This window comes from Phyllobates terribilis, unplaced genomic scaffold (assembly GCF_046119375.1).
Source record: "Phyllobates terribilis strain yellow unplaced genomic scaffold, ASM4611937v1 Scaffold_1__5_contigs__length_1240528914, whole genome shotgun sequence".
Lineage (NCBI taxonomy): Eukaryota > Metazoa > Chordata > Amphibia > Anura > Dendrobatidae > Phyllobates > Phyllobates terribilis.
In genome coordinates, this window is record NW_027362761.1 from 1,093,650,685 (window position 1) to 1,093,794,863 (window position 144,179).

The following is a 144,179-nucleotide window of genomic DNA, read 5'->3' on the forward strand; positions in this document are numbered from 1 at the left end:
TCCTTGTGATCTGCACCCACAAAAGACGCTGATAGCTGACCAATACGATGGCCCAGGTGTCAGTGGAGCAGATTTATGGGGTTTCTATTACCTGCGCTGCCGGCACTTAATCGTTAAATGCACAAAGACATCATTTCGTAAGCTAAAGGAGTCTAGTATATGGGCTTCCCTGGGGTTGTCAGACATTTCATTCCACACCACCTCATTATAGAGACCATCTCTTCTAATATTAGCGGGCAGCTCTCCTGTGTACTATTCCGTACCAGTGCTACGGGCACAGGTCATATACACTCTCAGCATAGCACACCGCTTATACAATCTGACAGCCATATTGTCAATCACAACTTGGGCCCTTACATAGTCTTCATTGCTCTGTCTATACCACTCCATAGTTCTGTATAGGCCATCCAATGTGCTAAACCATTTTAGGACTGTAAATCCTTAAATCTTACGCAAAAGGAACTATAAATGATGGCAAGAAATAAGCAGCCTACAAAAAACGGCTGTGGACTGACATAAAGTTGGGATATCCTAAATAATGTCCATCCTTTAACACCATATTTTTTTCAATATGTCCTTAATTTATCTTTACTGCAGTCAGAGCTCCTTTATTGTAACACAGAACTCCAAATGATCTGCATAGGCATAGCTAAAATAATAAACTGCCACTAGAGGGAGCTCATGAGCATTCCACATACTGGTTTATTATTGTGTTCTATGTAAATACAGTATGCAGCTAGCTTCTGAGCTCCCTCTAGTGGAAGCTGCAGGAAATTAGATTTGGAACGCTGCAAATGAGAAATATTGTACTGGACCAAAATATAGAATTATGTTAAAAGATACCCTGCATATATATTACTGGATTTTGCATTGTCATTGATCTGTGAGCAGTTAATTGCAGTGCACCTGTACCCTATATAGACAATTGGCTGATACTTAGCGATGTCCTTCAACAGTCCTACACATGATTTGGCTTTTTCCAAGGATAGAAAAGCTCATGTAATCATATGTGCAAATTTAATTGTAGCATCTCGTTGCCAGCATAAGTAAACTGCAGTCGTGGTCACTAATTATATTTAGTCATTAATTGTATTTAGGAGAATAATTATTAGACATTAGATTTTTTGTTTCTCCTTATTTGCAATGTAACGACTTGCCAGTTTTTGGCAGGTTTGTAAATGAAAAATTGACTACCCTTCCTGCACTCAACCTGGTGTTTCTTCATCAAATTCTGTGGGTGGTAACACATGGAAGGTGACAAACTCTAAAAATAGGAAACTCCCAAACCATATAAAGCTTCTTTATTTAATACTGTTTCATAGGGGACCATGATCAGCAAATTGTATGGACCCTGATGAAATTGTATCCACAAAATGCGGTGACTTACCGAAAAGCAATCTGTGGCCTTTAACAAAACATCAAATACATCAGAGAACGCTGTGGCATACAGGTGCGTCCACCATTCACCATTCTTGAATTATGTTTGGGTCCAACAATTTGTCATGACACCAATTCCATACAGTCTCACACCTTCCAGTAAAAACTTTATATGTTCTTTAACATGGGAGCCCATGACTCTGAAAGAAGCCTTCCAACAGCCGTAGGCTCCCATATAAAGAATATGTATGGACAAGGGAAGGGAGGACACACAAGTATACTAAATAGTGCACCAAACTACTGTCCAAGGGGTCAAGTCACACATTATACGAAAAAATAAGGTGTTTTTGGAGGGTAAGACTGACCCACCACAGTCCACGGGATCCTATGGGAGATCCAGGCTTTGACACCTCTTTAGTATCCTAATAGAGATGATCAATTTGATTTGCGCCACCCTGGTCCGATGTCCAGCTCGGCATCCTGGGCACCTGTAGGGCTTTCTAAGCCCCCCAATACCATGACATTCATCTCTATGTGCCTACTAATCCCCAGATGCACGCAGAACTGGTGACCGGTTGTCACAAAGGTCTGGACCCCTGACCACATCAGTGCAAATTGAATTGTTCATGTCTATGTCCTAACAGTTCAGAAAAAGACATCCGCATTTATAGTTGACTTTAGCGCCAATTACTTACCAGTAGGGTCTATTTTTTATGTACAATGAGCCTATTAGATCTAAATAATAATACGAGCAATGATAAGTACAAATAGTACAGTGAAATTAAGGAGGACATGCATAGGTTTGTTTAGTTCTAATGTGGTCATCATCATAATCATCTCTGGTGGGCACAAGGAACCCCAGTCTGACCCTGGCCATTCAGAATGAGTGGTCAAGAGACACCTCTTAACTTGCATACACTGTACAATTTAAGTGTGCGTGATTTAAAGAGGGCATCAAAATTTATAAAAGCGGAAAAACATTTTCTTTTACAGCGGTTGTCCACTACTTGGACAACCCTTTCTCAAAATAATATCACTTATACTTGCCTCCAGTTCCGGTGCCATTCCAGCGGTGTCGGTACTAACTCTCCCAAGGATCACATAACATTGTTATGTCACGCAATCCCTGTGGCCAATCAGCGCTGGCTACACTCTCTTATGGACATACATTCAGAGAAAGTGAGAGCTGTTACTAGGGGCAAATAAACGGACTGAGAAGGGGTTGTCCTAGCAGTGGATAACACCTTTAAGTACAGGTGTAGAAAATATTCCTAAAACTGTTTCTATAAAATAAACTACATGCAAAAATGACATATAACCGCAGAGTTGTTGTTTTGTTTTTTTTTTATTACATTTTGCATTATTTTTTTTTCTCTTATTGGGGAAAAGGACATTTCCATGTTTAGAATTTCAGTGGAAAAAAAACACTACACGCCTCGAGTTTTTGCTAAAATTATAAAAGAAAATGCCAAAAACATGACTAAAATTTCTAAAAAGGCTCCATAAAAAATTCCTGGGATGAATCCAGTCTCAAAATCGAAAAGCTACAATTTATAAATAATGGAAGTGAGTTGTTATAGTTTCGTTCTGGAAAGCCAGGGACATTGCGTAGAGTTGTACAGGATAACGAAGTTCATGCCTATATATTCCATGCCACGTCTCCTGCACGTGCACTTCACCTATCTATCCTCATATCTCTGCAGACATATGGTGGAAGATGTAGTGATCTATGGGAAATTGCCAATCCTTTGCAGATATTTTGTTTTAAAAATAGCTTTGCATATTTTAACTTAAAGAATTATTTTGTAAAACGAATTGTAATTAAAAAGTCACTTTTTTTTACAGCCAAAAAGTATGTATGTGGTGTGTATGTATGACAAAATGCCAACGTGTTAGTAAGAGTCCATTTATCTATGCATTCTTTGTATGCAGTGGCTCTATAAACAGCCATGTTCACTATGCCTTGTATGTCGTGATTTTTTTATTCATAAGTCACAGATATTTTCTTTTATTTATAAACGGACAGCTAACATTGTCTTCTCGTCTGCCGCTTTTTATCTACAGCATATTAAGAGTTAACATATACATTCAATTAAATATCTGTAAATCTAGCATGAGGACCTATACACACAGCATTGCCATGTGCACTGACCCTGTACACACATAAGCACCGATTCATCATAAACTTTGTGCCTACAGTGGGTACGGAAAGTATTCAGACCCCTTTAAATTTTTCACTCTTTGTTTCATTGCAGCCATTGGGTAAATTCTAAAAAAGTTCATTTTTTTCTCATTAATGTACACTCTGCACCCCATCTTGACTGAAATAAAACAGAAATGTAGAAATTTTTGCAAATTTATTAAAAAAAAACAACTGAGATATCACATGGTCATAAGTATTCAGACCCGTTGCTCAGTTTTCAATAGAAGCACCCTTTTGAGCTAGTACAGCCATGAGTCTTCTTGGGAATGATACAACAAGTTTTTCACACCTGGATTTGGGGATCCTCTGCCATTGTTCCTTGCAGATCCTCTCCAGTTCTGTTAGGTTGGATGGTGAACATTGGCGGACAGCCATTTTCACGTCTCTCCAGAGATGCTCAGTTGGGTTTAGGTCAGGGCTCTGGCTGGGCCAGTCAAGAATGGTCACAGAGTTGTTCTGAAGCCACTCCTTTGTTATTTTAACTGTGTGCTTAGGGTCATTGTCTTGTTGGAAGGTGAACCTTCGGCCAAGTCTGAGGTCCAGAGCACTCTGGAAGAGGTTTGCATCCAGGATATCTCTGTACTTGGCTGCATTCATGTTTCCTTCAATTGCAACCAGTCGTCCTGTCTCTGCAGCTGAAAAACACCCCCTAGCATGATGCTGCCACCACCATGTTTCACTGTTGGGATTGTATTGGGCAGGTGATGAGCAGTGCCTGGTTTTCTCCACACATACCTCTTAAAATTATCACCAAAAAGTTCTATCTTCGTCTCATCAGACCAGAGAATCTTATTTCTCATAGTCTGGGAGTCCTTCATGTGTTTTTGAGCAAACTCTATGCGGGCTTTCATATGTCTTGCACTGAGGAGAGGTTTCCGTCGGGCCACTCTGCCATAAATGCCCCACTGGTAGAGGGCTGCAGTGATAGTTGACTTTGTGGAACCCTCTCCCATCTCCCTACTGCATCTTTGGAGCTCAGCCACAGTGATCTTGGGGTTCTTCTTTACCTCTCTCACCAAGGCTCTTCTCCCACGATTGCTCAGTTTGGCTGGACGGCCAGGTCTAGGAAGACTTCTGGTGGTCCCAAACTTCTTCCATTTAAGGATTATGGAGGCCACTGTGCTATTAGGAACTTGGAGTAATGCAGAAATTCTTTTGTAACCTTGGCCAGATCTGTGCCTTGCCAAAATTCTGTCTCTGAGCTCCTTGGGCAGTTACTTTGAGCTCATGATTCTCATTTGGTCTGACATGCACTGTGAGCTGTGAGGTCTTATATAGACAGGTGTGTGCCTTTCCAAATCAAGTCCTATCAGTTTAATTAAACACAGCTGAACTCCAATGAAGGAGTAGAACCATTTCAAGGAGGATCACAAGGAAATTGACAGCATGTAAATTAAATATGAGTGTCTGAGCAAAGGGTCTGAAAACCTATGAGCATGTGATATTTCAGTTTTTCTTTTTTAATAAATTTGCAAAAATTTCTACATTTCTGTTTTTTTTCAGTCAAATTGGGGTGCAGAGTGTACTTTATTGAGAAAAAAAATGAACTTTTTAGAATTTACCAAATGGCTGCAATGAAACAAAGAGTGAAAAATTTAAAAGGGTCTGAATACTTTCCATACCCACTGTATTTTTGTCTTTTTTTTGCGCCTTTTTTTTGTTTGTGCAATCTATTTTTCTATTTGCAACTTTTTTTTAAAGTTTATTTTATACAGTGCATTGTGAAAGTATTTGGCCCCCTTGAAGTTTTCTACCTTTTGCCACATTTCTTGCTTCAAACATAAAGATATAAAATTCTAATTTTTTTGGGAAGAATCAACAACAAGTGGGACACAATCTTGAAGTGGAATAAAATTTATTGGATATTTTAAACTTTAACAAATTAAAAACTGAAAAGTGGGGCGTGCAATATTATTCGGCCCCCTTGAGTTAATACTTTGTAGCGCCACCTTTTGCTGCGATTACAGCTGAAAGTCGCTTGGGGTATGACTATCAGTTTTGCACATCGAGAGGCTGAAATTCTTGCCCATTCTTCCTTGCAAAACAGCTCAAGCTCATTGAGGTTGGATGGAGGGCATTTGTGAACAGCAGTTTTCAGCTCTTTCCACAGATTCTCGATTGGATTCAGGTCTGGACTTTGACTTGGCCATTCTAACACCTGGATTCGTTTATTTTTGAACCATTCCATTGTAGATTTTGCTTTATGTTTGGGATCATTGTCTTGTTAGAAGATAAATCTCCGTCCCAGTCTCAGGTCTTTTGCAAAGTCCAACAGGTTTTCTTCCAGAATGGTGCTGTATTTGGCTCCGTCGATCTTCCCATCAATTTTAACCATCTTCCCTGTCCCTGCTGAAGAAAAGTAGGCCCAAACCATGATGCTGCCACCACCATGTTTGACAGTGGGGATGGTGTTTTGAGGGTGATGAGCTGTGTTGTTTTTACGCCAAACATATAGTTTTGCATTGTGGCCAAAAAGTTCGATTTTGGTTTCATCTGACCAGAGCACCTTATTCCACATGTTTGGTGTGTCTCCCAGGTGGCTTGTGGCAAACTTCAAACGAGACTTTTTATGGATATCTTTGAGAAATGGCTTTCTTTTTGCCACTCTTCCATAAAGGCCAGATTTGTGCAGTGTACGACTGATTGTTGTCCTATGGATAGACTCTCCCACCTCAGCTGTAGATCTCTGCAGTTCATCCAGAGTGATCATGGGCCTTTTGTCTGCATCTCTGATCAGTCTTCTCCTTGTTCGGGATGAAAGTTTAGAGGGACGGCCGGGTCTTGGTAGATTTGCAGTGGTCTTATACTCCTTCCATTTCAATATGATCGCTTGCACAGTGCTCCTTGAGATGTTCAAAACTTGGGAAATCTTTTTGTATCCAAATCCTGCTTTCAACTTCGCCACAACAGTGTCTCGGACCTGCCTGGTGTCTTCCTTGGTCTTCATGATGCTCTCTGCACTTGAAACAGAACCCTGAGACTATCACAGAGCAGGTGCATTTATACGGAGACTTGATTATGTGGCACCCCAGGGGTCTGGTTTCCACAGTAACAGCAATGTTATGTCTGAGAGCAGGTGGTAGGTCTCTTGGTCAGGGATCCTGTGCATGCCACACCTCCTGCCCAGTCCTGGGAGGGGAAGAACTTCCCCTATATAAACCTAGGGCTGAGGCAGGGTTAGTGAGTAGAGAAGAAGTAGAGACAGAGAAGAGAAGCAGCATAGGAAGAAACAACAGGAGCTCTGTGGGAGCAGTACTACAAGGAGTCAGGGGCTGGCAGCTGCAGAGCTCGCCCTGACTGAGAAGCTATCACCGGAGTCCGAGGCTGTGGGGACTAATCTTTACCCAGCAGCAGAAACCGCCCGGCAGGGGATTTCAGGTCCTCTGGCCAAGAAACCCGAAGGCACGGTCACACGCGTGGGACCAGCTCCGCCGTCGTGGAGCGGACGCCACTAGAAGGCCCCGAGTCACCGGCCATACGGGTGAGCACCACACGGTACACTCAGGGACGTGGGCTACTTATACCCGCCTCTAGCAAGGTAGCCAGAAGAGTACAGTCAGTTTGGGAGGCCTACAACTCCGCCTGGCCAGGGGAGATCCCATCTGCTCAAGGACTGACCAAGCCCCAATCGCTAGCCAGTACTCCGGGAGGGTCTATCTTTGTCACCAGTAAAGACCCTGAACTACACCGTACCGTCTCCGAGTGGTTCCTGCTACCCCCATCATCCACGTCGGCTGCCCTGAGGCCATACCCCTCCCGTTGGGGGTGATACTATCACGCTGCACAATCCTACCACCGGCCTCAGCGGTCTGCCCTGCAGCGGCAGCTCCTTCGCTGCATTCAACGGGTGGCGTAGTCGTACAACATCTACCGCTAATACAGCGCCACTTAGTCTGACTCCCTGGGCACGGACCGGGTCACCGCCACGAGACTACAACCCTCAACAGATCCGGCTCCGGGTAAGCTCCCGCGTGCGCAACGCTGCGCGACACAGGCCCAGGGGTGCGTCAATTACACACAGGTGGATTCTATTTATCATTACCAGTCATTTAGGACAACATTGGATCCTTCAGAGATCCTCACTCAACTTCTGGAGTGAGTTTGCTGCACTGAAAGTAAAGGGGCCGCATAATATTGCATGCCCCACTTTTCAGTTTTTAATTTGTTAAAAAAGTTTAAAATATCCAATAAATTTCGTTCCACTTCACGATTGTGTCCCACTTGTTGTTGATTCTTCCCCAAAAAAATAGAATTTTATATCTTTATGTTTGAAGCCAGAAATGTGGCAAAAGGTAGAAAAGCTCAAGGGGGCCAAACACTTTCACAATGCACTGTATGTGCTCATCTGTTTTTTGTCGTTGTTTTATACTTTGTTGACGTTGTCTAGCAATTAAAGATATTTTCAACTGATTCATCAGTTCCTCCCCTGGTGTATTTTAGAGTACACCAAACTTTTTACACCATTTTTATGACTTTTGCAAGCCAGAATCACAAAAACAGTTCAAGGCAGGAAGAAAAAACATTTTTTTTTTATTTTGCGCCAAACTCGTGAATCACATGCACCATTTTTATGAATTAGTCGCCAAACAACAAATACCACAAGACGAATAAGGACTTAAAAATATAATGGAAGTGATGAATCGGGGCCATAGTTGCCAACGGTCGTGAATTTGCTGGAACTGTTCCGATTTTTCTTAAAGCCTGGCAAATTCAGGGCTGTTTAATGTTGAAAGTCGTGGGGATAGGGTAAAAGGAGTGATCCCAGGTGGGATTAGGCAGTGGGAATGCAGTCAGTACTCACAGGGTCTTCACTTTTCCAATAAAAATGTTGGTTAGTATGTAAACAGTGTCTTTAGTACAAACCTATAGGCTTCCATCTTTTCTCCATTCTGTCAGTCCGTGGAAATCGGACTGCACTCAGATGTCATTCAAGTCACAGCCTGATTTTTCCATGGACTCATTGACTTGCATGGCCAAGTGCAATCCGAATATCGAAATAAAACTTGGACATGCTGCAATTTCTTCCCCCTACCGGCTCTGTTGGAGAAGAATTCGGATATGGTTACGGCCCCGTAGCACAAGAATCCGAGTGCAGTCTGATGTTTTGTCAGATCGCTCTCGGACCGAAAATATGGTCATGTGTACCTGCCCCTGTAGTAGATATTATTCTGTGTTCACCGCCAGCCAGTCTCAATCTCCCTCCATTCGTGAAGATCTAAAGATCTACTTAAATTAGGTGTAGACTATCAAAAATGTCTATATTTTTTTCTTTTGCCGGCGGGCAAGGTGAGAGGTGGGCAAAAGTGTTCCATCATTTGACAAAACATAAAGGGCCTTATTCACCATTTGTGGTTTTATTTCAGTCACTTTTCTTTTTTTATCTTGTGGTATTCCCTGACATTTTTAGTGCCAAATTCATCAAAATTGTGCACATGTTTCATGAATTTTGAGGACAAAAAATGTCAAATAAATTGCTCAAAAACGTCTTTTATACATACATCACTCCAGGGGGACTGAAGCACATTTGTGGCAAATGTAGCAACTTCTTGAAGTCGCAATTAATGAATCAGGTGAAATTAGCTGGAAATCAAAAACAGGCAGATACATCTAAAATAGGCTTTAAAGAAGGCGCAAATGGAAAGTTTAATTTGGTGCTTAAAATTGCAAAAACTCAATGAAACAATGCAATAACGTATCGGACCCAAAGAATTACAGGGGTTATCTGGCCCCAGAAATGGTTTATTGTTGAGATAATGTCAAATAAATGAACTTACTAATTTATGCTATTGATTAAATCTGTTCAGACCGCCTTATTTTAAACACCCCTTTTTTTTATCACACATTATAAACTTCCATGTTCGTTCTAACAAATGAAGGGGGCTTCCTTTTTAAAACCAAAGAAGAGAATAATTAGATTGTTGGAAGACCAACTTTTGTGGCTGACAGTAATATCACAGTAATTATCCCAGTCTCATTGATGGTGTATAAAGTTTGTATTCTGAAACCTAGTGACAGATCCACTTTAAGAGTAAATGTGATGCTGTCCACAGCCCAGAATACCGATATATGTCAATTATAAAATATTGATCATTACAATCACAAATATCTGTACGAGATTTTTTTTTTTTAAATTAGACACATCCATTTTTTTCCTGGACAGTGGAAAAAAAAAGTCTTAGATAGCAACCCTGAGAGTGTGCAAGCCTGACCACCTCTTCATTCATCTCCTCACCATTGCTGCTGTCTATCGGAGGAAGAAGGGTCGCAGCAATTCCATATTTTAGCGTTTGGTGGGAGTCCAGCCATTTTCCAAGGATCTAACATTTCTCACCTATGTTGTATGTAAAGTATAATGGTGGGAAGACTTTAGAAGGGTTGTCCACTACTAGGCAACTGCTTATTAGGCCCGAGGAGGTGGAAAAAAACTCGATACCCGCCGGTCCTTTGGCATCAACCTCTGGCGGGGGTGTCACGTGAGCGGTGCTGCATTAGTCTGAGTGTAAAAGACACGAAAATGTTCTATATGTGGTTTATGTCCAATCTACTTAGTATTCCATAAATTGTGTATTTTAACCCTGACCCGTCACTTGTCACTAAGCTGTAGATAATGGATTCAGGTTGATACTGCTTTATCACTTTTCATTTGTGCATGTAAAGGGCCATTACTGACCCACAGAAAGCTGTGGGGACTCGTACCAAACTCATCTGTATTACAGCAGGGCCATGGGACCGTCCATACATATATTGGATGTTATACAATAGGCATGTAACCATGATGTTCCCCATCTGCTCCTAGTCCGGTGAAGATCAATATATATGCCTTTATCTCTAGGCAGCTGTATCCGTAACATTGTATTGGATGATTTCTGTGAAAACAATATTCCTCCTCCGATGTCCGCTGTAATTGAAAGCTGCAACATTAAAGCAAGGGAAACTGTGAATTAGGGTTTTAATCAGGGCAGGATATTAATGGAATCCAGTCGGGGTCACATCAGTGTGGGGGCTGCGGCTGTCGGGGTCCATGAAGTGAAGGATTCCCTAATTGAAATAGAGATGTTGTAAATGACTGGAGGTGATGGGGGTTAATGAAAGAAGCAAACTGCGGGCAAAATACACAAGGGAATAGGAAATGTATGCACAGAGAAGACCAAGCCGGAATTACAGTCAGGTCCATGTGTTTAAAGACGTATTCTGGTCTTCTCTATTCCTTGTGATTACAGGCAGAGACATGTTCTATAAGTTAGTAATTGAAAATGGAGACGTTGGAAATGTAAGTTTAAGTCTTCCGGTTATTCTGAAATTCTTCTGTATATGACAACACAATTGATAATGTAATTGAAAACTATATGTCCACACTTGTTATTTCTTATTATGCCCACAAAGCTTCCAAAATCTATTTTGCCTAATTTCCAAAAATATGTGGTTTCCAAAAATATGTGGTTAGCTCTGCAGCACTGGGGTCCTGGGTTCAAATCCCACCAAGGACAACATCTGCAAGGAGTGTGTATGTTCTCCCTGTGTTTGTGTGGGTTTCCTCTGGGTTCTCCGGTTTCCTCCCACACTCCAAAGACATACTGATAGGGAATGCCACAATGGGGATAGTGCTCATATTGTCTGTGGAATTAATGGCGCTATATAAGTGAGTAAAATAAATAATTAAAAAAATAAATAAATTAGATCTCTATCTAAGTGATACATAGCATGAACATCATCCCCACTTCATAAGACACAGTTTGTCCAACCCTATTATTTTACAAGCAGATTACAATCGTGTAAAATACTGAAAAGTTTAAAGACCTTACCATCCTCTGCCAATCCCTTACCAAAGCTTCTCTCGTTGTCTGCGCATCTATGTTCTCTAGGCTCCAGTCATGACAATATGTGACCACTGCAAACAATTACTGGCCGTGGCATCAGTGGTGTCAACAGATCACCGCTGCATCCCGTAATTGACTAAAGCGGTAATGATGTTCTGACATGTCACGTCATAAAGGGCGAACAGAGAAAGAGGATCAAGGAAGTGTCGGCTTAAGGAATGGCATTGGTAGGGCGAGTATTATTTTTTAAATTTTAGACCACTGTAAGCGATTTCTGGAAAAAAATAAAAATAAATGATATATATCTGGGGTCGGATACAATAAGTTAAAGGGTTTTCTTGGACTACAAGAGTGATATATTTTGTTCTCAGATAGGCACTGCAGTCCCGACTCTAAACTTTAGGTAGCGACTGTGCCAGGTTTTGCAACTCACTGCGGCTCAGTTCTAATCCAGTGAAGGGAGCTGAGCTGCAGAACCAGGCCTGTTTAAAAAAGAAAGTTTTGTTTGCCCAAAGTCACCACTGTACATTGATAATACCAGTCCGGGCATTGCGGTCCGTATACGGACAGTGGAATATGGCCTACAGTGACTAAGCCCTCTAAATGAAAAAGCTGCAGCTTTTATAAATGATTTTTCTAGCCAGAGGATTTGGAGCGCTTTAGCTGAAAAAAGGCATCTCTTATAAAAACACCCTAAGGCTGTGTGCCCACGATGCGTTTTTTAAGCGTTTCCGCAGCGGCAAAAACGCTGCAGAAACGCTTAAAAAATGCTTGGTAGAAAGCCTGCCATGTTCCCCAATGATAATCCGCATATGCTGTGCACATGCTGCGGAAATTTCCGCTGCGGATTATCATTGCGGAAAAAAGCGCAGCACTACCAATTATTTTGCGGAAGCACTGCGTTTTCGCCGCCATTGACTTGCATTGGAACGTATGGGACGCTTCACATCCGCATGTCCCTGGCAGGAAAAACGCATTTTTTCTGCCAGGGAGATGCAGAAACGCTCAGGAAAAAATGCTGAGCATTTCTGCATCGTGGGCACAAAGCCTTAAACTGGTTGTCCCCTTTCAGAAAACTTTTGCCTGTCTGCTCAGGTCATTGTAAAAAAAACAAACAAACCAAACTTTACTTCTACTCCTCCAGTCCAGCTCTGAGTCTCCAGCGCTGCTCCAATGATTGTGTACACAGTGATTGTGTTGACAGCACTGAAGCCAATCACTGAGCTCAGCGGCTCAAACGATCCACATCCGCAAAGACTCTGCGCTCAGTTATTGGCTACTGTGCTGTCAACCTGACGTCAATTCTGCGTCATGTACACAACCACTGGAGCAGCACAGGAGACTCAGAGACGGACTGCGGGAGTGAAAGTAAAGAACAATTTATTTTATATATATTATGACTCAAACAAGCAGACAAATGTTTTTTGAAAGGTGACTGACAACGCCTTTAAGCAGCTGTGAAGCAGCTGATTGCTTTTGAGAGACACAATGCATTAATACTTTTTACTAGAAGGACTACTTCACAGCTTTGTATAGAGAGCACAAAGCCCAAACAATGCAAATAGAGTAAAGGACCCAATAGCAAACTCTTACTATTTGTCATCCGCTGTGTGGATTATCAAAGTTCATTGATACTGTTGATCTTTATAGTTTCCTAATTTTCTCACACAGGAAAAGGGACATGATCTGTTATCCCACAATCAACAATAAAATGCCATCTGAGGTAGAAATATCAAGAGGAAAGGGGCATTTACACTGCAGATAATCATGAATGAACGTTGTTAAAAACACTTGTTTCACAATTATCTTGCCACATAAGCAGGCTGTCGATCAACCGATGAACGAGCAAATCGCTCAATCAGGTGAAATGATCTTTTATGCAGCATAAAAGAGCATCGCCCTGTATAAAGAGGACTCGGACAGCCGAGAATAATGGCAGCCTATGTGCAGTCAGTGATCTACTATAGCATTGTTTTTTTGTTCTGTCTGTGTAAACAGGCGTTCAAACGACCACCGATGAGAAAAAAATTACTGATCAGTGGTCATATCGTGTCTGTCTGTATAAACAGGAATTGGATGATTTGCCCACAGCAGTTCGCCCTCGGGCACATTTCGCCCCCGGACGGGGGCGAACTGGGGGCGATATGTGCGGGGGCGAATCTTCCTGGGGGCGAAATGTGCGGGGGCAAAATGTACCTGGGGACGAACAGATGGGGGCAAATTGCTGGGGGCGAACCTTCCTATAACCGTATAAACAGACCATATGGGGCCCCATACACAATAGATAGCTGTTGACTAAACGATGGTTCAATGGCTGCTCGTTCAGCCGGCAGCTATCTCTCCTGACTCCTCTATAAACGCTGAGCACTCCTGTTTTATCGACAAGAGAGTCACGGTCAGACTCTTCTGCTGGCAGCCTGTCTGACAGATAATAAAAGGATCGTCAGTAGTGTTGAGCATTCCGATACTGAAATATCGGGTATCGACCGATATTCGCTGTATCGGAGTTCCGATACTGAGTTCCGATACTTTTACAATATCGAATACCGGAATCGGAAGTTCACATAATGTGCAGTGTCTCTGAAGGATGACAAGCTGGATGGCAGCGCTCAGCTGCGATCCAGCCTGTCATCAGAATGCCATTCCAGCGTGGGAGAATTCTCCTGCTCAAGCACTGACATTACATTATCTCCCTTACATTACAATTAAATGGAATAGCAGGAATTAATATTTTTTTAAGACGTTAATGCCACAGCCATGGTGGTTGTGGCATTACAGTGGTTGCCCAAATCGATGGGAACAGTGCTCACAGTGAAACATGAAAAGCCGGCAATTCATCAGCGGCATATACCGGTACCCGACAATTTAGAACAGAAAGAATAGAGCTTCACACATAGATTAGATAGATAGAAACATGTCAGTCACATATATAATAAGTACAGTGACAGTGTTGCTTACTGTACTTGTCATTTAGTGTTAAAATAAAGGATTTATTTAAAAAAAATAATAGTGTTTTCATGCACCGTCTCTTTAAAAAAGCCAGCCGGCAATTCAGCATCGGTACCGACAATTTAGAACAGAAAGACAGAGCATCACACATAGATTAGATAGCTAGAAACATGTCAGTCACATATATAATAAGTACAGTGACAGTGTTGGTTACTGTACTTGTCATTTAGTGTTAAAATAAAGGATTTATTAAAAAAAAAATTGGCGTGGGGTTCCCTGTAAGTTTAGTCTCTAGCGGAGGTTAAGCAGACGGCTAGGGCAGATGTTTGAAGTCTGGGAAGGGGGTAATACCCACGGAGCTTCCCAGGCTACTAATACCAACCCCCAGCTGACTTTTGTTGGGGACCCCAACAAAACAATGACGTAGGGTCCCCCCTATTTTAATAGCTAGCAAAGGCTAGGCAGACAGCTGGGGGCTGATATTAATAGCCCAGGAAGGGTGCCATGAATATTGGCCCCCTCCCAGGCTAGAAACACCAGCCGTCAGCTGCCCCAGAAATGGCGCATCCATAGGATGCGCCAATTCTGGCACTTAGCCTCGCTCTTCCCACTGCCCTGTAGCGGTGGCAGTGGGGTAATAGGGCTGGGGTTGATGTCAGCTGGCATTATAAGCTGACATCAAGCCCAGGTTAGTAATGGAGAGGCGTCTATAAGACACCCCCATTACTAACCGCATAGTCAAAGTTAAAAAAAAAACACAAACACCCAGAATAAAGTCCTTTAATTGAAATAAACACACAATTCTTTATTGTTCTAAATTAAATTATAAATTATTTTAACACTAAATGACAAGTACAGTAACGAACACTGTCACTGTACTTATTATATATGTGACTGACATGTTTCTATCTATCTAATCTATGTGTGATGCTCTATTCTTTCTGTTCTAAATTGTCGGGTAGCGCTGCTGAATTGCCGGCCGGCTTTTTTAAATAGACAGTGCATGAAAACACTATTATTTTTTTAAATAAATCCTTTACACTAAATGACAAGTACAGTAAGCAACACTGTCATTGTACTTATTATATATGTGACTGACATGTTTCTATCTATCTAATCTATGTGTGAAGCTCTATTCTTTCTGTTCCAAATTGTCGGGTACCGGTGTATGCCGCTGCTGAATTGACGGCTTTTCATGTTTCACTGTGAGCACTGTTCCCATCGATTTGGGCAACCACCTCCCCCAATACATTCTACATTATTGTTAGTTGTTTTACTTCATGTAGAATTAACCTACAAGGAAAGAAAGGGTTTGTTTTCATTCCGATATTTGTGTCCCATTGACTTGCATTGGTTTCCGGTATCGGCGATATCCGATACTTTGTGAGTATCGGCCCGATCCAATCCGATCCGATATTTCCCGATATCGGAAGGTATCGCTCAACACTAATCGTCAGAGCAAAATTGGATGTTCTAGGACCATATCTTCCCCAACATCCCCCAAAAACATTAGACTGCTGTCCGAGTCGGCCAATATCGACAGATCCATCAAAAGTTAGTTTAATGTTCATGGGAGCCTTAATGAGCTATTTTAACTATCTGTTCACAACCACTAAATGACCACTGATCTGTTACGTACAGGCCGATCAGCGGTTAATGACCTGTTTAGACTGGCCGCCCAGAATGCCATGCTCATAGGCCATTCATTATTCTGATCCATATGTGCATGTAGAATAGCATCGCTATTGGCAGCACATCTCCTGTTTACACAGAACGATGTGCTGCCGAGAACAATGATTTTAATGCCACCATGTATGTGACAATCACTGGATGAACGAGCATTTTGCGAATTCATCAGGTGATTGCCGACCTGTTTACATAAGCTAATAATCAGCTCGTTCTTGATTATGTAAATGGACCTTAAGGGCTCAGTCACACTGCATAGATCCATGCTGTACAGATGACTAATACATAAAAAGTAATTGATCTCTACTGTGAGACAATATTGTACTGATCAATCCGCAGTCTCTGAGCACAATGTGCCTGCCTGGTACAAGATAGTATGTGATGCTTGGTGGTAGTCGACCCCCGCTGTGTTTGTGACATTACTGGTGTGCAAGGAATACTCCGACAGAGCGTAGATTTGGGTTATTAGCTGCAGTAATTCGCTGCTGATTGCCTGCATGCCTGGAGGACAGGTTCTAATGAGAACAGTAAATTAAACAGGCTGGAAATTGTTCACACAGAATATCAACTAATTATATTTCATTCTTATTATCATCCTTGAAAAAAAAATAGTAAAATAAAAATAAATGCATTCATTACTTTTAAGTAATTTGACAAAGTACAAAGTAAAATGTACATTGTTTACATGACATGTTGCCTATAATAGAGGAGGTAAAAGCGAGGAGGAGGCAGCTTCTACAAATTCATTTAATAAAAACCACAATTTTTCTTTATGGTTCAAATCAGCAAAGAAAGCACCAGAGATTGATCAAAGGCAGCAGAAGTAATTTTTTTTTATAATTTGCTAAAAGTCCTTAAGAGCCATCAGTATTCCCTGTATTGTGTGTAAAGTGCATGTGGGGCAGGCAGAGCAAGAAGTCTGTGGGGGGCAGCTACAGCCAATAGCTATACAGCAGGAAGTCTGTGGGGGGGCAGCTACAGCCAATAGATACAGAGCAGGAAATCTGTAATGGGCAAGCTACAACCAATAGGTACAGAGCGGGAAGTCTGTGGGGGACAGCTACAGCCAATAGTTGCAGAGCAGGAAGTCTGTTGGGGGCAGCCACAGCCAATAGCTGCAGAGCAGGAAGTCTGTGGGGGGCAGCTACAGCCAGTAGCTGCAGAGCAGGAAGTCTGTGGGGGGCAGTCACAGCCAATAGCTGCACAGCAGGATGTCTGTGGGGGGCAGCCACAGCCAATAGCTGCACAGCAGGACGTCTGTGGGGGGCAGCTACAGCCAATAGCTACACAGCAGGAAGCCTGTGGGGGGCAGCTACAGCCAATAGATACAGAACAGGAAATCTGTAATGGGCAAGCTACAACCAATAGCTACAGAGCGGGAAGTCTGTGGGGGACTACTACAACCAATAGGTGCAGAGTGGGAACTCTGTGGGGGGCAGCTACAGAGCCAATAGCTGCAGACCGGGAAATCTGTGGAAGGCAGCTACAGCCAATAGCTGCAGAGCGGGAAATCTGTGGCGGGCAGCTACAGCCAATAGCTACAGAGCAGGAAATCTCTGAGGGGCAAGCTACAACCAATAGCTACAGAGCGGGAAGTCTGTGGGGGACAGCTACAACCAATAGCTGCAGAGCAGGAAATCTGTGGGGGGCAGCTACAGCCAATAGCTACAGAGCAGGAAATCTGTGAGGGGCAGCTGCAACCAATAGCTACAGAGCGGGAAATCTGTGGGGGGCAGCTACAACCAATAGCTACAGAACGGGAAATCTGTAAAGGGCATTAATCGGGAAATGAGCTTTCCTTGAAATGCTTGTTCCAAATAGTCTGCCAGTGTAAATGCTTCCATAGTCAAAGGCCCCCATCATCAAAGTGTTTACACTGGCGTGAAACACTTTGAAATTTCACAGAATTTTGGCACAACTCAAAATCGCTCATAAATTTTGCGTTTTTTGCCCTTTTTACCCCAGTCCTGGCCAACTTTGCCAAAATGGGAGGGACTTGGACAGGGCATAGCTAAGCCCCATCAAAATCAATGCCACAAAATTTATGCCACAATAATGGCATATATTAAGCCAGAAATGTTACTGTAGTCAAAGACTGGAGTACATTTGTGGCAGTGGTGCACATCAGTAGAAATTCACACCTAATTCATTAAGTGGTGTGCGCCTCTTAATGAATTAGGTGCTCCAAACTCCAATAATCTTGATCATTAAGACAGCCATGCTTGGTTCTTATGCTGTAGTGTCTCAGTGTAGCCTTGATCCAAAGACTGCTCCATATTTTTGGCAAAGGCTGAAGAGCTTAAAGTAGACATTCACCTGATTACAAACTCTGTTGTATGTAGAGTGATAACTAAACTCTATGGAACACATTTATGAAAATGAGTGCAGACAAGAACTTGAGGTTATCCCTGGCAGACAATCAGATTACTTGTTTTATCACAGCACTGAAAAAATAGACTCAATCAGTGATCTGATTGGTTGCTTAGAACAGCACCTACAGTTCTGTTCTGAGCTAGATTAAATAAATTGCTAAATCTCTAATCTTAACTGCTGGGCAAAAATAGGTTAACAACACATATCAGGAGTACAAGCCCCTCATCTGTAGAGGAGGTGACAACACATTGGGTGTGGCATGGTTTTTTAGTAATAGTGAATATAAGACATGAACAGATCGATTGAGATTTAAGGAGAATCAAGTTCGAATCGAATTTCCTAAAATTTTTGTTGCATGTGAACCTCTCTGTAATTTGATTCATGAGGATGAGAAAACATATATATCAGGACCCGTTGAAGCGCACACCGTGCGAAACGGCCATTGTTCGTTCACTGTGCTACATTCCTCCCTGCAAATAATTTTTTATGCCTTAAAGACTTTGAAATTTGAAGAACTGGTGAATTCTACTACTACTCTCTTTTTTACTATGACATATGGACTATTTTGCACTAGTAAGCACCCGTAAGTTCTGTTGGTGATAATCTTGCTCTGAACCAAATTAGTCTACTAAGGGCATGCAGGTTATTTAGTGCGTTTTTTTCTTTCTCTGTTGTCTGAAACATATACATGCCTGTCACCATTTCACACTGATGAAGACTCAGTGTGCTAAAGGCGTCAGGTGCGTGGACTTTTCCATAATGGCCTGCAGCAATCCGATCACAGCACAACCATAGGCGGATTATAACGAGGGCAATCTGGGCCACCACTTGGGGCCCGAGGCTCCGGGGGGCTCATGGTCAGATTGCCCTCATGATAATGCTTTGTGTGCTGCATCTGCGGCACATCTATCCTGTTAGGCAGGGGCGTACTGGGCTGGGGGGGCCCCGAGCCACTCCCCCAGCAGCTGTGTAGGGCCGCTTGCATCTTCTTTGGCCGGGCCAGCACTGCACCTTGTAATTTAGCTCACGGACACATAGTTGATGGGAGGTATGTATCACAAACATGGTTGTTATCTGTGATGTAATCCTGGAATATTGCTCTAGTGTACGTAAGCACTAAGAGGATTGTTTGGTGCATCTGGGCCAGGTTTGACGGGCAGCCTGAGAGATGGGCGGGTCTGGCTGCCCACATACCTCACCTCTGGGTGTGGTTAACAAGTTAAAATGGAGGACGTTGTTTGGCACATGGTCTGTGTATGGAGGGAGAAGGCCTCCTGTGTGTTTTTATCTCCAGAGTGAGCCGGTATACTGGATGTTGTCCAGCGTGTGTGACCAGGACTGGCTAACTAGAGACTCTGTCTCAGGGTCTTTTTTTTCTATGTTTTGCCTGCACTGAAGGCTGTTTAGTTTCCTTTTGCTGGTGGACTGTTTATGAAGTAATAAAGCGACATGGACATTTAAATGAAAACGCTTCCTGTTTTGCCTGCTGACGCAACCAAGTGAGTAGAAATCCCACAACTTGCATGTGTGTTTGCCCGGCCATGTCTGCTAAAGTGACGTCACGCAGTACACCCTGCACTGCTGCTTCCCACCGGAGAGGAGCTGAATGGGAGCCGAGCCGTGTGAGTGACGTGTGTGCATATATTATTCTGTTTATCTATGTATGTGTGTTATGTATGTATATATGTATTTTTCTGTATGTATGTCTTCAAATATGTTTGTCTGTATGTGTCTTTGTATATGTCTATATATGTTTGTGTGTGCACATTTCTGCAACCCGCATATGTGCAAGTCTGCATGTGTATACATGATTGAGTGTGTGTGTGTGTGTGTGTATAACACGAAAAAGGGTATGCGCAGCTTCCTTAGGGTGGTGCCTATATGATGCAAAAACCACTGTATGAAAAAATTAGCACCAAGGCACACTATAGAGTTCGTGACAACAATTGAATATTTCAGTAAATGTTTATTGCCAACAACGTAGGACAGATTTTCAACCGACGTCAATGTTTCGGCTCACAGAGCCTTTCTCAAGGTTTATCTGTATATAATAGATCAACAGATAAAGTCATCAAACAAGCTACAAGCAAAATTGCTCATACAAAATAAAGTTTTTTATATACAGCTCTATATGTCCGTGGCGTGGACAAACATCAGCACAAATAAAATAGAAGTGAACATAATTTGCAGCAATAACGATGATGATATTGACATAGTGAAGACCATCGGCTGCACATGAACTCCATTCTGTGAGCACATCAGAAGTGTAACTCTGTATACAGACATAAATGATAAGATGTGTAAAAAGACATCAATTAAAGGAGCTCCTCATGCAGGCAAGACGAGAAGAAAAAAAAAAGGAAGAGAGAGGCATAAAAAATGGAAAATGAGTCAAGAATAGGGGGGAAAAAGAGGAAAACCAGAAAAAGAAAAAAAAAGAAAAGAAAAATAAGGAAAGAGAAAAAAAGGAGAAAAATAAGGAAAGAGAAAAAAAGAGAAAAAAAAAAGGGAACAAAAATTCACAAAAGGAAACAGGAGTACAAGGATCAGGAGACTAAGAGCAATATAAAAGTAGAAAGACAGTAGAAATATACCGTATAATAGCCATATAGTTACCTATCCACTGGTGCTGGAGAGAATAAATTTCTATAAGTATAGAAATAACGAAAGAGTTAATGAAAAGGAATAGAAATTAAAAAGAAAATCCAAAAGGCATAAGGAAATACCTGGCAAATCCTGCGTGATCCACGTGAGTCTATAGCCTGGGCTGGGCGGTGTGTGTGCGCTCTCAGTGCACGCTTGTTTAAATGAGGCCGGGGCGGAAGTGTGTGCCCGGCAGAAATCAGCTGTGCGATGACGTGTGACGGACAGACTGCGCATGCGCAGAGGTATCAGAGCCGGGGAAAGCCGGAAAAAGCCGAAGGCAGTGCGCGAATAAGACAAATATGAGAACGGGAAGAAGTAAAGGGCACGCATAACAGGGCAGACCACAAAGAAAAAGATTAAGGACATAAGTACAGGAGAAATACGTAGTAAAAGAAAAAAAGGGGAGGATATTAGCAAGAGAAAGAGAGATGTAAGGAAAATATGAGAAAACACTAATAGCTATAAAAGAATACATAGCTACAGAGGAGATGCATGGTAGATAGAAAGAAATTATAGGAAACGTAGAAAGGAACAATATAAGGCGAGCCATACCTGAGAAGCACCTAATTGACCTATGAAAACCAAATGATTTATTATGAGAAAATAAACATATCAAACATAAAAAAATAAAAACAATTAGAAAACCAAAAGACAAATAAAGACAAATAAAGATAATAATCATATTACAAGGCATATACAACAGAGACATAAAATGAAAAAAAGAGAAAAAAGACTACATAAAAGGAATGGAATCTAAATAAAATCTGAAAGGATTTCACTAAGTTTAAAATAAACAGGGGGGAACGTGCTCCAACACCTGAAAGCGAAGCTGAGAGATGTCATGTCCCCTCGAGACAAAATGTGCTGGTATGGGTAGCAACATTCTCTTGCACCGTATTGTTGACTTATGTTGAGAGATGCGGTCTCGGATATGCTGGATAGTCTCTCCAACATATCCGAGACCGCAGGGGCACTTAATGAGATATATGACAAATGACGAGTCACATGTAAAAAATCCACGGATCGGGAACTTCTTACCCGATCGGGGATGTGTGAATAAATCGCCCTTAGATACATTCGAACAGTGTGGACAATGAAGACAGGGGAATGTACCCCTTTTGGGTGTAGATAGAAAAGTCTGTATATCTTTAACTGTTTTAGAGCCGAGGTCGGCTCTAACAAGTATGTCTCGAAGGTTCTGAGATTTTTTTATGACAAACTAAAGGTAAGTTTTGAAATTCAGGTATATTAGGGTAAGAGTTCCTTAGGAGGGCCCAGTGGGTATGAATAACTGTATGAATGGCATACATAAAAGGATGGTAAGTATTTACAAATGCCACTCTGGGGCCTACTATACTTGGCCCAGAAATCTTGGGTGCAATAGAGAGACAGGTATCGGGATAACCCCATTTCCGAAATTTGTTCTGCATTTCCTTAAGTCTGATATCACGAGTGTGACTGTCACATGTATATACAACTCTCAGTATGTCCTTAACAACTCCAAGTAGCTGCTTACCATTGTTAACATCCTTTATCAGACTGCGGACTATACAGGAACCACAGTGCTTATGTGACATAGCTAGCATCGCAAATAAACATTTACATCCAGGTACTCTCTGACAGTCACACTCGTGATATCCGACTTAAGGAAATGCAGAACAAATTTCAGAAATGGGGTTATCCCGATACCTGTCTCTCTATTGCACCCAAGATTTCTGGGCCAAGTATAGTAGGCCCCAGAGTGGCATTTGTCAATACTTACCATCCTTTTATGTATGCCATTCATACAGTTATTCATACCCACTGGGCCCTCCTAAGGAACTCTTACCCTAATATACCTGAATTTCAAAACTTACCTTTAGTTTGTCATAAAAAATCTCAGAACCTTCGAGACATACTTGTTAGAGCCGACCTCGGCTCTAAAACAGTTAAAGATATACAGACTTTTCTATCTACACCCAAAAGGGGTACATTCCCCTGTCTTCATTGTCCACAGTGTTCGAATGTATCTAAGGGCGATTTATTCACACATCCCCGATCGGGTAAGAAGTTCCCGATCCGTGGATTTTTTACATGTGACTCGTCATTTGTCATATATCTCATTAAGTGCCCCTGCGGTCTCGGATATGTTGGAGAGACTATCCAGCATATCCGAGACCGCATCTCTCAACATAAGTCAACAATACGGTGCAAGAGAATGTTGCTACCCATACCAGCACATTTTGTCTCGAGGGGACATGACATCTCTCAGCTTCGCTTTCAGGTGTTGGAGCACGTTCCCCCCCTTTAGACGTGGAGGCAATAGAATCCGTAGGTTGAGAGAAAGAGAGGCTTATTGGATTCATAGGCTGAATACATTGGAACCATATGGACTGAATAGGGAATATGAGGTTTTTTATTGATTTAAAAATTGTCTTTATCTGTCTTTAATCCTCTCTACGAGGATTTCACTTTATAGGTCTTCCTCAATTAAGGGCCTGTTTATTTTAAACTTAGTGAAATCCTTTCAGATTTTATTTAGATTCCATTCCTTTTATGTAGTCTTTTTTCTCTTTTTTTCATTTTATGTCTCTGTTGTATATGCCTTGTAATATGATTATTATCTTTATTTGTCTTTATTTGTCTTTTGGTTTTCTAATTGTTTTTATTTTTTTATGTTTGATATGTTTATTTTCTCATAATAAATCATTTGGTTTTCATAGGTCAATTAGGTGCTTCTCAGGTATGGCTCGCCTTATATTGTTCCTTTCTACGTTTCCTATAATTTCTTTCTATCTACCATGCATCTCCTCTGTAGCTATGTATTCTTTTATAGCTATTAGTGTTTTCTCATATTTTCCTTACATCTCTCTTTCTCTTGCTAATATCCTCCCCTTTTTTTCTTTTACTACGTATTTCTCCTGTACTTATGTCCTTAATCTTTTTCTTTGTGGTCTGCCCTGTTATGCGTGCCCTTTACTTCTTCCCGTTCTCATATTTGTCTTATTCGCGCACTGCCTTCGGCTTTTTCCGGCTTTCCCCGGCTCTGATACCTCTGCGCATGCGCAGTCTGTCCGTCACACGTCATCGCACAGCTGATTTCTGCCGGGCACACACTTCCGCCCCGGCCTCATTTAAACAAGCGTGCACTGAGAGCGCACACACACCGCCCAGCCCAGGCTATAGACTCACGTGGATCACGCAGGATTTGCCAGGTATTTCCTTATGCCTTTTGGATTTTCTTTTTAATTTCTATTCCTTTTCATTAACTCTTTCGTTATTTCTATACTTATAGAAATTTATTCTCTCCAGCACCAGTGGATAGGTAACTATATGGCTATTATACGGTATATTTCTACTGTCTTTCTACTTTTATATTGCTCTTAGTCTCCTGATCCTTGTACTCCTGTTTCCTTTTGTGAATTTTTGTTCCCTTTTTTTTTTTTCTCTCTTTCCTTATTTTTCTCCTTTTTTTCTCTTTCCTTATTTTTCTTTTCTTTTTTTTCTTTTTCTGGTTTTCCTCTTTTTCCCCCCTATTCTTGACTCATTTTCCATTATTTATGCCTCTCTCTTCCTTTTTTTTTTCTTCTCGTCTAGCCTGCATGAGGAGCTCCTTTAATTGATGTCTTTTTACACATCTTATCATTTATGTCTGTATACAGAGTTACACTTCTGATGTGCTCACAGAATGGAGTTCATGTGCAGCCGATGGTCTTCACTATGTCAATATCATCATCGTTATTGCTGCAAATTATGTTCACTTCTATTTTATTTGTGCTGATGTTTGTCCACGTCACGGACATATAGAGCTGTATATAAAAAACTTTATTTTGTATGAGCAATTTTGCTTGTAGCTTGTTTGATGACTTTATCTGTTGATCTATTATATACAGATAAACCTTGAGAAAGGCTCTGCGAGCCGAAACGTTGACGTCGGTTGAAAATCTGTCCTACGTTGTTGGCAATAAACATTTACTGAAATATTCAATTGTTGTCACGAACTCTATAGTGTGCCTTGGTGAGTGTGTGTGTGTGCATGCCTGCTGGTGTCTGACACCTTGTGTGCGTGACTGCCTGTGTGTGCGTGACTGCATGCGTGACTGCGTGTGTGCGTGACTTTATGTGCGTGAGTGTGTGTCTACGTCTGAGTGTGGACAGTTTACAAAAAACAGATCCGAGGATTATCAATAAATAGCTAACAAATTTATCCACTTAAAAATTCTAAATTTATTCAATTTAGATTAATACCAAAGAGCTATGTGGGGGCTCATACTGTATATACGGAGCTATGTGGGGGCTCATACTGTATATACGGAGCTATGTGGGGGCTCATACTGTATCTAGGAGGCTATGCGGGGGGGGCTCATACTGTATCTAGGAGGCTATATGGAGGCTCATACTTTATATAGGGAGCTATGTGGGGGCTCATACTGTATATACGGAGCTATGTGGGGGCTCATACTGTATCTAGGAGGCTATGCGGGGTCTCATACTGTATATAGGGAGCTATATGGGGGCGCATACTGTATCTAGGAGGCTATGCGGGGGCTCATACTGTATCTAGGAGGCTATATGGGGCTCATACTGTATATACAGAGCTATATGGGGGCGCATACTGTATATAGGAGGCTATGTGGGGGCTCATACTGTATATAGGGAGCTATGTGGGGGCTCATACTGTATATAGGGAGCTATATGGGGGCTCATACTGTATATAGGCAGCTATGTGCGGGCTCATACTGTATATAGGCAGCTATGTGCGGGCTTATACTGTATATAGGCGGCTATGTGCAGGTTCATACTGTATATAGGTTATATGGGGGCTCATACTGTATATAGGAAGCTATATGGGAGGCTCATAGTGTATATAGGGGTCCATGTGTGGCTCACACTGTATATAGGGAACTATGTGGGGGCTCATACTGTAGGTAGGGGCTCATACTGTAGGTAGGGGGCTATGTGGGGGCTCATACTGTAGGTAGAGGGCTATGTGGGGGCTCATACTGTATGCAGGCGCTCATACTGTATATAGGGGGATGTCAGCATACTTAATTGTGCTCAATATTAAGTGTAACAATTAATGTAAAAAAATAGTTATAATTAATTTGTTAATATTAATATTGAGCAGAATTAATTTCAGCCTATTGGCTCGGCCTCCACAACAGTCATGGTATCTCATGTGGCCCCTTGGGAAAATGAATCCCCCACCCCTGCTCTATTTTGTATATGGCTGTTATGCATAGTGCTGTACATGAGGGTAAAATTAACGCGCCACTATGTCTTTTTCCATCTACAGATGTGCATCAGAGCATCTGTGTGTTACTTACATGACCTATCACATGATCTATCAAAGGGGATCATGTGACATGTCACGTGATACATCCGGTCTCTGTGGGGGGGCCCACACCTTCTTAATTGACCGGGGCCCTGGCTGCTCTTAATCCACCCCTGAGCACAGTCAATCAGGGGGATATCAAAGCCAGTATAAAAGATAGGGGCTAGGCAAAGAAAAACATTTTATGCCTGTACTGCAAATGTCCTAATACGTTGTGGTGACAGCGTGATTCCTGTGTTTTGAGGAGTACAAGCCAATTTTTTTTTTAAAGAGAAATCCCCATAATACCAGAACTTAAACACAACAGTTTACCTACCAAAGTGTGAGCATTAGTTAAAATATTTCTTAGCCCACTTCACTGCTCTAATCGTGTAATATCAGACGCCACCAGAATACAGCAGCCATTTGCAGGTGTTTCCTTTTGGGACTTGATTCTACCTATAATTTCAGGTCCCATCCTAATTTGTAAATGCACATGGCCATGTGTTTTCACATTTAATATAAAACATCTCTTTTCATTTATTAAATACCTGTTTTAATTGTATACCTTAGATACCGTACACCCCATGACCCCACTGTTGCCCGTCTGTTCTTTTATGGTTATACACTGTGTGCAGAATTATTAGGCAAGTTGTATTTTAGAGGATTATTTTTATTATTGATCAACAACTATGTTCTCAATCAACCCAAAAGACTCATTAATATCCATGCTTAATATTTTTGGATGTTGGAGTGGGATTTTTTTAGATTTGGCTATTTTAGGAGGATATCTGTTTGTGCAGGTAACTATTACTGTGCAGAATTATTAGGCAACTTAATAGAAACCAAATATAAGCCCATCTCACTTGTTTATTTTCACCAGGTAAACCAATATCAGTGCACAAAATTTAGAAATAAACATTTCTGACATGCAAAAACAAAAAAAATAGTGATCAATATAGCTACATTTCTTTATGATGACACTCAACAGCCTTCCATCCATAGATTCTGTCAGTTGCTTGACCTGTTTTCGATCAAAATTGCGTGCAGCAGCCACCACAGCCTCCCAGACACTGTTCCGAGAGGTGTACTGTTTTCCCTCCCTGTAGATCTCACATTTTATGATGGACCACAGGTTCTCTATGGGGTTCAGATCAGGTGAACAAGGGGACCATGTCATTATTTTTTCTTCTTTTAGACCTTTACTGGCCAGCCACACTGTGGAGTAGTTGGATGCATGTGATGGAGCATTGTCCTGCATGAAAATCATGTTTTTCTTGAACGATACCGACTTCTTCTTGTACCACTGCTTGAAGAAGTTGTCTTCCAAAAACTGGCAGTAGGTCTGGGAGTTGAGCTTCACTCCATCCTCAACCCGAAAAGGTCCCACAAGTTCATCTTTAATGATACCGGCCCATACCAGTACCCCACCTCCACCTTGCTGGCGTCCGAGTCGGAGTGGAGCTCTCTGGCCCATCCATCTGGCCCATCAAGAGTCACTCTCATTTCATCAGTCCATAAAACCTCTGAAAAATCATTCATAAGATATTTCTTGGCCCATTCTTGATGTTTTCTCTTATGTTTCTTGTTCAAAGGTGGTTGTTTTTCAGCCTTCCTTACCTTGGCCATGTCCCTGAGTATCACACACCTTGTGCTTTTTGATACTCCAGTAACGTTGCAGCTCTGAAATATGGCAAAACTGGTGGCGTATGGCATCTTGGCAGCCTCACGCTTAATTTTCCTCAATTCATGAGCAGTTTTGCGCCTTTTTTGGCCAACACGCTTCTTGCGACTCTGTTGGCTATTTGCCATGAAACGCTTGATTGTTCGGTGATCACGCTTCAAAAGTTTGTAAATTTCAAGACTGCTGCATCCCTCTGCAAGACATCTCACAATTTTGGACTTTTCAGAGCCCGTCAAATCTCTCTTCTGACCCATTTTGCCAAAGGAAAGGAAGTTGCCTAATAATTAAGCACACCTTATATAGGGTGTTGATGTCATTAGACAACACCCCTCCTCATTACAGAGATGCACATCCCCAGATTTACTTAATTGGTAGTTGGCTCTCAAGCCTATGCAGCTTGGAGTAGGACAACATGTATAAAAAGTATCAAAGTGATCAAAAAAAGCATTTGCCTAATAATTCTGCACGCGGTGTATTTATGGTTGCTACATGTAGCAATTCGCAGCCTAGCATTTTTGGTTTCCTTATAGGGGTTGCCAACTTTTTGGACAACCTCTTCTCAATTATCATAGTTACCCCATTAAAAATAATAGCAGCTATAATCACCTCCATTGCAGGCGCCCCTGCAGCCATTGAGCGACCACTTCCCTCTCACTTCATTCGGACGAAACTGACACCCGATAGAAGTGAGAGCATGCTGCTGCTCTCTGACGTCCTTTGGTTGAAGTGAAAGGATCATCAAGAATTAAAAAATAAATTAAAGCATAAATGATAAAAAAAAAAAATTAAACAAAAACAATAAAAGGTTAAGGTTTTGCAACTCTTTGACTAGTCGCATTTAACAATTATAGACACTACAACAATACTGCTGGCTGTTGCCTTAAATTATTTAGCGTGCATGTATCTACGTAGCGGCCTCTTTATTTACGGTTAAGCATTTCTTATTAAGGGTCGGAGAATTTTAAACCAAAACTATTTCCCCCTCAAATAAAAAATGGAAAAAAAAGTGAAAAAAAACCCTCATAAAATAAACACAGGGCATGTGCAGACGACCATATGTTCTCCATCTAAGGAAATCGGTCTGATTATGCTAATCTATCTCTGATCAGCAATAGATCAGAGTGTGATCAGATTTTCTCGGATGTGGAGATGTCATCCGAGTGTGGTCCGATGTTTTCTACGGACCCATAGATATGAATCGGTGAGTTCAATCTGATTAAACTAGGACGTGTGCACTCCCTCATTGAATAACACTGGTCCGAGTGTTTTGACGACTTGTACTCGCCCCAAAACTATGGTTATCTACACAAGCCCTTATACCTGTTTTACTTTTTGACTACCTTCTTCCAGTTGACTTACTGGAATAGATTAACAGTCAGCCTTTGTTCACAGATGACAAGCAGCTGGAAGAGAAGACATGAAGTGATACATGTCTACAGTCCATAATTCTGATATGATGACATTAACTGCCTTTACTGTAAAATGATGATTATTATAGTCTACATAATCCAGGCGTGGAGGGGGACTGTGAGGAGACACTATGGGAGAGAAATGTAAGAAGACAATATGGGGGTAGCGTGAGGGGACAGTATGGGAGGAAAATTGTGAGTAGACAGTGTGGAGGAGGAGTCGGGGGCAGCATGGGGAGACAGTGTGAAGGCACAGCAATAAGAAAATATGCAGAGAGGTGGGTAGTGTGAGGAGGGGGCACAGCATAGAGACACAGTGGAGACACAGTGTGAGTGAAGAAGGGACCCAGTATGGAAAGGGAGCAGCATAGTCGAGGACACTTATGATTTGGACTCTGTTGTGGTTATAGCTAATTTAAGAGCATTATACTGACACTTATTTTTAAGGGCACCGCGTTGGAATGTGCTGCAGAAATGAGCTATGGATGTGTAAAGCCATCATGGCGTCTGGACCAGATGGAGGCAAAAAAAAGAGAGAGCAATTCCATTCAGAGCAGATGACACCTATAAAGGTACCTGGATGTAAATGTTTATTTGCGATGCTAGCTATGTCACATAAGCACTGTGGTTCCTGTATAGTCCGCAGTCTGATAAAGGATGTTAACAATGGTAAGCAGCTACTTGGAGTTGTTAAGGACATACTGAGAGTTGTATATACATGTGATACAATTGTATAATGGTGCTGTATTCGTGTACTGTTGGGGATTCTGGTGATGTGTCCCTATACTGAATGTGCTTATGATTCTTTATTTCTGTACTGTTGGTGGTTCTAGTGATGCATTTCTGAACAGTTGGTGGTTGCGGTGAGGTATTCATGTACTGATGGTAGTTCTGGTGATGTACTCATGTACTGGTGATGATTCTGGCGATGCTGTATTTCTGTAATGTTGCTGGTTCTGGTGATGTATTCATGTACTGATGGTGGTTGTGATACTGTATGTCTTTACTGTTGTTGTTCTCTTGCTGTATTTCTGTATGATTTGTGGTAGATCGGCTCACTCAGCTAAGCATTGAGGTATAAACAGAACACTGTCTCTTTAAATTTTCAGTTGGTTTATTTGAGCAGCATAAACCAATGTAAAGTTCATGAAAAGAAACACAGCCCATCCGGCCTAACGGCAAACAAAATAAGAAAAGAGTCCAGCAAAGTCCTTGCACCGGCCGAGGTCCGGCCACTCCGGGTTAGCAAAAACCACACAATTCAGGGTTAGCAGGAACAAACACACGCTCCTCTCTCTAGAGCTGGCCTCCAGATACTGACCACCTCCTGAGTCAAAAGGCTGGCCCCTAAACCACGCCCTGGAGTGGAGATAGGGTGGATAGCTTCCCTCCCAGCACTTAGCTATCCACCTGTAGAGCATGCCCTTATAACTTTGGCTATTAACCCTCTCTGCACTTAATGTGCAGGAGAAACCTCCATGTTTTACATCACTGAAGCAAAAAGTCTCACAGACACTTATTTCCCCTTCAGTATTCTGCCAGTGACTTTGTCACAGATTATTGGTTCTGATCCTGTTCACTTGTAGCAATCCATAACTTGTCAGATAACGAGATTCATGGCTATTTAAAAAAGTATTATGCCTTCTGAAAAGTTAAGGGTTACTACATCTGTATTTATGTTAGGAGCATTAACTATACAATGCAGCTCTGTATCATGCCAAATAATAACAACACATAATATATTCACTGTCAGGATTCGGCTCTGCTTGCTGGTTCCATCGGTCATCACATGACCACTGATATGCAATTTTCATATTTATGGTCATGTGCAGACTAGCATCTCTTCCTGTTTCCCTCAGTGATGCGGGTGCTATAGTTTTTCACTGAAGATTGAAAGAATTAGGAAAAGCAGCTAGTCGGCACATGACTAAGTATGCAAATAGCATAAGAGCGGTCACATGACTACTGAAACCTGCTTAAGCTGAATCGAGGAGGGGGCACCAAACTAAATTTTTGCCTAGGGTACAGGAAAGCCTAGATTCAGATGCAGGCACTGGTAAGTGATATAAGCAATGTGTAATGTGATCATCATCTCACTGATTATGACAGATCAGTTGAAAGGTCTTGTATATTGTATCATATCTCAAACTAATGCCCTAAGGTTTTGCGGGCTCTGCTACAAAAATTCAGCTTTGGTCTCCCTTGTACTCCCAACAAAAAGGCACCATAAATGCTGTGTGACTGCACTGTTTGAGTATAGCCTAACACTAAAAATGAAAAATGATAAATGTCTTGTACTAAACATTTTTGTTTTTAATTTTTGTTAACGCTGCAGTTATAAAAATTACGAAAATTGTAGTAAAAATAATGTGAGAAAAATGGAAAGAAAATTAACCCTATCCTAACAAGAGAGGTGAGGGGATAGATGTGAAAGAGGGTGGAAGGACCTCACCACTGAATGGGATTTCTCACCTGAACTGAGCAGCCTCTTTGTCCACAGCAGTTTCATGAGTCGTTTCATCTAAATGTAATATGGCGTCGTCACTGGCTTCACGGTCCTGTCAAAATTGCGATCCCTTATAGCTATGATACTGATTAAGCTCTTTTCCCTGGGATATTTACCTGTTCCGGTGAGCTTCGTTTTTTTTTCACAAAATTAGTCTATAGCACAATTCTTGCAATAAAAAAAATACCATGACTCCGATGGAACTGATGGACCACCTTTTAAGTCCAGGGGATCTGCGAGGATTCATTAGGAAGCCATGACAGCCTTGCCCAGCATAGCTTGGTTAGAGACCAGTGGAACCTGACTGGATCACTCAAAACCAGATTTTATGGATGTAAAAACTCAAAATAAAATGAAATATCTACAATTTATGAGAGTAAAATACCAGGGTAGGTCTTTAGTGCCCCGTGCCAGTACCAATTTCAGGACATTCCCACTCATAGGTAATATTAGTGTGTAATTGACCAACAGGGTTAATTCATTAAATCCAGATGTACTGTGATTTCACATAAGTAATGAAGTAAAAAAAACTCCACAATATAAATTTAGTCATTTTAGTAAAAAGTAGCCCAGTGTTACTACAGAATACAACCAAACGTTACATTAATAATATGAACTTCTCAATGCCACGGCTTAGGATGTCGCACTGCAGTGGAAGGTGGCGTCTGCTTGGGTTTGCCAGTCTGTGGCAATGTTGGTATGTAGGAGCTTTTTGTGGAGTTGGTGATCCTGGCCCCTGGATACCAGCGCTGATACAAATAGCGGCCTGGACTCTGGATCGGAGTCATGGATAATGGAGACGTCACAGGAGGCAACAAAATCTTCACTGGCTTCAGCACAATCTTATCTCCTGGTTTTGGCCTGAAGATGCTTGGTTGTCTTTCTAACATTATGGAGATGGCAGGTTGTCCGTTTATAGTTCTCACTGTTGCGCCGTTTGTAGGAGTTGCTCCAAGCTTAGTTGGCTTTCTCATCAGAACACTGTTCTTAGGATCTTGTTGGATTCTTGGGCTGATCAGGTTATTTTCCCTGTTCAGGAACTCGTTGATTTTTGTCTGAGTTACTAATGGGCCATGAATAGTTTTCTGTGGTTTTACTTTTGACTTTTTCTTCTCTTTTTTTGATGATTTTGGAACTTCAATACCATCAAGAAGTCCCTTAGAAGCAACTCGAGCCAACACATCTTTAGAAGAGACGGATTCTGATTTGTCCTTTTAGATGGATACAAAAAAAATCTGTGATACCATAATAATAATTCAGAACAAGGTGGGGTCATGCATAGAAACCGCTGCCTAAAATACTGAGATTATTTTCACTCCACTCTGGGAAATAAATGTAAGCTGGAATCTGAATGGATGTGTGGGGTAATATTGACAAGAGGGAGCTCATCAATTGATCTCTATGGAAGCAGTCATTGCTGCCGCACATCCCCATTATGTAGTTGCATCAAAATGTCCCCTACATATAGCCATGGCCGAAAGTGGTGACACCCTTGAAATTGTTCCAGATAATGAAGTATTTCTCCTAGAAAATTATTGCAATTACACATGTTTATTTATTTTGTGTGTATAGGAACAACACAAAAAAAATAGAGAAAAAAAAAAAGGCAAATTAGACATAATTTCACACAAAACCCCAAAAATGGGCAGGACAAAATTGTTGGCACCTTTCCAAAATTGTGGATAAATAACTTTGTTTCAAGCATCTGATGCTCGTTGAAACTCACCTGTGGCAAATAACAGGTGTGGGCAATATGAAAATCACACCTGAAACCAGATGAAAAGGGGAGAAGTTAACTCAATCTTTGCATTGTGTGTCTATGTGCGCAACACTAAGCATGGAGAACAGAAAGAGGAGAAGAGAACTGTCTGAGGACAACCACAATTGTTGAAAAATATCAACAATCTCAAGGATACAAGTCCATCTCCAGAGATCTTGATGTTCCTTTGCCCCCTGGTGTCAACACTTTCGGCCATGACTGTATACTATATCACACGGTATGAGAACCTGATGTGCTAACTTTGTTTAGAATCATATTAATACACCTGCATTTATTTTTTCAATCTTTCAGCTGATGGCTTACCTTTTCCGGACACTGAAATGATTGATCTTTGGTATTGCTTGTCTGACCAGTTTGGTCGTGAATATATCGGTATTACTTACATTTTAAAATTTTGGTAAAGAAAACCACTTTTTTTTTAGATTTCATTAGGAACGCTTTTTGTAACTTTAATCCGCTCATAACGATTTTTCCTTTTTGCTTTTTGTCGGTTTTTCCAAGAGCCATATATTTTTTATTTTTCCTTCATCATAGCCTTATGAGGGCTTGTTTTTTTTGCTGGACAAGTTGCAGTCAGTTTTGTAGCACATCATAAACCATATAATGTAATGAAAAAAGGGAAAAAAATTCCAAGTATGTGAAATCAAAACATAAAATTTCACCATTATTTTTTGATGGGGTTTGTTTCTTTAGTGTTCACTGTGTGGTAAAAATGACCTGGCCAAAAATGAATACGATTATGCTCATACTTAACTTGTGAAGAGGTTAAAAAATATATTAATTTGAAAAATAAATTTGGTTTGTGCTGCCATTTTTTTTTTTTTTTTTTTTTTATAGAACTTCTGAGGGCTTGATGTTTGCTTGGCAAGCTGCTGTTTTTATTTATACAATTTAGGGTACATACATACAACATTTTGATTGCTTTTATTACATTTTTGTTGGTGGGGGTGAGGTAAGTTACTAAAAAACAAATTAATTTTCTATTTTCATAGATTGTACTTTTACAGATGTGGCGATATCAATTATTTCTAATTGGGCGATTTAAACTGTTATGATTTTCTTGTTTTAATATATATATATTTATTAACATTTAAGGTTAAATCGCTCCCGTGTGCATGATTTGCAACTGTTTGACAGTTTTATTACATGGGAGGAATGTGTAAGAAATAGACATTCCTCACATGTAATAAAGCTGTCAAACAGTCGCAAATCATGCACACGGGAGCAATTCAACCATATCACCGAGCAGCTATAAATACTCGGAGCTCGGCCCGAGCATACTCGCTGAAAGGGTTAATAGAACATACTCGCTCAACACTAGTAACTACGTATCACACATTCAAGTGAGTGTTTGACTGTAATAGAACGATTGTTCAAGTCAACTACAGTGGGCACAGCTCTTACTTAATGGCTCTCCACTGTGGCTCAGAGTGGGATCCTGAGGAATATTTCCCGCATATGATATTCATGTGCTCTAATGGTAAAAGAATGTCTTTATGAAACAACCCTTCAACTAATTCTGATTGACCTCTTGTCTTCATCTGAACAATTCCTGATTTAAAGGAGTTAGCCCTATACTCAAAAATATTAAAAGTCCAGGATGAGCACTTACTGGCAGGTAGCTGCTAACTACCTGACTGTTGTGCCTGGCGCCAATCTCTGCCGACTCAGAGCCCACTGCTCCTGATGGAGATTCTGCAACTTCTGCTGACATCACATTGACAGAGCAGTGTCTTCTCTCCTGCTCTGCTCTATTGACAGGACGTCTCTGCCGATGTCATGCTGACTGACAGTTGGCTCCTCGCTACCTAACTGCAGGGAGCCAGCTGTCAATCAACGTGATGTCTACAGTAACGCTCCATTGACAGAGCATACCAGAAGAGACGATGCTACTCTATTGACAAGGAGTGAAATGAAGGGAAACAGCAGAGATCATCCCCCCTGCAGAACAGGCAGTTAGTTAGCAACTACCTGCTTGTTAGTTCTTAGCCCCATATGTCAAAACATTAAAAGTCCTGGCTACCCCTTTAAGGGCTTTTTTAATTTGCACAGCCTAGTTAGTCACTGTCCAGTGGTCATTTCTTGACTATTTTATATGCATTCTCTTATGTTACCTCTCTTGTTAAGACTGCAAGAAAACAACCATTGGAAGTTTTAGATGGTTCCACTTTAAAAAAGTTCTCGGAGGCTGATTCAACTTCTTTTGAAGAGCAAAGAGGTATAAGAGGAGGGCTGATCCTAAAATGTAATGTAGATCATCAGTGGCTAAAATGTAACAGTCACGACACAGAAATGCAATAGAAATGAGAGCAAAACTTTCTACAGTAAGATTCTAAACATTCTTCAATCTGAAGTTGCACAATTCGAAAGACATCTCATAGAGGAGTGGAGACGTAGTCAATTCATAACTATGACCTTCACCATGCATGGCACCACTAGCTGTTTAGTTCCCACCCCACAACCATAAGCTTTACCTGTTTGTCTCATCTGTGACTTCTGTTAGGTTGCTCTATTACATTAGTGAAGTTATGGGCTTCAAGGAATTGTTATATTCCTTTGACTACTGGGAATATTTATCTGTACTGTCTAATCCTTACACAGAACAAACTAAAGCTGCATTTACACTGCAAGATAATCGTGAATGTGCGTTCTTAATAACACTCGGTTCACAATTATCTTGCCGTATAAACGGACTTATGCATCGGGTGAAATGATCTTTTTTTGTGCAGTGCAAAAGATCATCATTCTCAGTGGTGCATTGTCCGGTGTAAACAGGACTCAAGCTGCCCATACCCATGGCAGTGTATGGCCACTGAGCGATTTCTTAATTTACTTTGGTCTGCCTGTGTAAGCAGGCATTTAAACAACTGCCAGTCGGTAAAGTTTTGCCCATCGGTGGTCGATGACAAAGTGCACCAAAAAAAATAGCCAAAATTTTGGCAACCTTGTCAGATTTAGGCCATGCATCTTTCCTTTAGATCAAGCCCCTTTTCAGAAATGTCTTTTTGGACAAGGAGAAGAAAATGTCTAAAATATAACAAATATAGTGCAAGTCATGAATGAGATTTTGGGGGCAAAAATGTTTGCTTCACAAGTCAAGAAGCATGTGGAGATACAGAAGGACCCAATAGACTACTATGGTTGGCAAAGAAGAGCTCAATATGGGATGTTTGGAGTCATAATATGGTTGCATGTATGACCATGAAGGGTTTAGGTGACGTAGCAATAAAAGTTTAATACCTAGACTAGCACGTGAGCGCTGTCACCCATCTCTGCACTTTGCTGGTGTGATACCCACAGTGACATGACTGACAAACCATCATGAGGAGCGAGGAGGAGAAGAGGGACTTCTCTCTGCACGGCTGTAGATGTGATACCAGTGAACTGCAAAGATGAGTAAGGACTCTCTCGGACGAGCCTGGGTACAAGTGTACCAGGATTACACACTATTTTTATAAGCACTGCAGCAACACTTGGGGTCCATGGCAGACCTGCAATTATCAGCAGAATGGGGAAATAGGATGACCATTACAGAATGGCGCAGTAGGGCACATACTTGACTGTCACACCATTTATTACTTATGGAGCTGCCGAGCGCTTGGCTCAGCATTTTCTGGCAGTCCCATAGAGAGTGAATGGATCAGCGGCTGGACATCCGATCAGCCACTCCATCCAGTAACGCTGATAAAAAGTGGTAAAGATTTCCCATTCTGTTGATGGGGGCAGATTCCAGCGGTCGGACCCTCACCAACCAGTATCCTGAGAATAGGTGATAACTTATTTTCACCGGACAACCACTTTAAGGTCAGGAATATTTTGATTCACGAGGCAGCACAACGCCCATTACGAAACCCTACCTGTACGGCAGCTCTTTGGTTCCTTGCTGCTTGAATTGAAGGGCTTGACTTATCACATTTTCATTTTCCTCTGGATAAACCGAGCATGTGCAGTATACAATTGCCTGCACTTTACTGACTGAGATAAAAAGAAAGCAAAGGAGAATGTCACGGGATTGGTCGGCCATCATTAAGAGCAACTTCAATGAACATGATAAAGGGACGCTGCCAGCAGATTCCTCCTTAAAAAATTAATAACAGCACCTTGCAGTCACACAATAAAACAGGCCCTTCTTATTGAAGACAGGGGAACCAATAGTGAGAAAAACTAGTGCCCAGAGAGCATCCTACACTAAACTCGTCCCGACACCTCCTGTTCTGACTGGCTAATGTGGTCACGCTCTCCCCTGAAATCCTGTGCAACGGCGCAGGCACAGTAAGCTCTTCATAGCACCGCCTCGGGAAGGAACTTAGAGATGGGTATGATCATGCCAGGTAGGCAAGACTGGTGCCAATAGGGAGATGCCTTGACGATTTTCATAAGGACAGAGCACTAAACTGACTGTGGACTGCGAACAGGTAATTTTCTCAAAAATTGTAAGATAATCACAAGCAAGTACAGCGCGATTTTTCATGTTACTTTGTGTATTACCCATCGCTATTATTAGATTTATTGGGAGATATTCTGCTGACAGGTTAATTTTACAGCAAACTATGGGCAGCATGAATCAGACCCAAGCTACATGATTGCAGACAGGTATGATTTACTCTTAAATGCTCCGGGGCTTCAGAGAAGATGTACTTTGACGAGTCTCCGTGTGCTAGTGAAGTTGATTGATGGGTCTCTTCCTATGTAAATACCTGAAAGAGAACTGTCGATCACCTGGAGCGGCGCTGGGAGAAGCCAGACGGGGTGACGCTGGACTAGTCTGATCTCTCCCTATAGTCTTAGGCTGGATCTTCAAAGTATATGGTATGGCGTATCAGAGAATACTATACCTGATTGCAATCATGCAGCCAGTCTGTGATTCATGCTGGCCGTGGTTTGGACAGTATGATCCGAGCGACAGAACCCCCTTAAGCACTCACATTTCATGGCATGGGTGAGGTTTGAGAGTTGCTGTTTGGCCAATTCGTTCAGTTTGTCAGCGGCCACGTATCCCTGGGAGAGATCCTGGAGCAGAGACGTGTCTGGAGGAGAAAGGAGAGACATGGTCATTATGGTAACACGCTCCTAAACTCTACAGACAAGGCTTTGCTCACACCTGCGCTCCTATTTTCATATTCCAGTTCCATTGTAGAAACAGAAATCTGAAAATAAAGCTGAAGGAAGCAACACTGATGTGAACACACACATAGGCTGTCAGTCAACCTGAGCGGCAGGAAGAAAGCATCAGGAACTGCCCCCTCAGACCGATCCCCCGCTTTCTCATATGTTTTTCTCTGAAACACCGCAGAATTTCCTAGTAAAACATAGATACTTGGAATGCAGGAGCCGGGACGTGATTCATGCTGCCTGTGGTTCAGGGGACATAAATCAGCTGACAGGTTCCCTTTAAGGAGCAGAACTGATATTCAGAATGTCACCATGCTGTTTATAGTACTGTACAGTTAATTGCGCTTCAACCACGAGATAGCAAATGCACAGAAAACGTAAGGAGATGATGGAATCTGATTCTTTTCTTGGAAGTGTGGGTAAACTCAACGCTCACCACCGGCAAGTCTAACCCCTAATAAAAAGGCAGAATAATCACCGGCCAAAGAATCCAGTGACAAGACTGACACTTGCAGGACAGAAGAAAGTACTACAAGGAACGAAGAGCAAATATGTTTTCTGATATCTATCAGCAAAATTAAATATGTACTATCTCATAGGATAGCCATTTATCTATCTAGGAATCTAACATCTATCCATCATTTTATGTAATATCAGTTTATCTCTCTATCTATCTAAAAAAATAAAGGAGGGCCGCACTCCAATATCTTTATTAGTCTGTTAAGTGCAATGCAACAGTTTGGGCTCATACATAAGCCTGAGAAAGGCTCACAGGTCATGAGACAAAACGTTGTATCGCACTTTATGGGCTGATAAAGAGCCCATCTTTTTTTGCACATTAATATTGGAGTGCTGTGCTCCTTTTTTGGTTAGTTATTTATGGGGTCTTTGGTAATCCTTTGAAGGCATGCACACAGCAATATACGATTAGTGATTTTTTCTTTCCTTTCCCTTTCTTCTGCTTTCTCTTTTTTCTTTGTCTTTCCTTTTTTCTTTCTGTTTTTTTTCTCTTTCTCTCCTTCCTTTCTCTTTCTTTCCTTCCTTTCTCTTTCTTTCCTTCCTTGCTATTTCTGTTTTTCCCTTTCTTTCTCTCTCTCTTTCCATCTAATATCGATGAATCTAATATATATCTCATATTTGTCTATTATCTATCTCTCTATGTAATTATCTATAAATCGATCTACAGGTTTAGCTATGTTTGGATATCTTAGCATTTAGGTAGAATTTACCACCACTTTAAATTTATAGGCCCCAATACAAAATCTTCAACAGAGCCCTCAACTATCATAGGTAATTAAACAATTTTTTCTGTGCCAAATAGACCTTTTTGTCCCCCAGGCTCCAGGCCCAAGTGCAACTGTAACCCATGCACCCACTACCTACTTATTACCCTTCTTACTATCTACTGCCATGCAACATTTGCCAATGATATCCGATAGAGTGGTAGATGCCTTGTGGTACCTGTCACGACCAGTGTCAATCACTCCGGATACCTTGCTCTCTTACAAGAGATTTTCAGGTAGTGAAGCTCTTATGACAATTGTTATACTCCGTTTTGCAGAAGATTAGGACATGGCAGGACACGGATAACCTATGCCAGATACTCAAATAAACATGCTTCTTGTTCAGTTGTACTACATTAATTATTTTCCATATCTCTTTGCTTCATCTATATTCTAGCTGCTACTTTCTTTCACATCAACCGCCCTTCACAGACTCTCTCCAAATCAGTCCCTTTTTCCTCCCCTCTCTCATGTATAGAGCTCAGGCTCTACCTACTGTACATTTCTCAATCACTGCAAACCATCCACTAGCACCATACAGCGCACAAAACACTCCCATAAATCACCATTGAAACACCTGGTCTCTCTTTTTTCTCCTTTTCCTAGTCGCTGGCGACATCTACCCTAACCCCAGCCCTCCTTACACTAGTATTTATAACGCTCTTCCTGCTGCATATAGAAACCCTGCTAATCTTATTAACATTCAGTGCTCGCCCTCTCCTGTCTCTTTTAATTGTGCCTCTGGAACTCATGGTCAGGGTCAAAAAAACTCCTCTACATCCAAGACTTCTTCTGTTCTAATTCCCTTAACCTTTCGTCTCTCACTGAAACCTGGATCGAGCAGTCGGACACCAACGCCACTGCTACTCTCTCTTATGATGGCCTATATTTTTCTCATATCCCCAGACCTGAGAGCAGACAAGGTGGAGGTGCTGGTCTGCTTCTTTCATCACAATGTGCTTTCCAGGTTATCCCCCTGGCACTCTCGCTTATACTTCCTTCCTTTGAAGTCCACATAGTTAGACTATTCAAACCCTTCTCCCTGTGAGTGGCGATTGTTTATCACCGTCCAGGCAAAACGAACCAATTCCTCGTTCACCGACATATGGCTTCCACACTTTCTATCTTGTCACATTCCCACTCTCATCATCGGCAATTAACATCTCCATTGATGACCCGCTCGACACATCTGCCACTCATCTTCTTTCTCTAACCTCCTTCGGCATTTTACAGCTTACTAACTCTCCTACACATGAATATGGGAATACTCTGGACCTGGTCTTCTCCCAGCTCTGCTCAGTGTACAACTTTACTAACTCCCCTCACCAGCTCTTTGACCCCAACCATCTTTCCTTCTCTGTCAAGAACTTTCTCCATGCCCAGAACACCCCCACTTATCGCATATACAGAAATCTACGTGCCATCAATACCCAGCAGCTTAAGAGACAATCTACAGCCATCTTTAGCTCTGATCACCTCAGCATTGTCACATTATAATAATACACTGCAGTGTCCTGGATGAAGCAGCACCTGCTACATGCAGAAAGACCCGACACAGACAATGACAACCCAGGCACATGCTGCAAACAGATTTTCTCTAGAGTTGCTCAAAGTGCGCTGAGCATCATTGGAGAAAAATCGCTTTCGGAAGAAGACTTTATCCACTAAAAGTTCATGCTCAAAACTTATAACTCTGCTTTCCATCTGGTCAAACAAGTCTACTTCACCACCCTTATCGTGTCACTAGCAGACAATCCAAAATGACTGTTCCAAACTTTCCACTCCCTCCTGAGCCCTAAAGTACAGGGTCTGGTCTTCAAACTTACTGATGACGAGATGGCCACTTATTTCCTAGACAAAATCAACCATATCCGTCAGGGCATTTTTTGCACAATTTCCTCAGAGCCTGGATCCCCTTCCCTCCTGCACCTCAAAATCACTTTCCAACTTTGAGCCTGTCACAAAAGAAGTTATCAGGCTCCTTGCTTCTTCTCATCCTACAACCTGCACTAGTGACCCTATTCCCACACATCTCCTCCAGTCTCTCTCCCCAGTTGTCACTATCTACCTAACTAAAATATTTAACCTCTCTCTTTCTTCCGTTATCTTTCCCTCTTCATTCAAACACACTGTCATAACCCCTTTACTTAAAACATTCCTCGACCTAAACTCCACTGCTAACTACTGATCTGTCTCTAATCTTTCCTTCATCTCTAAACTCCTGAAATGCTTGGTCCACTCAGTTAATCCGCTATCTCTCAGATAACTTTCTTCTTGACCCTTTACAATCTGGTTTCTGTTCTTTACACTCTACTGAAACTGCCTTTACTAAAGTCTCTAACGATCTACCAACAGCGAAATCTAATGACCATTACTCGCAGCTGATTATCCTGGATCTCTCTGCAGCATTTGACACTGTGGGTCATCAGCTCCTTCTCACTATGCTCCGCTTTATTGGCCTTAAGGACACTGCTCTCTTTTGGTTCTCCTCCTTCCTATCTGACCGCTCCTTCACTATCTTTTACCGACTCTTACTCCTCTAATCTTCCCCTTACTATCGGGGTTCCCCAAAGGCTCAGTCCCAGCCCCCTCATCCTCTCCCTAAACTGTCCCTATTGGACAAACCATCAGCAGATTTGGTTCCCAGTATCATCTCTATGCTGATGATACCCAATTATACACCTCTTCTCCTGACATTATCCCTACCTTAATCAATAGAATCCACAAAAGGCTTGCATGGCCTAATGAAATATGTGCCAAGAAGGTAAAGTACCATGTAAGTATTAACACCTTCAGCACAAAAATAGTAGAAAGGTTTTTAGTTTGCCAAAAATACATTTATTACAGGTGACTGTCAAATTATAACCAACGTTTCGGCTAGAGGCCTTTTTCAAGGTTATCTATATATATAAAAATAAAAAACATACATTTCCGGTCTGTGTTCGATTCTTCTATGTGATAGTTATATGATTTGATGTTTTGGTGACTGATGGTCTTCTACATAAATGTACAGTACAGACCAAAAGTTTGGACACACCTTCTCATTTAAAGATTTTTCGGTATTTTCATGACTATGAAAATTGTACATTCACACTGAAGGCATCAAAACTATGAATTAACACATGTGGAATTATATACTTAACAAAAAAGTGTGAAACAACTGAAAATATGTCTTATATTCTAGGTTCTTCAAAGTAGCCACCTTTTGCTTTGATGACTGCTTTGCACACTCTTGGCATTCTCTTGATGAACTTCAAGAGGTAGTCACCGGAAATGGTTTTCACTTCACAGGTGTGCCCTGTCACGTTTAATAAGTGGGATTTATTTGCCTTATAAATGGGGTTGGGACCATCAGTTGTGTTGTGCAGAAGTCTGTTGGATACACAGCTGATAGTCCTACTGAATAGACTGTTAGAATTTGTATTATGGCAAGAAAAAAGCAGCTAAGTAAAGAAAAACAAGTGACCATCATTACTTTAAGAAATGAAGGTCAGTCAGTCTGAAAAATTGGGCAAACTTTGAATGTGTCCCCAAGTGCAGTTGCAAAATCCATCAAGCGCTACAAAGAAACTGGCTCACATGAGGACCGCCCTAGGAAAGAAAGACCAAGAGTCACCTCTGCTTCTGAGGATAAGTTTATCCGAGTCACCAGCCTCAGAAATCACAGGTTAACAGCAGCTCAGATTGGAGACCAGGTCAATACCACACAGAGTTCTAGCAGCAGACACGTCTCTTCAACAACTGTTAAGAGGAGACTTTGTGCAGCAGGCCTTCATGGTAAAATAGCTGCTAGGAAACCACTGCTAAGGACAGGCAACAAGCAGAAGAGACTTGTTTGGGCTAAAGAACACAAGGAATGGACATTACACCAGTGGAAATCTGTGCTTTGGTCTGATGAGTCCAAATTTGAGATCTTTGGTTCCAACCAGCGTGTCTTTGTGCAACGCAGAAAAGGTAAATGGATGGACTCTACATGCCTGGTTCCCACCGTGAAGCATGGGGGAGGAGGTGTGATGGTGTGGGGGTGCTTTGCTGGTGACACTGTTGGGGATTTATTCAAAATTGAAGGCATACTGAACCAGCATTTTGCAGCGGCATGCTATTCCATCTGGTTTGCATTTAGTTGGACCATCATTTATTTTTCAACAGGACAATGACCCCAAACACACCTCCAGGCTGTGTAAGGGCTATTTGACCAAGAAGGTTGGGGTGCTACGCCAGATGACCTGGCCTCCACAGTTACCAGACCTGAACCCAATTGAGATGGTTTGGGGTGAGCTGGACCGCAGAGTGAAGGCAAAAGGGCCAACAAGTGCTAAGCATCTCTGGGAACTCCTTAAAGATTGTTGGAAGACCATTTCCGGTGATTACCTCTTGAAGCTCATCAAGAGAATGCCAAGAGTGTGCAAAGCAGTCATCAAAGCAAAAGGTGGCTACTTTGGAGAACCTAGAATATAAGACATATTTTCAGTTATTTCACACTTTTTTGTTAAGTATATAATTCCACATGTGTTAATTCATAGTTTTGTTGCCTTCAGTGTGAATGTACAATTTTCAAAGTCATGAAAATACAGAAAAATCTTTAAATGAGAAGGTGTGTCCAAACGTTTGGTCTGTACTGTATGTTTTTTATTTTTATATATAGATAACCTTGAAAAAGGCGTCTAGCCGAAACGTTGATTATAATTTGACAGTCACCTGTAATAAATTTATTTTTGGAAAACTAAAAACCTTTCTACTATTTTTGTGCTGAAAGTGTTAATACTTACATTATCCCTACCTTAATACGAAATACCAGGGATTGTCTGTCCGCTGTCTCTAACTTCATGCCCTCACTCTATCCGAAACTGAATCTCTTCAAAACTGAACTTCTCGTGTTTCCTCCCTCTAGTAACCGACTTATACCTGATATTGCAATTGCATTGGATGATTCAACGATAACTCCCAAGCAGAGCGCTCACTGTCTTGGGGTTATATTTTACAAAAAAACTTTCCTTTATTCCCTATATCCAATCGCTTACTCGCGCATGTTACCTGCATGTCACAAACATCTCCAGAATTCAAACCTTTTCTCACCTTTCAAACTGAAAAAACTCTTTTTTTTTAATCAGATAAATTTTTATTAAACATAACAAAACTTGGAACAGATGTTACATGACAAAACTCATTTTACAATATTACAATAAGTTCCCCCCCTTCCCTTACCCTCCCCCCCATGGAGACCTTTCTTTCTCTTTCTTTTTTTTAATTTTTTTATTTTATCTCCCCCCTTCTTTCCTTTCCTTTTCTTCCCTACTTTACTCCTTTTTTTCCTTCCCTTACTCCCTTTCCTTCTCTTCCTCTTTTCTGCTTTCCTACTTCCCTCTCCACTCCGCCATACAGTTTACCAAGAGTTTTACTCTACAGTAGTATATATAGGTGTTATTCTAATTAATCCTATCCAACCATGGCTGCCATAAGTACTCCTGCTTATTCCTCTTGGTGTAAATACTTTTTTCAAGTTGAATTATATAGCTGCAAAAACTTTTAAGGTCGCTTTTATTCATTCTCGTCTGGACTACTGCAACTCTACTGATCGGTCTCTCTCTCTAACCAATCTTTCTCTTCTCCAATCCATCCTGAATGCGGCAGCCAGGATGGTATTTCTGTCCAGATGCTACACTGATGCCTCTATCCTGTGCCAGTAATTGCACTGGTTGCACATTCGCTACAGAATACAATACAAACTTGTCTCGCTCACCCACAAAGCTCTCCACAATTTGCACCACCCTATATCTCCTCGCTCATCTCTTTCTATCACCCTAACTGTGCTCTCCGCTCCCCAACTGATCTAAGACTAACATCCTCCATAATCTCAACAGCCGAACTCCATCTGCAAGATTTCACTCGTGCTGCGCCAGTTTTCTGGAATGCACTACCCCAGACAATCCGACTAACACCTAGCCCCCACATTTTTAAACGTGCTTTAAAAACACATCTTTTTAGACAAGCCTATCACCTCAAATCGCCAACCTAACTCTCCCCTGTTCCCCCTTTCTAAAGTTTACTCAGAACCTGGCCCCTACTATTTATCTGTATCCATTTCCTCCCAATAGCACAAGGTAACCACACTCAGACAGATCCTGGCTGGTGACCGGCTCATGCAGCTTATTTGAAATGCTCTATTTATTATAATGATGGCTGTACATAACAAGCACGTTCTGCGTATTGTGTCCCACTATTCCCTTATAGATTGTAAGCTTACGAGCAGGGCCCTCACTCCTCCTGTAACTGGTGAACTATGTGTTACTTTGCATTGTTATTGACTATACATGTTCCCGCTTAAATGTAAAGTGGAATATGTTGGCACTATATAAATATTATTATTACACACACATAAAATTTTGCTTGCTGGGATGAAATTCTGCTTCTAACAAGCAAAGGCAGAATATATTTTCAGTGGGATTGTTGTTTTTAACCAGAGATATCATTTAGAGACAGCCCAGGAACATAATGTGTATTCAGCCCTTTATCATCTGTATAACACAAACAACAGAAGAACAAAAAAGAGATACATAAAATAACAATGTAATCTAGAAGAATAGCTACCTCCATGTTCATGTATGATAAACTCCACCGGGTCACTGATGCCTGACCCTGAACACTGCGGCATGAGGAGGACGAGTTTTGCTTTCTGCAGTCTAGGGTCGGAGGACTCAATGTGGGTGAAATTCTCCTTAAGTATTTTAATATCTGAAAAGTGAAGAATTAGTGAGCCTGCGACATAACACACACTGACTAGGAATTGCAATTCACAAAATTTCTTTCAGGCAGATTAGATTCAGTCCTAATAAAATTTGATCTAAATGGAATCTGCATTGAAAAGATGTTTATTATGCTCAGATGTCTCTCTAGACCCTAAAGCATAATAAATGGAGCGCTGGGAAGAGGTTAAAAGAACACAACTATACTCACCTGTGCTAGACTCCTCCCTCACCTGTCCTGCCTACACAGCTCTCTGCCTGATCTGATCACTTCAGATAAGCCTTAAAGGGGTTGTCCAGGAAAAACGCTAAGCTCAGCTTTTTCCATCTCCTATGAGGCTGCTGAATGGAACCGTGGTGGTGTGTCTAACTTGTCACACCATCTTGTAACGGTGATACAATTTCCCGATGTGCCAATAAGTGTGGGTCCCAGCGATGGGACACCCACCGATCAGCGAGTTATTCCATATTTTATGGATAGGTGATATCTTCGTTAAACCAGACAACCTCTTTAAGCTTTCGGATCAATCTTTGGTCCAGATATTCCATGGCTGACTAGGCCCTGTGTAGTCACGTAAGGTCCTATGTATCTTATTGACTTTGATGATGTGCATTGCACCCTACATAACCACATGAACCTGAAGATCTGGTGGAAGACTGATTCATAGCGAGAGAAAGACCAGATGGGGAGGTTCTGTGGTAGATCAGATCAGGGGTGAGCCTAAGACATACGAGTATCAGACCCTTCATGGTCCTCAATAGAATAGAGCAAAACAGATGCCGATTAACTGCAATTTTGCTGGATTCATGAGGTCTGAATCACCAAAATTTTTGATTTCAGCAAATAAAAAATGAATGGGAAAATACTTATGAATCAGTTTGCTCATATCTACTAGAAATCAGTGTAATAATTGCATAATCCGTTTTTATGAAGGGCTTAAGGGTCTGTTCACACTTTTTCTCATTTCCAGCAGGCGTTCTGGTATTTTTGACAGCAATCTACTTGTCTGTTCTTCTAGACAAAAGTCAGACTGAGTTTTAACCAGATAAGGATCAACTCATGCTGCATCTGCAGTGAATAATCTGGTGGATATGTAGGCTGAGGGTATTACCCTTTATACCAATCCACCAGCAGGGCACTGGTGTGGTCTCTGTTGGGCTACTGGTGGGAACACAACTTGAAGAACTTACTTCTACATTCCATGTAGTGAAACAAGTCCAACATATCTTCTCCTCTGGATTCAGACTGAACTCCGCACACATATATATTACTATTAAACTGACTGGCCAGCACAGAAATGTGGGCTATAGTGTAGTCTGGACAAGGGTTGGCCACTATGATGTCGTTGTCCTCATTCAGCAAAGCCTTTACTGAGTGCGCTGCTAGGCTGTGCGACTTGTCCTATAAATGTGGAAGAACAGATTAGAGGAGATATACAGAGGAGGGATCAGTATTTAATATCACGTAAAGTCATTACATATTGCTAGGATATGCAATCACCTTACACTTAGGAAGGGTCTGAACTCGAGGACCCTCATCAATCCTGAGCATGAAAGGGATGCAGCATTTACGGAAGGCTGAATCCTCTTCTAAGTTTTCCCTGCACAGCAGCACTCCTGGATACTTGGCCATACAGAGAACCGCACCTCGCCCCATTCACTTATTTGGGGTTCATAGTAATAAATGAAGTGTTCTATGCTTTTCCATAAGACACAGGGATATGCCACAAATTCCTGATCAGTAAGCATCCCATAAACTCCGATTCTCTGATTAACAATGGGAAATATCCTCGTAGAAGTCAATAAACAAATGTCCTTTCCTGTAAATCCCATAGACTTCACAACACACAAGTGAAGTCTCCATTTTGTGGTCTCTTATGGGAACAGAAGTAAGATTTTTCCTTCACCTTTTAATAGAGTTGGTGAATGAGGGTTATGAGCAGAACTGGACTGAGGAACCAAGGGCCCACCAGTAACATTGATCCTGGGGAAACAGTTTTCATTTACATGCAAATATTATTGTCTGGGGATGGTAGATACTGTGTATTTTACTACTGATCTTTTATGTAATTTCAGCCTACGCCTCCATAAAATAATAAAATGGGTAGTTTGTTGTTAAATAAATGAGATGCTGTCTGCTGCTTTTGCCTGCATACAGTTTATCAAATGAACTGTGCTCATCACTGGTCATGTGGGGGGCCCACCGGTAGATTTATCTGTTCTCCAGTGAGCCAGTCCAAACATGATTACGAGTGTTGCCAGTGTATGAAGGATTGGCAACCATCCAGAAATTCCAGGACAGTCCATAAAAATATGGCACTTTTTTCCCATCTGCAAATAAAAAATTGAGTGTCTGTGATTTTCATCTGTAATTATCATCATTTACAGTATGTGCAGCTGATGTCTTCAAATCAGAATTATGGGCTGTAGACATGGATCACTTATAATCCTAATGTTTTATTATGGTTTTCTGAAGTGTCCATAAAAAAATAGCTGACTGATTTTTTGAGTAGCTGCCCAGAAAAAATAAAAACATTAAAGTTGGCAACCTTGACTGCATCTAGGAGGCCAACTTAGTTATTGGTATGAACGGTCCGTCAGCCCCATCTATACACAGCTTGTCAAGAGCAAACCAGAAAAGGACCTGCCGGGACCAGAGCTACTTATACCTGAAAATTAGGGCAGCTAGTTGTATGAGTTACCTATCTATGCTGATTTGGGGACAATTTTTTGCACTTGACAACCCCTTGAAGTGGGTAGAAATGCCAACTCTGCCAAGCCTGAGCCCAATAATACATCTAATAACATAGTTTCCTATTTGTAGTATAGTCATTTATGCAATTTAAACACTGTAATCCGCTAAACTACTCGTCTTTACAAGCAAAATCAAAACTGCAACAAGTAGATAGCAGACTTCACATGCACTCGAGGTGCTACATCTTCTCCCAGAGCCTAAACCTTTTAATGTGTCCTCAGACAATGCGGTACATGGCGTATACATCCCCGGTGATCCATGACTTTACACCAGTTTCCATGGCAATTTATTGTGCTCCTTCACTATCTGTGTTCATGCAGCAGTCAAACTGCCCAGAGAAAGGCGCAATATTTCATGTTGGCATTGTCCTTCTAGGGATTAAAAGATCAAGTTCCTAAAGCGGGCAGATTCTGCTCACAATGATAAACTGCCTAACATAAACATGTTGCCACGCAACCATCTCACTCCTGAAATGATATTGTTCTCAGCGTTCACGGCGCTTCCAAGTCTGGAGAGGGCACAATGGAGATATAAATCACGCTCAGCTCCTCCACATCTCCCTTTATGTTTAGTTTCCCAAAGCAGATAACAAAAATGCTTCCAAGACAAATATCACTTGTAAGATGCGAAAAGGAATAAAGCAAAAACTCCACTAATTGTTAATCATGGTGTCACCAAGTAGCAGGACCACAATCACTGACCATTCCCATTAAGTAACATAGTAACATAGTCTTCCTTCAACCTTAAAAACTAAGTCCATCTAGTTCAACCCATAGCCTAACATGTTGATCCAGAGGAAGGCAAAAAAAAAAACCCATGTGGCAAACACTAAGCTGCAAATTGGGGAAAAAAATTCCTTCCTGACTTCATACGACAATCAGACTAGTTCCCTGGATCAACGCCCTATCAAGGAATCTAGTATACACTGTGTGCAGAATTATTAGGCAAGTTGTATTTTAGAGGATTATTTTTATTATTGATCAACAAACATGTTCTCAATCAACCCAAAAGACTCATAAATATCCAAGCTTAATATTTTTGGAAGTTGGAGTGTTTTTTTTTTAGATTTGGCTATCTTAGGAGGATATCTGTTTGTGCAGGTAACTATTACTGTGCAGAATTATTAGGCAACTTAATAAAAACCAAATATAATCCCATCTCACTTGTTTATTTTCACCAGGTAAACCAATATCAGTGCACAAAATTTAGAAATAAACATTTCTGACATGCAAAAACAAAAACAAAAAAAATTAGTGATCAATATAGCCACCTTTCTTTATGATGACACTCAACAGCCTTCCATCCATAGATTTTGTCAGTTGCTTGATCTGTTTTCGATCAACATTGCGTGCAGCAGCCACCACAGCCTCCCAGACACTGTTCCCAGAGGTGTACTGTTTTCCCTCCCTGTAGATCTCACATTTTATGATGGACCACAGGTTCTCTATGTGGTTCAAATCAGGTGAACAAGGGGGCCATGTCATTATTTTTTCTTCTTTTAGACCTTTACTGGCCAGCCACGCTGTGGAGTAGTTGGATGCATGTGATGGAGCATTGTCCTGCATGAAAATCATGTTTTTCTTGAATGAAACCGACTTCTTCCTGTACCACTGCTTGAAGAAGTTGTCTTCCAGAAACTGCCAGTAGGTCTGGGAGTTGAGCTTCACTCCATCCTCAACCCGTAAAGGTCCCACAAGTTCATCTTTGATGATACCAGCCCATACCAGTACCCCACCTCCACCTTGCTGGCATCTGAGTCGGAGTAGAGCTCCCTGCCCTTTACTGATCCAGCCTCTGGCCCATCCATCTGGCCCATCAAGAGTCACTCTCATTTCATCAGTCCATAAAACCTTTGAAAAATCAGTCTTAAGATATTTCTTGGCCCACTCTTGACGTTTTATCCTATGTTTCTTGTTCATAGGTGGTCGTTTTTCAGCCTTCCTTACCTTGGCCATGTCCCTGAGTATCGCACACCTTGGGCTTTTTGATACTCCACTAACGTTGCAGCTCTGAAATATGGCAAAACTGGTGGCGAATGGCATCTTGGCTGCTTCACGCTTGATTTTCCTCAATTCATGGGCAGTTATTTTGCGCCTTTTTTAGCCAACACGCTTCTTTCAACCCTGTTGGCTATTTGCCATGAAACGCTTGATTGTTCGGTGATCACGCTTCAAAAGTTTGGAAATTTCAAGACTGCTGCATCCCTCTGCAAGACATCTCACAATTTTGGACTTTTCAGAGCCAGTCAAATCTCTCTTTTGACCCATTTTGCCAAAGGAAAGGAAGTTGCCTAATAATTAAGCACACCTTATATAGGGTGTTGATGTCATTAGTCAACACCCCTCCTCATTACAGAGATGCACATCACCAGATTTACTTAATTGGTAGTTGGCTCTCAAGCCTATGCAGCTTGGAGTAGGACAACATGTATAAAAAGTGTCATGTGATCAAAATACTCATTTGCCTAATAATTCTGCACACAGTGTATATAACCTGTAATATTATACTTTTCAAGAAAGTCATCAAGGCCCTTCTTAAATTTTAGTAGTGAATCATTAAAGTAGTCACATTACTATATGTTATTGCCAGCACAATGGGTCCAACTGGTAGAAAATATACTTGACGTTTATGTAAGCTCCAGTCTGACCATGGATGGCGTCCGCGCAGAGTTTGTATGATCTCCCCATGGCTGTGTGTACAGCAAAAACATACCAGATCAGCGTCCTGTGGAACCGGTCCAAATGTATGTGTCTGGGATAGAGAAATTACATTGTGAACCCTACAGGAGAGAGGGATTGATGTGAGTGAGGACAAGCTCTTGACAGCTCTGCGGAATATGTTGGTGCTAGAAATGAGCATCGCACAACCCTGGTCCACGGTCCAGGTTAGCGGTCTCTGGCCTTGGACAGGAGCTGAACAAATTCCCTGAGCTTCTGGGTTACCAGCGAAGTGTTTGATTTGCCAGTCTGGAGTGACATAAACTGTGTGGTGCACAGGTCACGTCTCGCCAGCCCAGCTAGTCATAAGCCAAGCCTGGGATACTGGAGGGTAAGGAAATTCGAGTAGCTCCTGACTACGGCTAGAGAGAACTGGTCTGGACTGTGGACCAAGGTTGCACAAAGTCTTAAGAAAGAAGTGCTGTTTGAAATGCACGACATATATTTTTTCACCAACTAGATGTGCTGGATTACTTCATTCTATGTTAATAGATGATCACAAACTACTGAGAACCCGGGGAACACACAAGTGCAGATTATACAGTATTTGTCTTATATTATCCCCTCCAGACCATTACCACAACTATAAATATGAAAAAGTATAACCAATAGTTCAAAGTTATCTCAAAAATTATTAAATCTTTATTACAACACACAAAAACAGATGAAAATCTTATAAAAAATGCCCCTAAAAAAATTGTCTTATATTGTACACCCTCTCAAATATGAAATATACATATTCTTATAGAAATCATGCAAATATATAAAAATGGCATAAGCATATTTTCTACTAAAGAAGGCCCAAACAACCCCATGCCTGAACCCCTAAAAAGCAAAGTTTGTATTTTAATCCCTTATTGATAGAGTTTTGGGTGCTGCACTCATTCAAAAGACATTTTAGATTTTCACTTTCCCATAAAGTTGGTGTATATATAGTTTGTTACAGTTTTACTGACTAATAAAGAGATATACATATATTTTATATATAGTTGTGATACTTTTTGTCCGACGTTTTTTTTTTTAGCTGTTCTAGGTTATGAAAAGAACTAAATCCTGCTTTGTTAACTATTTTTGTAACCTCCCGTAAACTTCATTAAACTCATGAGAGTGAGTGATGACAATTTCTGTAAAGTGTGGTGAAATATGCTGGCTTTATATAAGTAATATGAAATAAATGTACAGTGTCCAAAAACGGTTCTTCTCATGATTTAGGTGTTTAATATGGAGAATACAGTCACTGTAATAAGTCTTGTCTCGGCTCTGGATCAGAGAAAGTCAGTACAGAGCGGAGACCCCGGGGGTTGCTTCATAAGACTCTCAGATTTATCCTTACAAACTTTCAAACAAAAAAGGGCGAAATAACAAAGACTCTCTTCATTCTTTATGAAGAAATATTTTTTAACTTGCCATGCTGAAACTGAAGCTAACGAGATACCTACTGTGACTTGGTGCCCAGGAGAATATAATCCATCCAGAAAGGCTACATGATATCAAGGACTGGACTAGATACTTTTATAGCACAGATTGAACGTAAAATTCTACCTGTAATATCAGCTGATACTTAACAACCATCTCCAAGTCGCCAATTTTCTCCTTAAGATGAGGTGGAAAAATGAGCAAATCTGGGCAATGTTGGTCCAAACAATAGGTAAAACCATCCAGTTCTGAGGAAGAGTTAATCTGGGTGAACCCTTCTCGCTTTAAGGTGTTAAAAACATCTGTAAAACTGGAATCAAAAGCATAAATAAGAATTAAAACCCCAAAATGGTCCAAAAACCTCAGAAAATACAATGTCATATTGAGTTCAGGTGTTTGCTGGTCAAATACCATCTTTTTTCCGCGAACAGTTACTGTCCTCTTGTGACTTGTAGAATAGCAGAACCTCACCAGCTCATACCTCCATAAACTTCACAGTTTCCTGCCCTTGGCTATTATATAATGTTGATTTTTCAATGATTTATGTCCCAATAAACCAGCGCAAAATTCCAAACTGATTTTTATTATGGTTTCTACTAAGAGTTACCTGACTTTGGCTGTGTTAATCCAAGCATAAATTGGCAATGTAGAAGCTCTTTGTTCTTGTTTCCGGACAGTCTCAGGTAATATGTGCTCAATGGTTGGAACTGCATACTTAATCCGACATTTTGCTAGTGCTGCAGCCAGCTTGGTTTTATAGCTAAATGAAACAACATAAAAGCATTAAGCCCTAGAAAAATAAAAGCATGGAGTTGTTGTTCTAACATATTGTCTAACAAAGGAGCGTGATACAACGTGGAAACAAAGCACGTGTTCACGGTTTTATCTCACAAAACATAAAAGCACTTAGGACATGCAACATGTGGCTGATTGTTAGTTGTACTTACACAACCTGCGCATACACCTACTCTGTACATTATGCCCCAGGCTGCACAGATAAGCAAATCCTGAAAGCTGCTAAGACATAGCATGAGGCTATCCTTCCTGATTAAATTAAGAGTTGCTCACTGCTCGGACAACCCCTTCTCAATCAATATATTTCCCCAGGTAAAATAAAAATAGTCTAAGCTCACCTCCAGTCCTGGCGCCATTCGAGAGATATCGACGCTGGGGCTCCAGGAGCTTGAGTGACATTTTTATGTCACGTGAGCCCTGCAGCCAATCAGCGGTCACTCTCGCTTTCTTCTGACAAAATTGACATCCAGAAGAAGTGATAGCTGCTGCTACACTCTGACTTCTCCAGCATGTCAGTTTCGCCCGAAGGAAGTGAGAAAGAACATTCACTTTCTCTACCGATGCAGAACAGTCAGGGCTCAACACTTATGTAATAGCAGAGGACATTGAGGATTTCATATAATTACACAATGATTGATATTGATCTAATAAAGGATGAAGAAAAGACACTAAACCCAAGAAATTATGTAACCCAGACTCCAGAGCTACATGTCAGTAATATACTTCTGTGTATAATGGCAGCTATCATATTTCTGATTCTGGTGCTATCATTAACCCCAACATAACCAAGCAATTTTCCATTTTTTGCATTTTAATTTTTTCCTCCCCATATTCCAAGAGCCATAACTTTATTATTTATCCATCTACATAACCGTATGAGGGCTTGTTTTTTGAGGGACGAGTTGTACTTCTGAATAACACCATTTATTTTATCACGTGATGCACTGAAAATCGGGCAAAAAATTCCAAGTGCATTGAAATTGCAAAAAAAAGTGCAATTTCACAATTTTTGCTTGTTTAATTTACCGTATTCACTAAATGGTAAAACTGACCTGGCAATAGGATTCTCCAGGTTATTACGACTATGCAAAAACCAAACATACAATTTTTTTAAAAATTTTTTTTTAATTAATTGATGAAAAAAAAATATTAAGGAGAAAAACATATTTTTGTTCGTGTTGTCATTTTCCAAGATCTGTAACCTTTTCAATTTTCGGGATATGAGGCTATGAGGGCTTATTTTTTGCGCATTGAGCTGACATTTTTACTGATACCATTTTGGGATAGCTATAATGTTTTGATCGCCTCTTAACACATTTTATTGCAATGTTGCCAAGGCCAAAAAACATAATTCTGGCCTTTTTTTTTCTCGTTTCGCCATTTACCAATCGGATTAATTTATTTTATATTTTGATAGATCAGACTTTTACGAAGTCAGTGATTCCAAATTCTTGCATTTTTTTTAAATTGCTTTATTTTTAATGGGGCAAAAAAGGAATGATTTGAACTTTTTTTTTTCTTCACTTTTTACTTTATTTAATAGTCTCCATTGGGGACTTGAACCACCTGATCACTTGTACTATACATAGCAGTTAGTGATGAGCGAGTATGTTTTGTTAACCCTTTCGCCGAGTATGCTCGGCCCGAGCTCCGAGTATTTACAGCTGCTCGGTGATATGGTTGAATCGCTCCCGTGTGCATGATTTGCGACTGTTTGACAGTTTTAATACATGTGAGGAATGTCTATTTCTTACACATTCCTCACATGTAATAAAGCTGTCAAACAGTCGCAAATCATGCACACGGGAGAGGCCCGAGCATACTCGGCGAAAGGGTTAATAGAACATACTCGCTCATCACTAATAGCAGTACATCAGCACTGCTATGTATAGTGAAAATCAACATCTCCTATGTAGCCACATGAGAGGGGAGACATTAGATGAATGTCTGGAGAACCTGCCATTTTAAGCAAGACTTGCTACAAACTAATGTGCAAGGGGTGTCACCACTCTCCCCTTACATCAGATGTTGGGGTAAAGGAGGGTCAGGTATGATCCACTTCAACATTCCCAATGTTTTTATTCTCATGGTGAGATAAGCCTCCACCAAGGGTTTACTCTCCACTCCCCATTACAAACGCATGCACAGTCAGCTAAGACGAGCTCGCATGTGTATGGGGTCGGTAGAAGGCTGACAACCATAAATAGTGTATTACCACCTTACGAACCACAGATGGCCGATAATAGAACAGGTCAGGTACTGCTTAAAGGGAACCTGTCTTGTAAAAAAAAACGATATTACGCTGCAGGTTAATAGTGTTCTATAGCTATGAGGAAATAGCCAATCTTGAAACACAACATAAAAGAACCTTACTACGTCAAAGTCTGGTAGATTTAACCGCCAAGCGTCTACAATTGAGAGACTTGCTTAACAAACAATCCGCAAAACAATATCTAAACTGGAGAAATCGTATGTTTGTCCATGGCGACAAAGCTTCTAAACTCATGATGTCACTAATTAAAACCAGACAAGCTAAAACCTATATCCATTCTTTAAAAACTTCCTCTGGCCAATCTTCATCAGATTTCAAAACAATTTCCTCAGAATTCTTGAAGTATTACTCTAACCTCTATAATCTTCACCCTGATGAATCTATCACACAAAAAGAAAAGAAACGTCTAGAAATACAGTTATTCCTGAATAAACTTAAACTACCTAAATTATCACTGAAGCAACAAATAGCTCTCTCCAAACCTTTTACCTTGGACGAGGTCTGGTCCACTCTGACTAGCAACCCTAGGGGGAAAGCCCCGGGCCCTGATGGCCTTCCTTCAGTATATTATAAGACGTTTTCAAAGACATTAGAACCATTTTTTCTCAAAATGTGTAATGAGGTTCTTCGGGGTAATTCCTTTCCCCCCCAAACTCTGGAAGCCCATATTTATCTTATCCATAAGGAAGGCAAGGACCCAGAATATTGTAGCAATTATAGACCCATCTCTTTATTTTTTTATTGTGGATCTTAAAACTTATGCGAGTATGTTGGCTAAACGAATTGCTGATTTTCTACCAAATTTGGTCTCCCCTGACCAAACGGGCTTCATCAGGGGGAGGGAGGGGAAGGAAAATGCCTGGCGAGTCTTTCACTTGATCCAATATTCTACTATTCATAAACTCCCTTTGGTGCTGCTTGGCACGGACGCAGAGAAAGCGTTCGACAGAGTGGACTGGACCTTTCTACAAAAAACCCTAAATTGCTTTAATTCCCCCCCCTCAGTGACGGCAGCTATCATGCAGATGTACTCCCACCCTTACGCCAAGATTAAACTTAACAACACTCTTACCCAATCATTCAATATTTACAATGGTACTAGACAGGGTTGCCCACTTTCACCTCTACTTTTCATAATGGTAATGGAACCTCTTATTAAGTCTATTAATGATTGCAAAGACATAAAGGGCGTTCATATACAAGGAATACATCACAAAACTATGGCCTTTGCTGACGACCTCCTTATTACAATGTCGCAACCTTGCAAAGGCATTCCGGCCATTATGCAAATCTTAGAGCGTTATGGCTCCCTGTCTAACTTTAAAATAAATATAACTAAATCCGAAGCATTGGGAATAAATATTCCTCTAAATAAACTAGCCCACCTCAAATCCCAATTTCCCTTTAATTGGCCCGATAAATATATAAAGTATTTGGGCATTAAAATAAGCTCGTCTAATAAAGAGCTTTTTAATCTTAACTATAAAAAACTTCTCACTACAATCCCTGATCAGATTAAAAAATGGAAAGCCCCCTTTCTTTCCTGGATGGGTAGAAAAACCTAATTAAAAGTATCTTACTACCTAAAATCCTCTACCTTTTTCAAATGTTACCCATTGTCCTTCCAAAATCATTCCTCAACAAAATGAACTCTATATTCTTTAACTATATCTGGAACAAGCATCGATCGAGACTAAACTCTCAAACTCTCTCACTACCAAAAAGGCTTGGGGGCATGGGAGCTCCCAATATATATAACTACTATATAGCTGCCACACTATCTAAAACTATTGATTGGGTACGGAAACCAAGGGAGAAACCTTGGCTCTCCTTAGAAGAATACATGTCCTCTATCCAATTGCGTTCAATTATTTTTTCCCCTTTCATATTTTCAAGTAAAATTTCATTCTCTAACCCTCTCACCAAAGACTCGGTCAAAAATTGGAAACTCGTTGTGTCCCACCTTGCGCCAGCCCCATCTCCGCTAACCCGAGTGTCCGACATAATAGCTTCAGACCTGGATTACAATTCTCCACCCCCTACATCACCCTTAATAGATCAACTATATAATGAAGGCTCCTTTATATCCTTTCAAGATCTAAAGGCATTACCCACATTGTCAAATTACACCTTTATTCATTACGAATCCCTTAAGAAAACAATACGACAACTCGTTGCTGGCGGAGACTCCACAAGACCGCTTACTATATTTGAATCCATGTGCTCACAAATAAAGACCCCAAAAAAGTTGCTTTCCTCACTCTATAATATTTTAAATACGAGGGATGTTTCTCTGAAAAAAGCCTTTCTACTGAGCTGGGAAAGGGAACTGGATTCTTCCTTTACTGACTCCCAAGTTAAACAGATCTATAAACTTTCCCATGGCCCCTCACAATGTGTTAGGGTTCAGGAAAATAATTACAAAATACTTACTCAATGGTACACATCCCCTATTCAGATGCACCGATGGTTTCCCACCTCCTCAGACTTATGCTGGCGTTGTGGTACTATACAGGGTTCGTACCTTCATATTTGGTGGTCATGCCAGGCCATCAAAACTTCCTGGACGGTAGTTTCCCAAACTATTTATGAAGTCCTTCACTTACTTACTGCCTTGACACCAGAACATATTTTCCTGAATCTCCCTTTAGACCCAAGCAGGAAAACCGATTCAAAGTTGGCTTTTTTCATTCTATCAGCTGGTAAACTTCTTATTCCTACATTCTGGCGCTCAACTAACGTCCCAAACAAAAAACAACTTATTCTTAAAGTTGATCAACTATTCCTCATTGAAGAAGTGGCTGCTCTGGCACAAGGAAACCTCCCCATATTTACTCAAATATGGGCACCTTGGGAAAAGTTTAGGAAGTCTGCCAATTTTATCTCCTTAATCTCTTAGTTTTTCCATTACGATATTTGATCACTAATTTGCTATAGGACCTACCCCCCTCCCCCTATCCCATATGACTCCTTCCCCTCATCCCTGGTTCATTTCACAAAAAAATATTAATCTTGAATCATCTCCCTTCCTTCCGCTCAACAGAGTTCCCTTCCATTATCTAGCCTCTTATATTACATTCTTGATTACATGTCTATTATTGTATGTATAATTCTTTTGTTCTCTCAGATCTTACTTTCCTATGGGATTACTTTGTATTTGTTATTTGTGTCTTGATTCAATTTAAATAAAACATTTAAAAAATAGTGTTCTATAGCTGCCTGGCCGTCGCCAGCTGTGGTTACAGCCGCCACTCACTATGTACTGAGCAGTGACTGAAGCCGCGCCTTTATGACTGAAAGCCAGAGGATTATAGTTCACTTCCTCCTGGCAGTCGGGCTTTCAGTGTAGCGAGCGCATTGCTTTAGAGCACTATTAACCTGCAGATTAACCCCACATCTGCAGGTTAATAGTGTTTTTTTGACATTACAGGTTACCTTTAATAGGAAAAATAAAAAATGAAATAATCTGTATATAACATGGTATTAGAGTCCCATAAGCCAGTATATACTGATATACTGTACTTCATGCATAGGACCAGTTATACGGAACTATGCTGCGTAAATTTGCTGTGTCAAAAGCGCAGCGTCTTACAGATCCAGCAAAGTGGATGGGATGTATAGAAATCTCTGGCCCGCTGAGCTTCTTTTTTCACCCAGTGTAACCTGATCTGTGGTGCGGGTTTCAAATTCACAACATGTCGATTTCTCTTGTGGGTACGCAGAGTTTTCTGTGCGGAATTTCCCTATTGATTTGATTTAGATCAAATCCGCAGGTAGAAAAAGCACAGGCTATTTTAGTGTGTTCCAGCTGCGGAAAAGAATCAAAAATGCATGTAATCCATGAATAAATATATCAAGAAAAGCCAAATACCAAGAAGTATCAAAAACAAAGCAGCTTTATTTAAATCATGACACACCAAAAAGAGACAAAAAAAGGTAGCGTCAAAAATGCGATAAAACGCATGTAAAAAAGGCACACAAAAACGCAATGAAAAATGCAAGTAACCTAATTTACATTATAGGTGCAGAAATTCTGCCACACCAAAAGCTCATGGTGGGAGGGCAGCCTTAAAGGAGTTTTAAGGAAATTCAATATATCCTTAGAATAGGTCATCAATATTAGATTGGTCTGAGTCTTTTAACCTCAATAATCAGGTGATTGAAGGGGCCGTGGCGCTCCAGCGAGTGCTGCGTCCCCCTCATCGTTTCTGAAGCACAGCCCTATATTTTGATAATGAATGTGCTGGGTAACGCAGCTCAAATCAGTTTAAGTGAATCCCAAGTATAAGAAATTAATATTATAGCTGCAGAAAACCCATCATTTACATATCAATTTACCAAGTATTTTGCCTTGTTTGTTGAGCCACTCGTATTGCAGAGATTGCACACCATATTGATCGTACATCTGCCCATTCCACACTGGTCACAGCACAGCTTTTCCTTCTAATCTACAGTCTTTCCTTTCCCTCATTATTACAGCAATGTTCACCTCTTTCTTTCCACTTTTGCAAAGTTCCACTCCCTTCCCTTGTGGTCACTCCAGGAATCTCCCTTTTCCCTAGTGGTCACAGCAAGAATCCCCCTTTTCCCTAGTGGTCACTCCAGGAATCCCCCTTTTCCCTAGTGGTCACAGCAGGAATCCCCCTTTTCCCTAGTGGTCACAGCAGGAATCCCCCTTTTCCCTAGTGGTCACAGCAGGAATCCCCCTTTTCCCTTGGGTCACTCCAGGAATCCCCCTTTTCCCTTGGGTCACTCCAGAAATCCACCTTTTCCCTAGTGGTCACTCCAGGAATCTCCCTTTTCTCTAGTGGTCACAGCAGGAATCCCCCTATTCCCTATTGATCACTCTAGGAATCCTTTTCCCTAGTGGTCACTCCAGGAATCCCCCTTTTCCCTAGTGGTCACTCCAGGAATCCCCCTTTTCCCTAGTGGTCACTCCAGGAATCCCCCTTTTCCCTAGTGGTCACTCTAGGAATCCCCCTTTTCCATAGTGGTCACAGCAGGAATCCCCCTTTTCCCTAGTGATCGCTCCAGAAATCCCCCTTTTCACTAGTGGTCGCTCCAGGAATCCTTTTCCCTAGTGGTCGCTCCAGGAATCCCCCTTTTCCCTAGTGGTCACAGCAGGAATCCCCCTTTTCCCTAGTGGTCACAGCAGGAATCCCCCTTTTCCCTAGTGGTCACAGCAGGAATCCCCCTTTTCCCTAGTGGTCACAGCAGGAATCCCCCTTTTCCCTAGTGGTCACTCCGGGAATCCCCCTTTTCCCTAGTGGTCACTCTAGGAATCCCCCTTTTCCCTAGTGGTCACAGCAGGAATCCCCCTTTTCCCTAGTGGTCACAGCAGGAATCCCCCTTTTCCCTAGTGGTCACAGCAGGAATCCCCCTTTTCCCTAGTGGTCACAGCAGTGCTCCAATCCTCTTTCTCCAGTGGCCTCTGTTGGGCTCCCCCTTCTCCTATGGTCACTATAGGGGGAGCCCAGCTCATTCACCTTTGCATATTGCAGCGCTATGTGGGTTATGGGAAATCAGCCCAGATGATATCGGTACACACGGTAGCTGCACTTTTGTGAATAAAGACGTTATATTGCCACTATTTTACTAGTATGTATCTGAGAAACAGAATAAAATACATAAACCTATATACCCAGATTTGTGATCTTTGACTTACCTGTTAAGAAGTTTTTCCACTTCTTGTACTTCATCTATAGTTTCACCTTTATTGGACAAATACCGTGGCTGAAACTTGCGATACTGGAAGTCATATAACATAACAACCACCAGACTTGTCATTTCATCAGGCTAAAAGAAGAGGAAATAATGAAATATTTGATGTAAGTATTATATGCATATTTATATATATTTAAAATCTTTTTACATAATATATGGAATTGGATAATGATCTGACACCTGATACTTTCTCGATCACCAGAAATACATTGCCAGACACGGGACCTCCCAGGTCCATGGAGCTTCTCCGGGATCGCTGCTCAGCTCCACTCACTTCAATGTGGCTCTGCTGCAGTATCAGACACAGCAAAGTGCTGGGTACTGTAGAGAAGCCACTGTGGCACTACAGCAAGCCATGTATTTCCTTCCTTCTGATGATCGGTGGGCTTTGAATCAGATAATGACATGCCAAAATTTTAAAGGAGGGGATGTGACTATACAGCCTCTACAGTATATACCAAATATATGCCAACATAGACGAATCTGAAATATTTATTACATTTACTTCTTAAGCTTTACCTGAATTAGTAGACCATAAAATAACTAATACGTTGATTAAAAGGCATTAATAAAAATATTTTGTTTCTTCAAATGTGAGAATAATCACCAGTATATCTATGAATGTGCATATATATTAGAGATGAGCGAATCTGTTAAAATTAAAAATTGGCAGTTTTGCCGAATTTTTCTCAAACATTTGATTTGCAGCAAATTGAACCACAGCGATTTGAAAATAGTGGAAAGCCTCAAATTACCTGGAAAATGGGTGCAACACTCTGGGGTCTCCTAGGACTATATCCAATGCATTTCAAGCTCTTTAATGCAAACAGAGCTTTATGTCAAAGTGACCTCCCCATATAATCAGATGGTAACTATAACATGTGGGAACCAACAGCCTGTGTAAGAACAGACTGCACTGTTAGACTTTTCATGCTTTTTTTTATTTTAAAACTGTCCAAAAACACTGTTCTGTTTCTGCGTTTTAAGTCTAGGAGAACGACTGTAATTTCCAGCAAGGTGGCCTTCTAAAAATTCACCTGCCTATTACTGAGTGCCACTCCAAGCCTAGTTGACCATACATTTTATAAAGAGTGCACGCAGGGGCCAGGCCTTGAGGATGACTATCAACTTTGTATGAAGATAATACCCAGCTAATATATACGCTGACCAAAACAAGAAGAAACTCAAACCAGGTCCATAATATGGAATCCAATCCCCAAGATATGAGAAAATGCAGGCGGAGGCAAATCCCACGCGTATCGCTGCTAACCAGCAGCTTCCTCAGGAGAAATATATAATTTCCTTCTGAGGAAGCTGTAGGATGGCGTAAATATTGGCTGGGTATTATCCTTTTGTCTTATATATACAATTGAAACCAGAAGTTTACATACACTATATAAAAAGACATATACGCATGTTTTTCTCAATATCTGACATGAAATCAGAATAAACCTTTCCCGGTTTAGGTCAATTAGGATTACCATCATTTTTAACATTTGCCAAATTCCAGAATAATGAGAGAGAGAGAATGTTTTAAGGCATTTTTGTTACTTACTGCAAAGTCAAAAGTTTACATACATTTCATTGGTATTTGGTGCCATTTCCCTTAAACTGAATGACTTGGGTCAAACGTTTGGGATATCCTTCCACAAGCTTCTCATCATAGTTGGTCACAATTTGGGCCCATTCATCCTAACAAAACTGGTGTAACTGATCCAGGTTTGTAGGTCGCCTTGCTCGCACCTGCCTTTTCAACTTTGCCCATAAATTTTCAATAGGATTGAGATCAGGACTTTGTGATGGCCACTCCAATATATTAACTTTGTTATCCTTAAGCCACTTTGTTACCATTTTGGCAGTATGCTTCGGGTCATTGTCCATTTGGAAGACTCATTTCCACCCAAGCTTTAACTTCCTGGCTGATATCTTGAGATGTTGCTTCAGTATTGCCACATAATCTTCTTTTCTCATGATGCCATCTATTTTGTGAAGTGCACCAGTCCCTCCTGCAGCAAAACAACCCCACAACATAATGCTGCCACCCCCATGTTTCACAGTTGGGATGGTGTTCTTAGGCTTCCAAGCTTCTTCCTTTTTCCTCCAAACGTAACGATGGTCATTATGCCCAAAAAGTTCAATTTTAGTTTCATCAGACCACAGGACATGTATCCAAAAATTAAGGTCTGTGTTCCTGTGTGCATTTGCAAACATTAATCTGGCTTTTTTATGTTTCTTTTGGAGTAATGGCTTCTTCCTGGCAGAATGACCTTTCAGCTCATGTTGATAAAGTACTTGTTTCACTGTGGATGTTGACACAATCTTACCAGCTTCCGCCATCATCTTCACAGGGTGTTTTGCTTTTGTCCTTGGGTTGATATGCACATGTTGGACCAAAGCACGTTCAGCTCTGGGACACAGAACCCGTCTCCTTCCTGAGTGGTATGATGACTGGACATTCCCATCTTGTTTGTACTTGCGTATAATTGTTTGTACAGATGAACAAGGCACCTTCAGGTATCTTGAAATTGTATCCAAAGATGAGCCAGACTTGTGCAAGTCCACAATTCTCTTCCTGATATCTTTGCCGAGTTCTTTAGACTTTCCCATGATGCTACACAAAGAAGCAGAGTGTTTCAGGTGTGCATTAAAATACATCCACAGGTGTGTCTCTAATTAACTCAGATGTTGCCAAATCAGAAGCTTCCAAACACATGAAATCATCATATGGGCAGTCCAGAATTGTTTAAAGGAATAGTAATCTTAGTGTATGTAAACTTTTTACTTTGCAGTAAGTAATAAAAATGCCTTAAAACATTCTCTCTCTTATTATTCTGGCATTTGGCAAATATTAAAAATTATGGTAATCCTAATTGATCTAAAACGGGAAAGGTTTATTCTGATTTCATGTCAGATATTGAAAAAAACATTCATATGTGTATTTTTATATAGTGTATGTAAACTTCTGGTTTCAACTGTACTTAGTTTCCTGTCTATTTATTATGCAACGGGCATTTGTACACTGGGAGCAACATACTGCTGCCACTACCACCTTGGCTGTCACTGCTGCTGACATTACAACCAAAACAGGTATCTGAATTATTTCATCCACCTCCTTCACATGCATTTTATCAAAGTCCAAACACTGACTGTTCACCTAATCCGATATATCAACTGGATGAAGTTGTTGCTGTTAAATATCTTCCTTAGTATTTTGTTTTAGGGGACTAAGGAACAGAAAAGAATAACTGTTAAAGGAGGAGGACTTTGCAGAACAAGGACTAAGGGCTCATAATCATCTGCGAGAAAAAAGGACGAGTGCAATCCAATAAAAGAAAAAGAAAAATTGGATTGCACTATGACTAATGTTATTCTATGAGTCTCTGCTCATCGGCGATTTTTTTTCTCAGTTCGGATCGGACTGAGAAAAAAAAAATCGCAGCATGCTGCATTTTGCCGCGTATATCGGACAAGACACACCAATGCAAGTCAATTGGTGAGAGAGAAAAAAAAAACTCGCACAGCACTCGAACCATGCATATGCCATCTTATTTTTATGCACCCATCTCCTAGAAAACCCTAGATTTCATCAGCAGAGTACAGTAAATTCACAGTGTGAACTGTCAGAATAGAAGATAGAAAGAGGTCAGTGACATAAAATTTGTGCAGTGCATGTGTAGTATAATGTTAATGTATTTAGCTAATAATTCAATAAATTAATGAAAAAAATGGCGTGGGGTCCCCGAAATTTTAATAACCAGCTGAGGGAAAGCCGACAGCTGGTTACTGATGTTCATAGCCTGGGAAAGGGGTAATACACATGGAGCTTCCCAGGCTATTAATATCAGCTCACAACTGTTTACTTAGCCTTCACTGGTTATTAAAACGGGGGACCACAAAAAAAATGACGTGGGGTCCCCCCTATAGTCAATAACCAGCAAAGGCTAGGCAGACAGCTGCATGGATATTGGCCCCCTCCCAGACAAAAAACATCAGCTTTCATCCATAAGATAAGATGTCGCCATTTATTAATACATGTACAGTAATCTACACACGCAAAGCAATGATTATATATCTTACTCACATATTTCTATCTATATAGGTATTGAAGAATATTTACTTTGAAAACTATCTTTAAATGACAGAGAATTCACGGATTTTTGCGGATTATAAAATGCACCGGATTATAAAACGCAACCCAAATTTTGGGTTGCAAAATAGGAAAAAATGTTTTTAAAATAAAATGGTGCGCCTTATAATCCTTTTTACCTGGGGGGCAGTGGTGGTGGAGAGCAAGTCACACATACCGGAGATTGGCGATGCTGCGGCCCCATCCTCAGAAGAAGTGTCGCTGATGGTGGCGGCGGTGGCGGGGCGATGCTGCGGCAGCGAGCGGAGGCGAGGTTCCCTAACCTGTCCATAGCCCTGCGCTGTGCTTCGGAAAAATGGCTGCCGGAGCATGCGCAGATTAAAATCTCGGGAGACGTGATCTAGTCTCCCGAGATCTCGTCTCTCAAGATCTTGATCTGCGCATCCTCCGGCGGCCACTTTGCTGAAGCACAGCGCAGGGCTATGGACAGGTTAGGGAACCTCGCCTCACCTCACCGCCGACGGGGCCGCCGCAGCATTGCCTCGCCACCGCCGTGACCGCAGCATCGCACCAGTGCAGCTGCCGCCATCCTCCTTTGTCTGGGACCCCAATCCGACGCCACCCCCCAGGTAAAATCCGTAAGATCGCCTTATAAGACGCACCCCCTTTTCTCTCCCAAATTTTTATCATTCGCAATACGGTACTCTATGTAAAAGCTAATGTTAAAATCACATTGCATACGGATTGCATTCACATGTCATTCGGATGCTACTTGAGAAAAATCACAATGTACTCGCATGACACTTGCATAACACTCTTCTGACTTTTCAGGAACAACATCGGACCGATTTTATTAACGGCGATGGGTATGAGCCCTTAAAGTGACAGTGTAAAAGGTAACATCATCCCGCTGTTAATGAAACGAGTGATGTGACATATTGACCATTACTTCCACCACTCCCCACTAATACGCTTGCCTGAGGCAGAGGAGGACAACTGTGACCTGCGTTTGATAGTACTACTACGCGGTTCGGTGGTATGATGCCGATGCTTGCAGCTCCCATATTCATATTAGAAAATGCTGTGGTATATTTTTTCTTTTACATTACCTTGTCCATTGCAAGCGCCACTTTTTCTTTTACCATATATTTTTGACTACACTATAATTAACTGTTGTCATTGTTTGTACCCAAAATTCCCCACTTTTCAAAAACATCTTAACAAAAAATGCTAATTAAATATGCAAAAAACAGTCGCTGCAACAAGCTGCAGTATTTGTGTGACATGTATAGATGGAAAATTAGAGTAGTATCCTAGAGTAGTATAACAACAGGTGTGCAAAAGCCCAGTATCTTAGCTCGTGACAATGACAAACACTGTGATTGAGTTTTTTCTTTCAGCAATATTGTTGGCTTACTTGTGCATGAAGAAGGAAAAAAATCTACCATTGAAATACAGCAGCAGCAATATAACTCCTATAACTGTTGCGATCAATCACTGCTCCAAGCTCTCCTATTCACGCTCTCATCCTCTCTCTCTACTTCTCAAATGAATCTCTGTATTTTCTCGTTTCTTCATAGACTACACTAATCATCTTCGCTGCTGCTTTTGTCCAACACACATAATCTGTAGAATTTTTTAACTCTTTTATGTCTTTCTCTCCCTTTCTCTATTCTCTATTGCCAAGATGTTACTTCCTCTCACTATATAGATTCACCCCAAAATGGCTACTGCATTCCCTGCCTCTGCTTTTATACAGGCTATTATAGTCCCTCCTGATTAGCTGTGCTATACCATGTGATGAGGTAGCTGCAAGGCATTATTTGGAAGCCTGCCCTAGACCATGTGAACCTTTCTTGGCTAAAGCAATTTTTTGCAATGTGTAAAATTATGAAGGCAATTTTATGCGATTAGCACAATGAGAGTCTCAAATTATCTGAATTTGCGGTGTCCAAGCTAATTCTTAAAAATTAATGGTAAATTCGATCCACTCATCTCTAACACATAAATACAAAATTTTCTCAGATTATTCACCAGTAAATAGTACTCACTAGAGGTTGGGAATGATAGAAGCCACTGGCCAGTAATATCGTCTCAAGAAGATCTTGATCTATAAATAAGAAATAAGACATTTCAGCCATTCAAGGAATGCATATAGGAAAAACAAAATCTGATACAAATAGACCAAAGTACATTCTCTTTCTATCTCTATCACCTTTGTATATGTTGGCATGTGTGTGAAAACTTTTCACTGCTTTCTAGTGCACGCTAAGGGTGTAATCAGACAGTGCATCTGAACGTGCGGCAAAGAAACTCTATTGTGTTTTTTGGTCGCACTGGCCACTGCACGTGGGTGGCGTTTTCTCCATGCAGCCAGACACATAGTCTGATCTTACCCTAACTGGCCAATTCTATCCTGTGTATTCAGGTAAGAAGCACCTTCTCAGATTTTTATCCATGTGCCATATGGTAAAAATGCTCATAAAGTAATGTCTGACATATATATATTACTTCTAGGTGACGCACATTGTTCGTGGACCCACTGCGCTACCGACTGGACTTACCCTTGAGGGGCGTGACTAAGCAGCTACCTTGGTGTTCGCTGGTGCCTCTAGTGGTGAGGTCAGGCTTGTGCGGCAGGTAGCTGCCAGGTGCCACTCCGGGGCACATCTGGCAGTAGTAGATGACCCCAAAGGCCAGAGACAATACTTCAGATTCTCAACAGGACAAGACGGCCACTTGGGATAAGTGACAGGATGGCCACTGGGACAGGTTCACACTGTGCAGACAGGACGGTCACTGGGACAGGTTCAGACTGTGGAGACACATAGTCTCGGGATAGCAGGCTGGTACCGCCGATACTGCAGACGCAGTTACAGGTACAGGGTTCTTGCCTGGGTACTCAGCCCCCAGGGTGGCAGACAGCTACCACAGACGTGATTTCAGGATACAGACTCCGCCGAAGCGGTCACAGGAGCAAGGACAATTATATGGGACTAAAGGGACAGGACACCAAACCATGTAACTGAACTATAAGGGTTGCTCAGGCACCTCCCAATTGGAAAGGATGCCTTTTATACACTGGGACCCAGTGCAGCGTGCACAGAGAAAGGAGGAGGCAGGAGCATGCGGGGGACTGCGCCGCAGACCCAGGCGGTGGTTAAGCTGGTGTCCCTGCATGGAAGGAGAAGGGGACACCATGAAGGGACACTGGTCCCTGCATGGACCATATAATACATATACAATATGTTTATCATCACATCAAAAAAAATTGTTGGGGAGGACTTGATATCTTTGTGAAGTCCATTCTGGCCACTCTCATTGTACATAGAACCATTGCAGCAGGACCTACTGACCATCTTATGTGTATGTGGGGTGTCCTGACTCTCTTTTGATGGCAAATGTGGATGAAATGAGAAGGGTCAGGCATGTTGGATTTCAACATGCCCAGTCCTTTGTTCTCAAGGAAGATGAGCTGCTATCACCATCCCTATTGAGAATACATGCACATTTGGCCTAACAGATTTTCTGCTTACACATGAATCTCAATGCGTGTTCCTCATTCCTCTGTCTCAGTACTGGAATGAAATGGTTTGTTTGGAAACACTAGAAATATATCTGAAGCCAACTCAAATTTACAAACATTCAGTATTATCAGTATTTGCAAAGTGTTATCATACTGATCAAACACACATATGAACTGGTAGCTAGCAACAAACACTGTTTCCATCAGATAACCTCCTCACAAAAGTCCCACCTTGGTAACTTTTCCACTACATTGAAAGGGTTACGGGCTACCTGAGATAATGTAACTGATCCGCTGACAGAGTACTGTATCAGAATTACATGTTGCAAATTTCATGTGTAACAATCTGTACGAATTACCTACACCTGAGTCATACTTGGCTATACTTGATTATCACCTGAGTCATACTTGAAAGGAAGTAAATGGGGAAAGTCATCTGCTGTTTACCTCTAGTACGGGACCCTCTCATGATGACAATACTTTTTAACAAAGAAGTTGTTCTTATTCCTGGTAACCAGTAGATCTACTTACTCACAGTGTGAAATAAATGTCCTACAATGTAATATGTGCCTGGGATTCGTCCACCAGAGGTCTTCTTTGTGAGCGGCGTTTTGCTCCGGCTGATAGTGGTGGGTTCCAAACTGGGGAAACTCCTCTATGATATCCATATGATTTCATAGGACACATGACGAGGGGTTCGCCCTTATAAAACTATTCTTTAAACAATTACCCACTCAGAAAGCAAGACTTATACGAGGGAAGTTACTCAACTAATATTTTTGGCACTATCAATGTAAAACTGGCAGGGATGTAGAAAACTGTCAGGGAAATAAAGAAATCAAGGGGCTCCAAAGGTCTAAATTTGGCCAACCATTGACCCTCGGCTGACATCACTGATTCCAGTAAGTAAGTAACCAGGGCCCAATGGTGGTCCCCTACACTGTCTAATCACTTAGATGCCATGGTCGCTTGTCTAAGGGTTTAAACTCATGCTATCAGAGCTAGCTGTTACCAGCGGGTGTCTGCTGTGTAAAACAACCAGAACCCACCCGGTATGGAGCTGGCTCAGCACTTGAGCACGTTCAAAACAAACCTTCCTGACTTGTGCTGTATATATATGGCGTATGTCGGAAGATTTTGCCCGTTGCCAATGACAGAGCGGGGCCATTCGGCACTGGGCATCCAAGCTCACAAGTTCACAGCAGTCACATGACATACTGCCATCAGCGTTACACCACTGATAATTGGTCATATAAGAAAAAAAAAATTATTGTCATTCATCTGGGCTCTAAGCTTGAGCCTGTGCTTTGTGGTCAGCTTCTCTGTTTGCCGAGCCACAGCAGATGCACCTTTTTCCTGGGTGTTTAGTTTCGGTTATTCCTACTTCAATCTTTATAGGGTAACAGGTGTTTTCATTTACTAATTTGTTTGCCCTATCACCTTTTGGGTGCGGATTTATATACTTTCCCCCTGCTGGTATTTCCTGCTCATGATAGTCTCATTTGGTTGTCCAGACATACTGCAGTAGTTTAAGGCAGTCAGTGAAAGACCAGCTAGGGTTTATCTCTCTGCTGTTTATATTCTTTACCCTGCACCTATCTTCTGTTTCTTTTTAGGAAGTAGGCAGCATATTCTCTAACATTATGTACTTAATCCTTTATTTTGTATTTTGTGGTTTGTTTCTCTCACTCTGGGATCTCTTTCTATTTCAGCACACTTTCCCTTCTGTAGGTAATTTATACTCTGCTCTGCCCTCAGGTTCTTTAGGAGGAATGTGAAGCACTCGACGGCCTTTATGGCAGCATAGGTCCGAGTTGCCATGGTCTAGTCTGTGGTTAGCGCTAACCCAACTCACGCAGGAAACACTAGGGAATGTGGGGTCAGGATCTCTATTCTGTACAGAAAAAAGCAGGGTCAGTTGCAGTTTTTAGTGAATCACCTATTTTCCCGAGAGACTTGCTACACTATCATAACAGTTATAACTATGGCCAACCTAATGATGCATGTGACTGCATAACCGAGTCAGATGGAAAAGGACAAAAGGAACAAGGGAATGTTCTCTATCCTTCATCCTTGATGTAAAAAGTCTTTGAGCCATATGGTTGTCCTAGTTTTACCTTTACTTTACAATGATGAAAGTCTGGTGAATGAAATAGGCCTGTACAAAGTACAATACGTGAATGAAATGAAGCCAGAAGTCACAGATAGAGGGAGCAGCACAGACAGCTGTCCCTAGGGAAGCATAAGATGTCATCAAATCTGAGCTGTGAAATGAAAAATAAATCATTTTTTTTATTTCTCATTGTGCATAGGTCAAAAGTAGAAAGAGAATACTATTCTGTCACTCAGAGCCATTCGCATGGAGTAATAGACAGAACTCAGCATCGGACAAGATGAAATTGCCTGAAAATTTATATTAAAATCTACTGTAAGTTTGTAACTTCACAAATGGAACAAAAAATGGGACTTAACACAGGACAGATAACACTTATTGCAGTCAACTATCTATTTTTATCGGATGTTATTACTAATATTTTGGTTTCTTTGAATTGGCCAAATTGTTTTAAAATAATATACTGTAATTTATAGGAGAGCTCTGATATTTTAATGTATTATTAGACTCTACAGAGCTCCAAATGTTTTGCCAGGATTCCGTGCCATCAGCCACCACTAGAGGGAGCTAACTGTATACTGGTTATACATGAACATCAATAATAAAACGGTATGCGCTAAGCTCTTAAGGAGGAACTACTACAAATTATAACTTTATCAACTGTATACAAAGCCAGAATAGGACTGGGTTAAATCCTAGCACTGCAGGTCTTGATTAGATGCACCCGGCTAGATTTGACTAAGAAACAGGACCTGTGTTCACCTGGGAGCTCTTAGTCTGCTGGGGATGTTGAGCAGAGTGGAGTATATTGAAGCTGGTGAGTGACTAGCCACAATGTGAGCTGTATCTGGGAGAGACAAGCCAGTCTCTGTGAATGGAGACTACATGGGTCAGCTAAGAAAGCTAAGCAGTCTGTGTGTTGGAGCTGCAGAGTAATGTGTGGAAGCTGCAGCCTGTTCAGTGTGAACTGTGCATGGAGTTGAACACTTTTGTTTGGTGCTGGAGTTCAGGTTGAAAGTGATACAGAGACTGGTAGCACCGTACCTTTTCTTTGTGTAAAGTTTGCTCTGGGAGAACGAACTGTATAGATCACCTTATTGCGTCTGGGAGGAAGTAAAGACCTCCGGTATTGGCAGTCTCAGCGAGAAGTTTACAGGAAGAGGACTGTAATCTGTTTGAGTGAGCCCTCACTGACATGTGTCTGCTGAATGAATTGCTTATTTGCTGCGATACCTTTGTGCCCAGAAAAGGCTGTTTTGGTTTTGAATTTTGTTTTAGGAAAACAATAAAACTGCACGTCTGGACCAAACCGCATTGCCTGTGTGAACGCTACCTAACGCCTACCTGAGAGCATTAATCCATACAGTAGATAAAAACATTTACTTTTTTTTTCTTTTTTTCTCTATTCTGTTATGGGAGATACAGGGCACTGAAATTACTGGCGCCTAATATGATAATTTTATTATCTTTCAACTGGGCGTTTTATTTCATTCAGCTCTGTGGGCTTGTACTTTCATCCCACTATGACGTTGACCAATCATAAAAAGGCAGCATCCACAGGTAGGAAAAAGTTGACGCCCACAGTTCTGACCAAAATAAAATGACCAGAGAAGGTCAGAACTGTGCCAGCGAGGTCATGAGGGACTTTATTTATCTGCCATGACCATGCTGACAATACATACTCGCAGTAGGTCTACTGTCCTCAGCTGCTCCCGTGACGCTCCACACTCTTCCAGTTGCTCCCGTGATGCTCCACACTCTTCCAGTTGCTCCCGTGACGCTCCACACTCTTCCAGTTGCTCCCGTGACGCTCCACACTCTTCCAGTTGCTCCCGTGACGCTCCACACTCTTCAAGCTGCTCCCGTGACGCTCCACACTCTTCAAGCTGCTCCCGTGACGCTCCACACTCTTCAAGCTGCTCCCGTGACGCTCCACACTCTTCAAGCTGCTCCCGTGACGCTCCACACTCTTCAAGCTGCTCTTGTGACGCTCCACACTCTTCCAGTTGCTCCCGTGACGCTCCACACTCTTCTAGTTGCTCCCGTGACGCTCCACACTCTTCCAGCTGCTCCCGTGACGCTCCACACTCTTCCAGCTGCTCCCGTGACGCTCCACACTCTTCCAGCTGCTCCCGTGACGCTCCACACTCTTCCAGCTGCTCCCGTGACGCTCCACACTCTTCCAGCTGCTCCCGTGACGCTCCACACTCTTCCAGCTGCTCCCGTGACGCTCCACACTCTTCCAGCTGCTCCCGTGACGCTCCACACTCTTCCAGCTGCTCCCGTGACGCTCCACACTCTTCCAGCTGCTCCCGTGACGCTCCACACTCTTCCAGCTGCTCCCGTGACGCTCCACACTCTTCCAGTTGCTCCCGAGACGCTCCACACTCTTCCAGCTGCTCCCGTGACGCTCCACACTCTTCCAGCTGCTCCCGTGACGCTCCACACTCTTCCAGCTGCTCCCGTGACGCTCCACACTCTTCCAGCTGCTCCCGTGACGCTCCACACTCTTCCAGCTGCTCCCGTGACGCTCCACACTCTTCCAGCTGCTCCCGTGACGCTCCACACTCTTCCAGCTGCTCCCGTGACGCTCCACACTCTTCCAGCTGCTCCCGTGACGCTCCACACTCTTCCAGCTGCTCCCGTGACGCTCCACACTCTTCCAGCTGCTCCCGTGACGCTCCACACTCTTCCAGCTGCTCCCGTGACGCTCCACACTCTTCCAGCTGCTCCCGTGACGCTCCACACTCTTCCAGCTGCTCCCGTGACGCTCCACACTCTTCCAGCTGCTCCCGTGACGCTCCACACTCTTCCAGCTGCTCCCGTGACGCTCCACACTCTTCCAGTTGCACCCGTGACGCTCCACACTCTTCCAGTTGCACCCGTGACGCTCCACACTCTTCCAGCTGCTCCAGTGACGCTCCACACTCTTCAAGCTGCTCCCGTGACGCTCCATACTCTTCAAGCTGCTCTTGTGACGCTCCACACTCTTCCAGTTGCTCCCGTGATGCTCCACACTCTTCTAGTTGCTCCCGTGACGCTCCACACTCTTCCAGCTGCTCCCGTGACGCTCCACACTCTTCCAGCTGCTCCCGTGATGCTCCACACTCTTCCAGCTGCTCCCGTGACGCTCCACACTCTTCCAGCTGCTCCCGTAACGCTCCACACTCTTCCAGCTTCCCAACAAGAAGTGCGGGGAGGGAGATGTTGGCAGCATGGTCACATGAGACAGATAAAGCCTCACTTGACCATGCTGGCACAGTGCTAACCTTCTCTTGGCATTTCATATCTGGTCAGAACTGAGGGCATCTACTTTTTCCTCTCTTTGCTAATGCAGAGTTTATTAGGTACAATTTGTGAAAGGTCTTTTTTAAAGGGATTGTTCCAGTCAGGGGAAAGTTTCGGCAAGCACTGCAACTTGCCAAAGACTAAGGGCTTATTCACAAGTCCGATTTTTCCACGAATGAGAAAAATGAACCAATTATTCTGATCAGGTTTTGATCAGAGCGTGGTCTGTGTGTCATCCGTATTTCTTGTACGTGGAGAAATTTTTTTAAAAAATTCCAAGTGAGGTCCGATTTTTTTTCATGGACACTTTTACTTGCATGATCGATTTTGATCCCACTTTCAGATCAAAATTGGACATATCTCTGATATTTTCCATGGACCACTCGGAAAAACATAGCACCAAGTTCTCGAACAGTGTAAAGAAAGGGATCGGCAGAGAATGATAGAAGTGAATGTTGCCAGATACTGTAATAAGAGGCTGTAGGATATGCCCTGGAGGAAAGTCCCAAACTCTTCTTGAGTAATTTGTGAACTCTTGATCTTCCTAATGGCGAAACACCTTGATTTCACATGTACATGTTTAGAAAACTAAACCCCACCTGGATAACGTTTTAGTGGCACGAAACCTAATAACAGGTTCCCGTTAAAAGCAAATATTGACACATAAAAAATAGGAGCATCACATAACAGTAGGATGGCTAACAAAGACGGTGACAACTTCCACATGCCATTAGTGCCACAACAAAGGTTCAGAGACTTCTACTTCAGGGGTTGGTACAACTACAGCCTCCCGGACTGACATCAGAGCAGAGGAACAAACTAATCCCAGTAAACATCAGTGAGATAACGTAATGCCCACACAAACATGGACACCAAACATTGCACAACTTCACCTATTTGCTTTCACAATGTGAACATTTTTCTATTTTTTTTTGGGACACTGTTGACACGGTTTCTTGGTGTCACAGAGATAAATCACTAGATGAATGTGAACTATCTGTTAATGGTTCCAATATGTACAAGTACAACATCTGATGGATGGCCGCTTACCCAATAAATAAGTAGTAATCATGTTAACAAGAGGCGCAACTTGAATTTCTTAGACCTCAGTGCTAAGAGGACTTGTCTAACCAGAGACACTTGATAAAATGTGTCCACCGGAGCGATTATATAATTGCTCTGAAGCTCCCTTTCAACACCATTACTGATTTTATGGAGGAAAGCAAGGCCACCTGTGCAGGAGAAATGCCAAGCTGCATGAAGACCACTGAGATGAATGATCATCCATGTGACACAGTAGCGGCTTGTGTCCATCAAAATGGCAGCTGCCCCCATAGAGCAGCTCTGTATTCTGATTCACAGAAGAAGTCCCAAGAAGATACTATCTCTCCTATTAAGTGCCATAATCTTTAACAAGACCTCAATAATATCGCTGATGTTTTGGACCCCTTCAGCCCACCCATACAGCTTAAATGGCTGTCAGACGAAGGGTGCTTTGGCTGAACATTCGGCCAGCAGCTATCTCGGCTATCTCCCTGTCGGATCCTTATCTCCCCTGACAATCATCTTTCTTAGGCCCACATACACATTAGACTGTTGGCCGAACCTGTCAATATCGGTGAGTGTGGATGACATTAGTCTAATGTGATGGGGGGCTTTAGGCTCCAGAGCAGGGCTAAGTCTATAACAAATACACCGCCTATCACTAACCACTGAGACCAGTGGCCACAGTTATGACCAAGCAAAATATACATCTGTCCTATGCCAATTAGATAATATACAGAATTTCTGCTCAACAGTCCCGATCCAAGAAAATACCACTGAAATTAAATATTCACTTTAATTAGCTCAGTACAATAACCATCAAGGGTGTAACATACCTGGCGGCGTCCTTGCATAGTGGTCCATCTCCCACTGTGCAAGAGCGCGCACTTGATCTCCAGTCCAGTCTGCTAGCCTAGCTTCCCTCCATGCTGTCTGCTTGCCTCTGTTTCTGCTGCTTAAGGGCGGCGCCCGATCACTTCCTGCTTCTTGTAGCTGCTGCGGGCACACCCCTTGTGCAGCCTCAGCCTATTGCTGTCTGTCACCTGGTATTTAACCCAGCTCCTCCCTGGAATCCATGCCTGAGCATTGTGTTCTGTCAGTTGGCGTCCAGTCACTGATGTGCCAGGTCCTGTCTATGTTTCCTGCCTTGCGGTATCAGTTCCTGTGTCTGAACTGTGTCCTGTCTGAACTATCTTCTAGCCTGTTGTCTTCTGCCTATCCTGGAGGCTGTATTTCCAGGCCAGTGTGAACACGCTCCTAGCCTGTTCTTTCCGCCTTCCAGGGGCCGCATACCTAGACACGCTCCTGTATCTTGCTGCTGTGTCTGTTCTTGTCTGAATACTCTCCTAGCCTGTTACCTGTTTTTCTCTATGTCCATACCTTCCCTTTTCCTGCATAATCTGATCCCGTACCTAACTCCTACTCGTTATCCCTGTACTCCCGTTTGTGAGTTTAGAGTCCACTCGTTACTTCATTGCAAGTATCCTGTGTGTACCTGGTTCTGCCTTTCCCTTCCAGTCTGTTCCGTGTGAAAAGAGCCCTGTCCCCTCTGCTCTGCCTTGCTCACTGCTCCGGCGGTTCTTGCCTGCTCTGCCTTGCTCACCGCTCCGGCGGTTTCCGCTCTGCTCTGCCTTGCTCACCGCTCCTGCGGTTTCCGCTCTGCTCTGACCCTTTGCTCGCCGCTCCAGCAGTCTCGCTCTGCTCTGACCCTTTGCTCGCCGCTCCGGCAGTCTCGCTCTGTTCTGACCCTTTGCTCGCCGCTTCGGCAGTCTCGTCCTGCTCTTCTCTCGCTCACCGCTCCAGGCGGTCTCGTCTTGTTCAGCTCTTGCTCGCCGCTCTGGGCGGCCTCACTCTGCTGTTTGTCCACCGCATCTGTGGTTCTGTTCCTGAGTCCCAGTCTGTACTGGGTCCTATCCACTCGATGCTCCAACCTGTCGTACCTGCCAGTACCTCCCTGCCTGCATACCAGTTGTGCTTACCAGCATCCGCCAGTCTGCATACCAGCCGTGTCTGCCTATACCCAGCAGTCTGTGTGCCAGCCTAACCTGCCTGTTCCTGTATTCCCCTGTGTGGGTCAACAGCCGTGTCCGGGGTCTGTCCTGGAGTAGCACCTGGTCCCTCTGCTCGGTTCCTCCTTGGTGCACTGGCGTCGTATGCCGTCGTGCGACCCTGGTCGGATCGGGTGGATACTTAGTTACGCCCCTCCAGGCATTCACTCTCCGGCACGGTCCAGTGGAATCACTACATATACACGCACACGCCACTCAGCCCGGGCGTGTGCATTACAAAGGGCCACTCATCTATCCACAAGGACACCTACAGTAAGTATCCACTGATATCCCAGTAGGATTTTGGTGGTTCAGTGGCCAGCCCTTAGGACTCCTCACCTACATTTTCCATGCCTAGGCATGTATAGTTTGTTTTCTCAAGTCTATTCATTCTTGGGTTGTGGTTGTATTATACATGTATTCTGAAGTGACATGTTTGCTTTTATGACTTCTCTTATGTCTCTTGTTGTTGACTTGGAAGGGCAGGCTTTAACACCACATTATCGCACATTATCGCAGGCTCACATAGGCCACCTGTTTAGAGGAGACTGCAGGTATTTATAAGCCAAAACCAGGAGAGGAACAATCAGAGGAAAAGTATAATAGAAACACGTCACCACTTCTGTATTTATCACCCACTCCTGGTTTTGGCTTACAAATACTGAGGTAAAACACTGATCAAATACTGAGTGTGTGAACTTAAGGAGTTTATCTGCTCCTGGAGAAAACATTATTAATGAGCTAATAGAAGTGAAAGAAAAAAAAATACCTCGTGGATCAGCGGCGCACATCAGTAGTCAGCACTGCAGCCCTCACTAGTTCGCTGGGTTCTGCCTCAAGTCTCAAATGAGCACTGCAGCCAATAAGCAGCTGTTGATCGCCTGCAGTGCTTTCATCTTGCACAAGCTCAGCCAGAAAAAAAAAGTGAACAAAATAAGAACACTAAGGAGCTCACATGATGCCCCCTCTGGGTGTTGATGCCAGCAGATTGGCCGGGGAAATAGCACTGACTTTGGAGGAGCGGTGCTGTTTCAGGAGGTTACTATCGATTTTTTTTCTCACCTCCTCACCTTCTTGGGCTCATTAATAAGGGCTTGTCCAGTAATGGACTGCCCCTTTAATGACATTACTCCAGCGGTGGATTTTTTTCTACAAACCTTAATCTATTTCCAGCCTGATGAAGGACATAGTCTAAAGTGATAATCAATAAATACTCACCATTGGCATAAAACAGGGAGTGCCCTTTGCCTCTTGGTTGAAAAGCCCTGGATTTGTGGCTGTTAGACAGTAGAGCCATGTGAATGTTGACCCTCAGCAGTCTCGACCGTGATAACAATTGCCCACTGTGTCACCCAGTCGTTCAATTCAGCAGGTACAGTGTATAGTGGGCATGCTTAGCTTACTAGCTTAACCATTTAGGTTCCTCTATATAAATATGCTACACAGCATATCCCTACCGTAAACAGGCCCCCAGTTTTCTGTCTCTAGTTTACTGAAGTGAACCTTAGTTTTATTCTTATGAGCAATGGTCAAATGATGGAGTCATGCATTACAGCAAACATTCAGTGACTGGATGGTTTGTCCAGAGGAGGTAATTTTGGTAGACCAAAGCAAACAATGTGCACTGAACGATCTGCAGTAGATTGCTCAGCGCACATAGACTGCCATAGTCCTTGGAAGCGCGAGTCCTGCTCACACAAGACTATGAACTGCCGAGAACGATGATCTTTATGCTGCACAAAACATTATTTTAGCCGAGCGTTTTGCTCGTTTATCAAGGGATTAGCAGCCTGTTTACACGGCAAGATAATAGTGAAATGAGCATTTTTAACAACTTTTTGCAGTGTAAACGTCCATTAAGTCTGCTGCACATGCCTGAATATATCAGAGAATAACAAAAGCAAACAAATATGTGCGCAGATGACACCTACCAGAACTTTGCCCAGTCCATCCACTTACCAATCAAATCTTCCCGTTCTACTGGCATTTCTACAAGTCATTCAACAAGGTACAAACCTGGCCCAGCCAGGCCTTAAAAATACATTTCCATATAGTAGTAGTATATATAGTAATACAGTCAGACTATTACATGTGACACTTACATTTCAGAGCATTGAAGGCCAGTTCATAGGACCACCTTTGAGATTTTTCATCCTTGAATTCTGGAGCGGCTCGCTCTTTGTCAGAACCATAGTTCACCAGGATTCTGTCAGGGGGTTTCTTTCGATAAATACTTTGGAAGATCTTGCCGGCGTTGATAAATACCCCATCAGGATAGTTCGCTGTTTCACTTATGTAGTCTTTGGGGTTGAACTCCGGCATCTTCACTGAAGCTGAACTTGACATGTCCAGGTCAAACTTATTTCGGAGGTTTAACATATTTACGTTTAGCAAGTACCTAAAAATATAAATCAAAAAGGTTAAAACAACCTTAACGTCAGCAATCTAAGTATATCCAGCTATTGTGAAACTACAACTCCCTGCAAACAAAATGACTACAGAGACCTAAGGTTTGAGACCACGGCCTTAGAAGAGCACATACTGTACTATAGATGTTTTTTCATAATGAAGATTTTCGTTTTTTTCCTCCATTTCTTCAAAGAGCCATAACTTTTTTATTTTTCAGTCCATATAGCCTTATGAGGGCTTGTTTTTTTGCGGGACGAGTTGAACTTTTGAAGTGTGCTGAAATGGCAAAATAAGTGCAGTTTCACAATTGTTTTTTTCATTTACCATGTTCACTATTCGGTAAAACTACCAGCAATATGATTCTCCAGGTCAGCACGAGTAGGAAGATAACAAACACGCTTATTTTTTTTAATTTAAGTGGTGAAAATAAATTCGGAAATTTGTAAAGGAAAAAAAAATTTTTTTGAGTGTGTCGCCATTTTTCAGAACCTGTACAGTTTTCATTTTTCGGGATCTGGGGCTCTGTGATGGTTTATTTTTTGCACGCCAAGCTGACGTTTTATTGATACCATTTTAGGGTAGATACTATGTTTTCATCGCCTGTTATTGCATTTTATTGCAATGTTGCAGCGGCCAATAAAAACGTGATTCTAATAATGATATTACTAAAAATCCCTATGCCTAAACCTGTTGATCCAGAAGAAGGCAAAAACCCCAGGACACCTTCAGCCAATTTGTATCACAGGGGAAAAATTCCTTCTTGACCCCGAGAAAAGGCGATCAGTCCTAGAACCCTGGATCAAACCTAACTATGATACTAGTTATGTAATTATTGTTATTGTACTAAATGTACTACTATACTTGCAACATTTTGTCTAATTTAACTGTAACCCACAATGTTATGTGTCCTCGTTATGCCATTTATCGATTGTATTAATTTTATATTTTCATAGATCGGACTTTTATGAATGCAGCAATGCCAAATGTATAAATTGTTTTATTTTTTATGGGGCAAAAGGAGGGTGATTTGAACGTTTGTTTTTTTTCAAAACTTTTTTTTTTACTGTATTTAATAGTCCCCTTGGGGGACTTGAACCAGCGATCATTTGGTTGCTTGTACTATACATAGCAATGCATTAGCACTGCTACGTATAGTGAAAATCATAATCTCCTACAGGATGGCTTTCACAGGAGAATCGTCATGATTGAGCAGACCCCCTGGCTGTCACGGCAATCCATCGGCGCCCCGCGATCATGTCAAGGGCAAGCTCTACCTGCAGTTGTTAAAGGCACATGATGGCTTATTAAATTACCCATCAACTGCTGGGAAAGATGCGGGCTCAGCGTGCGAGTCCGCATCAAAGTCAAAGTCATGGACATGACATATGATCTAAATGTAAGTCATGTGTCATTTAATATTTAGGGGAATCATAAAAAGAAATTGTTAGTTTGTGACAGGAGAACCACAATATTAGTCCCTAATTCTTCAAAGTGTTTTCACCAGAAAATTTAGCAACCTCTGGCGTTTTGACCAGCTCTGCCCAAGTTTGAGAAGCATTGACGGGACAGGGTGCGGCCAAGCCCACCCGATAAGTTGTGGTGAAACTTACGTCCGAACAATGGACATGCTGCGTTTTTTTCCGCAATGGTAATCCTGAGCGGAAATTTCCGCATCATGTGCACAGCACATCAGGATGACCATTGCTATAGCTCGCAGAGCGTTTTTGATGCGTTTTCACGCAGGAAAACCGCCGCGAAAACGCATCAATAACGCTACGTGTGCACTTAACCTGAAACAGATTCTTACTTCTGCTCTATAAACCTTAAACAGTAAAAGAAAGAACTTTCTGACTGGGCCGACAACATGTAGACTAGTAACTCTCAGCAATGCTCGGCCTTTTGTGATGCACATAGAGTGGTCTCTAAGCTAGAATATTCATTTCACCGGGGACAACCTTGCAAATTGAAAACATTGTACCTTGAGACTGCAACTATTAATTGGTTCTTAAGATCGAAAAATGTAAACACAAAATAAAAAAAAATAAGATTAAAAAGAAAATTAAATCATAAAACTAATACAAAGAAAGCAAGTTCTTACATGTAAAGAACAGAAGTAGCTGCTGGAACCTGCGGAAGGAGTGTACAGGAGAAATAAAAGGTGCAGCTCATCCTGGCAAAGGCAGAGCGTAGTAGAGAGCAATATACTGTACGTAGCACAGGTAGAGAGAAGTAGAGTGCACAAAGTGCAGGTACAACGCAGTATAGTACATGTAGTACAGACAGAAAGCAGTATATTACAGAGAGTGCAGGTACAACGCAGTATAGTACATGTAGTAGAGGCAGAGAGCAGTATATTACAGAGAGTGCAGGTAGAGAGAACAGTACATATAGTGCAGGTAGAGAGCAGTAGAGTGCACATAGTACAGGTAGAGAGCAGTAGAGTGCACATAGTACAGGTAGAGAGCTGTATACTACAGATAGTCCAGGTAGAGAGAAGAACAGTACATTTAGTACAGGCAGAGAACATTATACTGCTCATAGAACAGGTAGAGAGCAGTAGAGTACATGTAGTACAGGCAGAGAGCAGTATAGTGTTCATAGTAAAGGTAGAGAGCAGTATATTACAGAGAGTTCAGGTAGAGAGAAGAACAGTACATGTCGTGCAGCTAGCGAGCAGTTTAGTGCACATAGTACAGGTGGAGAGCAGTAGAGTGCATATAGTCCAGGTAGAGAGCAGCAGAGTGCAAGTCGTGCAGTTAGAGAGCAGTTTAGTGCACATAGTACAGGTAGAGTGCATATAGTCCAGGTAGAGAGCAGCAGAGTACATGTCATGCAGTTAGAGAGCAGTTTAGTGCACATAGTACAGGTAGAGTGCATATAGTCCAGGTAGAGCGCAGCAGAATGCATGTCGTGCAGTTAGAGAGCAGTAGAGTGCACATAGTACAGGTAGAGTGCATATAGTGCAGGTGTAGAGATCAGTAGAGTGCACACTGGCAGAGATGGCTGTTTATGTTCTTGATGCATCATTCCTAATTTGACCAACATTGCCAGATCCGGAGGCCTCTTGTGTCCCACCCCAAATTAGCACTTCAACGAAAAGGGTTTCCAGAACACCGGCAACATTATGGAATAGTGGCTGCAGAGATGGATAAAATGTCACTTTTATTTTTAATTCCTCATAAAATCATTGCAGAGATGTTATCTTGCAAAGTTTAGCTTATAATTTACGATAAATCCAAGGTGGTTTTTTTCTTAGATTCTTCTTTGGGGGACATGTACATTTTCCGCTGTATGATGTTGACCACTCATATAAGAGGCCTTCATGCAAGGAAAAAAAGAACATGCCCCCAAGGAGGTCCTGTAACAAGTGCAAAAACAGCCCTGATCTCAGTGACCGAAATGACAAAGCCCAGCAGAATGAAGTGAGCTTTGTTATCTCGGTCGCTGCTTATGCAGAACGCAGAAGCCGACTCTAAACTCATCTCCAGCGCTGCATGAGCAGCGACCAAGATGACAGAAGAAGAGCGGCTAATGAATGAAGACAGCATCGAGTCAAGTGCATTGCACATAATTCAATACTGTTTTAATTCATTACTTTAATTTTAGATTTTCACCCTTTTTCTAAGCCCAGTTAGGGTTAGGGTTCAGGCTAGGGATTAGTTTAGGGTTAGAGTTCATCCACATGTCCAATATTTCCACGTAAGAGAAAAACGAAACAATTATTCTGATCAGAGCGTGGTCTGAGTGTCATTTGTTTTGCTCATATGTGGAGAAATAAAATAAAAAAGTTTCTCCACCTTCTCATTTTCGACAGTCTGTGAAAATCGGACCGCACTCGGGTGTCAGTGTAGTCTGATGTTCTTCACAGACCCATAGACTTGTATTGCAGATCATGATCTGATCCTCGGACACGTATCCGATATCTTCTGCGGACCAGTAGGTCCGAGGAAAAAAATAACAGATGTACACAATATCATGGGTACGGGAATATCATGGGTACGGGAATATAATGGGTACGGGAATATAATGGGTACGGGAATATCATGGGTACGGGTGACATTGATGAAGTTTGTGGCTCTTCAGGTTTTCCAAAAACTTGAAGTGGTTTAAAGGTGACGGGTCCATTCTCCCGGTGTTTTTCTAGACTATACAGTACAAGTAAAGAAAAACCGGGGGGGAAAAGACATCGCAAAAAGCTCTCAGGAAACAACCAAAAAGAGGAAAAAAAAGACCCTTCAGAACAAAAGATGCCAATGGGTCCTGAAGAATCTTCCTCCTGAAAAACCAGCAGGTTCACACCCGTCTAAAGGACGCCGCGTCCACAAATCTATGTAAGTGGGGACGGGCCGCAATGTTCCCAGGATTACAGGTAATGTGAACACAATAATAGGAGAGCGATGACATCCCCTGCACAGGGGCGCGGAGGGGCGAGCTGTACATCGCTGTGGAATATGGTGCTGATATTTAGGCAACAGAGAATAAACAAACCTTACATCTCACAGAGAATGTTCGTTGCTTTTTAACATTTCCATGAAGTCATTGGAGGATTAATTATTTTGTTAAATAGAAAAAAAGTGAACAAAGGTGTTAAATGGTTAAAAGCTACGATTTACTGCATGTGTGAGAGATGGACACGCTGTTCACACACACAGGCTTTGGTGCAGATGTTTCAGCCAAACGGAAAGGAGCCATAAGACAGACAGAAATGTGTCCTGGTAGAGAAACTGCACGGTGCTGTGTTACATCACTATCAAATCACAGAGCTGGTGATAATCACCAAAGGAAACTACCGACAGTAAAGACCTACCACATAATAACACCGCACATCACACATAATAATACCGCACATCACACATAATAATACCGCACATCACACATAATAACACCGCACATCACACATAATAACACCGCACATCACACATAATAATACCGCACATCACACATAATAATACCGCACATCACACATAATAACACCGCACATCACACATAATAACACCGCCCTTCACACATAATAACACCGCACATCACACATAATAACACCGCACATCACACATAACACCACACATCACACATAATAATACCGCACATCACACATAACACCGCACATCACACATAACAACACCGCACATCACACATAATAACACCGCACATCACACATAATAACACCGCACATCACACATAACACCACACTTCACACATAATAACACCACACATCACACATAATAACACCGCACATCACACATAATAACACCGCACATCACACATAATAATACCGCACATCACACATAATAACACCGCACATCACACATAATAACACCGCACATCACACATAATAACACCGCACATCACACATAATAACACCGCACATCACACATAATAACACCGCACATCACACATAATAACACCGCACATCACACATAACACCGCACATCACACATAATAACACCGCACATCACACATAATAACACCGCACATCACACATAATAACACCGCACATCACACATAATAACACCGCACATCACACATAATAACACCGCACATCACACATAATAACACCGCACATCACACATAATAACACCGCCCTTCACACATAATAACACCGCACATCACACATAACACCGCACATCACACATAATAACACCGCACATCACACATAATAACACCGCACATCACACATAATAACACCGCACATCACACATAATAACACCGCACTTCACACATAACACCGCACTTCACACATAATAACACCGCACATCACACATAATAACACCGCACTTCACACATAACACCGCACTTCACACATAATAACATCGCACATCACACATAATAACACCGCACATCACACATAATAACACCGCACATCACACATAATAAAACCGCACTTCACACATAATAATACCGCACATCACACATAATAACACCGCACATCACACATAATAACACCGCACATCACACATAATAACACCGCACTTCACACATAATAATACCGCACTTCACACATAATAACACCGCACTTCACACATAACACCGCACTTCACACATAATAACACCGCACTTCACACATAACACCGCACTTCACACATAATAACATCGCACATCACACATAATAAAACCGCACATCACACATAATAAAACCGCACTTCACACATAATAACACCGCACATCACACATAATAAAACCGCACTTCACACATAATAACACCGCACATCACACATAATAACACCGCCCTTCACACATAATAACACCGCACATCACACATAACAATACCGCAAATCACACATAATAACACCGCACTTCACACATAATAACACAGCACATCACACATAATAACACCGCACATCACACATAATAACACCGCACATCACACATAATAACACAGCACATCACACATAATAACACAGCACATCACACATAATAACACCGCACATCACACATAATAACACAGCACATCACACATAATAACACAGCACATCACACATAATAACACCGCACTTCACACATAATAACACAGCACATCACACATAATAACACAGCACATCACACATAACACAGCACATCACACATAATAACACCGCACATCACACATAATAACACCGCACATCACACATAATAACACAGCACATCACATATAATAACACAGCACATCACACATAATAACACCGCACATCACACATAATAACAAGGCACTTCACACATAATAACACCGCACATCACACATAATAACACCGCCCTTCACACATAATAACACCGCACATCACACATAATAATACCGCACATTACACATAATAACACCGCACATCACACATAATAACACAGCACATCACACATAATAACACAGCACATCACACATAATAACACCGCACATCACACATAATAACACCGCACATCACACATAATAACACCGCACATCACACATAATAACACCGCACATCACACATAATAATACCGCACATCACACATAACACCGCACATCACACATAATAACACCGCCCTTCACACATAATAACACCGCCCTTCACACATAATAACACCGCACATCACACATAATAACACCGCACATCACACATAATAACACCGCACATCACACATAACAATACCGCCCTTCACACATAACACAGCACATTACACATAATAACACCGCACATTACACATAATAACACCGCACTTCACACATAATAATACCGCACATTACACATAACACCGCACTTCACACATAATAACACAGCACATCACACATAATAACACCGCACATCACACATAATAACACCGCACATCACACATAATAACACCGCACATCACACATAATAACACAGCACATCACACATAATAACACCGCACATCACACATAATAACACCGCACATCACACATAATAACACCGCACATCACACATAATAATACCGCACATCACACATAACACCGCACATCACATATAATAACACCGCCCTTCACACATAATAACACCGCTCTTCACACATAATAACACCGCACATCACACATAATAACACCGCACATCACACATAACAATACCGCCCTTCACACATAATAACACAGCACATTACACATAATAACACCGCACATTACACATAATAACACCGCACATCACACATAATAATACCGCACATCACACATAACACCGCACATCACATATAATAACACCGCCCTTCACACATAATAACACCGCTCTTCACACATAATAACACCGCACATCACACATAATAACACCGCACATCACACATAACAATACCGCCCTTCACACATAATAACACAGCACATTACACATAATAACACAGCACATCACACATAATAACACCGCACATCACACATAATAACACCGCACATCACACATAATAACACCGCACATCACACATAATAATACCGCACTTCACACATAATAATACCGCACATTACACATAACACCGCACTTCACACATAATAACATCGCACATCACACATAATAACACCGCACATCACACATAACACAGCACATCACACATAATAATACCGTACATTACACATAACACCGCACATCACACATAATAACACCGCACTTCACACATAATAATACCGCACTTCACACATAATAATACCGCACATTACACATAACACCGCACTTCACACATAATAACATCGCACATCACACATAATAACACAGCACATCACACATAATAATACCGCACATTACACATAACACCGCACATCACACATAATAACACCGCACTTCACACATAATAATACCGCACATTACACATAACACCGCACATCACACATAATAACACCGCACATCACACATAATAACACCGCACTTCACACATAATAATACCGCACATTACACATAATAACACCACACTTCACACATAATAACACCGCACATCACACATAATAACACCGCACATCACACATAACAATACCGCACATCACACATAACAATACCGCACATCACTAATAATAATACCGCACTTCACACATAATAATACCGCACATTACACATAATAACACCGCACATCACACATAATAACATCGCACATCACACATAATAACATCGCACATCACACATAATAATACCGCACATTACACATAACACCGCACATCACACATAATAACATCGCACATCACACATAACACCGCACATCACACATAATAACACCGCACTTCACACATAATAATACCGCACATTACACATAATAACACCACACTTCACACATAATAACACCGCACATCACACATAATAATACCGCACATTACACATAACACCGCACATCACACATAATAACATCGCACATCACACATAACACCGCACATCACACATAATAACACCGCACTTCACACATAATAATACCGCACATTACACATAATAACACCGCACATCACACATAACAATACCGCACATCACTAGTGTTGAGCATTCCGATACTGAAATATCGGGTATCGGCCGATATTCGCGGTATCGGAATTCCGATACTTAATTCCGATACTATTGCAATATCGTATACCGGAATCGGAAGTTCCCATAATGCAATGAGACATTTTCATTTTATTCAGCCAATGAGGATCCTAAGAAGTGTGGGCACATCCTGTTAGGCATGTAGGCATCTTAACTAATGGCATGGCTGTGATTGGCTGCTGAAATGATGTCATGATGCACTATAAAAGCCACCGCCGCCATTTTGAGCTCACTCTGCTGTGAATTCAGTTAGGGATAGGACGCTGTTGTTCTGAGGGACAGTTTTAGCTACCTATTTGCTCTATACTGCTTTACCCAAGCTACTTTCTAAATCACTGTGCCTTGCAGTGCTAGTGCACAGTTCCCTGTGCTGTTCACCGCTATCTGCAAGGTCTGTGTGTGTGAGTGCAGCTCACCCTGTAGTGTGTGCTTCAGCCAAGTCTGGTTGTAGTGCACTCAGTGTGTGTCACTGCCTCATACATTGTCCTTTTTTGCCAATTCATAATTTTTCCTGATATCTCCTATTAGTGTGGTGGTTCCATCTGTATTCAGCTAAATTGGTTCCAAACACACTATATAGGAGTAGATAGAGAAATTTTTTTCCGTCTTGCAGCACTAGTGCACAGTGCTCTGCATCTGTACTGTTCACCGCTGTCTGCAAGGTCTGGTGTGTGAGTGCAGCTCACCCTGTAGTGTGTGCTTCAACCCCGTCTGGTTGTAGTGCACTCAGTGTGTGTCACTGCCTCATACATTGTCCTTTATTGCCAATTCATAATTTTTCCTGATATCTCCTATTAGTGTGGTGGTTCCATCTGTATTCAGCTAAATTGGTTCCAAACACACTATATAGGAGTAGATAGAGGAGCCTTTCTGCAGCATTGGGCCCTGCAGCCCCAGCCAGATTAGTATTAGCCTATTTTTTGCAGCCTCATCTATTGCATTGTAGGTTACCTTCCTACATTGTAATAGCTACAAAAAGTTTGTGATACTATCGTTATTACATCTTTAGGCACATCCAGTGTCTTTTTGTGACAAAAAAAACCTAAATAAAGTTCACCAAACACTCCACTTTACAGTTGTGTAGGCCACATTAGCTCATATTAAAGTCTAGTCCACACTTTATAAAATTAGTGTTTCTTATACCTGTTAGCAGCTGTTCAGGAATAAGCACACTAAGCCCTTAGTACTTTTCTGCCTATCTTTATCAGTCTACCAAGATGAAGAAGGCAGGGAGTAAGGCATGTGGTCGTGGTCGTGGGCGTGGGCGTGGAGTTTCTGCAGGGAGAGGACGTGAGGATTCTGTGCCTGCAGGGAGAGGACGTGGGGATTCTGTGCCTGCTGCGGGCACCAGTGACTCAGCATCCCCCAGTTTTACCAGGGAACAGTCCTTTATGCGCAGCTTTGTAGGAGCTAGCCGTACCCCACTGCTGCGCGAGGACCAAATTGAAGCCGTTGTCGGATGGATGGCAGCTAACGCATCGACTTCAATTAGTTCCAGATCCTCTCAGGTCCTGAGCACTGAAGAGCACCCATCTGTCTCTTCACCACCTGCCAAATTGCCCAGGCAGTCAGAGAGCCCTGGACAGGAGCCATCTCTACTTCTGTTCTCTGAATCTCTTGGCTTGGAAAGAGGGGGCCAGCCAAGCAGAATTCGAGAATTTGAAGAAGAGGTAGTATGCAGTGATGCGCAACCGTTTTGTCTCTCTGAATCTGAAGAGGCGGGTGGGCCAGTGCCTATGGTCAGCAGCACACCTCAGTACGCATCTGATGATGAGACTCAGGTGCCACTTTCTGGTGCGTACTGTGCTGTCGAGACTACCCAGGAGAAGCAGTTGTTTGAAGAGGGTGGTGTAGATGATGAGGTCCTTGACCCATCATGGCGTGAGGGACAGGAAGGTGGTGGGAGCAGCTCTGAGGAAGAGATTCCCCGAATGGCCCAAAAAGGAGGGAGAGGGAGGGGGCAGACTTGGTTGCCTGTAGCCTCCACTTCGGCACCCATTAGGAGCATGGCTCTTCCAAAATCCAAAGCGGGCGCTCCCAAGACTTGCAGTGCCTGGTCCTTTTTTGACACAGTCGCAGATGACATTTGCTTTGTCAAATGCAAGCTGTGTAATCAGAAGGTGAAAAGAGGGAAAAGTGTCAGCAACCTCAATACCACAAATATGTGGAAACATGTGCGGACCAAGCACGTGGTGGAGTTACACAAACACACTGAAGACCTAGGCCAACCTACAGCGCCACCTACCACCTCTTCAGCTCGTGTTGTAGCCTCTTCCTCCAGCTCACACACAGCTGGTTCGGCTTCCTCACAGGATCGCCATGGAAGAATCTCTGGCACTGTTGTACAGAGACACAGTGTAATTCCACCCACAGCACCACTTTCCCAGTCATCCTCACACTCCCAGGCCAGTCTACAGCCATCGTTAGCACAGGCATGGGAGAAAAGGCGCCCATACTCGGCAAACCACCCCCGAGCACAGGCTCTGAATGCTGGCATTGCTAAACTACTGGCCCTTGAAATGCTATCATTCAGGCTGGTGGAGACTGACACATTCCGTAACTTTATGGCATTGGCAGTCCCACAATACAACGTGCCCAGCCGCTTTTATTTCAGCAGGCAAGCCGTCCCTGCCCTGCAACATCATGTGGAGGGAAAAATTAAACATGCGCTACAAAACGCCGTCAGTAGCAAGGTCCACCTGACCACTGATGCGTGGACCAGTAAGCATGGACAGGGACGATACCTTTCCCTCACTGCCCATTGGGTAAATGTTGTGGAGCCGGGTACAGATCTTGAGAGTGGCGCTGTACGTGTTCTGCCAACTCCAAGGATTGCAGGAATCCAGTCTGTACACATTGACTCCTCCTCATACTCCAGTTCCTCTGAATCAGCGCTGCAGGAGCCGTCACGGTCTACCTCCACATCGACCCGTGAACGGGGTTACCTGTTATGATGACCGATATGAGCACAGCCGTGGCCAAACGTCAACAGGCCGTATTAAAATTAATTTCTTTGGGGAATCGAAGCCACACAGCGCAGGAGCTCTGGAATGCCATCAAGCAGCAGAGTGACGTGTGGTTTGTGCCAGCGAATCTCCAGCCAGGCATGGTAGTGTGTGACAATGGCCGAAATCTGGTGGCAGCTCTGGGCCTAGGCAACCTCACTCACATCCCATGTCTGGCACATGTGCTCAACTTGGTCGTGCAGAGTTTTTTGAGGGACTATCCGGATCTTGATGCACTGCTTCACAAGGTCCGCATAGAGTGCGCTCACTTGCGGCGTTCCAGCAATGCAAGATCACGCATTGCAGCTCTGCAGCGCCGATTATGTCTTCCGGAACATCGCATCATATGTGACCTACCCACCAGGTGGAATTCAACGTTACATATGTTGGAGAGGTTGTGTGAGCAGCAGGCAGCAGTAATGGAGTACCAGCTGCAGCAGGCGCAAACAAGTCGCAGTGCGCGCCGTTCACACTTCACCACCACTGAGTGGGCCTCTATGAAGGACATTTGCCACGTTTTGCGTGCCTTCGATTATTCCACGCGGATGGCGAGTGCAGATGATGCACTAGTCAGCATGACTATCCCCCTTATCTGCCTGCTTGAAAAAACACTGCAAGCACTAAGGGACGAGGTTTTGGAAGAGGTGGAGGATGAGGAGTCACAAATGCCATCTGCTTCTCTACAGTCTGCGCAACGTGGTTCCTCACAAAGGCCTAGGCAGGGGACACTTTGTGAGGAGGATGAGGAGGAGTCAATGGATGAGGAAGACATCTGTCCAGAGGAGGGAGGTACACAATGCTCTAGTAGTCAGTATCTAGAGCGAGGGTGGGGTGATGCAGAGCAGGCAGAGATCACGCCTCAAGCAGGGGACAGCGTTTCTTGGCCAGTTGGCAGTCTGCAGCACATGGTTGATTTCATGCTGCAGTGCCTCAGAAACGACCGCCGCATCGCCCACATTCTCAACACGGCTGATTATTGGGTGTCCACCCTCCTAGATCCTCGCTACCGGGACAACTTACAAAGCCTCATAACACCATTGAACCGGGAGCGTAAAATGCGGGAGTACCAAGACGCACTGGTGCATTCCATCATGTTCTCCATTCCAACCGAGAGCAGTGCTGCTAGTGCTTTACAAAGCAGCTCAGTGCGTCGAGGCAGTGGAGGAAGCTTTGCACAAAGAGGGAGCAGAAGCAGCGCCTCAGCACAAGGCAAGACCAGTATGGCCGAAATGTGGCAAAGTTTTGTGTCCCCGCCGCCACAAATGTCTACACCATCACAGACAGCTCCAGTCAGCAGGAGGCAACGTTTCCGTCAGATGGTGACAGACTACATGTCTTGCCCTCTTAGTGTACTCCCAGACGGCTCTTCTCCCTTCAAGTTTTGGGTCTGTAAGCTGGATACATGGCCAGAGCTTAGTCAGTATGCACTGGAGGTGCTAGCTTGCCCTGCTGCTAGTGTATTATCGGAACGCGTCTTTAGTGCCGCAGGTGGTGTACTAACAGACCGTCGCATGCGACTATCCTCCGATAACGTTGACCGGCTTACTTTTCTCAAAATGAACAAGGCCTGGATCTCTCATGAATTTGCCAGTCCTCTTCCAGAATAAATAATTGGTTGGCAACAGTATCCAGGTCTCCTGTTCTGTTCATGTTTCTACCACCTGAACTGTAATCCCTGAGCTCCAACACCGCCAGTTGGCGCTCGGAAGTGCCGTCTGCACAGTCAACACTTGCTGCCGTGTTATTGGGGTTCAGTAACGTCAGCTGTTCTCCTGCTGTGCGGACGGCAATTTCTCCTGATTTGTCCACATCCACTGTACTACACATTTTAAAGTTGCTCCAATTACTCCTCTGGCTCCTCTGTTTTCATTCTTATCCCTGGGCTCCAGCACCGCCAGTTGGCGCTCGGAAGTGCTGTCTGCACAGTCAACACTTGCTACCATGTTATTGGGGTTCAGTAACGTCAGCTGTTCCCCTGCTGTGCGGACGGCAATTTCTCCTGCTCTGTCCACATTCTCACTACTACAGATTTTAAAGTTGCTCCAATTACACCTCTGGCTCCTCTGTTTTCAGTATTATCCCTGAGCTCCAACACCGCCAGTTGGCGCACGGAAGTGCCGTCTGCACAGTCAACACTTGCTGCCGTGTTATTGGGGTTCAGTAACGTCAGCTGTTCTCCTGCTGTGCGGACGGCAATTTCTCCTGCTTTGTCCAAATCCACTGTACTACACATTTTAAAGTTGCTCGAATTACACCTCTGGCTCCTCTGTTTTCATTCTTATCCCTGGGCTCCAGCACCGCCAGTTGGCGCTCGGAAGTGCCATCTGCACAGTCAACACTTGCTGCCGTGTTATTGGGGTTCAGTAACGTCAGCTGTTCTCCTGCTGTGCGGACGGCAATTTCTCCTGCTTTGTCCACATCCACTGTACTACACATTTTAAAGTTGCTCGAATTACACCTCTGGCTCCTCTGTTTTCATTCTTATCCCTGGGCTCCAGCACCGCCAGTTGGCGCTCGGAAGTGCCGTCTGCACAGTCAACACTTGCTACCATGTTATTGGGGTTCAGTAACGTCAGCTGTTCCCCTGCTGTGTTCACGGCAATTTCTCCTGCTCTGTCCATATTCACTGTGCTACTTATTTAAAACTTGCTCCAATTACACCTCTGGCTCCTCCGTTTTTAGTATTTACCCTGGGCTCCAACACCGCCAGTTGGCGCTCGGAAGTGCTGTCTGCACAGTCAACACTTGCTGCCGTGTTATTGGGGTTCAGTAACGTCAGCTGTTCCCCTGCTGTGCGGACGGCAATTTCTCCTGCTCTGTCCACATTCTCACTACTACAGATTTTAAAGTTGCTCCAATTACACCTCTGGCTCCTCTGTTTTCATTCTTATCCCTGGGCTCCAGCACCGCCAGTTGGCGCTCGGAAGTGCTGTCTGCACAGTCAACACTTGCTACCATGTTATTGGGGTTCAGTAACGTCAGCTGTTCCCCTGCTGTGCGGACGGCAATTTCTCCTGCTCTGTCCACATTCTCACTACTACAGATTTTAAAGTTGCTCCAATTACACCTCTGGCTCCTCTGTTTTCATTCTTATCCCTGGGCTCCAGCACCGCCAGTTGGCGCTCGGAAGTGCCGTCTGCACAGTCAACACTTGCTGCCGTGTTATTGGGGTTCAGTAACGTCAGCTGTTCTCCTGCTGTGCGGACGGCAATTTCTCCTGATTTGTCCACATCCACTGTACTACACATTTTAAAGTTGCTCCAATTACTCCTCTGGCTCCTCTGTTTTCATTCTTATCCCTGGGCTCCAGCACCGCCAGTTGGCGCTCGGAAGTGCTGTCTGCACAGTCAACACTTGCTACCATGTTATTGGGGTTCAGTAACGTCAGCTGTTCCCCTGCTGTGCGGACGGCAATTTCTCCTGCTCTGTCCACATTCTCACTACTACAGATTTTAAAGTTGCTCCAATTACACCTCTGGCTCCTCTGTTTTCAGTATTATCCCTGAGCTCCAACACCGCCAGTTGGCGCACGGAAGTGCCGTCTGCACAGTCAACACTTGCTGCCGTGTTATTGGGGTTCAGTAACGTCAGCTGTTCTCCTGCTGTGCGGACGGCAATTTCTCCTGCTTTGTCCAAATCCACTGTACTACACATTTTAAAGTTGCTCGAATTACACCTCTGGCTCCTCTGTTTTCATTCTTATCCCTGGGCTCCAGCACCGCCAGTTGGCGCTCGGAAGTGCCGTCTGCACAGTCAACACTTGCTGCCGTGTTATTGGGGTTCAGTAACGTCAGCTGTTCTCCTGCTGTGCGGACGGCAATTTCTCCTGCTTTGTCCACATCCACTGTACTACACATTTTAAAGTTGCTCGAATTACACCTCTGGCTCCTCTGTTTTCATTCTTATCCCTGGGCTCCAGCACCGCCAGTTGGCGCTCGGAAGTGCCGTCTGCACAGTCAACACTTGCTACCATGTTATTGGGGTTCAGTAACGTCAGCTGTTCCCCTGCTGTGTTCACGGCAATTTCTCCTGCTCTGTCCATATTCACTGTGCTACTTATTTAAAACTTGCTCCAATTACACCTCTGGCTCCTCCGTTTTTAGTATTTACCCTGGGCTCCAATACCGCCAGTTGCTGCTCAGAAGTGCCGTCTGCACAGTCAACGCTTGCTCCAGTGTTATTGGGATTCAGTAACGTCAGCTGATCCCCAGCTGTGTGTCCGGCAAATTCTCCTGCTTTGTCCACATCCACTGTAGTACGGATTTAAAACCTCCTCCAAATACACCTCTGGCTCTTCTGTTTTTAGTATTTACCCTGGGCTCCAGCACCGCCAGCTGGTTCTCGGCAGTTCCATTGGCTCTTGTACCTTCTGCTACCCATCCGGGTTCCAGTACCGTCAGCTGGTTCTCGGCAGTGTCTTTGGCACGGGTACTCCCTCCTGCCCAGCCTGGTTCCAGCACGCCAGCTGTTTCCGGGTAGTGTCAACGTCACTTTGCCTCCAATGCGTTGTCCTGTCGTGTTGCGGTCGGGTTAGCCGACTCTATGGTGCCTGCAGTTTAGGTGACTCCTATGTGGGCTGCGGGATCTGGCAATGAAGGCTGGTTCCATAGTGCCAATAGGACAAGCACCCTCTGTAGGACTGTGGGTTTTGGTAACTGCGGCCGGCTCGCGGCCTTGAACTTTTTTTTTACATGGGTACCTTCTGCTACCCATCCGGGTTCCAGTACCGTCAGCTGGTTCTCGGCAGTGCCTTTGGATTAGGTGCCTCCTTCTCGGTATCCAAGTTCCACCAACGTCTGCTGGTCCTTGGTAGTGCTTTCTGGCACAGGTACCTCCTGCTTAGTAACCGAGTTCCAGTAACATCAGCTGGTCCTCGGTAGTTCCATTGGCTCTTGTACCTTCTGCTACCCATCCGGGTTCCAGTACCGTCAGCTGGTCCTCGGTAGTTCCATTTGCTCTTGTATCTTCTGCTACCCATCCGGGTTCCAGTACCGTCAGCTGGTCCTCGGTAGTTCCATTTGCTCTTGTATCTTCTGCTACCCATCCGGGTTCCAGTACCGTCAGCTGGTTCTCGGCAGTGCCTTTGGATTAGGTGCCTCCTTCTCGGTATCCAAGTTCCACCAACGTCTGCTGGTCCTTGGTAGTGCTTTCTGGCACAGGTACCTCCTGCTTAGTAACCGAGTTCCAGTAACATCAGCTGGTCCTCGGTAGTTCCATTGGCTCTTGTACCTTCTGCTACCCATCCGGGTTCCAGTACCGTCAGCTGGTCCTCGGTAGTTCCATTTGCTCTTGTATCTTCTGCTACCCATCCGGGTTCCAGTACCGTCAGCTGGTTCTCGGCAGTGCCTTTGGATTAGGTGCCTCCTTCTCGGTATCCAAGTTCCACCAACGTCTGCTGGTCCTTGGTAGTGCTTTCTGGCACAGGTACCTCCTGCTTAGTAACCGAGTTCCAGTAACATCAGCTGGTCCTCGGTAGTTCCATTGGCTCTTGTACCTTCTGCTACCCATCCGGGTTCCAGTACCGTCAGCTGGTCCTCGGTAGTTCCATTTGCTCTTGTATCTTCTGCTACCCATCCGGGTTCCAGTACCGTCAGCTGGTTCTCGGCAGTGTCTTTGGCACGGGTACTCCCTCCTGCCCAGCCTGGTTCCAGCACGCCAGCTGTTTCCGGGTAGTGTCAACGTCACTTTGCCTCCAATGCGTTGTCCTGTCGTGTTGCGGTCGGGTTAGCCGACTCTATGGTGCCTGCAGTTTAGGTGACTCCTATGTGGGCTGCGGGATCTGGCAATGAAGGCTGGTTCCATAGTGCCAATAGGACAAGCACCCTCTGTAGGACTGTGGGTTTTGGTAACTGCGGCCGGCTCGCGGCCTTGAACTTTTTTTTTACATGGGTACCTTCTGCTACCCATCCGGGTTCCAGTACCGTCAGCTGGTTCTCGGCAGTGCCTTTGGATTAGGTGCCTCCTTCTCGGTATCCAAGTTCCACCAACGTCTGCTGGTCCTTGGTAGTGCTTTCTGGCACAGGTACCTCCTGCTTAGTAACCGAGTTCCAGTAACATCAGCTGGTCCTCGGTAGTTCCATTGGCTCTTGTACCTTCTGCTACCCATCCGGGTTCCAGTAACATCAGCTGGTCCTCGGTAGTTCCATTGGCTCTTGTACCTTCTGCTACCCATCCGGGTTCCAGTACCGTCAGCTGGTTCTCGGCAGTGCCTTTGGATTAGGTGCCTCCTTCTCGGTATCCAAGTTCCACCAACGTCTGCTGGTCCTTGGTAGTGCTTTCTGGCACAGGTACCTCCTGCTTAGTAACCGAGTTCCAGTAACATCAGCTGGTCCTCGGTAGTTCCATTGGCTCTTGTACCTTCTGCTATCCATCCGGGTTCCAGTACCGTCAGCTGGTCCTCGGTAGTTCCTCAGCTTTCTTGTACCTTCTGCTACATTTCCAAGTTCAAGCTTTTTGAAATGGTTCTTGGTAATCACTCTGGATCTCCCTGACGAGGACCCTGAAGACGAGGACCCTGAAGACCAACCCTAAGAAGACGAGGACCCCGAAGACAATGACCCTGAAGACGAGGACCCTGAAGACCACCCCGAAGAAGACGAGGACCCTGAAGACCACCCCGAAGAAGACGAGGACCCTGAAGACCACCCCGAAGAAGACGAGGACCCCGAAGACGAGGACCCAGAAGACCAACCCGAAGAAGACGAGGACCCCGAAGACGAGGACCCCCGAAGACGACGACCCTGAAGACCACCCCGAAGAAGACCAAGAAGATGACCCTGAAGAAGTTGACCAAGAAGACAAAGAAGAGAAGACAAGCACCAAGATACAGAAAAACAAGAGACAGAAAACCAAGAAGCAGAAATACAAGAAGCTGCAGAACAAAAAGCGGAAGAACATTAAGCATAAGACTAAAAATCAGAGCAAAAGATAATATCTAAATTATAAGCAGAAGATGACTAAGCAGTGTATGGGGGTGAGTCCGTTCCTCCTCGTGGTGCCCCTGGAAAAGACCTGCTGCTGCAGGCCAAACTGAACGCGGACAAATCCTGTTGTAAATCTTTTGTGACGGGCAGAACGAAAGGTGTAATGTCCAACCTTTTATAGATAACAACTACAGGAATGCCTGTCACAAATAAGAATATGATGAAGAAGAAGAATATGAAGAAGATGAAGAAGTAGAATATGAAGAATGTAAAAAAAAGAATAATACGAAGAAGGTGAAGAAGAAGAAGGTGAAGAAGAAGTGGATGAAAAAGATGCTGAGGATGATGAAGGAGAAAGTGTGGGAGAAGTAAAAAAGAAGGTGAAGAGCATGGAAGTAGTGAAACATAAATATCTGACAAAATATAAAAATACTTAACATAGTTAATATTTCCGTAACTCAGAACATAATAAAAAAATATTAATTCCTGCTATTCCATTTGACTGGGCTAAACCTCTATGCCTTTATTGTCTCCCCCACCTCCCCCAATACATTCTACATTATTCTTAGTTGTTTTCCTTCATGTAGAAATAACCTACAAGGAAAGAAAGGGTTTATTTTAATTCCGATATTTATGTCCCATTGACTTGCATTGGTTTCCGGTATCGGAATCGGCGATATCCGATACTTTTTCGGTATCGGTCCGATCCAATCCGATCCGATATTTCCCGATATCGGAAGGTATCGCTCAACACTACACATCACACATAATAATACCGCACTTCACACATAATAATACCGCACATTACACATAATAACACCGCACATCACACATAATAACACCACACTTCACACATAATAACACCGCCCTTCACACATAATAACACCGCACATCACACATAATAACACCGCACATCACACATAATAACACCACACTTCACACATAATAACACCGCACTTCACACATAATAATACCGCACATTACACATAATAATACCGCACATTACACATAACACCGCACATCACACATAACAATACCGCACATTACACATAATAACACCGCACATCACACATAATAATACCGCACATTACACATAATAACACCACACTTCACACATAATAACACCGCACTTCACACATAATAATACCGCACATTACACATAACAATACCGCACATCACACATAATAATACCGCACTTCACACATAATAACACCGCACATTACACATAATAACATCGCACATCACACATAATAACATCGCACATCACACATAACAATACCGCACATCACACATAATAACACCGCACATCACACATAATAATACCGCACATTACACATAATAACACCACACTTCACACATAATAATACCGCACTTCACACATAACACCGCACTTCACACATAATAATACCGCACTTCACACATAATAATACCGCACATCACACATAATAACACCGCACATCACACATAATAACATCGCACATCACACATAACACCGCACATCACACATAATAACACCGCACTTCACACATAATAATACCGCACATTACACATAATAACACCGCACATCACACATAATAACATCGCACATCACACATAACACCGCACATCACACATAATAACACCGCACATCACACATAACACCGCACATCACACATAATAACATCGCACATCACACATAACACCGCACATCACACATAATAATACCGCACTTCACACATAATAATACCGCACATTACACATAATAACACCGCACATCACACATAACAATACCGCACATCACACATAATAATACCGCACTTCACACATAATAATACCGCACATCACACATAATAACACCACACTTCACACATAATAACACCGCACTTCACACATAATAATACCGCACATTACACATAATAACACCGCACATCACACATAACACCGCACATCACACATAATAATACCGCACTTCACACATAATAATACCGCACTTCACACATAATAATACCGCACATCACACATAATAACATCGCACATCACACATAATAACACCGCACATCACACATAACAATAACGCACATCACACATAATAACACCGCACATCACACATAATAATACCGCACATTACACATAATAACACCACACTTCACACATAACACCGCACTTCACACATAATAACACCGCACATCACACATAATAACACCGCACATCACACATAATAACACCGCACATCACACATAATAACACCGCACGTCACACATAATAACACCGCACATCACACATAATAACACCGCACATCACACATAATAATACCGCACATTACACATAACACCGCACATCACACATAATAACACCGCACGTCACACATAATAACACCGCACATCACACATAATAACACCGCACATCACACATAATAATACCGCACATTACACATAACACCACACTTCACACATAATAACACCGCACATCACACATAATAATACCGCACATTACACATAATAACACCGCACATCACACATAATAATACCGCACATTACACATAACACCGCACATCACACATAATAACACAGCACATCACACATAATAACACCGCACGTCACACATAATAACACCGCACGTCACACATAATAACACCGTCCCAGTCCCAGGCTCCAGCCCCCCGCTGCCCCAGTACCTGTTGGATCCAGCTGAGCCGCCTGATCTCTGCCGGTGTCAGTACGGAGCAGAGGAGTAGCCGGGACCACAACACAACAGCCCGCTGCAGCCGCCGGGAGCTGGAGGAGGCGGAATCCGCGCGGGGAAACGCTGATGTATCACCATGACAACCAGCTGTGCGTCCCAAGACTTATCACGGTGGGCGGAGCAGAACTGAGATTGCGGTGGGCGTGGCCTGGGACGCATCGCTCTGGTGACTGTAGTGGAGATCAACTTTTGCCCCAGCAGCTGCCCCATCTCCAGCTCCTGCCCCATCTCCAGCTCCTGCCTCAGCTCCTGCCCCATGTCCAGCTCCTGCCCCATCTCCAGCTCCTGCCTCTGCTCCTGCCCCATCTCCAGCTCATGGTCCAGCTACTGCCCCATCTCCAGCTCCTGCCCCATGTCCAGCTCCTGCCTCAGCTCCTGCCCCATCTCCAGCTCCTGCCCCATCACCAGCTCCTGCCTCAGCTCCTGCCCCATGTCCAGCTCCTGCCCCATCACCAGCTCATGCCTCAGCTACTTCCAGCCTCAGCTCCTGCTCCTGTCTCAACTCCTGCCCCATCTCCAGCTCCTGCTCCATGTCCAGCTCCTGCCCCATCTCCAGCTCCTGCCCCATCTCCAGCTCCTGCCCCATCTCCAGCTCCTGCCTCAGCTCCTGCCCCATGTCCAGCTCCTGCCCCATCTCCAGCTCCTGCCTCTGCTCCTGCCCCATCTCCAGCTCCTGCCCCATCTCCAGCTCATGGTCCAGCTACTGCCCCATGTCCAGCTCCTGCCCCATGTCCAGCTCCTGCCTCAGCTCCTGCCCCATCTCCAGCTCCTGCCCCATCTCCAGCTCCTGCTCCATCTCCAGCCCCATCTCCAGCTCCTGCCCCAGCTCCTGCTCCATCTCCAGCTCATGGTCCAGCTCCTGCCCCATGTCCAGCTCCTGCCCCATCTCCAGCTCCTGCCTCAGCTCCTGCCCCATGTCCAGCTCCTGCTCCAGCTCCTGCCTCAGCTCCTGCCCCATCTCCAGCTCCTGCCCCATCTCCAGCTCCTGCCTCAGCTCCTGCCCCATGTCCAACTCCTGCCCCATGTCCAGCTCCTGCCCCATCTCCAGCTCCTGCCTCAGCTCCTGCCCCATCTCCAGCTCCTGCCTCTGCTCCTGCCCCATCTTCAGCTCCATCTCCAGCTCATGGTTCAGCTCCTGCCCCATGTCCAGCTCCTGCCCCATCTCCAGCTCCTGCCCCATCTCCAGCTCGTGCCTCAGCTCCTGCCCCATCTCCAGCTCCTGCCCCATCTCCAGCTCCTACCTCAGCTCCTGCCCCATGTCCAGCTCCTGCCCCATCTCCAGCTCCTGCCTCTGCTCCTTCCCCATCTCCAGCTCATGGTCCAGCTACTGCCCCATCTCCAGCTCCTGCCCCATGTCCAGCTCCTGCCTCAGCTCCTGCCCCATCTCCAGCTCCTGCCCCATCTCCAGCTCCTGCCTCAGCTCCTGCCCCATCTCCAGCTCCTGCCCCATCTCCAGCTCATGGTCCAGCTCCTGCCCCATCTCCAGCTCCTGCCCCATGTCCAGCTCCTGCCCCATCACCAGCTCCTGCCCCATCACCAGCTCATGCCTCAGCTCCTTCCAGCCTCAGCTCCTGCTCCTGTCTCAACTCCTGCCCCATCTCCAGCTCCTGCTCCATGTCCAGCTCCTGCCCCATCTCCAGCTCCTGCCCCATGTCCAGCTCCTGCCCCATGTCCAGCTCCGGCCTCAGCTCCTGCCTCATGTCCAGCTCCTGCCCCATCTCCAGCTCCTGCCTCTGCTCCTGCCCCATCTCCAGCTCCTGCCCCATCTCCAGCTCATGGTCCAGCTACTGCCCCATCTCCAGCTCCTGCCCCATGTCCAGCTCCTGCCTCAGCTCCTGCCCCATCTCCAGCTCCTGCCCCATCTCCTGCTCCATCTCCAGCTCCTGCCCCATGTCCAGCTCCTGCCCCATGTCCAGCTCCTGCCCCATGTCCAGCTCCTGCCTCAGCTCCTGCCCCATCTCCAGCTCCTGCCTCAGCTCCTGCCCCATGTCCAGCTCCTGCCCCATCACCAGCTCATGCCTCAGCTACTTCCAGCCTCAGCTCTTGCTCCTGTCTCAACTCCTGCCCCATCTCCAGCTCCTGCTCCATGTCCAGCTCCTGCCCCATCTCCAGCTCCTGCCCCATCTCCAGCTCCTGCCTCAGCTCCTGCCCCATGTCCAGCTCCTGCCCCATCTCCAGCTCCTGCCTCTGCTCCTGCCCCATCTCCAGCTCCTGCCCCATCTCCAGCTCATGGTCCAGCTACTGCCCCATGTCCAGCTCCTGCCTCAGCTCCTGCCCCATCTCCAGCTCCTGCCCCATCTCCAGCTCCTGCTCCATCTCCAGCCCCATCTCCAGCTCCTGCCCCAGCTCCTGCTCCATCTCCAGCTCATGGTCCAGCTCCTGCCCCATGTCCAGCTCCTGCCCCATCTCCAGCTCCTGCCTCAGCTCCTGCCCCATGTCCAGCTCCTGCTCCAGCTCCTGCCTCAGCTCCTGCCCCATCTCCAGCTCCTGCCCCATCTCCAGCTCCTGCCTCAGCTCCTGCCCCATGTCCAACTCCTGCCCCATGTCCAGCTCCTGCCCCATCTCCAGCTCCTGCCTCAGCTCCTGCCCCATCTCCAGCTCCTGCCTCTGCTCCTGCCCCATCTCCAGCTCCATCTCCAGCTCATGGTTCAGCTCCTGCCCCATGTCCAGCTCCTGCCCCATGTCCAGCTCCTGCCCCATCTCCAGCTCCTGCCCCATCTCCAGCTCCTACCTCAGCTCCTGCCCCATGTCCAGCTCCTGCCCCATCTCCAGCTCCTGCCTCTGCTCCTGCCCCATCTCCAGCTCATGGTCCAGCTACTGCCCCATCTCCAGCTCCTGCCTCAGCTCCTGCCCCATCTCCAGCTCCTGCCCCATCTCCAGCTCCTGCCTCAGCTCCTGCCCCATGTCCAGCTCCTGCTCCAGCTCCTGCCTCAGCTCCTGCCCCATCTCCAGCTCCTGCCCCATCTCCAGCTCCTGCCTCAGCTCCTGCCCCATGTCCAACTCCTGCCCCATGTCCAGCTCCTGCCCCATCTCCAGCTCCTGCATCAGCTCCTGCCCCATCTCCAGCTCCTGCCTCTGCTCCTGCCCCATCTCCAGCTCCATCTCCAGCTCATGGTTCAGCTCCTGCCCCATGTCCAGCTCCTGCCCCATCTCCAGCTCCTGCCCCATCTCCAGCTCGTGCCTCAGCTCCTGCCCCATCTCCAGCTCCTGCCCCATCTCCAGCTCCTACCTCAGCTCCTGCCCCATGTCCAGCTCCTGCCCCATCTCCAGCTCCTGCCTCTGCTCCTTCCCCATCTCCAGCTCATGGTCCAGCTACTGCCCCATCTCCAGCTCCTGCCCCATGTCCAGCTCCTGCCTCAGCTCCTGCCCCATCTCCAGCTCCTGCCTCAGCTCCTGCCCCATCTCCAGCTCCTGCCCCATCTCCAGCTCATGGTCCAGCTCCTGCCCCATCTCCAGCTCCTGCCCCATCTCCAGCTCCTGCCCCATCACCAGCTCCTGCCCCATCACCAGCTCATGCCTCAGCTCCTTCCAGCCTCAGCTCCTGCTCCTGTCTCAACTCCTGCCCCATCTCCAGCTCCTGCTCCATGTCCAGCTCCTGCCCCATCTCCAGCTCCTGCCCCATGTCCAGCTCCTGCCCCATGTCCAGCTCCGGCCTCAGCTCCTGCCTCATGTCCAGCTCCTGCCCCATCTCCAGCTCCTGCCTCTGCTCCTGCCCCATCTCCAGCTCCTGCCCCATCTCCAGCTCATGGTCCAGCTACTGCCCCATCTCCAGCTCCTGCCCCATGTCCAGCTCCTGCCTCAGCTCCTGCCCCATCTCCAGCTCCTGCCCCATCTCCTGCTCCTGCTCCATCTCCAGCTCCTGCCCCATGTCCAGCTCCTGCCCCATGTCCAGCTCCTGCCTCAGCTCCTGCCCCATCTCCAGCTCCTGCCTCAGCTCCTGCCCCATGTCCAGCTCCTGCCCCATCACCAGCTCATGCCTCAGCTACTTCCAGCCTCAGCTCTTGCTCCTGTCTCAACTCCTGCCCCATCTCCAGCTCCTGCTCCATGTCCAGCTCCTGCCCCATCTCCAGCTCCTGCCCCATCTCCAGCTCCTGCCTCAGCTCCTGCCCCATGTCCAGCTCCTGCCCCATCTCCAGCTCCTGCCTCTGCTCCTGCCCCATCTCCAGCTCCTGCCCCATCTCCAGCTCATGGTCCAGCTACTGCCCCATGTCCAGCTCCTGCCTCAGCTCCTGCCCCATCTCCAGCTCCTGCCCCATCTCCAGCTCCTGCTCCATCTCCAGCCCCATCTCCAGCTCCTGCCCCAGCTCCTGCTCCATCTCCAGCTCATGGTCCAGCTCCTGCCCCATGTCCAGCTCCTGCCCCATCTCCAGCTCCTGCCTCAGCTCCTGCCCCATGTCCAGCTCCTGCTCCAGCTCCTGCCTCAGCTCCTGCCCCATCTCCAGCTCCTGCCCCATCTCCAGCTCCTGCCTCAGCTCCTGCCCCATGTCCAACTCCTGCCCCATGTCCAGCTCCTGCCCCATCTCCAGCTCCTGCCTCAGCTCCTGCCCCATCTCCAGCTCCTGCCTCTGCTCCTGCCCCATCTCCAGCTCCATCTCCAGCTCATGGTTCAGCTCCTGCCCCATGTCCAGCTCCTGCCCCATCTCCAGCTCCTGCCCCATCTCCAGCTCCTGCCCCATCTCCAGCTCCTACCTCAGCTCCTGCCCCATGTCCAGCTCCTGCCCCATCTCCAGCTCCTGCCTCTGCTCCTGCCCCATCTCCAGCTCATGGTCCAGCTACTGCCCCATCTCCAGCTCCTGCCTCAGCTCCTGCCCCATCTCCAGCTCCTGCCTCAGCTCCTGCCCCATCTCCAGCTCCTGCCCCATCTCCAGCTCCTGCCCCATCTCCAGCTCATGGTCCAGCTCCTGCCCCATCTCCAGCTCCTGCCCCATGTCCAGCTCCTGCCCCATCACCAGCTCCTGCCCCATCACCAGCTCATGCCTCAGCTCCTTCCAGCCTCAGCTCCTGCTCCTGTCTCAACTCCTGCCCCATCTCCAGCTCCTGCTCCATGTCCAGCTCCTGCCCCATCTCCAGCTCCTGCCCCATGTCCAGCTCCTGCCCCATCTCCAGCTCCGGCCTCAGCTCCTGCCTCATGTCCAGCTCCTGCCCCATCTCCAGCTCCTGCCTCTGCTCCTGCCCCATCTCCAGCTCCTGCCCCATCTCCAGCTCATGGTCCAGCTACTGCCCCATCTCCAGCTCCTGCCCCATCTCCAGCTCCTGCCCCATCTCCTGCTCCTGCTCCATCTCCAGCTCATGGTCCAGCTCCTGCCCCATGTCCAGCTCCTGCCCCATCTCCAGCTCCTGCCCCATGTCCAGCTCCTGCCTCAGCTCCTGCCCCATCTCCAGCTCCTGCCCCATCTCCAGCTCCTGCCTCAGCTCCTGCCCCATGTCCAGCTCCTGCCCCATGTCCAGCTCCTGCCCCATCTCCAGCTCCTGCCTCAGCTCCTGCCCCATCTCCAGCTCCTGCCTCTGCTCCTGCCCCATCTCCAGCTCCATCTCCAGCTCATGGTTCAGCTCCTGCCCCATGTCCAGCTCCTGCCCCATCTCCAGCTCCTGCCCCATCTCCAGCTCCTGCCCCATCTCCAGCTCCTGCCTCAGCTCCTGCCCCATCTCCAGCTCCTGCCCCATCTCCAGCTCCTGCCTCTGCTACTGCCCCATCTCCAGCTCCTGCCCCATCTCCAGCTCATGGTCCAGCTACTGCCCCATCTCCAGCTCCTGCCCCATGTCCAGCTCCTGCCTCAGCTCCTGCCCCATCTCCAGCTCATGATCCAGCTACTGCCCCATGTCCAGCTCCTGCCCCATGTCCAGCTCCTGCCCCATCACCAGCTCCTGCCTCAGCTCCTTCCAGCCTCAGCTCCTGCTCCTGTCTCAACTCCTGCTCCATGTCCAGCTCCTGCCCCATGTCCAGCTCCTGCCCCATGTCCAACTCCTGCCCCATCTCCAGCTCCTGCCTCAGCTCCTGCCCCATGTCCAGCTCCTGCCCCATCTCCAGCTCCTGCCTCTGCTCCTGCCCCATCTCCAGCTCATGGTCCAGCTACTGCCCCATCTCCAGCTCCTGCCCCATGTCCAGCTCCTGCCTCAGCTCCTGCCCCATGTCCAGCTCATGCCTCAGCTCCTGCCCCATCTCCAGCTCCTGCCCCATCTCCAGCTCATGGTCCAGCTACTGCCCCATGTCCAGCTCCTGCCCCATGTCCAGCTCCTGCCCCATCACCAGCTCCTGCCCCATGTCCAGCTCCTGCCCCATCACCAGCTCATGCCTCAGCTCCTTCCAGCCTCAGCTCCTGCTCCTGTCTCAACTCCTGCCCCATCTCCAGCTCCTGCTCCATGTCCAGCTCCTGCCCTATGTCCAGCTCCTGCCCCATCTCCAGCTCCTGCCCCATCTCCAGCTCCTGCCTCAGCTCCTGCCCCATGTCCAGCTCCTGCCCCATCTCCAGCTCCTGCCTCTGCTCCTGCCCCATCTCCAGCTCCTGCCCCATCTCCAGCTCATGGTCCAGCTACTGCCCCATCTCCACCTCCTGCCCCATGTCCAGCTCCTGCCTCAGCTCCTGCCCCATCTCCAGCTCCTGCCCCATCTCCTGCTCCTGCTCCATCTCCAGCTCATGGTCCAGCTCCTGCCCCATCTCCAGCTCCTGCCCCATCTCCAGCTCCTGCATCAGCTCCTGCCCCATGTCCAGCTCCTGCTCCAGCTCCTGCCTCAGCTCCTGCCCCATCTCCAGCTCCTGCCCCATCTCCTGCCCCATGTCCAGCTCCTGCCCCATGTCCAGCTCCTGCCCCATGTCCAGCTCCTGCCTCAGCTCCTGCCCCATCTCCAGATCCTGCCTCTGCTCCTGCCCCATCTCCAGCTCCATCTCCAGCTCATGGTTCAGCTCCTGCCCCATGTCCAGCTCCTGCCCCATGTCCAGCTCCTGCCCCATCTCCAGCTCCTGCCTCAGCTCCTGCCCCATCTCCAGCTCCTGCCCCATCTCCAGCTCCTACCTCAGCTCCTGCCCCATCTCCAGCTCCTGCCCCATCTCCAGCTCCTGCCTCTGCTCCTGCCCCATCTCCAGCTCATGGTCCAGCTACTGCCCCATTTCCAGCTCCTGCCCCATGTCCAGCTCCTGCCTCAGCTCCTGCCCCATCTCCAGCTCCTGCCCCATCTCCAGCTCCTGCCTCAGCTTCTGCCCCATCTCCAGCTCCTGCCCCATCTCCAGCTCATGGTCCAGCTACTGCCCCATCTCCAGCTCCTGCCGCATGTCCAGCTCCTGCCCCATGTCCAGCTCCTGCCCCATCACCAGCTCCTGCCCCATGTCCAGCTCCTGCCCCATCACCAGCTCCTGCCTCAGCTCCTTCCAGCCTCAGCTCCTGCTCCTGTCTCAACTCCTGCCCCATCTCCAGCTCCTGCTCCATGTCCAGCTCCTGCCCTATGTCCAGCTCCTGCCCCATCTCCAGCTCCTGCCTCAGCTCCTGCCTCATGTCCAGCTCCTGCCCCATCTCCAGCTCCTGCCTCTGCTCCTGCCCCATCTCCAGCTCCTGCCCCATCTCCAGCTCATGGTCCAGCTACTGCCCCATCTCCAGCTCCTGCCCCATGTCCAGCTCATGCCTCAGCTCCTGCCCCATCTCCAGCTCCTGCCCCATCTCCAGCTCATGGTCCAGCTACTGCCCCATGTCCAGCTCCTGCCCCATGTCCAGCTCCTGCCCCATCACCAGCTCCTGCCCCATGTCCAGCTCCTGCCCCATCACCAGCTCATGCCTCAGCTCCTTCCAGCCTCAGCTCCTGCTCCTGTCTCAACTCCTGCCCCATCTCCAGCTCCTGCTCCATGTCCAGCTCCTGCCCTATGTCCAGCTCCTGCCCCATCTCCAGCTCCTGCCCCATCTCCAGCTCCTGCCTCAGCTCCTGCCCCATGTCCAGCTCCTGCCCCATCTCCAGCTCCTGCCTCTGCTCCTGCCCCATCTCCAGCTCCTGCCCCATCTCCAGCTCATGGTCCAGCTACTGCCCAATCTCCACCTCCTGCCCCATGTCCAGCTCCTGCCTCAGCTCCTGCCCCATCTCCAGCTCCTGCCCCATCTCCTGCTCCTGCTCCATCTCCAGCTCATGGTCCAGCTCCTGCCCCATCTCCAGCTCCTGCCCCATCTCCAGCTCCTGCCTCAGCTCCTGCCCCATGTCCAGCTCCTGCTCCAGCTCCTGCCTCAGCTCCTGCCCCATCTCCAGCTCCTGCCCCATCTCCTGCCCCATGTCCAGCTCCTGCCCCATGTCCAGCTCCTGCCCCATGTCCAGCTCCTGCCTCAGCTCCTGCCCCATCTCCAGATCCTGCCTCTGCTCCTGCCCCATCTCCAGCTCCATCTCCAGCTCATGGTTCAGCTCCTGCCCCATGTCCAGCTCCTGCCCCATGTCCAGCTCCTGCCCCATCTCCAGCTCCTGCCTCAGCTCCTGCCCCATCTCCAGCTCCTGCCCCATCTCCAGCTCCTACCTCAGCTCCTGCCCCATCTCCAGCTCCTGCCCCATCTCCAGCTCCTGCCTCTGCTCCTGCCCCATCTCCAGCTCATGGTCCAGCTACTGCCCCATTTCCAGCTCCTGCCCCATGTCCAGCTCCTGCCTCAGCTCCTGCCCCATCTCCAGCTCCTGCCCCATCTCCAGCTCCTGCCTCAGCTTCTGCCCCATCTCCAGCTCCTGCCCCATCTCCAGCTCATGGTCCAGCTACTGCCCCATCTCCAGCTCCTGCCGCATGTCCAGCTCCTGCCCCATGTCCAGCTCCTGCCCCATCACCAGCTCCTGCCCCATGTCCAGCTCCTGCCCCATCACCAGCTCCTGCCTCAGCTCCTTCCAGCCTCAGCTCCTGCTCCTGTCTCAACTCCTGCCCCATCTCCAGCTCCTGCTCCATGTCCAGCTCCTGCCCTATGTCCAGCTCCTGCCCCATCTCCAGCTCCTGCCTCAGCTCCTGCCTCATGTCCAGCTCCTGCCCCATCTCCAGCTCCTGCCTCTGCTCCTGCCCCATCTCCAGCTCCTGCCCCATCTCCAGCTCATGGTCCAGCTACTGCCCCATCTCCAGCTCCTGCCCCATGTCCAGCTCCTGCCTCAGCTCCTGCCCCATCTCCAGCTCCTGCCCCATCTCCTGCTCCATCTCCAGCTCATGGTCCAGCTCCTGCCCCATGTCCAGCTCCTGCCCCATCTCCAGCTCCTGCCCCATCTCCAGCTCCTGCCTCAGCTCCTGCCCCATGTCCAGCTCCAGCTCCTGCCTCAGCTCCTGCCCCATCTCCAGCTCCTGCCCCATCTCCAGCTCCTGCCTCAGCTCCTGCCCCATGTCCAGCTCCTGCCCCATCTCCAGCTCCTGCCTCAGCTCCTGCCCCATCTCCAGCTCCTGCCTCTGCTCCTGCCCCATCTCCATCTCCAGCTCATGGTTCAGCTCCTGCCCCATGTCCAGCTCCTGCCCCATCTCCAGCTCCTGCCCCATCTCCAGCTCCTGCCCCATCTCCAGCTCCTGCCTCAGCTCCTGCCCCATCTCCAGCTCCTGCCCCATCTCCAGCTCCTGCCTCTGCTCCTGCCCCATCTCCAGCTCCTGCCCCATCTCCAGCTCATGGTCCAGCTACTGCCCCATCTCCAGCTCCTGCCCCATGTTCAGCTCCTGCCTCAGCTCCTGCCCCATCTCCAGCTCATGGTCCAGCTACTGCCCCATCTCCAGCTCCTGCCCCATGTCCAGCTCCTGCCCCATCACCAGCTCCTGCCTCAGCTCCTTCCAGCCTCAGCTCCTGCTCCTGTCTCAACTCCTGCCCCATCTCCAGCTCCTGCTCCATGTCCTGCTCCTGCCCCATGTCCAGCTCCTGCTCCATCTCCAGCTCCTGCCTCAGCTCCTGCCCCATGTCCAGCTCCTGCCCCATCTCCAGCTCCTGCCTCTGCTCCTGCCCCATCTCCAGCTCATGGTCCAGCTACTGCCCCATCTCCAGCTCCTGCCCCATGTCCAGCTCCTGCCTCAGCTCCTGCCCCAGCTCCTGCCCCATCTCCAGCTCCTGCCTCATCTCCAGCTCATGGTCCAGCTACTGCCCCATCTCCAGCTCCTGCCTCATCTCCAGCTCCTGCCCCATCACCAGCTCATGCCTCAGCTCCTTCCAGCCTCAGCTCCTGCTCCTGTCTCAACTCCTGCCCCATCTCCAGCTCCTGCTCCATGTCCAGCTCCTGCCCTGTGTCCAGCTCCTGCCCCATCTCCCGCTCCTGCCCCATCTCCAGCTCCTGCCTCAGCTCCTGCCCCATGTTCAGCTCCTGCCCCATGTCCAGCTCCTGCCCCATGTCCAGCTCCTGCCTCTGCTCCTGCCCCTGCTCCATCTCCAGCTCATGGTCCAGCTCCTGCCCCATGTCCAGCTCCTGCCCCATGTCCAGCTCCTGCCCCATCTCCAGCTCCTGCCTCAGCTCCTGCCCCATGTCCAGCTCCTGCTCCAGCTCCTGCCTCAGCTCCTGCCCCATCTCCAGCTCCTGCCCCATCTCCAGCTCCTGCCTCAGCTCCTGCCCCATGTCCAGCTCCTGCCCCATCTCCAGGTCCTGCCCCATCTCCAGCTCCATCTCATGGTTCAGCTCCTGCCCCATGTCCAGCCCCTGCCCCATCTCCAGCTCCTGCCCCATCTCCAGCTCCTGCCTCAGCTCCTGCCCCATCTCCAGCTCCTGCTCCATCTCCAGCTCCTGCCTCAGCTCCTGCCCCATGTCCAGCTCCTGCCCCATCTCCAGCTCCTGCCTCTGCTCCTGCCCCATCTCCAGCTCCTGCCCCATCTCCAGCTCATGGTCCAGCTACTGCCCCATCTCCAGCTCCTGCCCCATGTCCAGCTCCTGCCTCAGCTCCTGCCCCATCTCCAGCTCCTGCCCCATCTCCAGCTCATGGTCCAGCTACTGCCCCATGTCCAGCTCCTGCCCCATCACCAGCTCCTGCCTCAGCTCCTTCCAGCCTCAGCTCCTGCTCCTGTCTCAACTCCTGCCCCAGCTCCTGCTCCATGTCCAGCTCCTGCCCTATGTCCAGCTCCTGCCCCATCTCCAGCTCCTGCCCCATCTCCAGCTCCTGCCTCAGCTCCTGCCCCATGTCCAGCTCCTGCCCCATCTCCAGCTCCTGCCTCTCCTCCTGCCCCATGTCCAGCTCCTGCCCCATCTCCAGCTCATGGTCCAGCTCCTGCCCCATGTCCAGCTCCTGCCTCAGCTCCTGCCCCATCTCCAGCTCCTGCCCCATCTCCTGCTCCTGCCCCATCTCCAGCTCCTGTTCCATCTCCAGCTCATGGTCCAGCTACTGCCCCATCTCCAGCTCCTGCCCCATCTCCAGCTCCTGCCCCATCTCCAGATCCTGCTCCATCTCCAGCTCATGGTCCAGCTACTGCCCCATCTCCAGCTCCTGCCCCATGTCCAGCTCCTGCCCCATCACCAGCTCATGTCTCAGCTCCTTCCAGCCTCAGCTCCTGCTCCTGTCTCAACTCCTGCCCCTTCTCCAGCTCCTGCTCCATGTCCAGCTCCTGCCCCATCTCCAGCTCCTGCCTTAGCTACTGCCCCATGTTCAGCTCCTGCCCCATGTCCAGCTCCTGCCCCATCTCCAGCTCCTGCCCCATCTCCAGCTCCTGCCTCTGCTCCTGCTCCATCTCCAGCTCATGGTCCAGCTCCTGCCCCATGTCCAGCTCCTGCCCCATCTCCAGCTCCTGCCCCATCTCCAGCTCCGGCCCCATCTCCAGCTCCTGCCTCAGCTCCTGCCCCATGTCCAGCTCCTGCTCCAGCTCCTGCCTCTGCTCCTGCCCCATCTCCAGCTCCTGCCCCATCTCCAGCTCTTGCCTCAGCTCCTGCCCCATGTCCAGCTCCTGCCCCATCTCCAGCTCCTGCCTCAGCTCCTGCCCCATCTCCAGCTCCTGCCTCTGCTCCTGCCCCATCTCCAGCTCCATCTCCAGCTCCTGCCCCATCTCCAGCTCCTGCCTCTGCTCCTGCCCCATCTCCAGCTCCTGCCCCATGTCCAGCTCCTGCCTCAGCTCCTGCCCCATCTCCAGCTCCTGCCCCATCTCCAGCTCCTGCCCCATCTCCAGCTCCTGCCTCTGCTCCTGCCCCATCTCCAGCTCCTGCCCCATCTCCAGCTCATGGTCCAGCTACTGCCCCATCTCCAGCTCCTGCCCCATGTCCAGCTCCTGCCTCAGCTCCTGCCCCATCTCCAGCTCATGGTCCAGCTACTGCCCCATCTTCTCCTGCCCCATGTCCAGCTCCTGCCCCATCACCAGCTCCTGCCTCAGCTCCTTCCAGCCTCAGCTCCTGCTCCTGTCTCAACTCCTGCTCCATCTCCAGCTCCTGCTCCATGTCCAGCTCCTGCCCCATGTCCAGCTCCTGCCTCATGTCCAGCTCCTGCCTCAGCTCCTGCCCCATGTCCAGCTCCTGCCCCATGTCCAGCTCCTGCCCCATGTCCAGCTCCTGCCCCATGTCCAGCTCCTGCCCGATGTCCAGCTCCTGCCCCATCTCCAGCTCCTGCCTCTGCTCCTGCCCCATCTCCAGCTCATGGTCCAGCTCCTGCCCCATGTCCAGCTCCTGCCCCATCTCCAGCTCCTGCCCCATCTCCAGCTCCTGCCTCAGCTCCTGCCCCATGTCCAGCTCCTGCTCCATCTCCAGCTCCTGCCTCAGCTCCTGCCCCATCTCCAGCTCCTGCCCCATCTCCAGCTCCTGCCTCAGCTCCTGCCCCATCTCCAGCTCCTGCCCCATCTCCAGCTCCTGCCTCAGCTCCTGCCCCATGTCCAGCTCCTGCCCCATGTCCAGCTCCTGCCCCATCTCCAGCTCCTGCCTCAGCTCCTGCCCCATCTCCAGCTCCTGCCTCTGCTCCTGCCCCATCTCCAGCTCCATCTCCAGCTCATGGTTCAGCTCCTGCCCCATCTCCAGCTCCTGCCCCATCACCAGCTCCTGCCTCAGCTCCTTCCAGCCTCAGCTCCTGCTCCTGTCTCAACTCCTGCCCCATCTCCAGCTCCTGCTCCATCTCCAGCTCCTGCCTCAGCTCCTGCCCCATGTCCAGCTCCTGCCCCATCTCCAGCTCCTGCCCCATCTCCAGCTCCTGCCTCAGCTCCTGCCCCATCTCCAGCTCCTGCCTCTGCTCCTGCCCCATCTCCAGCTCCATCTCCAGCTCATGGTTCAGCTCCTGCCCCATCTCCAGCTCCTGCCCCATCTCCAGCTCCTGCCCCATCTCCAGCTCCTCCCTCAGCTCCTGCCCCATGTCCAGCTCCTGCTCCAGCTCCTGCCTCTGCTCCTGCCCCATCTCCAGCTCTTGCCTCAGCTCCTGCCCCATGTCCAGCTCCTGCCCCATCTCCAGCTCCTGCCTCAGCTCCTGCCCCATCTCCAGCTCCTGCCTCTGCTCCTGCCCCATCTCCAGCTCCATCTCCAGCTCCTGCCCCATCTCCAGCTCCTGCCTCTGCTCCTGCCCCATCTCCAGCTCCTGCCCCATGTCCAGCTCCTGCCTCAGCTCCTGCCCCATCTCCAGCTCCTGCCCCATCTCCAGCTCCTGCCCCATCTCCAGCTCCTGCCTCAGCTCCTGCCCCATCTCCAGCTCCTGCCCCATCTCCAGCTCCTGCCTCTGCTCCTGCCCCATCTCCAGCTCCTGCCCCATCTCCAGCTCATGGTCCAGCTACTGCCCCATCTCCAGCTCCTGCCCCATGTCCAGCTCCTGCCTCAGCTCCTGCCCCATCTCCAGCTCATGGTCCAGCTACTGCCCCATCTTCTCCTGCCCCATGTCCAGCTCCTGCCCCATCACCAGCTCCTGCCTCAGCTCCTTCCAGCCTCAGCTCCTGCTCCTGTCTCAACTCCTGCTCCATCTCCAGCTCCTGCTCCATGTCCAGCTCCTGCCCCATGTCCAGCTCCTGCCTCATGTCCAGCTCCTGCCTCAGCTCCTGCCCCATGTCCAGCTCCTGCCCCATCTCCAGCTCCTGCCCCATGTCCAGCTCCTGCCCCATGTCCAGCTCCTGCCCCATGTCCAGCTCCTGCCCGATGTCCAGCTCCTGCCCCATCTCCAGCTCCTGCCTCTGCTCCTGCCCCATCTCCAGCTCATGGTCCAGCTCCTGCCCCATGTCCAGCTCCTGCCCCATGTCCAGCTCCTGCCCCATCTCCAGCTCCTGCCTCAGCTCCTGCCCCATGTCCAGCTCCTGCTCCATCTCCAGCTCCTGCCTCAGCTCCTGCCCCATCTCCAGCTCCTGCCCCATCTCCAGCTCCTGCCTCAGCTCCTGCCCCATCTCCAGCTCCTGCCCCATCTCCAGCTCCTGCCTCAGCTCCTGCCCCATGTCCAGCTCCTGCTTTATGTCCAGCTCCTGCCTCATGTCCAGCTCCTGCTTTATGTCCAGCTCCTGCCTCAGCTCCTGCCCCAGCTCCTGCCCCATCTCCAGCTCCTGTCTCAACTCCTGCCCCATGTCCAGCTCCTGCCTCAGCTGCTGCCCCATCTCCAGCTCCTGCCTCAGCTCCTGCCCCATGTCCAGCTCCTGCCTCAGCTCCTGCCCCAGCTCCTGCCCCATGTCCAGCTCCTGCTTTATGTCCAGCTCCTGCCTCAGATCCTGCCCCATGTCCAGGTCCTGCCGCATCTCCAGTTCCTGGTCCAGCTCCTTCCCCAGCTCCTGCCCCATCTCCAGCTCCTGTCTCAACTCCTGCCCCATGTCCAGCTCCTGCCTCAGCTCCAGTTCCTGGTCCAGCTCCTTCCCCAGCTCCTGCCCCATCTCCAGCTCCTGCCCCATCACCAGCTCATGGTCCAGCTCCTGCCCCATGTCAAGCTCCTGCCCCATGTCCAGCTCCAGTCCCATCTCCAGCTCCTGCCTCAGCTCCGGCCCCATTTCCAGCTCCTGCCCCATCTCCAGCTCCTGCCCCATCTCCTGCTCCTGTCCCATCTCCTGCTCCTGCCTCAGCTCCTGCCCCAGCTCCTGCCTCAGCTCCTGCTCCTGCCCCATCCCCAGCTCCTGCCCCATCTCCTGCCCCATCTTCCGCTCCTGCCCCATCCCCAGCTCCTGCCCCATCTCCAGCTCCTGCCTCTGCTCTTGACCCATCTCCAGCTCTTTCCTCAGCTCCTGCTCCTGCCTCATCTCCAGCTCCTGCCCCATTTTTTACCAGCTTCTGCCCCAGGTCCTGCCAGCTCTGCCCCAGCAGCTCCTTCCCATCTGCTGCCAGCTCCAGCTCCTCCCTGCAGGACGCCCGGTTCCTCCTCATCCCTCCACCAGGGAGGACTCCTGCACACACAGCTTTTTAAATGAATTTACTTGGCCTTTTTTGCATGTATTTTTGTTACAATCAAATTCAAAATAATGGGTTTTATAATATATTATTCAGGAGTTGTAGTGTGAAAATAACAAAAGAGAAAGAAAACACCAGTCACACGTTCACCGTACTGCAAAGCCACAGCAGCTTACAGTAAAGTATAGGGGTTTTTCAAAGACCCGATCCCATAAAAATGAAAGCACGGTGCTGATTTCAGATCTGCAGGCGGCTCACACTGTGCGGATTGTTATTGCGGATTTCCCCATATACAAAGCCCTGTTAGGACTCGTGCAGATCTCCATATTATCAGTCTGAGTGCAATCCGACAAATCATCAGATCACACTTTGACCAGTGTTATTATATGGGGCCATGCATATGTCTTATTTACTCCTCAGATTTGGTCCGAGGAAATAAATTGCTGCTTGCTCGAGTTTGATTGCATGTAAACCATCGGACTGCACTTGGATGACACCTGAGTGCAGTCCGATTTCCATGGACTGCCACAATGGAGAAGACGGAGATTTTTTTTCTCTATCTTCTCCACATTTGAGGAAATGGGATCAAACTCTGATGAGAGTGTGATTATTATAATCCGCCTGATTCTCTCTGATGAGTGACAATATGGTCGCGTGACCCTGTCCTAATATAGTAGGGTGAAAACTGCAGCTAATTCAGTGACAAAAGCCACAAGTATCACATATGGATTCTGTCTGCAGATTTGTGACTAAATCCATGGTGGAAATCTTTTGGAACGAGTAAACATGGCCTAATGTGTATTTTATAATTAGAGGGTTGGAAGAGTAACTGCACACAATGTCTTTGCGGGTAGATTCCGCCTGAAAAGCACTTAAAAAAATGGCAAAAATAATAACATGTGCAGCAAGGACAAAGCGACTTGCTGTGAACATCTCTGTCTTCTGGAACATCTTTTAACCATTTCAGGATACAAAAGTTGTGAAGCAGTTAAAAGTAGTGACTGGTCGAGCATTCGGACGGCTTACGCTTAGAAGTCGCCCAGTAGTTTTATGTAGTCAGTAAAAAAAACCACAGACACCAAAGAAGATGCTTCAGTACAAGCACCACTGGCGTTTTCACTTAGAAGTTACACCGTCGGCTATAGATCACCGTGTGCACATGGCCTCAGGGAAAAACTAGCAGAAATTTGTGAAAACTGCAACAATAAAAAAAAACTGCACATATAAATCAGTAGGGCATCCAGATCACCTGTCCTGAAGAGCACACAGCATCTTAATCCACCGCAAGTAAAAAAAAATCCAAAAAAGAGATCCAGCACAAGCTTTATTTTCTGGCTATTAAAAACATGGCATTAGAAGGAAGGCATGTCAAAAAACTTCAGGATTTAAAAAGTACCTTTAGGAGCACATAACAGCTGACGCATTTTGAGACAAACTCCTCTTACTCATAACGCCTCTTTTTTGCATAAAAATATGCAAGTTTCTGCAAGAAAGAGCCCCAGCTGGGAAAAGGAGTGTCAAGATTCAAGTTGCGCTTCTACGGTTTGACCACTAGTGGCTGCTAATGTGCACTTTAATAATTGTGCTGCAATCCCACTCCTTACCACTGGAGGCTGCTGTTCTGCAATTGCCCTTTACTAAGATGGCAGATTCTGAATCTGCGGGATCCATCTTGTTTCCTGTTTGGGCCTACTTAAAGCCGCATGGGTCTCTCACTCGTTGCTTGAGTATTGTGTTAGCCTAGTTTCCAGTCTCTAAGCTCCTGAACATTCTTACCTAGATTGTTCTCACCTATCTATGGATTGTTTCCTACAACTCCTTTTGCTAACCACAAGAACTTCTACTATCACTTGCTATTCCTACTTGTGTTCCTTCGGCCACTGGTTTCCAGCAGTACTACGCCAGTATCGTAACACAGTGTTAGGCTACGTTCTCACGATGAGGTTTTGACAAGTTTTTGATATTGCAGATTTTCTGCACCTAACATTTCCGGGGGACAGGACGACAATGCTCCTAAGGGAGAGCACAACTGTCCCTGATCCCTGGCTGGAGTGGGGGGAACCACCTAGTTAGGGGAACCATGTAGTGGGTGTGGGTGGAGGAAGTAGTTAAGGGGAGCACATAGCGGGAAATATAAAAGAGAGTAGCCATCTTGAGTTAAGTCAGTCAGTTCAGTCAGGGGGCAGAGGCTCTGTACGAGCTCTGCTCCGCAGGCAGGCCTAGTCAGGAGGCCTGGGCCTGAAGGAGAGGAGAGGGAGCAGGACGGCTCCAAGAGCAAGGAACACCGAAGGGACCCTAAGGGTACGGGCCGTGCAGAACGCCACCCGTACGCCCGCCGCTACCAGGAGGTAGGGGGGTCAGGACAAAACAGGGAACCGGATCCCTTAACTTGTAGAGGCAGAAACCACGCTCAGCTAGTCACCGGAGGCTGTGGCATTACATGTGCCACCGGCCACTCACATCCCACATAAGGAAGGCAGCCACGTAGGGCCCAGGGGACGGAACCCACGTCACCCGCCAAGGCCCGAGGAAGCGGGACATAAGCATTGTAAGGTGTGAGGCACGAGAAGGCCAGAGAAAGGACACATGAAGGGGGTCCTGACAAGTTCTCCAAAGCTACCTGAGAGTCGGCCGGGCCCCTCACTTGGTGGACGCAGCGCGGCGCGTGAAGTTATGATCAGCTGAAGTAACGTGGATTAACAACTGTGAGTAAAGACCCTGGGACTGCAACACCTTGTCTCCGTGTTTCTTACTGTGCCAGCACTAACGGCACTGGGATGCCCCTGTACAACCCCAACCATCACCATCCACTCCCGCTGCCCTGAAGCTACACTTCTCCTGTGGGGAGTCACATCATCTAGCTGCACACACCATCAGCTTCAGCGGTCTGCTCCGCAGCGGCGGTTCCTCATAACCGCAATCCACAGGTGGCGTAGTCGGACATTAACCTTACAAACAACATCACACAAATAGACTACCCCTGGTTTGACCACCCTGGGCACGCACCGGGTCACCGCCACGGTGACTACAACCCCCGACATCTACAGAAGGCCCGGCTCCGGGTATTCCCCCCACAGCCCAGGGGGCGCGTCAACTTTGGCGTAGTCGGCAGGATTACGTGCCTCTACCACCGGGTACTGCGTGCCTAGAGACTGTTTCACTATATTGAATGTGGCGCCCGCCCCAGATGAACAGGCGCCATTATGGGCGTGACCAAAAACGACAGCAGTACAGAACCTCCCATTGTAGGCCGGATCCCAGAATGGCGCCAAAAGTGGCGCCCGCCCCAAACAGCAGTGGTCGTGCATGCGAGTGTGTCCATCAAATTGGGGGGGCAGACCCTGAAGGTGACCGGCAGCCCGCAGCCATGGGACCGCCCCAGAAAGGGGAGAGGAGCAAAGAAAAGTGGAAGAGGAGGTGTGGTCTGGAGCAGTCCAGACAGGCCGCACCCGGGGAAGAAGATGGACCGTGGCAGCTCCGGAGACCCTGTCGGCACCACACAACAGACTGAAGGGCCCTACACCCTGTAGGAGCTGGTGGCCAAGCTCCCCCAGGAGGACACCGAGTTCCTCCGTGCTGGGATGGAAGACCTGGGCCGGAGGATGGCTAGGGCACAGCGCAACGCCATCGAGGAGTGGAAGTTGGAGATGGAGCGAAGGATGGCGGTCCGGCAGCCGGTATTGCTGCTCATCACCGGCAGCGCCCCGGTCTCCGAGAGCCAAGACGAGCAGCCGGAGGCCGCGCGTGACGAGGCAGGAGCAGGTAGCAGGAGCCCCTCTGACCCGGACGCCGCGAGCGTCGACCTGCTCCTGAACCCCCTGGCGGAGCCGCGCACCCAGGGCATCGCCGAAGCCACCCCACTCCCAGGGCCTGCGCTAAGCCCCCTCACCACGGGCGAAGTCGTCATCTGTACGACCGACCTGTACCAGGCCGCGCTGGATCTGATCGCCTTCCAGGCCCCCGAGCCGTCCCCGGGCGCCAAAGCCGGCCCGCTACTGGGCCTTCTACAAGAGCCGCCCCCTCGACACCCGAGTGGCTGTACGGACGGGCAACCTGGGACTGGTCCGCGGAGGTGGAGGACCAGCGGCCTTCACTCCTGCCCGCCCCGCAGCCCACAGTCGCCGCCACCTTCCTGCAACCGGAGGCAGAAGCCCAATTTGAATGGGACCCGGCGGGGGAGGACTTGATGGGGTTCTCCCAAGAAAGCAGAGCAGCTGCCACCCGCAGGAAGGAGTTCTGCCGGCAACAACTGGTCCAGCTGGAGCGGGAGAGGAGGATGCGGCGTGTGCGGTGGGAGCAGCGGGAAGCCCGGAATATGGAGAAGGGTCGAGTCCGTCGGAGCCAGCAAACAGCCAGCAGTCCCCATATCACCGGGACAGTGGTGAGGTTCAACCTGGACGTGGGGTGGGGGTTCATCCAGGACCTGATTACAGACACGGACCTCTTTGTTAATAGGAGGGACGTGGAACCCCGTCTCCCAGAGGGTCATCCGGACCGGGACCTCTACCCTGGGGACACCGTGTCCTATACCCGGCACCGTGGAATAAAGGGCTGGTATGCCCTCAACGTCCACCGGGTGGAGCCCGTGTACCACGAGCCAGAAGACCAGGCCGACTCAGCCACTCCTAGGCCTGAATCTCCCCGGAGGGAGCACCCTTACGCAGCAGAGTAAGGAAGACATTCGTTGCAAGTTTGTAACCCATTAAAGTTGAAAATTAACAGTTTACCAGTTGCTTGAAAGGGTGAACTTTTCCAATGTTTATTTAGTTACCCGGATCGGGTCCAACAGACTAACCGGCTGAGGACTGGGAGCGGCCATTACATTGTATATAGTTGCACTTCCTAAAGTGCCCTCTATTGGTTTTATAAGGAACTACAACGCCAGATCTCAGAATAAACCGGATCCCTTAACTAGTAGAGGCAGAAACCACGCTCAGCTAGTCACCGGAGGCTGTGGCATTACATGTGTCACCGGCCACTCACATCCCACGTAAGGAAGGCAGCCACATAGGGCCCAGGGGACGGAACCCACGTCACCCGCCAAGGCCCGAGGAAGCCAGACATAAGCGTTGTAAGGTGTGAGGCACGAGAAGGCCAGAGAAAGGACACATGAAGGGGGTCCTGACAAGTACTCCAAAGCTACCTGAGAGTTGGCCGGGCCCCTCACTTGGTGGACGCAGCGCGGCGTGGGAAGTTATGATCAGCTGAAGTAACGTGGATTAACAACTGTGAGTAAAGACCCTGGGACTGCAACACCTTGTCTCCGTGTTTCTTACTGTGCCAGCACTAACGGCACTGGGACGCCCCTGTACAACCCCAACCATCACCATCCACTCCCGCTGCCCTGAAGCTACACTTCTCCTGTGGGGAGTCACATCATCTAGCTGCACACACCATCAGCTTCAGCGGTCTGCTCCGCAGCGGCGGTTCCTCATAACCGCAATCCACAGGTGGCGTAGTCGGACATTAACCTTACAAACAACATCACACAAATAGACTACCCCTGGTTTGACCACCCTGGGAACGGACCGGGTCACCGCCACGGTGATTACAACCCCCGACATCTACAGGAGGCCCGGCTCCGGGTATTCCCCCCCCCCCACAGCCCAGGGAGAGCGTCACAAGTCTTTGGGAAAAACCTGCACAATAAAACTCAGAGAACCACAAGAGCCACAAAATTGACATGTTGCAGATTTGAAACACGCACCATAAAAAAAGAGCACAGTGGGCATGAGATTTCTATACATCCCATCTGCTTTGCTGGAACTGTAATAAGACGTGTTTGACACAGCGTAAATACTCAGCATCAAAAACTCATCGTGGGCTCACAGCCTTAACCGTCAAAAATTAAACAGAAAAAACACAAGAAAGAACAGCAATTTTTCAAGAAAAGCAAAGTGTGAAAGCACAAAGATTGTTATAGATGTTGCATTTTAGACACACAAGTGTGGAATTACTTGTCTGTTCTGCTGATCGGTTCCTTCTTTAAATTTTGTAGACCTGTACTTATTTTAACACATGGAAGGAGGATGGGGAGGAACTGTTTCACCTGTTTACGTCTAACTCGCATTCCCATGGTGCAGCCCTGATAGCCCCATAGGAGTCCTGATTCTTCATCAGTGTGGAGAAGAACGCTCACAAGGTGCCGGGAGACTACAAGCAGCTGACTAATCAAACAAATAACTCTTCCTAATATTTTAGGTATTTCCTGTAACAGTAACAATGTCCACGTGTAGAAATGTAGATTTTTCAGTCTGGTCTGTTTCACCATGTCATGTAGCCTGAATCCTGTGTAATGATTGCAGCAGCCTGTATCTCGTTGAAGGAGTGGAAGATAAATCTTTCAGGTCTGTAATATTCCCTGTAAGGCCGTATTTCCAGGTCCATACTGGCTGCGGGTCTCTTGACAGCTTTATAGGTATATATGAGGCTGTTGAGTTTGGGTCTTGAGACCTGCTGCTGGTCTGGAAATGTCCCAACTTGGACCGTGTATGTCGGATGTGTGAAACTGGAATTAGGCCTCATACAGACAGTCAATTTTTGGGAAATGTTGTGGAATGGGCAATTTGCACATGTTGCATCTAATGGTAGATTTATGCTTGGATATGCGGTCTAATATCTGCTGGGTGGTTTCACCCACGTAAACATGACCACAAGGACATCTCATTGCATATACAACAAATGAGGAGTCACATGTGTAGAATTATTTACTATGGAAAATCTGACCCGCATGTGGATGTACAATACATTTGCCCTTTAATACATTTGAACACTGACTACACCCAAGACAGAGTTACGAGCCATATCTAGCAGAAGTAAAAGTAAGTTGTCATGGTGTGGGTTGGAGAGGTCCAGTGTCAGCTAATATGAGTGGTAAATTGTATGTCAGGATCACTGGAGTTGATAGATTTAAAAAAAGTGTAAAATGACTTTAAATCCCCATTCCAAATACAGAATATGTCGTCAATATAACGCAACCACACCATAGCGTGTTTAAACAAGGCTTGACTATAAAACATATTGATCCTCAAAATTAGACATGAAGCAGTTTGCGTAGGGGGGGGGGGGCACATTGGACCCCATAGCCATCCCATTCAATTGTAGATAAAAATGGTCACCAAATAGAAAATACCGCATATACTCAAGTATAAGCCGATCCGAATATAAGCCGAGGCACCTAGTTTTACCACAAAAAACTGGGAAAACTTATTGACTCGAGTATAAGCCTAGGGTGAGAAATGCAGCAGCTACTGGTAAATTTCAAAAATAAAAATAGATACCAATAAAATTACATTAATTGAGGCATCAGTAGGTTAAATGTTTTTGAATATTTATTTCAAGGAAAAACAGCTCTGTAAGTGGAAAAGAGGGTCACCTCCATCATTGTTCTCCATCATTGTTCTCCCCATCCCCATCATCATTGTTCGCCCTCATCCCCATCATTGTTATCTCCCCCATCCCCATCATTGTCTCCCCCACTTCCATCATTGTTCTTCCCCACCTCCATCATGATTGTTCTCTCTCATCCCCATCATTGTCATCTCCCCTATCGCTATCATTGTCTCCCCCACCTCCATCACTTTTCTCCCCCACCATCCCTCATTGTCCTGGACCTCTCACCAGTGTATTAGTAAAAAAAAACACTCACCTCTCAGCCCATTCCCTCTCAGCATCGTCTCTCTGACACAGGAAGCAGAGGACGGATCCCTGCAACTCCGCTCCACTGCCATTTTCTCCTCCACTGCTATTTTCTCCCTGCCCACCACACACGATGAGGGCAATCTTGCCATGGGTTCCCCGGAGCCCCAGACTCCGAGAAGCAGGCTGGATTGCCCTCATTATTAGCTGCCCTATAAGGGCCCCCCTTCACCTCCGGGCCCCAGTGCAGGTGCATCGGCGGTATGTCCGCCCCTGCTCACTCAAGTATAAGCAGAGGGGGAATTTTTCAGCATAAAAAATGTGCTAAAAAAGTCATCTTATACACAAGTATATACGGTAGTTCTCATGCAGAATAAGGTACAATAAATCAATGCAGAAATAAACTTGATTAGATGAAAATGAGGTGGATTGTAATAATTTGGAGACAGCAGTGAAATCATTGGCATGACGCATAGATGTGTATAGACTATTGACATCTAATGTTATTAACAAGCTATCATATGGTATGTTTTTTAAGAATCTAATGATATTTAGAAATTGGGACGTGACCAAAATAAATGACATGGTGTTTTTAATCAATGGTGTCAAGATTTTTTCAAAATAGATTGCTAGTGGAGAAAAAATTTAGTCTGTAGACGTTACAATAGGACGCCCAGGAGGAAACTACATTTTTGTGAATCTTGGGCAAGGACCGGCATTATGGGGTCAGATTTATATAAAAAATCATTAGGTTTTCTTGTCCTCTTCTGCAAATGTAGATATCGGTCCAGAATATTATTTATCTTAATAGCAATTGAGACAACAGGATTGGAAGGAATAAGTCTATAATTATCAGAATTAGATAATTGTTGCAAGATTTCAGATATATAGTAAGTCTTGTCCATTACCACTATAGATCCACCCTAATTAGCTGGTTTGATTATAAGGGATTTATCATTTTGAAGGGCATTAAATGCTATGATTTCCTCACTAAACATGATGTGCCTGTGGGGAAAATATTCCCTTCTATGAGACGTAATCACATCATCTATGCCCTGTGAGACTGCGTTACTATAAGCCTCGACCATATGTAAATTGTGTGAAGGTCTAGGAGAACTTTTAAGGCATAAGCCAAGTGAAATAATAGATAGTGTAATCAGTGGGAATGGACAAATTCATGGCTTGTCGATCTGATACAGAAAAATACGTCTTAATTAAACCTTAAGAAGTGATAAAAAAAACTGTCGAGTTTTCCCTTAGGGCAAAATGACAGCAAATTGTATTGTGCAGGGGAGAGTAGTTTAGATGATATGTTGAATACTGAGTCCGTCACCATGCCTTAGATCTGGTCTGTACCCAGGGTGCAGAGATACCCATGTCATCTTCTCCACCGCCGGATTCGCTTGGTCTTGATGGTTCGCTAGGTCAGTGTCTTTGGAAAAAAAGGGGGCGACGGTTGCTGGGATGATAATCGCTTCCAGAACTGGAGGAAAACCAGTCTTGGGAATATGTGTCCCACAAGCAAAGTCTGAAACGTTAACATGTAATGCAGGGGGACATGTCAGAGCAGAGGAAAAGGAGCAGTCTCCTCACGGCTGAGTGTGCTAGAAGCCTAGAATATATGGGCTCCCGTTCTGCCACCGGGTGCATAATCTTTTCAGCAGAAAAGAAACGTAATGTTTTGAGTGGAGCACAGAAGAGAAGAGAGCTCCAGAGGAGAAGGAGAAATAGATAAACTTCCAGAATTAACATTGTGGCTCAACACAAGTGGGACAGTCACTCATACCATTCCTTCAGATAACATCCACATCAGCATCCAGTCCTGCAATGTCAGCCACTAGTACTGTTACTTCAGATATAGCATCTACCTCCAATCCTGCTACCAATCATCTAGTTTCAGCAGACATACCATCATTGTCTGTTGCTGCTGCTGGTGACATCTCTGTTTGCCATGTTTTGTTCTTACAATGTGCACTGACTGTGCGCCCCCTTGCTTCTCATTAGAGGCGGCGAGGGAGTGCACTGTCACTGTGCATTGAAAAGAATATTGCACAGTAAAAAGGGAGCTTGTACTGTGCATTATTACATAATTGACAACTGAGGCATGCTCAGTACAGCTGGGACTAGCCCAGCCCCTGAAATGGTCATCACTTATGGTTCTTCATTCTAGGCTGGTGGCAGAGGCTACAGCAGTGACTGCAGCCTCTGCCCCCTGATGATGTCCCGTTTGAGTATGCCAGCATGCATTGGGGATTCCCAAACAAAAATGTAATCAAAACGGAAGTAGGTTAAAAAAAATAAAAATAAATCAGCCAGATTAGAGAGGGAATGATAGGGACTTTTTAATGAAAGTTTATTAGAAAAGAGATTGCATTATTACAATAAAGAGATAGACATTTGGGATTAAAATCAATGTTGGTTTCGTACCACCCCTTTAAGACCGCAAGTTTAACACCAGGTAATCTTTTATGAAAACACAAGTGAGTTTTGGTTAAATAAACTACAATTGTGGTTCTATCAGGTAAGTTGCAGTGTCATCACAAGTAAGTTTAAAGGGGAATTCCAAAATGTTTAAATTACTTCCCACAACACATAATACATATAAAATAAGTAAAGAATACTTACCCATTTACTTCTCTCTGTTCCACTGCCTCATCCCCTATCCTCCCCTCTGGTCATCTGTTTCCTTTGGCTACAGCGATCATATACTATATACTACATGTGACTACCTTCCTTTTCTTTTTCACCTGACTCAGATGATATGACAACTTCTAACAATCTAAAAAATTAGGTCCCACATATTTGCCTGAAATATATTTGGCCCCTCGCGTTTGCATCATTTAGACCCGTGGCGGTCACCCCAAATAAATTCAGATTCCAGAGTAGGGCTCTAAATTCAGACCCACAAAATAAACATAGAACCTAGTGCAGACTACTAAATGGATTCACAACCCAGACCAAACCCCCAAATAAATTCAGACCTTAGACCTGAAAATAAATTAGGACCCAAGAACAAAGCCCAGAATAGGTTCAGATCCCAAATCCCAGAATAGAGTCAGACCCCTAAATTAATTCAACCCTGTAGACTATAAACCTAAATAAATTAACATCCCAGTACAAATAAAGAAAAAGTATTCATACCCCAGACTCGTATACTTCCCCTTTTCACTTACAAGGTGGCGCTCTTTAGCTCTGAGCCGCACTGCACACAGGTTCCAAATGTCTCCTGCTTCTCAATGCTTTGTGCCCTACTAGGTGGCATCAGGAGCCATTGCTTTGGCACTTTGACCAGAAGAGTGAGAAGGGTAAGTATTTTAATTCTTTGCCTATTTGATTAATTCGATATATATCACTGATTATGAAACAATGGCAACTTGAAGTGAGCAGCGATTGCCACCCTTGAGCAGATGCCATTCTCCTCCAGGTCTATTTGTGACCGTGACCATAAGATTATTTTTGGAAAGGCTTGCTTAAATGTTGCATGTCGCGTTTTTAGCACGCTTTTTCCCCTGCAGAAAAAAAACGCAGCGTTTTACAGTATCAGCAAAGTGTATGAGATTTCTGAACTTCCATGCACATGCTGCTTAATTTTTCTTTGCAGATTTGAACCTTTAACGTTTTTTTCACATTTCCAACATGTCAATTCTTTTAGTGTTGTTGTAGCGTTTTTCACCCATTCAAATGGATGGATAGTAAACGCAAGTAAAAGCGAATCACAATCACCTGCAAAATTGCTGCAAAAATCTACCAAAAAGGCAGCATTTTTCCTGCCAACACCCTGAAATACTAAATGTGTGCACATGCTGGGAGCAAAACTGCTGGAACTACAAGAGTAAACAGTTTGACCTTTGTGACAGGTGACAGTCAGTTTTTCTGGGAATGGTTTTGCTCTGGAAGTCTGTGGTGGCTGCTGACACCCTAGTGCAGAGGTCCTCAAACTACGGCCCACGGGCCACATGCGGCCCGCGGAGGACTTTTATCCGGCCCACCGGGCTGTGAGCAGAGGAGAGCGGTGCCATTGCCCGCCCTTCCCCCCGCTTGCTCAGGGCCCCGGCAGCCCGATACTTACCTCTCCTCGTGCCTCCGCAGATTCGCTGTCTTCCTGCTCTGCGCTTCCTGTGACGTCTCAGGTCAGAGGGCGCGGTGATGTCTTTACACCGCGCTCTCCCGAGTGCTGTCACAGGCAGCGCAGAGCAGGACAACGCCGCCGTGACGCTGGAGTCCAGACAAGAGCAGCGGCAGCAAGTGAGAAGAGAGGTGAGTATTGGATTTTTTTTTTTTTTAATGTATGGAGGCATAGGTCATTATATGGGGGGGTGACATCCTGCAAGGGGTATAATATGGGGGGGTGACATCCTGCATGGGGTATAATATGCGGGGGTGACATCCTGCATGGGGTATAATATGGGGGGGTGACATCCTGCATGAGGCATGATATGGGGGGAAAGGGACATGCTGCATGGGGCATAATATGGGGGGGGTGACATGCTGCATGGGGCATAATATGGGGGGGTGACATGCTGCATGGGGCATAATATGGGGGGGGTGACATCCTGCATGTGGCATTATATGGGGGCGGTGACATGCTGCATGGGGCATTATATGGGGGGGGTGACATGCTGCATGGGGCATTATATGGGGGGGTGACATGCTGCATGGGGCATTATATGGGGGGGTGACATGCTGCATGGGGCATTATATGGGGGGTGACATGCTGCATGGGGCATTATATGGGGGGTGACATGCTACATGTGGCATTATATGGGGGGGTGACATGCTGCATGGGGTATTATATGGGGGGGTGACATCCTGCATGTGGCATTATATGGGGGGTGACATGCTGCATGGGGCATTATATGGGGGGGTGACATGCTGCATGGGGCATTATATGGGGGGTGACATGCTGCATGGGGCATTATATGGGGGGTGACATGCTGCATGGGGCATTATAAAGACAGGGGAGTGATATCCTGCATGGGGCATTATATGGGGGGGGGTGACATCCTGCATGGGGCATTATATGGGGGGTGACATGCTGCATGGGGCATTATATGGGGGGTGACATGCTGCATGGGGCATTATATGGGGGGGTGACATGTGACATGCTGCATTATATGGGCGGGTGACATGCTGCATGGGACATTATAAAGACAGGGGAGTGATATCCTGCATGGGGCATTATATGGTGTGAGAAAGGGACATCCTGCATGGGGCATTATATGGGGGGTGGTATCCAGCATGGGGCATTATAAGGAGGGAACAGCCTGCATGGGGCATTATAAGGGGGGGAACAGCCTGCATATGGCATTATAAGGGGGAAAGAGCCTGCCTATTGGGAACATTTACCTGCCCATTGAGGACCTATGCTGCCTATTGGGGACCTATGCTGCCTATTGGGGATATTTACCTGCCTATTGGGGACATTTACCTGCCTATTGGGGACATTTACCTGCCTATTGGGGACCTATGCTGCCTATTGGGTACAGTTACCTACCTATTGAAATACCGGTTGATTTAACTTTACTTGTTCTTCATTTTAAATATTGTATTTGTTCCTGTATTGTTTTTTTTACTTCAAAATAAGATATGTGCAGTGTGCATAGGAATTTGTTCATAGTTTTTTTTAAAAACTATATTCCGGCCCTCCAATGGTCTGAGGGACCGTGAACTGGCCCCCTGTTTAAAAAGTTTGAGGACCCCTGCCCTAGTGTTTAGGACAGGTAACCTGCTGTTACAAATGGGTTCATACACACAGGAAGTCTCATTGAAGTTTGCTCAGAGGTAAAAACACCATAGGTGTTCTCCAGGAGAAATCTAGCCCATATACTCCTCTTGCACAGGGGCCCTCTGCTGCTGCTGGCCACTCTTGAATAAATGTGCGTTTATTTTGAATGACAAATCCTTTTTATACCAATAAGGCCACGTTCACACATTCAGTATTTTGTCAGTATTTTACATCAGTGTGTTGCATCCCTGTGTAACAATTTTTGACTTTTCAGAGTCGGTTAAATCTCTTTTTTGGCCCATTTTGCCTGAGGAGAACAAGCTGCCTAATGATTCTGCACACATGGGTGTTGTATCCTTAGGCCACATCCTCTCTTGTTACACAAACACACATCACCTGATCTGCTTCATCCAATAAGCATTCACGTGTATACAGCTTGGAGCTGGAAAATCTGTATAAAAATGATGATCTGGTCAAAATACTCACATACCTAATAATTCTGCATACAGTGTTTATACAAGGCAAAAATATACAATGCTCACAATTCATTACAATACACAGCAGTGCATTATTAGGTCTTTTCTCTGGATGCATGGGGGAATGTGCAGCGATTATAAGATTAATGCTAAATATGATTATTACGTGTTATAATTAGACTGCAATGTAAACTGATCTGGTTACTTACATTACTGCTGGTTGTGTAATAATTTCTGTATTTTATTGTTTGCTTGTCGTGTATATAGATACAGTACTTTGCCTGAGTGAATAAGGTGATTTCCTCCAAGCAAGTCACATAGAACAATCTACCGTAAATATCACAGGTAGGTTTCAGGATGTGTTCAGTCTGGCCAGTTTTGATGAAGAGGAATGCTATGTTCTACTTATCTGCTCTTTTAACATAATGTACTATATGCATTTCATTTCATACTGTGGCGCCCCTGAGGGTTCGACCGCCACAGGGATGCTGCACTTCTCTAATGGAGTGTGGTGTTCCTCCTCTGAGGTAAGAACAGTGTGATAGTCGTGACTAAACCTTTGCATCCAACACCACATTTCTCCACCAGAGGGAGCTGGTATGCACTAGGTGCTGCTCCCCTGTTTACAGGGAGACTGGGGAACCAAGAGTTAGGGGTACCAATTAGTGGGTGAGGGTGGAGGACTTACAAGTTAGTTACACTTTAAATTCATATTTAATAAAAAGCCATCTTTGGTTTTGGGTCTTTGACTGCCTTCAATCGCTCTTTGACTGTCTCTATGCTGTCAATTGCTGAGTGGAATGTGATCTCCCACCCTAACGCGGATCCTGTGTGGACCCGCATCCGATGGAGACACAGCCCTCGTGCCCCGGCCTTGGGACGAGGGGTAGGTTGTAGACAAGGAATGTCTCGACCCGGTCAAGGACCAGGACCAAGAAGGCCCGGAGCTTAAGAGTGTGGCTCCACAGCAAATGGATCCCAGGCAGGATGCAGACGGAGCGGTGTATGCCACCTGTCCTCGCCATGCTGATATATTCAGAGGGAGTCCGGCTGCAAGAGGGGTACCAGCCCCCGACACCCGACCTTGCTACTCCATGTCCTGGTCAGGAAAGCCCGGTAGGCCCAGAGGATCCCACCGGATATCGGACGGAGCGGAGCTGCCACCCGTGCCCTTGTTCTGAGAGGAGCTCAGAGGGAGACCCGGCCTATTTGCACACACACGGACAGGAAAGGATTCGGTCTGTAGTTCAGGAACCCTCTGGTGTAGGGTCCCGACTGAATACTGGACTTACTCGGAGGTTGTCGGACCCCCGTCCCTGGTGACCGCAGGACTCCACGGGGAGCAGGGAGTCGCCTTCCTTCTGCCATCTCTAAAGTGAGTATAGCCTTGGAAGTTCACCCCTATGGCCTCCGGACTGTTTATTCTGCGCTACACCGCACGACGTGGCGCTCGTTCTCCTCTACTACTACCCCCTCCATCCTGTCCCTCTGCCCTGAGGCCTTGCTCCGCCTGTGGGGAGTAGTAATAACTTTGGCCGCCATAACACCATGCCTCAGCGGACTGCAGCGGCGCTGGTGGCCTTCACCAGGTGCCACAGGTGGCGTAGTCGTAAATCAGCCACTCAACCCGGATAAGCCCACACCATCCTTTTTAATGTGACGGCCCTGAGCACGGGTCGGGTCCGGGCCACGGCTGCACCCCATCTCTCCATCACAGGACCCGACTCCGAGTCCCCCATCTCCCAGGGTAAACTAAAGGGCTTTTTCGAGTAAGAGGCGTCACAACCTGGTGTAGTCGGCAGGATCGCGTGCCCGCAGCAAAGGAAGGAAGTACCCATTGCTACCGGGTACTGTGTGCCTTATACCTTGAACTGTCGTTTTACACTTAAAATGGCGCTCGCCCAAGAAGAACAGGCGCCATAATGCTGTGAAAAGACTGTCTTTGAACGCCTCCCATCGTGGGTTGGGCTCCCACTTGGCACCAAAAGTGTCGACTGCCCCTTCCATCAGAGACTGTCTGCGGGGTAATGCTCGTCAAACCGGATGAGCTGAACGAAGGCGGGCCTGTTAGTATTCCGCCCAGGAACCGCCCCGAAAGAGGAGGAAGAAGAAAAGCAACAAGGTGCGGCCATTGCGGTCGGAGCTTGGCATTCGTCAAAGGCAGACATGGACGCTTCTGGAGAGCAAACCAACGCACCTTCTGAACCCGGTTCAGGCCCTTCACCTGGCAGAGAGTGAGGCAGCAGTGTTCTCACATCGGGAGATTTTGAATTTCTCTGTCAGGAAGCTCCGGGTCTCTTGCGAAGACAGAGAGAGGCCCAGGAGGCGGTGACGGCTGCGTGGCGGGAAGAGATGTTGCTACGTATCCGGGCCCGTCTCTAAGGAGTTGAGGTCCCAGGACAAGGAGACGCGGTGACAGAGGTCGCGAGCGGCCCAGCGGCGGGTGAGTGTGCTACCCCTGCCCCGGCTGCAGAGCCTACCGTAACGATCCTGGACCTTATGACGGAGTATTTAATACCCCACGCGGCCACCTGGGAGCAGGCTTTGGCTCCGGAGCTGGAAGTGGCAGCTATGAGTGGGGACCTGCGATGCCACCGTAACCCTGAAACAGAAGTGCCTGAAGTTGCGGAGGAATCCACCGGCTCCAACCCGGACTGGTCCGCGCCTGTAGAGGACCCGCAGCAACCTGTGTTGACCCCGCTACCCGCACCAGCAGTAACCTGGCCCAAGGCTGAGGAGTGGGCCTGGGACAACCAGGGGGGGACCTAATGGGCTTCCCCCGGGAGACCCGGGCTGAAGCGCGGAGGAAGAGCCAGTGATGCAGCGACCAGATCTTCCAGCTCGCTTGGGAGCAACGTCAACAGGAGCTCCGGTGTGAACGCCTAGAGGTACGGGCCAAAGCTGCCAAATCCCGGGCTCGTCAGGAAGAGGCCACCCATCCCAGTCCCCGAGTGGAAGGGCAGGTCGTCCGCTTCCACCATGAGGCGGGGTGGGGGTTCATTAGAAGTCCCCAGTACCAGGACGACGTGTTTGTCAGCCGGCGGGACGTCGAGCCGCGTCTGAAGAAGGGACACCCTGGCCGGAACCTCTTCCCGGGCGATACAGTGACCTTTTCTCGCTACCAGGCGGTGCGAGGGTGGTACGCCCTGGACGTACACAAAGTGTCCGGGAGCAACGACCCCTCGCGCTCGGCCTCAGGGGACCGGTTAGCCTCCGTCGGGAGGAACGAGCCTTTTCCCAGGAGAGAGCCCGAGGTCTAAAGCAGCCCCCGGCTGTTCCAGTTTTTGTTTACAAGTTATGTGTGTTGACATTTCTATTTTGCTTATTTTATAATTCTGGTTTCTAGAGACATGTGTCCCTGCAGACTGGCAGCAGACAGACTCTTTCCCTTGTATATAGTTTGCATCTCTTATGGTGCTCCATGTTGGTTTTATGCAAAACTGCGGATATTTCTACCTCAAGACCTCAGAAGGAAAACCTGTCAGGGTGGCTCTCTGAGAGGTCCAACTCGGGATCTTCATGCCCTGCAGTCACCCCAGGGCCCACGTTGAGGGTTTGGGGCAGGTCCCTCGCACTTCTGAACTGACTCTGCGTCTTTGCACCTTAACCCGTTTGTTTGCACAAAATGTCTCTGGAAAAATGCTAGCAATTTTATAATTTTATACTTTTGTATTTTTTGTACTGTATAACCTGTTATGCAACGTTTAAGAAGATATGCCTCCCATAAAGGGAAGATAGTTCATGTTTATATTAAAAAGAAAATTTCCTGGATGTTACTTCTTTTGCAGCCCGTGGACGTGCTGTGTTTTACCAGGGGGGAATGTGGCGCCCCTGAGGGTTCGACCGCCACAGGGATGCTGCACTTCCCTAATGGAGTGTAGTGTTCCTCCTCTGAGGTAAGAACAGTGTGATACTCGTGACCCAACCTTTGCATCCAACACCACATTTCTCCACCAGAGGGAGCTGGTATGCACTAGGTGCTGCTCCCCTGGTTACAGGGAGACTGGGGAACCAAGAGTTAGGGGAACCAGTTAGTGGGTGAGGGTGGAGGACTTACAAGTTAGTTACACTTTAAATTCATAGTTAATAAAAAGCCATCTTTGGTTTTGGGTCTTTGACTGCCTTCAATTGCTCTTTGACTGTCTCTATGCTGTCAATTGCTGAGTGGACTGTGATGTCCCACCCTAACGCGGATCCTGTGTGGGCCCGCATCGGATGGAGACACAGCCCTCGTGCCCCGGCCTTGGGACGAGGGGTAGGTTGTAGACAAGGAATGTCTCGACCCGGTCAAGGACCAGGAACAAGAAGGCCCGGAGCTTAAGAGTGTGGCTCCACAGCAAATGGATCCCAGCCAGGATGCAGACGGAGCGGTGTACGCCACCTGTCCTCGCCATGCTGATATATTCAGAGAGAGTCCGGCTGCAAGAGGGGTACCGGCCCCTGACTCCCGACCTTGCTACTCCGTGTCCTGGTCAGGAAAGCCCGGTAGGCCCAGAGGATCCCACCGGGTATCGGACGGAGCGGATCTGCCACCCATGCCTTTGCTCTTAGAGGAGCTCAGAGGGAGACCTGGCCTATTTGCACACACACGGATAGGAAAGGATTCGGTCTGTAGTTCAGGAACACTCTGGTGTAGGGTCCCGACTGAATGCTGGACTTACTCGGAGGTTGTCGGACCCCCGTCCCTGGTGACCGCAGGACTCCGCGGGGAGCAGGGAGTCGCCTTCCTTCTGCCATCTCTAAAGTGAGTATAGCCTTGGAAGTTTACCCCTATGGCCTCCGGACTGTTTATTCTGCGCTACACCGCACGACGCGGCGCCCGTTCTCCTCTACTATTACCCCCTCCATCCTGTCCCTCTGCCCTGAGGCCTTGCTCCGCCTGTGGGGAGTAGTAATAACTTTGGCCGCCATAACACCATGCCTCAGCGGACTGCAGCGGCGCTGGTGGCCTTCACCAGGTGCCACAGGTGGCGTAGTCGTAAATCAACCACTCAACCCGGATAAGCCCACACCATCCTTTTTAATGTGACGGCCCTGAGCACGGGTCGGGTCCGGACCACGGCTGCACCCCATCTCTCCATCACAGGACCCGACTCCGAGTCCCCCATCTCCCAGGGTAAACTAAAGGGCTTTTTCGAGTAAGAGGCGTCACAATACAATTATCATGGTGAAAAGTTTTGAGGTTGAGACAAATTGTGGCTTCAATTTTTAAAGTGGCAATTTGTATTAATGCTAGATTGTTATGAAGAATCATCAGATGAGTTGCAAAGTCGTTCCTTGCTATGAAAATTAGAAACGGGTTCATATGTGCTATTGATGATTTAAATGCTTTAAAATGTTATTCCCAAAAGAGAAAATGATCCTCATCCTGAGGATAGGAGATATATTGCTTGATTGCAGGGGGACCGATTGCTAGGACCCCCAGGATTCCTAAAACAAAGCTCTTGATGAGGTCTGGCACCATCTGAAATGTTGTTGAAGTGCACATGCTCGACCTCCGCTGCATTCATTTTCTACGTTACTGTCAAAGAATGCCAAGTACATCCTTCAGCTATTTCTAGGAGTCCCATAAACAATGAATGGAGTACTGGATGAGCATGCGCAGGATGTACCACTCTGTTTTCATAATGCCCATTCATTTGTATAAGAGGTACGGAAATGGTGTAGCTCAGCTGATCCCCACTGTTCCGTAACTCTACCTCCAGTATCAAACATTACCTCTATACTGTTACTGAAGAAAATTCAGTATACCAAGACCAATATATCAATGATACCTCTACACAAGTAACACATAATATCACAATACAGATACTGAACAAAACTCAGTTATACAAGATTAAAATTACTAATAATGTTATTTAAAGGACGAATAATGAAGCCACACCAAGACCATCATCGGATAGCGAGGTCTGGATTCAGAAATCCAATACATTTATTTTTTTCCAGGACATGGCAAAAAGATGTATCATTTCGTTAGTTTGCATGAGGAGAAAGAAAAGGGATGAAAATCTTCCTTTTAATAGTCGCTGCTACACTCAGTACATTTGTCCATCATTACATCATTCATGCAGCAGAGACACAACCTGAGAAATTACAGACGTTTCACAATGACATTTCACAATGTTTCAACTATGCAATAAACAAAGTATGAAATACCTGGCATGGATTGTGTTACGTGTATCCTCTGATGAAGTTATCCACCATCAGCAGGAGCTAATTGTGTTTGTACAATGCTACCTCAGTGTTTATGACGACTGGTTACCTGACTACAGGACACAAGGCTAATTGTGATAATACCGCTCTGTGGCTCAGTATCCGTGTATTTATTATTCTTCTGATTTCATAGATTGAAAAATAATTAGTATCACATTTCAGCAACATCCAGCATGTAATGCAACAACAGTGAGGTGCTGGAAAAAAAATAAAGTTAAAAAAGTTTTTACTACTTAAGTGAGTTTTTGATGTTGCAGATTTTCTCACCATTTCTGCACCTATTCTGCATTTTATTTTATTGCATTTTTTTTAACGTGCATTTTTATCGTGTTTTTGCTAGGCACTGTACTAATTCAGGAGGGTGCCTCTTACTGCAGTGTCCCTCCCCCATTATCGTTCAGGACTCTGTTGAAGCCTTCCTACCCACCTCTATTAGTCTGGGTTTTAGTATGTTCCCTCTTGGGGCCAATAAAAAATCAGAATGGCTAGAACAGCACCTTCCTGGTGGTATAAGAGACAGCACTGTTCCAGCCTCCTCCTCTTCCCCTGTTCGGGTCCTGAAGGTGCTGACCAGTGCTGTCCGGAGAAGAGCAATGCCAGATCCAATTATCCGCCCCCACCCCCCGCTGCCTGTATCCGCTCTCCGAGTTCAGCAGCCTACAGAACAAGTTAAAGACGAACATTGACAATCATCGATGTGACACAGAGGCCAGGAAGAGAAACATGTTCTCAAGAGACACTGAGGACTACGAGCAAAATAGAGTGTACTGATGGCAAGACAAATACTCCACAGGGAGACATTCTTACTGTCCCACCAGATCGTACTCAGATGTCCCTTCATCCGACTCGGAACCAGAAAGACGAGTCCACTTAACTCCCTCTATTCCTTTTTTAGGCCATCCAAGGAGTCAATACCAAAGAAGAAAACGAGGAGAGGCAGGAAACACAAGAAACACAGACTACAACAGAGTGACCCGGTCTCAGGCGCAACCCCCCTGATGGCAAATATGTCCTCTCATACTCTTAGTATTCCCCAGTTATCAGTCTTACAGAGGGGTCTGTCATTTTGTCCAGTTAACAAATATGTGACGCCCAGCTGCGCTTGGTATCACAGATCCTAGAAGTGTGCATTAACGGATTCCTCCACAAGAGGCCCTCATAAGCATTCACACACCTCCACCTTCCACCTCAGACCACCAGAGGGAGCCCATTAGGGATATATAAAGGGAAGGTGGAGCCAGGCAGCCCAGAAAGTGATTCAGCAGTTTCCTGCTCAGACACAGAAGGACTCAGTGGAGTCGAGCCAGAGCCTAGCAGTTCCTGCAGAAAGAGTTCAGTATAGTCTGTAGAGTGAGTCCAGACTAGAACTCACAGAGCTCAGAATAGAGAGCTAGGAGTGTGCTGACACTCTGAGAGCGGCGAAGAAGAGCAGTGTCTCGGCTGCAGTGTGTGTAGCCTAGTGAGGGCCCCGAGCGGGGCCGAAGGCGAGTGGAGAGTGTGTACATAGGGGGCAGAGGAGCTTAACCAGCTCACCCCGAAGCATATATGGGACACCAGGTCCGAGAGTCTACGTGGATCTTCAGGACCAGTAGAAAATGACCGGAACCCCTGGCGAACTACATGTCCCAGGATCACCAAAAGCTGATACATACCAGGGTCAGGAATCACAGAGACCCCAAAGAATAGGGAGAGTGATCTCCAAGAGAAGACCCTACCACAAGGTCAGCAGGTGCAGAACAGAGACAAAGTTAGGCCTAGCTCCAGGCAGGTCAGAAACTACTACGCAAAGGCAAGAGACAGGAGGCCCTACACCCGCTCATTGGGGAGGATCCTGATATGCACCCTTCACCCTACAGCGCTCCGGGACGTGCCTGAATTTCCATCAGTAAAAGGTACTGAAGTGACTTTCGTGTGTGCTCCTATTCTTGCTCTGACCCGGCTGGGTCTCGCCTGTCCTGCATCCCCCTCTCCGTACGCTGCCCTGAGGCCTAGCTCCACCTGTGGGGAGCTATACCATCGAGCTGCCTTATCACCGGCCTCAGTGGACTGCGCAGCGCTGGTGATTCTCACCAGAAGCCACAGGTGGCGTCACGAACTTTCATAAAACTAACCAACCTATTATCCCAGTATATAATCCCCTTTTTAAAGCTGACCCCAGGGTACGGGCCCGGGAGCCGACCACCGCGCCACCCCCAGGCCAGGTAAAGGCCCGGGTACCGAGTCGTCCCTATCCCCCTGAGCGAGTCAAATACAATACCTTTAATTTAGATATGAAACTACAACGTCTCTTCCGTTCCCTACGTTTAAAATCACATTTTGCCAAACTCGACATAAGCAGCAACAGGACACTCGACAACCGTGGCTCAATAATGCCAGCTGAGAGCTTAGAACTCCACAATAAGAGCTCATATAGACCCCCACCATGGCTCCCATGCATTAGAGACGTTTATCAGTTTCATGGATAGAGCTTTCCAGGACTTGCGAGCAGATGCAGACAGAGGGAAAGTACACTATCAGCCCAATTTATCACCCCTTGATCAACAGGCTCTAAGAAGCCTTAAAGAGGACAAGACCTTAATCATAAAACCCGCCGATAAAGGCAGAGCCATTGGGGTGATGAATAAGACTGATTACATTAGTGAAATAGAGCGACAACTAGGGGACACCACTACATACCGGAAATTACCTGGTGACCCTACATCCAGACTCAGTTCTCTCATTGGCACTGTGATCCACCGGTTTATAGCAGCAGGGGTAATTGACATCAAAATGGGGGAGTTTACACCCAATTACACCTGTTTATTATGTGTTACCAAAGATCCACAAAAGTTTCAACCAGCCCTCCGGGAGACCCATTGTGGCGTTGACCGATTCACTCTTATCACCACTTTCTATCTTCCTAGAAAAGATACTTACACCCCTAACTCAACGTAGCCCATCATGTCTACTCGATACTGGGGCCTTCCTAACAGTCCTAGCCGAAATCAAACAAGTCCCTCTGGAGGCCATTTTAGTGTTTTTTTCATGTTAAAAATTTGTACAGATCTATACCCCATGATCAATGCATCAGTACCATACATCAGTTCCGGTTCACTCACAAACGAACCCTAGCGTCACGGATCTCTGTATTGAACCCCTCACCTTAGTGCTTTCCCAAAATTACTTCCTATTCCAGGACACCTACTGCTTTCCCAAAATTAGTTCCTATTCCAGGACACCTACTATTTGCAGATCAAGGGCACCGCCATGGGATCTAATGTGGCCCCCCAATATGCAAATTGCTATATGGCCACTTTTGAAAGCCAAGTCATCTATCCTACTTTGCTTTTCCAGAGACATTCCATTGTCTGGAAAAGGTTCATTGATGACATCTTCTGCATATGTGGGGGCTCCACAGAATCCCTGGAGCAATTTTTTTTTGGACCTTAATTCTTCATGTCCTGGCTTACGTTTCACTAAGGACGAGCATCGGGTCAGTTTTTTCGATACCATGGTCATCAAGGATGAACTTGGTCTCCTCACCATGGACTTTTACTCCAAGCCGACAGACCAGAATGGTCTGTTGCACTTTTCTAGCAGTCATCCTAAGGCAATGAAATGCTCTATACCAAAGTCACAATTTCAGAGAGTCAGCAGAATAGTCACCAGTGAGCCTCTTCGGCAATTAAGGACAAAGGAAATGAAAGGGAAATTTCTAGAATGAGGATATCCCTCAGCCATTCTACAACAAATGACCAACCCTCCATTCACTCGCACTGACACTAAAGATTGCATTCCTTTTGTCCACACTTTCCATCCGTACGCATATATATCATCCACAAAACTATACGCAGGCATTGGAACATCATGAGGACTGGTTACCCTACAATCCCTGCATTTCAGGAACCATTTTTACCATGTTTTAAAAGAGTCCCAAATCTAAAAGACTGATTGGTACACGCTGATATAGGCACAACACAACAGGGACCACAACAAAGGTTTTTACAAAACCCCAAAACGTGGACTTTCCCGTGCCTCCAGTGCAGACAATATAACAATGTCTTAAGGGGTAACATTGTCCACCACCCACAAAGAGGCAAAAAGTATTACATCAAGAATTATTTCACCTGCGACATGACCTTTGTCATGTATCTCATCAAATGTCCATGCGGTCTGATATACGTGGGAGAAACTACCCAGCCTGTGAAAGATAGGCTCTCAAAACACAAATCGACAATACATTGCGAAAATCTACTACTACCCATTCCACTACATTTCGTAACGGCAGGGCACAACATCTCCCAATTGATATACCAGGTCCTAGAGCAGATTCTTCCGCCACACCGGGAGGGATTGGGTGATCGCATACGCCTCCTGAAACGCCGGGAGGCATACTGGATCCATGAGTTTCAATCTTTGTCACCAAAAGGACTGAATAAGGAATATGACCTTTTATCATTTATGTGATATTCCCACTGACAGCTATCTTCTATGAAGGATTATGGTCCCTGTCAGGTGCAGAATGACAGGTACCAGGAATATGGAGCCTTCATTTGGGACTAAGAACTGAGGAAGTATTTACTGATAAAACATAAGACAATGCTGGTGGAGCTTAACATTTCACAATAACTGCATGCCTTTAAGTTCCGGAATCCGTAGTGTGTGACAGTACCATACAGTAATGGGAGACTTTAATGATTTGTTACTTTATACAGTGGGTACGGAAAGTGTTCAGACCCCTTTAAATTTTTCACTGTTTGCAGCCATTTGGTAAATTCTAAAAAGAGCACAGTGGCCTCCATAATCCTTAAATGGAAGAAGTTTGGGACCACCAGAAGTCTTCCTACACCTGGCCGTCCAGCCAAACTGAGCAATCGTGAGAGAAGAGCCTTGGTGAGATAAAGATAAAGAAGAACCCCAAGATCACTGAGTCTGAGCTCCAGAGATGCAGTAGAGAGATGGGAAAAAGTTCCACAAAGTCAACTATCACTGCAGCCCTCTACCAGTTGGGCCTTTATGGCAGAGTGGCCCGACAGAAGCCTCTCCTCAGTGCAAGACATATGAAAGCGCGCATAGAGTTTGCTCAAAAACACATGAAGGTCTCCCAGACTATGAGAAATAAGATTCTCTGGTCTGATGAGACGAAGATAGAACTTTTTGGTGATAATTCAAAGCGGTATGTGTGGAGAAAACCAGGCACTGCTCATTACCTGCCCAATACAATCCCAACAGTGAAACATGGTGGTGGCAGCATCATGCTATGGGGGTGTTTTTCAGCTGCAGGGACAGAACGACTGGTTGCAATTGAAGGAAACATGAATGCGGCCAAGTACAGAGATATCCTGGATGAAAACCTCTTCCAGAGTGCTCTGGACCTCAGATTTGGCTGAAGTTTCACCTTCCAACAAGACAATGACCCTAAGCACACAGCTAAAATAGCAAAGGAGTGGCTTCAGAACAACCATTCTTGACTGGCCCAGCCAGAGCCCTGAACTAAACCCAATTGAGCATCTCTGGAGAGACCTAAAAATGGCTGTTCACCAACGTTCACCATCCAACCTGACAGAACTGGAGAGGACCTGCAAGGAAGAATGGCAGAGGATCCACAAATCCAGGTGTGAAAAATTTGTTGCATCATTCCCAAGAAGACTCATGGCTGTACTAGCTCAAAAGGGTGCTTCTACTCAATACTGAGCAAAGGGTCTGAATACTTATGACCATGTGATATTTCAGTTTTTCTTTTTTAATAAATTTGCAAAAATTTCTACATTTCTGTTTTTTTCAGTCAAGATGGGGTGCAGAGTGTACATTAATGAGAAAAAAATGAATTTTTAGAATTTACCAAATGGCTGCAATGAAACAAAGAGTGAAAAATTTAAAGGGATCTGAATACTTTCCGTACCCACTGTATGTACTCTCACTGACACATTGTTTCTATGTTAAAGATGGTCCTTCTATATGGGATGTCTTCTTCTCATTACCATTTTTGGTCATTCTTTACCAGGACTCACCACTCTAATCACCTGTGCGCTCATCCTTTCTGTGCTTCTTGCCCATGGAATGCATTGTTCCTGTCAGTGGAACACATGTGTCCGGGCTTTGGAACGCACAGGGGCGTCACCTGCACCGCGAATCTCTCTTCCTGTACCCGGACCGGAACAACGCTACACGTTACATCCGGTGACTTCACAGTAACATGCCCTCCCCTTCCGCTAGCGGTGATTGGCCACCCACAAAGGGGACCCCCACCTCACATGCGGAAATTGGCCGCTTAGTAAGCTGCTTCCGCCCACCTCCTCT

General features: G+C 46.0%; 2 protein-coding genes across 9 annotated transcripts in view; one reads left to right on the top strand and one right to left on the bottom strand.

Annotated features, from left to right (window-relative positions):
• The window catches only part of APBB2 (amyloid beta precursor protein binding family B member 2), a 422,077-nt gene extending 419,392 nt beyond the window's left edge, over positions 1–2,685 (top strand). For all 8 annotated transcript variants that reach the window (XM_073645694.1, XM_073645669.1, XM_073645685.1 and 5 more), the window contains one exon: positions 1–2,685. This exon is cut by the window's left edge and continues 604 nt beyond it. The gene's annotated coding sequence lies outside the window, so the exon portion shown is untranslated.
• Positions 2,686–30,533: 27,848 nt separating this feature from the next.
• NSUN7 (NOP2/Sun RNA methyltransferase family member 7) lies at positions 30,534–102,738 on the bottom strand. Its single transcript, XM_073645723.1, has 12 exons — positions 102,579–102,738; positions 80,749–81,044; positions 68,679–68,737; positions 62,482–62,612; positions 54,357–54,509; positions 53,876–54,059; positions 48,053–48,263; positions 46,707–46,850; positions 38,649–38,750; positions 37,581–37,698; positions 35,838–35,961; positions 30,534–33,154 (listed from the first exon to the last, which is right to left on the bottom strand). Exons 2-12 carry the CDS (start codon positions 81,023–81,025, stop codon positions 32,564–32,566), a joined length of 2,094 nt encoding a protein of 697 aa, XP_073501824.1. The 5' UTR covers positions 81,026–81,044; positions 102,579–102,738; the 3' UTR covers positions 30,534–32,563.
• Between the last annotated feature and the right edge of the window lie 41,441 nt (positions 102,739–144,179).

What these genes read in the sequence shown, in the direction of transcription:
- NSUN7 (XM_073645723.1), bottom strand. Translation starts at nt 81,025, where the DNA reads ATGTTAAACCTCCGAAATAAGTTTGACCTGGACATGTCAAGTTCAGCT. An exon ending in ATTAACACAGCCAAAGTCAG is followed by an intron (nt 54,060 to 54,356) that starts GTAACTCTTAGT and finishes TTTTGATTCCAG; the next exon opens with TTTTACAGATGTTTTTAACA. An exon ending in CCTCACCCATGCCATGAAAT is followed by an intron (nt 37,699 to 38,648) that starts GTGAGTGCTTAA and finishes TTTTTATCTCAG; the next exon opens with TCAGTAAAGTGCAGGCAATT.